Here is a 143,746-nt window from a genome sequence, read left to right on the forward strand (position 1 = left end):
TTAGGAGGATGGGACACAGCATGAAAAGTACATGAGTCCTTGATGTATGAACATTGTGAGTCCCTGATGTGAGCCCCCAGAGTGTGAACATTCACACTGTGGAGGGATGGGACACAGGCCAGTGAACTGAAAACCTGATGATCCCACCACTGGTGACCTGACGCTGGGAATCTGACTAACGCTCTAGTCTGATGAAAATAAATGTATTTCCAAAAAGTTCGATTTTCCGGAATTTAGCAGAACTTTTTTTTTTATTTATGCCGTTGTACTTTTTTACAATAAAATTGACTTTTTAAATGATTTCTTTGCCCTGAGTATCATGCAACATTCTCAATAAGCCTATATAAATGACATGTAATATTTAAATTCAAGAAAAAAATTTGAATTGAAGAAGAAAATCAAAGATTATCACAGGCAATAAACGTGATATCCAGCAGGCTCACAGTTGAGAGCTTTCATTTCCGCATGTCACACAAATCTCACATAAATCTCATACAAATCTCACACAAATCTCTTACAAATCTCACACAAATCTCATACAAATCTCACACAAATCTCATACAAATCTCACACAAATCTCATACATATCTCACACAAATCTCATACAAATCCCTGGGACAAATCACAGCTTGTGCCACTGGTGTATCACTGTCTCAGCTGTAGCAGCACTCTCCACCACAATGCTGGAAAAAGCCCTTACAAACTGTTGACTAGTCAGCCATTTCCCACATCTCGGATGACCTTTTTCTCCATATGAACTACTGAGGATATTACTTTCAAATGTCAGCTATAAAATTATTGATCTCAATTAGAAATCCCATGGATCAGTGGCGTAACATTGCCCTACAGCACGGCCTCAGGAGAGGACATGATTTGCTCCAACAGGCGGAATCATAAGTACAGAATTGTACTTGGGGTTTATACACACAGGTGCATCCATACATACTGTATGTGCACAGACCTGAAAAAAACCCCATTAAAATCACAAAGGAAATACACACACTTACACACATATACGTAGGTTAGTGAAAACATAACACCAGCTATTGCTCATTTTTATTGGTGTATGGAGTATGATTCTTATCACACAAATATCACCAAGAGAAACAATGAAAGAAAAGAGGGGAGTTGAGAAGAAAAGAGTGTCTGACCATTCTTCTTCTACTCTGCTGAGGATTGGTGAATACTATAATTTGCCTCTCGGGCTCACCGACATCTGTGTCACATCAAATGAAAGGTTTTCACTACACTGGCTGGGTGTGTTACTGCTGCACAGTAGAGAAGAGCTTAAGTAGAATGAGACTGGCTTAGAAATGAACACACACGCACACACACACACACACACACACACACACACACAGACACACACGCACACAGACAAGTATGTCTGGCTACAATTCGTGCAAACATATTGCCTGTGCCTGCCAGGAGAAAAAGAAATTACAGCCAATTAAAATGAGCTGCGGCTTAATTTTATTTCAACTGAAAGAGCTGCAAAATAAACACTGTCTCATACCTTGGTTTTAATCCACCAGTTATTTCTGCAAGTCCCGGCCTCCACTGGGATAACACGAGCATATGTGCTGCTCCTTTAGTGGGTTGAGGTGCAAGTGGAAATCAGAGTGGCGTAAACGACAGCTAGCAGGAGGAAGTCTCAAAAGATATGAGAGCGCAAATCATAACACTTTTATTCCTTATCTTGGAGGGAAAACTTTTCCCGGTCTTCAGATATTTCAGTCAAAGTCTGTACATACTTTCTATAAAAGTCTATACTATACTTTCTCCCCTCACATTTTGGATTAAAGTTTAATATCAGACATAAAGAAAGGAGTTTGCAGACTCGGCCACCATAGTTGGAGAAGTGACAGACATCAGCAGGGGAACACAGTAGTTTACAGGGAAATATGAACTGTTGGTTGTAAAAGCAGCACTGTAAGTATAGTCAAATTAGGAAATGAAGCTAATGAAGAAACCATGAAATGTGGCACTGACAGACTGAAGCAGGGAAGCCTATAGGTACTGGGATTACAGTTCTTTTGAATTAGAAATCAGCAATGTAATTATGAGACCGCCGTATAGCCGAAGTCTATTTGACCCCAAGATAGTTTATTCTAATTGAACAATGTGTCACACCTTCGAGTGTCATTCCTGTGTAGCTCAATGCAGGATCATCGCACTACGACTGCCAGGGTTTGGGGTTTGATACACAGCAGGCTGCTCATGCTAAAAATACACTTGAGGTGCTGTAAGGCGCTTTGAATCAAAGTTTCCACCAAATGGCACATGCTATGTAAAAATGTTAAAATTCACTTGCCATCTTTCTATAGGACTTTCATACACATGATCCTCAACTGCCAAGAATATTTTGATCTATACAACAACCTCATATTATAGGATGCCCTGCTGGCTGCACTACATTCCTTAAAAAACGTATGCCTTTGTATTCTGTTCTCTTGTGTGCCAGTATAATCACACATGACATAAGCTGCCCTTTTCATGACCATCAATGCTTATTCATCCATGTTCCTAAGGCAGACACATGCTCTCCTCACACCAGGGTCAGAAATTCACGGTGGCTTGGGGCAAAAATGCCCTTGAAAATTCATAAAATGCCCATGAAATTAAAAATGAGGGGGCAAAAAATGCTCCTGATAACTAGGAGTACCCTTTTTTGCATTTCACCCTGTTCACATTATTTTCATTAAGTTGTCATGTATTCACACATGAATGCAACTACTGTCCCCCGTGGGCCACCATAGGTGATTAATAAGAGCCTATGGCTGGGCGATTCTGTCTACTGCCTTCTGGCTTGATGAGCAATTTTGATCAGAAAATAGCTGAGTACACAGCCTGAAGCAGCAGAAAACGTCTCTGATTGTTTCTCTGTTTATGTGATGTATGTCATGATTTAAAATAAAACAAGTATTAGTGGCACAAATTGAGTGTTTATTTGCCAATATGCAATGCAAATGTATTATTTCATAGTTGAATAAAATTGTCCCTGGAAAGGATCAAAATGCCCCCAAAAATCAGATCAAGGGGGCAAAAAAGGCTCTCTCAAAAAAAGTGAATTTCTCACCCTGCCTTACCCCCAAGAGATGAGCCACAGTGGCTGAATCTACAAATGAATCTACAAAATTCCTTTAATTCTACAGCTATAGAGCTCAACAGTGACCGCCCACTTTTGAACGGCTCCGGTTCCAGGAAGTGAATTTCCCATTCATTCCTCAATCAAATGTTTTATGGTCACGATTCATCTCGTAGTTGGTTGGCTTGGTTCCAGACTTAAAACTCTTTATATAAGGATTTTCTGAAATGTCATTGGAGGAATGAATGGGAAATTCACTTCCTCAAAAGTGGGCGGTCACTGTTGAGCTCTATAAGAGAGGAACATTAAGAAAGTTAGGTACTCTATATCTGTATGAGGAAAATGGAAAGTCAGTTTAAGATAAATGGCCCAAGACCTGCATTCATCTGCTACTGTATTCCCACTGTAAATTATCAACACTACTCTTTGGTGTCCCTGAAGTCTGTCTTTATTATGTGCTATAATGGCAGATACCCATTATCATAGTCATATAAAAAACAATGTGAATTAGGGAGCTGAAAGTGGCTGGAACACAAGATGGTGGCTGAAAACAACAAACATAATAGAAAGATAGGCAATCCTCAAATGATCTTTTCATGTGAAGTGGTTAAAGCACTTCATAAGCGTTTCACTATTAATGGGCCCAGTATGGAATAACCCTTTTTCTCAGCAGGGGGCAAAACTCTTGTGAATGGTGTTCTGCAGCGTCAAATGTTATTGAGCTGGGTCAACTTCTAAGGGCTGGAGACATCACACCATCTAATGAGCTCAAAGCACAGTCTGGCTTGGGTGTTTTGCAGTATTTGCAGCTGAAATCTATTCTGAGGAAATATTTATGCTAAGGTATTGAATTAGTTTCTAGAGACAGCCTTGACACCAAACTGAGAGGCAGTTGTTGCAAGGTGAACAGTCTCAACATTATTATATCCTTAAGTGGTAGTGCAACACTTAGGTTACAATGGGAGAAGGATATGAGTGTATTTCTTACTACAGACCAGCGGGATGCCATATTAAAACACTCTGCCTGTCAAACTGCGTGAGATACAAAGTTATGCAGACAAAAATCTATATACCTATATCACTCCACACAAACTAAAGAAAATGAACCATATGTCAGAATCCTGTTGGCATGGGTGTGGTGGGATTGGGACACTCATACACCTGTTATGGTTTTGCCCAACAGTAAAAAGTCTCTGGACTGAAGTATCAGACATATTGTGTACAATAGTGAAATCCATATCCCATTCTGTCCTCTAGCATGGAGGAACAAAATTAGATGGAATTCAATCAAGATCAACACAACGCACAATTGCATTAGCTTTTCTCTCACTGAGACGAGCAATTCTCATGAACTGGAAAGTGAGAAAACCAAATTGCTTTAGCACGGATAATTGGCTCAGAGACTTTATGGACTTGATATCTACAGAGCGAGCTAAAGATTATGATAGGGGACTGGAAGGCCTCTGGACCCTAATCAGATCATTTGTGAACAACAGATCATTAACCATGTAACTCTGCGTTTACATATGTGTACAAGCTGTATGTACACGTGTTCTGTACATGTGCATATATGTGCATATATCTTTTTTATTTCTGATCATTTGCTTACTTATTTTTGTCGATCTGGATTGACATATTTTGCGTATATGTTATAATACCTCCAGGCATCTACTGGGGAGCATGGGACACTTGGCATGCTTCACATGCTGTGGCGGGGCTCGCTGAGTGTCCTTGGCCCCGATCTTATGTGACCAAGTGAAGAGGTAGTGTGGTGTACGCATGTGCATATAATCCCATTTGCTGCATGTATGCATGTATCTACAATACATCTGGGTCAGGCCTTATTGAGACCTTTGTTCTTTTTACAGCCCATCTGATATGTGCATGTGTATGGTGTGCATGTATGTATGCACATGTATGCATGATGTTTAGTGCCATTTACGTGCTGTGTATTAAAATATACTGTTGTGTCCTCTGTTCCTGGGCTGGCTCCACATGTGGCAGGGCTTGCTGTGTGTCCTTTGCCCCTCTTTGTGGAATCCAGTCCTTCCCTATTCCTTCCTATCTTGTGTAGTACTTTGTCTATTCACAGTCTTGTTGTGTCTGTGGGTGTTTGCTTGTGCGTGTACATGTGTGTCTGTGGGAGGGCGGGTGGGTGGTATAATTGTATTGTAAATTGTTTGTTGTAATACATAAAAATTTAAATAGCAAGAAAATAAAACAAACCAACACTACACTCAAGGCAAAAGAATGAAGAAAATGCAGGTCTCAGTTTTGTGTGAAACTGCTATCTTATGCAATGCTTTTAGAGCAACTGGACTGCTTGTGTTATCTCTCCTGGAGTAACAGTATCTTATCCTCTAGGATGCAGGCTGCTGCTCATGCAGCTTCCAATATTCTACTGCGCTCTGCTGGTGGTAAATGACTAGCACAGATTATAGAGATACTGTGTGATACTCCACACACTGTTAGCCAGTATTTTGCAGACATTTATCTGTTTAGCTGTTTGCATACAATGTATCAGCTTACTCCACAACTACATTTTGTTTTATGTGATATCTTTTACTGTATTTTCTATTCTGCTATACTCTCAATTGGCCAGTTTTAAGGTTCTGGGGCAAGATTCCTGATTGAAGTGAGTGAACATGAGTGGCTCCTGTAATGATGCAAAGTTCTGGAACACAAGGCTACACTGTTGCATCTCAGAATGCAAGTGAGTGTTGATCTTGTGAAAAGTGCTGAAGCAGCAAACACTGTATTTGGAGGCAGTAAAGGGGGAAAAAAGACTGAAATATTAGTCTAAATCCCCTTGGAAAGATGTTTCACACTGCAAGAGAAGTGGAGCAAGATGAGGTAGGCTATAGACAACATGTTTTTATTCCGCATTTTTTAAATCTTAACCTTGCAATCATCCAGATTGGTAACAGCACAAGATATGACATTTGTTAACTTTTTACCTCTGCGAAGCTGGTGACAAAAACAAACTTTTTCTAGTCTCTGTTTTTCTAATTAAAATGTAGAGGGTTCAAAAGCATCAAGTATTAGTGCTAGGCCTTTTAGACCATGACAGCTACACAGATGAAGTGGTCCAACTGCAACCTTTTGGCGATCCTAGCTGTCTCCACAGAAAGAAACAGCTGTTTCCTAAAGTGTGAAAACAAGTGTCACCTAATCTCCGTCTGTTTCATTGTTGGTAGATAGATCCATTCGAAGATAATTGAGATTAATTTTACAATATCATCTGTTACTATCTAGAGACATTAGAGCCTGACTGGAAAGATGTAATCCAGTTTCTCCTCCAGCTAAATGCAAGTAGTCTGGGAGAATAAGCCTCTCACAGCAAAAGATGCTATGATCCCCTGGTTTGTGTGGTCGGTGTGGGCTTACCCTTTGCCCTGCAACATCTCTGAAGTTATAACTGATCTTATGACCCCCATCTCCACCACGCTGTCCCCAGAAGGAGCTGGACCAGATTGCCACATGGCTCAAGGAGGAGGGACTTGCTCCTGACGCCCCTCTGAAGGACCAGCTGTGTTTCCTATGGCGTGTCCTCCAGCTCAGAGAGAGACGTCTGGTCATCCTGACGAGTGACCTGGACACACAGCGCTCACAGCAGACGGCGGAGATGGCTGAAGTGAGTTACCACTGCAGTATGTGTGTGTGTGTGTGTGTGTGTGTATGTATGTATGTATGTGTGTGGCATCACAGATTCAGGGGTGGAACAAACTCTTACTGTAATCACTCTCATATCTCGCTAAAGGGGATAGTGGTAGATCTTCACTTTGACCAAGTGAATCACCACTGAGTAATGGAAAAGCAGCACTAAACTTCTAATTTTCTTTATGTTGCAAAGAGCATGGTTTTGTTTCTGAGGCCTGACCGTCATGAAATCTTAAATATCTAATCTGTAAACTTTTTACAATAATTACAAAGAAGTATCAGTGAGGTAAATACAGGAGATTCTGAGGTAAATATAGACTTTTTGGACTCGCAGTGCAATCGTTTGGATGCAGAACACTTGGATTATGCTGCATGAATGGTTTAGAGATATTTGATGGTCCTGTTGCCTTTTCAATAACCTTTCTGATGAAGGTTTCAACGCCAAAGCGGCAATAAATTCCCATTAGCAATGCAAGAATGCAGGGTGCAGGAAATTTAGACGCTTTTCCTCCCTGCTAGGAAGAAAATTCTCAGGGAAACACTGAATTCTTGTAAGTTTGACTATGAAATTGAATATATTCAACTATCGTCACAAAATGTGGCAGCAGCTTCAATACAAGAAGAGACACTTGAGCTGCCTACTGCCTTTTCGTCATTAATATGCAAATGTATGCAGCAAGGTGCTCCAAAATATAATCAGATCATCTATTCTGTAGAGGGAACCTGTGGTGTGAGTATGAAGTTTCTATGTATTGTTCTTGAGTTAGTGTGTTAACAAGAATGTGTCTACACACAGACAGACACACACAGACACCACAATACATAAAAATTATGGTATTGGTATCAATACTGGCCTTCAAAAACTCATATTGTTCGAACCCTTATTACAACCATATTATCTGCTTAAAATACTTAAAAAGGAAATAATCATCTAAAATCAGCACTCCTCTATGATGGATGGTGAATGTGCGTCTTATGCTGAGATAGTGTTATGACACAATCATGCGTATGTGCTAAGTAACTTGTATGTTTGCCTCAGCTGGTGTCTCTGCAGAAGGAGGCGGGCTGGGTGGAACCTGCCCTGCAGGAGCAGCAGCAGAAGGCTAATCAGCAGCTTCTAACTGTGCAGACCCAGACCCACCAGGCCACTGAGCAAGCTAAAGTAGGTCCCACTGCACAGTTTCACCAGCATTACATGAGAAGCCTAAAACTGTCTTCCTGCCTCACCTACAGTCACTATGTCACCCTGAGCAGAATGTTAACTCACTACCAAACAGCCACAGATTGCTAAACCGATATTTGCATGTATTCCACAGCAAAGCTAAGCACTACTTTACTGTATTGGACAGTTCTGAATTTTGTTCTTATAACCCCTAATACGTCCATAAACAAACGTATCAACAAGCAAAACTCATGAGTGATAGCTGTATTCAAAATGTGCCTTAGCTGTATTCAAAATGTGCCTGGCTGTAACTCTTATTGCATGTTTCCAGTCCCAGGCAGCAGAGTTGGCCCAGAGCAGCCAGGCCTGCAGAGACTTACAGGCGGAGCTCGGTGCTCAGACCAGATGCCTTCGGGCCATGGAGACAACAGTGAGTGAATGAAAAGACAAATGGATTAGCAAATAAATGCGACTCATCATGGAGAGGTCTCAGATAGAAATGTTATGCACAAGTACAAAGAAAATTGTATATCCAAGAGCTACTATTGGGACAATGGGACAAGAAGTCTTTACAATATTATAGTCAAAACCACCAACCCTTTTTACTGCTCCACAATCTTTGTTATTTACAACAGGAACCGTGTTCTTATGGTGTACACTGCACTTTATACAGTACATCTGAAATACTGTAGCATGCGTTCACATTCCTCCACCCTTGTGCATTTTTTTTTTTTTTTTGTGGTGAATCTAAGTAAAGTTCTCCACATGAGGCCTCTGGTGTGATGACATCGGTGGATGTAAACTAATCTGTTTACTCAACAAATAGATGAGATTCATTGTTCAAGTGTGGCCTCACTGTCTGGAGAGTAGCTCAGCTTAACCATGCTGCACCTGTGATATGTCTCAGTTTTATGAGCACAGCTGGGTCTAAATTAACAGAGTGGAAAGGGAGGACTGCGATCAGGCCTTCTATCCATAATCAGGGCTGTGTTGAAATCAATGGCTGTTGCTCTCATCAGCTGATGTTTACCACGTCTTCCCTCTTTTCACCCTTTTACAGTGTTTGTTGTTCATAACAAATACAATTTTATTCATTTCATTTCACAAATGGGAGAGTGGAAAGTCAGAAAGAGAATGTGGCCACCTGTCCATAGTTAGGGTTCACATTCACAAAGTTCATTTCTTAGTTTTATGTGCTTTTATGTTATGAACATATCATATATTTGACTTATTTTAAAAGCTAACAATAATCAAAAATCAGCAGTCCTCTAGGATGCATTGTGAATTTGGACACTGGTCTGAAACACAGAGAGATGACACATTAATTCATGAGTGTTTTTGTATGTTTGTCTCAGCTGGTGTGTCTGCAGAAGGAGGCAGGCTGGGTGGACTCTGCCCTGCAGGAGCAGCAGCAGGCAAAGCAGCAGCTTCTAACTGTACAGACCCAGGCTGACCGGGCCGTTGAGCAAGCTAGAGTATGTCCCACTGCACAGCTCCAGCATTACATGAGATGCCTACATTTGACTTGCTGTTCTACACTAGCAGGCTCTGATGTAATATCACTGATGGCTACACTATGTGGCTTGCACGTAACAAAACAGATGAGACAGTATACATTGTGGAAATCTGATAGCACTGTATATACAGTGAATTAGCCTAACCATACTGTAACTACTAGTGTCTCAACTTATGAATGCAGCTCTAGAATAAAGGCAGCTATCTACAGTATAATAATTTCTAGCAATATTGGTGACCTAGTACAGTGTCCTGTCACTGATGATGTTTGTATTTCCGGGCCATAGCAGTGTCCAAATTGTCCTGATCATCACAAAGTGATAAAGACTCTGCTGGACACTCAGGACGAGTGTGAGATCCTCACAGAGGAGCTGTGTGACACCCTCAAACACCTGGACAAAGAGAGAAGGTAAAAGGCCTGCAACGCTGCTGTTGGGTGAAAACCTCACATTTTACAAAATGTCAACTAAGAAACCGTTTTTAGCTTTACCAACTTGTATTTTTTGTAGTACAGCAAAAAATTTGAAAGGGATTCATAAACCCAAGGGCCAGAGAAGGTTTTCACATGACAACAGCAATTAGATTATATTGTATTCTATTATTCTTTCTTCACAGGAAATTAACATTGTATATAAAAGGAACTATTTCTATTATTATTATTATAGGAATTTTTTTGTTTTATTTTTGTTTATCTGCTTTCTACAGCAACTGCCATAAGATGAATGAGAAACACAGAGCAGCACTGTATCGAGCCAAACAGAAGCTCGATGAAGAAACCAAGTGGCGCGATGACAAGATCAAAGACCTAGAGAGAGAGTTGTCATTGTGTGTCCATTCAATATCAAAGGTAAATCTGTAGCTTTATCTCACTTTACACACCTGTGCTGCAAGTAGCCAGGGTGTCCTCAAACATATGACCTGATATAAAACTGGGGATGAAGAATGATGCGTGGAATTCTGGTTGTCGTTCCTCTCCAGGAGAAGCAGCGTATCTCACACATCACTGTGGAAAATGAGAAACTCCTGTTTGAAAAGAGGACGCTGCTACAACAGCTTATTGAAGAAGAAGACCTCAAGGATGACAGTATATTAGCAGCTTCCTCGTCCAAACGCAGGTACAGGACTTATACAATCAATCAACACTTTACTTAAGAACAGAAAAGTAACAGAAACAAGACCTCTCATTAATTTACTGAACATTTGGGCTATCCATGTTCAGTTTCCTTTAGACTGACTAAAAGAGATATTTCATGTTTTCATCTGAAGGGTGGACTTTCTCGAAAAAGAAAACAAGAGGCTGGGAAACAAAATCCTTCAGATGTCCAATCAGCTGGCTGCACAGGAGCACGCTCTGCGGACCATGCGGTCACAGCACCCAGCTGAGGTACTGGAACAGAGAAATCTGGTTCAGCTGGAATAGTTTAATAGTTTAGTCATGTTTAATTTTGGACACTTGCTCAGTGAGCTGTTAACTGTATATCAGTGTCTTTTTGCACACATTACACACATTACGCTCTGACAAACATGTCTGTTGATCAGCACACACAAAACTCATTCACTGGCTGACTGGAGGGGATTGGTATTCTGTTTCCATCTCAATACAACTGCATTTTCATGTCAACAATTCCCAGACAAACAAAATAGTGTTGAAGTTACCCAAAGTGGAAAGAGAGATAAGGGAAGATGTTTTCTACGATCTAGTTTTATGATGCAGAGATTTAAAATATTATTTTGACCTTGATGTGCCCTAACACAGGAATACCAGAATTCTGAGGCAACAAGGCAGTAAGTGTGTGTGTGTGTGTGTGTGTGTGTGTGTGTGTGGTAAATCAGTTGCCTTCCCTTCCCATCTATCCATTCCTAAAAGAGAAAGAGAGAAAGACAGACTGATTGGCAGAGGCCGATATGATTTTTGAAATGATATAATATAAATCTATCACGATTCTGTTTGTGTTTAACCAGCAGCTGGAGAAAACCCTCTGCATGGTGTCCTCACGTCTGGCCCTCTGTCAACTTCAAGGTAGGTTTGAATCCCCATTCAAAACTTCAGCAATACTCATTTAGCAAAATCACAGTAAAATGTTAATTTAATGTGAACTTCGATGCAGTCCATAGTGTGATGTTGCCTGAGTCTTCTAAAACACGGGGCTTACTGAACAAATAGAGCAGTGAGACCAAGCAGACAGATGTGACTTGTTCCCCTCTCTCTTCTCTCACCATGCCCCTGCCAGGCCGGCAGAGATGGACTAGCTGAACCCGACCTCTGCTAATGGCCATCCAGACCACTTGGCTACCTTGGCCTGCTACAGCAGCAGGAGCAATGAAAATACAATTCAATAGGCAAAAATAAACATTGCATTCAACCAGGCTCCTCTTCTCTGACTTAGTAGGGTGTGTGTGACCAATAGTGAACAGGAAATTATTCTTCCAAGTTTGCTCTTCTTTTTTATTATGAACAGCACAGGGAAAGAAAATGATGGCACGAACGTTTCGGCCCAACAACAATCAGTCACAGTCAGTTGTCTTTTAAAGCCTACCACTAACAATGGATCTCAAATCACAACCAGGCGTGTCATTTGGAGATGGCAGTCCTTGAATCAACCTTAATTAATTGCCTGTCTCATCAATATCAAAGAAATAGCCACAAAGAATAAAAGGAAAACAACAAACATGCATCAAACAAATCTTCCATTTTAAAAATATAATATAAATAGAAAAACCCATTGCTGACTCTATCATTGACATATAGGACTGCAACTCCCAATATAAACTTATTTGTGGTACACCAAGCTGAAAATATCAGCATCTTTTAAGCTAAATTTCTGCTTAGGCTGCTGTATAGTTACCAAAGGCAAAGCTGAATTCATTGTAAGAGACAAAAAAGGTGGAAATATAAAGTTCCATCAGTGTTCAGAGTAGTTAAACTGTGATATTAAGCTTCTAGGTTCTCACATCCTATAGCAGATTGCTAAACTAATATAACTATCTGTATCAAACTTCAGCAATGTTAAGACCTGTTTGTTTTAGGGCTACATTACTGTAGGCTATATGAATACATTATTTTTGACTAAAATGGACTGGAACTGGAATGTTATAATTCTAAGGTCATGATGAGAAAATCTATCTATCTATCTATCTATCTATCTATCTATCTATCTATCTGAGTCCTTTGGCCCTTTAGCCCGTTGTAATGGAGGAGACATGAAAAAAGTCCAGCAGGTTGCAACAATGGACCAAAATGTGTAAACAAACCAGCATGGCTCATGACATGACGGCCGTGGCTGCCTACTTAAGAAACGTTGAAGGGCTTTGAAGGGTAGAATGCGGTTGTGTTTATTGATTTGGTTTTCAGTGTTGTTAACTCGCTTTGCGTTTTGTTGATTTGTTTTCCATTTAGTTAAGTTTAGCCTGATTTTGTAATGTTGTTTTCTGGCAACTAGGTAGGCTGGGTTACTTTCGGTAGGACACTTCCATTCTTTGTAATCCCGTGAAATGTTTATAAAATGTTGTTCTACCATTTCAAAACAATCCACAAAGATTGAAATGACTTAATTTACTTCCCTTGCACCGCTAGGGGAACCACATTAGTTAGGGGATACGCCATTTTTTTTAATATTGAGTGATACATCTTGTCAGTGTATAATCTTTGGTTGAAGAGCGCGCGTAGTGGAGTCATTTTTAAGACCACGTGACTTCCTTATTTTAGTTTTCTCGCTTACTATTGGATGATGTTAATCTCCACGCCCATTCCACCCATGCATCTCTTTCCCGCGAAGTGGATCACCTCGCGCGAGCAGAGGGTGTCTGTTTGGGTGAGCTGCCAGGTGATGCTACAAGATACGACATCGTCTGGATTATCTCTAAATAGACACAGAACAGCCTTCATTTCAGACAAATGGCCAAGCAAAGCTCAATTTTCAAATTTTTCACCAAGTCTCCGCCACCGGTTTCCAAGCCGAAGCCCAGTCCTTCTCCTACCGAGGCAGACCTGCCGTCCTCCGTGCAGAAGTCCAACTCTTCCCCGAAAGAGGAAGCTAAACATGAACCGCAACAACAATCCACCAAAAACACCAAGGCTAACGTTAAGCCAAAAAGTACTTCAAAGTCTGTGAAAGGGGGCTTCACCAAACTCTTTGGCGACAAGGCCCCAACAACCAAAGAAAGGTAAGGGTGATGATATGTTGGGAGCGGTGTAGCCTAATTGCTGGAGGCATTGTTTTTGCATCGTGCTTCTTCCCTCTGCTGCAGGGTGTCTGCAAGGCCCGAGAAAGACTTAAGTGTCTTAAATTAACTAGATACAAAGCACTGGAAATACTTCAATACTATGAAACATAGCCATTAAGTCACATATCGCGTTTTAGGTATCTGAAAAAAATGCTGCGGTTTGATTTGTTGTCCTATTTACACGTTCACTTCACTGGCGAAATTGCTCTTGTATTTAATTCAACCTGGCATTAAAAGGGTCTTAAAAAGTCTCAGTTTCAACTTGATGAAACTTGCAGACAGACTGTTCTGTGCCAAGCTAGTCTAGCGTGGCCAGACCATAGGGCCAGACCCGTGCTGAACCGTCCTCTTTCAGCATGTGAAATGCTTTGGTTCAGAATGTAAACAAGCAGTCAGTCAAATGTCATGACTGGTATGTTAATATGTTAATTTTGTCATATTTTTAGACGACGTGGGCTATTTCCCATGGCCGCCCCATTTGCCTGCGTGGTGATGGCTGTGGTAGTAGCTCGTTGGTTTTGAGCACCAATACAGTCAGGGGGTTTCCTGTTCCCACTCGCTCCACCCATGATAAAACGTATTCAAGTTAACAAATGGGATATGACCTGTCATGTTGTGGGCCAGGAAATGGCAAAGTAGCCGCCAAATAGCCAACTGCTAATCTGGTACTCCATACTGTCCTGTCTCCTTTTGTTATGTGATAGGTATCTTCTGTTTGTTTTTATGGATTATTTGTACTTTAAATTCCCATGTGGGCTAAATAAAGTTGTATTGAATTGACTATCAATTAAATATTAGGGATTTTGGATTGACACTTTTGGCAGCATAACCTTAAACCAGGTTATGACATTATTCAGACTCCTGAGTGTAACAGTAAGTATAAAGGTTGAGTGCTGCAGTATGATGCCATTTGAACAAAACATGCAATCTTTTTTCCCTAACCCCTGATACCAATGGGAAGGCTGGCTAGCCATGGCAGGTAATATTTACTGTTGAAGAATAGCATAAATAAATCTCAACATCAGCTATTTAACATTGTACACAAAGGATTATGCACCTTTGATGACACTTTAACTGGTAATCTAGTGGTATTGCAAAATTTGTATTATTCAACAATTTGTAACATCCCAATGATAGTTCTTCTAGTTGGTGATATTTAAGATATAACACTGATCACTCAATTATCAGTCCAAGTCAATACATGACTTCCTAAATGTTTTGTTTTTGTTTTTCTCACCAGCCCCCCATGCCCTTTCAGCGCCGGCGCCCTTGTGTGGGCAAAACTGGAGGGGCACCCTTGGTGGCCATGCATGGTGGTACCCCAGCCTCTGAGTGGACAGCAGATGAGGGGCCGTGGTCGGGACCAACGCTTGCATGTTCATTTCTTTGATGAGCCTCCTACTAGGGGATGGGTCAGCACCAAATATGTTCGAGAGTACCAAGGTGAGCTAGAATTAGTCACTCAGTAAATGATTTTAATAAAGTCATACCTTGTAGAGACAAATTGGCTATTTGTTACTGATTTGCAAATGTTATGTGCATTGCCGTCACAGTAAGCTATATGACTCTTTATTATTTGTTTTTTTTATTTTTATTGTTTATTTTTGTTACACTTTAATGGTGTCTTCTCTTGTCTCACTTGCCCTCTGTTGCAGGCTCTGACAGCAGTGATGCTAAAACTGGAGGGGTGTTCTTCAGTGGCAAGCCTGTAATTCGCCATGCGATGGAGCTTGCTGACGGTGTCATGTTTGACAGCCCTGAGAAAAGACTGAAGATGCCTCTCTGCATGGATCCATCTGATGAGGAAGAGGAGGATGAGGAAGAAATGGAGGTGAAAATGTTTACTATGTTGACAATGTGACCATTAAAAATGTCTGCATTTTACCAAAAATTCTTACCGTTGATTAATTCTTTACACTTTTTTTCTTTCATTTTCATAGTAATAGAGTGCATGTTTGTTGGATCTAAACGGGTCAATGATTGGTTTCATATTGTTTTTTCACGTTTGTATCCTTATTTGTGCTCTCTCAGCTTGACAAGTCAACAGTGACTGATGAAGAGGCCACTGATGAGGAAGAACAGGAAGTGAAGTCATCCAAGGTCAGTCGTCGTTCATCCCGTGCTTCAGCGGAAAAGGGAAATAAGCCCAAGCGCCGTCGCATTATTGTAGCCTCAGACAGCGAAGGATCAGATGAGGAATTTAAACCAGAACACGCTACGGCCAGCAGTGAGGATGAAGAGGAAGAAGAGGCGGTGTGCAGTGAAGAGGAGGAGGAGAGCGAGCAAGAGTCTGAAGTAGAAAGCCCAATCAAGCCTGTGAAGCGCAAACGTCCTGCAGAGAAGTCTGCTAAACCAAAAGCCAAGACGCCTACTACCCCTGCTAATGCCCCTAAACGAGCTCCGCCTGCCATCGTAGCCGACACCAAGTCTCGACTGTCAGCCTTCTCTGCCCCAGACAGCTTTGAGAGCCAGGTGAACGGCTCAGGCGCCAGTGGAGGCACCACAGTTTGGGACCACGAGAAGCTGGAGTGGCTGCAGGATGGCAGGAGGAAAGACAGCCGCAGGCGGCGACAGACAGAAGATGACTACGACCCTACCACCATCTATGTGCCAGAAGACTTCATTAACAGAAGCACTCCTGGTATGCGGCGCTGGTGGCAGCTCAAATCTCAGATGTTTGATACCGTGCTCTTCTACAAGGTGGGGAAGTTCTACGAGCTCTACCACATGGATGCTGTGATTGGAGTCAACGAGCTGGGTCTAACCTTTATGAAGGGGACCTGGGCACACTCAGGCTTTCCAGAGATCGGCTTCGGACGTTTTTCAGACGGACTGGTCCAGAAAGGCTACAAGGTGGCCCGGGTGGAGCAGACGGAGACCCCAGAGATGATGGAGGCGCGCTGTAAGACCATGGTTAAGCCCACTAAGTTTGACCGTGTGGTGAAGAGAGAGGTTTGCAGGATAATCACACGTGGCACCCAGACCTACAGCGTGTTGGACGGTGCTCCCTCAGAGAGTCACAGCAAGTTCCTGCTGAGTTTAAAGGAAAAGGCTGAGGAGGAAAGCTCAGGTCGTTGCCGTACCTACGGGGTCAGCTTTGTTGACACCTCTGTGGGTTATTTCCATGTAGGTCAATTCCAAGATGACCGTCACTGCTCCCGCCTGCGCACCCTGGTGGCACGCTTTGCCCCTGCCCAGGTGCTCTTTGAAAAGGGAAACCCATCTGTTGAAACACGCAAAATTCTGAAGGCCTCTCTGTCCTCTGCTATGCAGGAAGGGCTTAATGCAGGCACTCAGTTTTGGGATGCTCAAAAGACTCTTAAAACTCTTGCAGAAGAAGATTACTTCAGAGAGAGTGTCGGGAAAGATGAGGAGATGGGCAACAATCTTCTTCCCACTGTCCTGAAAAAGATGACCTCTGAGAGTGATTCACTGTGCCTTACCCCTAAGGAGAGCTATGAGCTGGCACTCTCAGCGTTGGGTGGATGCATTTTCTACCTGAAGAAGTGCCTAGTGGACCAGGAGCTGCTCTCCATGGCCAACTTTGAAGAGTACGTCCCTGTCGATGTCGAGATGGAGAAAGCAGCTGGCCCCACCAGCTTTTTTGCCCAGACTCGTCAGCGCATGGTCCTGGATGGAGTGACGCTGACAAACCTTGAAATCCTTCAGAATGGGTCAGGAGGAATAGAGGGGACACTGTTGGAGCGTCTGGACACCTGCTCTACCCCATTTGGCAAAAGGCTCCTCAAGCAGTGGCTCTGTGCCCCTCTCTGTAACCCCACATCCATTGGGGACAGATTGGATGCAGTGGAAGACCTGATGGGTGTTCAAGCCCAGGCTAGTGAGATTTCAGAGCTGCTGAAGAAGCTCCCGGATCTGGAGCGACTTCTGAGTAAGATCCACAGCATTGGCACTCCTCTGAAGGGCCAGGACCACCCAGACAGCAGAGCAGTTCTCTACGAGGAGGTCACCTACAGCAAGCGCAAGATAGCAGACTTCCTCTCGGCGCTGGAGGGCTTCAAAACTATGCAGGAGATCATTTCTGTCCTTGCTCCAGTTTTAGACGAATTTCGTTCCACATTGCTCCACCAGGTGGTCAATCTGAAAACTAACAGCAAGGACGGCCTCTTCCCCGACCTCTCTACCGAACTCAGGCGCTGGGAGACAGCCTTCGACCACCAGAAAGCCCGCACCACTGGCGTCATAACCCCCAAGGCTGGCTTCGACCCAGAGTACGATCAGGCTCTGACCGAAATCAAGAACTGTGAAAGAGAGCTGCAGGAGTATCTGGACAGACAGAAGAAGAGACTCGGCTGTAAGAACATGGCCTACTGGGGCACCGGGCGAAACCGCTACCAGATGGAGGTGCCTGAGAGCGTTTCAGAGAGGAATATTCCCGAGGAGTATGAGGTGAAGTCTACAAAGAAGGGCTGGAAGCGTTATGTGACCAGGGAGATTGAACGCCTGTTCTCAGAGCTACAAAGCTTCGAAGAGAAGAGAGACGCTGCCCTTAAAGACTGCATGAGGAGGCTCTTCTACAACTTCGACAAGAACTACAGAGACTGGCAGACTGGTGTAGAGTGCATGGCTGTGCTTGGTAATTATTAGAAATTTTATTATGCTTGTCGGTCAGAATTCATTCATGATTTTTAACAGCGAGCATGAAACAAATTTGGCAACAGTGAGTTAAAGTAGAATACAAAACAACAATGATTTGTATCTGGTACTCAGAAGGCAGTTTCCTTAAAAAACACTACAGAGAAATTTGTATGCTTTAATGTGCTTGTGAAAAAGAATTTAGGTTGCAGGTGTCTCCTTATCTGAATGCATTTCCTGCAGATGTTACTGATATACCTGCATAATGCATATTTAAGATTACTGCTTGTAAATGTCTTGATGTCATTGTTTTGAGTAATTATTCCACATAAAACCCTTAGTCTTGGATGATTAGTTTCATTATTTTTCACCATTATGAGCAGTGTGGTGCGCTGAACAGAGGGAGAGATAATTACATAGTTAATTACTGATCTCTGCTGCAGTAACATAATGTGCCTATAATGTGTTTTTCTAACACTGGGCCATTCCTCAACCAGGGATTATGTTTTGTTTTGTTTACAAGCCACACTGCAAAAACCACTTATTAAATATTGATTAACACTCAGCGGAGAGCAGGAAGCGAAGCATATATTTTCTACATTTTAGGATGACCTCAAAAGTCTTAATAGTTTGATTACTACACTACTTAATTATGCTTAATTTTTATAACCACTGCAAATGTCACATGTTTGTTTTTAGATGTGCTGCTGAGCCTCTCGCGCTACAGCCAAGGTGGAGATGGCCCAATGGCCAGGCCACAGGTGCTGCTCCCTGAGGGAAATGACCAATCAGCACCCTTCCTAGACCTCACTGGATCCCGCCACCCGTGTGTCACCAAGACCTTCTTTGGAGATGACTTTATCCCTAATGACATCTTCATCGGCTGCCCCGGTAGCAGCGAAGAGGATCAGGAAAAGGGGCATGCCTCCTGTGTCCTTGTCACAGGGCCCAACATGGGTGGAAAGTCCACCCTTATGAGACAGGTGGGTAATTTATGGATGAATATTAATTGGACTGTTTTTTTGTATTGAACATAAAACCACAAAAACTGAAAGGAGTAAGTGAAGTGCTGGAAATCATTTCATTTTCACATGGACAATTCGGGTCAATTTCAAGCCTCGCTACTTCGCCCATGGTGTTGAGATACTGTACTGTTTCTGCTGTCTGTGCAGTGTGGACTAGTGGTCATCCTGGCTCAGCTGGGCTGCTATGTTCCTGCTGAGAGCCTGCGCTTTACGCCAGTGGACAGGGTCTTCACCCGGCTGGGAGCCTCAGATCGGATTATGGCCGGTAACAACCCAAATACCCAAAACATATCTGTGAAGATGTCCTGAGCATCCACTTTGTGGCCTAAGCTGATATTACCTGACCTTGTCCAATGTGTCTTCTCCAGGGGAGAGTACCTTCTTTGTGGAGCTAAGTGAGACTGCTAGTATCCTGCATCATGGCACTAAACACTCGCTCGTGCTCCTGGATGAACTAGGTGAGCCTTTGTTGCAGTTGTAACACGATGAGGCTTATTCATAGCTTCAGTGAACTTCATATGCTGAGTGTGAACGCAGTACCTTCTTGTTCTTGTGGTGAAATGAGATTCAATTGTAACTCTTCTATTTGTAGGAAGGGGCACAGCCACATATGATGGCACAGCGATTGCCAGCGCTGTTGTGAAGGAGCTTGCTGAGAAGATCGGCTGTCGCACCCTCTTCTCTACACATTACCACTCGCTGGTGGAGGACTACGCCAACAACCCCGCTGTGCGGTTGGGCCACATGGTGAGTAACTTCATGCAACACATAGATGTGCCAATATACTGCCCTACAAAGGCAAACAGCAGTAACTACTTTTGTTTATACTTTTAAAAGTCAAAGACCATGACTTTAGAATTTCGAATTGTCCATAAAAATATTTTGTTATGTTTGATTATTGCATCTTGTCTGTTTTAACTCTACTATAGTGGAGCCAGAGGCAAATTTCCATGTGTGGGAAATGGTTTCTATTCTGTTATACCCATAATTGCTATTCAATGATGCAGATTACACTTCTGTACTAACAATACTTTTGTTGGAGCACGAGATTAATTTACAAAGTCATACTGTATTTCTATTTCACCCATCACACAGTTAATGCTCTTTAGCATTGTAGGGCAGTAGACCGTTTGTCCTAACTGCACCCCTACTTTTCCAGCAATTCTGCACATTTGCATTATATAGCGTACTGTCCTAATAACTGGTATTTGCAGAGGTATAAATATGTCCCTGCTTTGTCTCCTTCAGGCATGCATGGTGGAGAATGAATGTGAGGACCCAAGTCAAGAGACCATCACCTTCCTCTACAAGTTCATTGCTGGGGCTTGTCCGAAGAGCTACGGCTTCAACGCCGCTCGACTCGCCAGCCTACCAGAGGAGGTCATCCAGTCAGGACACAGAAAGGCCAAAGAGTTTGAGCAGAGCACCATCAGCCTCAGAGTCTTCAAGTATGTATTAACATCGCATTGCATCAACAAAGCTTGCTGTGCAGCTCTTGGGTGAAAGATTTGCGTGCTGATGTTTTTTTTCCTCCCCTCACAGGAAGCTCTGCCAGTTTGCTGCAGACCCCACATTGGGCAACGCACACTTCGCCTCTCTTGTTCAGATCATCAACAACCTGTAAAAATATGCTGTTCTTGCTTGTATTAGTGTATTTTTTGTAGTTCATTGTTCTCGGCACTAAAAAAAAACACTACTGTAATGATCTAATAAAGTTTATTTTTAAAAAATGACAATTTCTCATCTAGGAAATTAAACCCTTTTAATTCACGCTAGCGCCTACATAATGGTTATTGAATACTTCACAATATATTAAGTCTAGATGTTATGATACATGCATACATTTCAGTCTGTATGAGAACCCACAATCACCAGTACACATGAATGGGGGAGGGAGGGGGCAATGAAACCATATAGCGCTGTATAGATACTTGTCTCAGCTTCAGTAGAGTAAAAGCCTTTGAAATTCTCCAGCAACATTGGCAAACAAGGAAAGTTTCAGGTCATCAGAATTATGGGCAACTGAGCCAGAGATGCTTTCATAAGACTTGTCTCTTCTATTTCTTGTTAGATTTGAAAAATGATTCAACAGTCAGTATTATCTAAACAGAAAAAGGCCAAGGAACAGCACTTGTCTTGACATTACCATATCATGGGGGGGAGGGAAGCTTACTAGGCTGTACATTCATTTAATACCAGATTTACATGGATTATGTAATCCACTTTGCTTTAATGGATTAGGCACAACATGTAAAACAGCCCAACCTGAGAAGGAAGAACTTAATTTTAGTGTCATTACAGTTCCATAACCGATGCATTAATACCCTGACCGTAACCAGACTACAACAATTTGTATGTAATGAGGAGGCAGAGTGTGTTCTGACTAGAGCAGCCTCTTTTGGGATCAAGAAATCATGGGTCATTTTGATATTGCTCATCTGTCACCTCCACTAACTGCCACTGGCTGAGTTCAAATTACAACCCCAATTTGTCATATTACTCCAGCCTTGAGTAAATGATTGATCAATCATTTAACCCTAATTCCTCCTCATTAGAACCTGCTGTAAGTGAAGTCTTCCTGGGTAGGTCAATATCATCAGCAAATGTATACAGACTATACAAAGATGTATGGAATGAAATTTCAGAAATGTTCATTTTCAGTTTCCTTACAAAGATAAACATTTGTATGAAGCTACTCCAAACAGATAAAGCCATAGCAAGTCTTGTGAAAGCACAATATTAATATTGTTTTGTATTGCAAATGTAAATTAGTCAACATTGCTGGAGAAAATGTTTAGTGTTTCCTCTCTTTTCTCTGTTCTCTTTCACAGAAAGAAGTTAGATACTGCGACATGAGTACAATTACAGCAAGTCTAGGGTGTAATAACCAAAAAATAATAACACATTTAATAAAATAAAAAGACATTCAAGTACAGTAAGATTTTTGCATGAAAATACAAAACTACACAAAAAGCATTAAAATCAAATCTCAACAGTTGTCTTGAGAAAAAAAAAAAAAAAAAAAAAAGCTTAAGTGCTAGGTCATTTTCCCCGTACATATTATACGAGCGCATCGGTTGCCCAGTGATGGAAGCATTGTTGTATCGGGGCCTTTGCCTCCATTCGAGGAAGTCGTGCCTCTTCTGACTGGGCGTCTGTCCACAATGGGTCTGTACACGACTGCAGTATATGATTCACCCACTTCTCAAAGGCAGATGAGCCCTGGTGGCTTGTGTCCATCTCTCCACAGCTTCACTTACCTGACCAACCCAACATATCCCCAAACCCTGAGTGTTCAACTGCTTTTCTGCTCTCTGTCCCATTGATGTCATCTTTTTGTCAATTAATTGCAGGAAAAGGAAAAAAAAAAGCGAGGCATCCATAGCAGAACTTTTTTTTTTTTTTTTTTTTTTTTAAATATGTCTCCTTTAAGCATATTCATGTCCAAGTCTTTTTTTAAAAAGTCACTTTATATGCTCTGTCAAAGTGAATCTGTAATTTAAAGTTTGGATTTCTTCCTCCAATGTAGAACTGAATAAACAAAGTGTCTGTATCCATCACTGCTGAAGCGCAAAAGGACCCTGGGTCCCAAGCTCAGTTGTGCTGCAGTGTATTGGACTCTATAGGGGGAGCAGAGTCATACAGTGTGTCTGTGTCATGAGTCGGCTCTCCAGCTAATGTGCAAGGATTTGACAGTGTCCCAGCACCACAGTCACAGAAAAATCTGCAAGGGAGAGAAGACAAAAACAAATTACTACTTTCAGCTGAACCCAACTGAACTAGAAAAGGGAAACAAGATTGGTACAATACCTTCTACATATAATCACAGCATTCATTTGAAATCATGGTATTTGATCAGGGTGTGTGGGTTAATAAGACTGACCTATCATGCCTGATGAACTCCACATCATGTCCTTGGTGGCACTTCTTGATGCAGTTCACACAGATGGCGTTGCGGTCTGTTGTGTTACAGGTGTGACACCTGTGGGAACCCAAGTGTGTCAGTCAGAATCACAGAACAAACAAGGAGTTGAGGACAGCTTGATGGTGAGGGTAAACAGATAATTTACCTGTAAAAATCGTGCATTGGGTAGCTGGTGTAACTTGAAATCTTGTACAGGCACTGACCTCTGCTCACAGCCTTTTCAATGGCATCTTGATTGTTCATTATTTTATTATCTGGAGGAAAAATTGCAATAATTGATAAGCTTGGTGAGCTATGGTTGGATCATTTACATTTTGGACTTGGAGCAGGCAATTCAGGGTTTGTCTAAGAAATGTGTGTGAAAATGTTTGTGACCAAGGAAATGGACACTGTTCATTAGGAGGGAGAGTACCTTTCATTGTAACATTGACACCAGATGCAAGAAACAACCCCCCAAAGCGGTTGTTGAAGATCTGATTGCCCTCTAGGGTCGCTGTGGCGTGATTTGTGATCTCGATACCTAGTAGAGAAAACCACAGTTCATTCACAGAGGTCCTGGTTCCCATTAGAAAGATATACCTCATTAGGCAAAGCAGTTTGTTTACACTGACACATTTGTACGACTGTCAAAAAGCCAGAGCAATTACATTATAACATCTCATTAGTTTCTAAGTCAAATAATGACAGATTACAGCCTATGTGCCGGCACTACCCACCTGCAGCGAAGCCGTCAAATATCCTGTTTTTCCGCAGTATGGGGTGGCTGTTGGTGCTAATGAGGACTCCAGCTTGGGCATTTCTGAAGATGTCATTTTCCTCTAGCAAACCTGAGGACAGACAAAAGACTTTGTCAACCCCACAATGAATGCTTACTTGTGTCACAAATGATAAAACAAAAATGACACACTTCAATCAGTCTACAAATAGATATAATGCATAATAGACATAATTCATTCTGTCACGTTTTTTCTTTGAGGAATGTGCTGATATGTCAAACAACTGCTGTATTTCAGTAACACGTTACTAGCCTTTCGGTTGAAGAAGATAAACATGAACTGACAAATAGTAATGCCTTAAATTGAGATAATTGATTTTCTATTTATATGCGCTTGAAGTTTGCTGCTTGAGGTTATTGGAATGAGCCAGGAAAGGCTTAACTTTGCTGGACTGCCAGTGAAACACAAGGAAAGGATTTACTGAAAACCAACTTCAATAGACCCTACAGAGGAAACGCAGTGACCTGCTTCACTAGAAAACTGAGATATTTTTCAGTTTTTCTAGCCAATTATTTTCAAAAAGCTAGCTTCAGAAGTAAAAGAACAAATGTGGAAAAAATCCAAGTGTAGGATGTTATGAACACAACATATCAACCATACTAAAAGTGCTGAAGAGTTTACAAATTAGTCCACCCCCTCCCAAAAATCCAGTCTCAATTCTACCATGAATACAACTTAATCCAATAGGCGTTACCTCTTCCTCCATTGAATATACAGATCCCGCCGTCTCTCCCGTCGTGGATTTTATTCCTCCGCAGTGTGGGGTTGCTGTCCGTCTTGATCCACACTCCTGCCATAGCATTGTCGAAGATCTCATTGTCCTCGATAAAGCCTAAGCCTGAAAAACATGAATTCATGTTTCAGTATTGGGGTCAAAGGAGGGAGTACAGTTACGTCATACTGTCAGAAGTGACATATTAGCAGATAACAGGGAGGCCAAGTGTCACTGTAGACAAAATGAAATAGAGAGAGAAGATCAAGTCTGCTTCTCACCTGAGTTGTAAACCAAAATGCCGCCATTTTGGCCTCCCCAGATCTTGTTCCGTCTGATTTTGGGATTGCTGCCAGTTCTGTCAAAAAAGGGCACATGAAGGATACTTGATTTTTAATGCGAATTCTGAATGTATTTCCCTAACCTGCCAAGAGGAAAACAACTGAGTCTGACTTAAGTCTGACTTTACTGTGACATGTTCAATGATTTTATTTAATTAAGTCAGGTATTCACAAAACGCAAATACCACAAATTTGAATGATTATCATTTCAAGGAATGCTGCGAAGATTTATATATTATTGTAATTTTTCACAAACCTAATTTGAACTCCAGAGTACATGTGATTGTAGATGTCATTGTCTTCCAGCACGCCATGGCCATTGTCATAAAAGTAGACCCCAACCTGTTTAAATGGCAGCAAAAATGTGTTAGGTTAGTATGTTTGTTCAGTAACATGCATTGTGCACATTTCTCAGTTAATTTTGGCGACACCATGTCACCCCACTAAAGACACGCATGGTATTCAGTTACGCCCGTACAATGTCATTCCACACTTGTTAATGATTGACAGGTGTGACAAAGAAAACAATTTCTGTTCAAGTGACCCAATTAGAGGAAAGTGATTGCTATTGAACAAGTGATTGTTTCAAAATAGCTTATGGAACATTAAGCCTGTCTGAGTTTGCAATTTTTGCTAACATTTCACAAAATTACATCAGAAGTTTGGTTCTGCATAACACACCCAATCAAGAGACAAGTGCACAAGTGGAAATTCACACCTGGGCAAGTAATTTCTCTTGTGTGTTTGGCAGTGTTGTCTGGTGTATTCACCTTCATCTTTGTACAACAATTAACAGAAATGTTAAGTTTGCATTTTGGAAGGGAACAAGCAATCACATTTTTTGTGTGGATACAGATGCACTTGTAATATATGTAATGTAGCTAAATCATATCAATATACAATATGCATGTCATCAAGGTGTAAAGGGGGCTGATGACTTAGTTTCTAGGTTGACATTCATTTCTCATCATCTAGCCTCTAATCTAAGTACATACCTGCTTCCCGCTGTGTATCCTGTTCCTCCTCAACACCGGCGTGCTGCCTGTCGTCACCCACACTCCAGCCAGCGTGTTGCTGTACACCTCGTTCTCCTCTATCACACCTTGTCCCTTTTCATGCTGCATGATACACAAGTGTCATACGTCACTACTGTGGGTCCAAATTATAGTGTGTGAATGTTGAAAAAACGACACCGAGACATAATACTGTATTATTGTGATAAATTACAGTAAGAAAATACAGGTCAAACTCTACAATCTTCTCTTCAATTGACTATTCGCATAACTTATTTCATGGGTTTGGTGTGTGCATATGCCTTAATAATAAGTAAATATTCACCACATATATTCCGCCATGCTGGCCATCATGGATCTTGTTGTGTCTGACAATAGGACAGCTGTTCGTCCTGATCTGGATTCCCGCCAAGGCATTACCGTAAATGTCGTTTCCTTCGATGAGGCCTCGGCCATCACCAAAAATGTAAACTCCACCTTGGTTACCATTAAAAATGGCATTGCCCCTGTATTTGGATAAAACAGAACATTTCAGCACCAGATGCACCTGTACACTGGCAAGCCTTCAATTCAATACCTTGAGCCACACGGACCTTATTGTTGGGTCACTGTTAGACGTGATCCACACTCCAGCAAAGTTGTTTGCATAGATCTTGTTTTCGATGAACTGGCCGCGGCCCTTTTCATGCACGTAGATGCCCCCGGTCTGGCCATGATGGATCTCACAGCGAACCACCGTGGGATTGGCGTACGCCTTCACCTCAAAGCCTGCTATACGGTTCCTATGGATGTTGCAGCTCTCAAAGTAACCCTGAAAATGGAGAGAAGAACAGACACTTATTTTCTACCAAATACCTATGAGTTCATGAGCAGTGACTGACTGACTGAAGTAGTAAAACCTTTAGACAATTTTCACTATATTCACTAGGGATGGGACGATATATCGAAATTCAATATATCGCAATACAAAAATGTGACAATACGTATCGTGGGGCAGAAAAATGAAACACGATATTAGCTACATTTTATTCTGCTGTAGTAATCACAAATAAGATCGCTTGACCATCACAATTTCACAAGCTGTCCATCCAAATTATATTATTTGCACTTTGTAATATAATGACATTTTTAAATTGTAGTTTACATTCTAGCAAGCCAGTGCTATCGCTAGAAAGATTTGTGGCTCAGAAATAAATTCTGTAAAGTCATACTTTGTTGTTACTGAACTTTTATTTATTACATTGTATCGTGGTTGTATTGAATCATGAACCCCATATCGCGTATCAAATCATATCGTGAGATCATCCCATCCCTAATATTCACCACACTGAAGAAAATGATTGGATACTTTTCAAACTGACAAAAATCAAAAAGAAAGCAAGCAAATAACATCCCTAATGGATAAACAGGACAGGATATCTGTGGCTGACTGCTCACAAACTCTGCCAAAAACTACAAACCAAAGTAAAATTCTTAGACTTCAGGGGTTTAACCTGAATCTGCTGACAATACTCCAGCTGTCTGGAGAGCCAACAACACATATTTCAGCAAAAACAGCTTAGACAAACACCAGTGATTTTTAGCTTACCATGCCATGGTCAAACGTAAAAACACCCACGTCTCTGCCATGGTGGATGTGATTCCGTCTGATGATGGGGTTGCCATGGTTTTTCACCCAGATCCCAGCCAGCGCATTGTTTGAGATCTCATTGTCTTCGTATATTCCCTGAAAATGCACAGTATTCATGTTAGAAGTACAACGCGAATGTAGATGTACCAGCATGTAGTTTGTGTACATTTGAACAATTTTAAGCCTCTCATCATTTTCATGTCCACTTTCTTTTTCAAATTTTGCTTCAACAATTTGTTTTATTTAATCACAAGTTTGTTCTTACTTAACACTACATGTATACAGGCTGAGCTGAAGCTGCAGGGAGGCTAACTGCTAGTTACTTGGTACCAAAACAAAGCACAGAAATGGGAGAGATGGATTCTTTTGCTCCTGTTCAATTAGTTGCTGTGAAGGTGTGAGACTATTTAAAATAATACAAATGCTGACGTATCCCTTGAAGTGTTGACGCAATACCTAACTATCATGTAAGTAAGGTGTATGTTATGTTACCTGTGCATGGTCGGTGATGTAAAGGCCGACATTTTCACAGTCACTGATGTTGCAATGCTTGATTGTGGGACAAGCACCCTGGCCACTCACACACACAGCTGACCCAACTGAAACAAGCAGAAGGATCAAGATTTAGTAATGCACCAATATCTGTTCCAAAATACTCTGCATTCTTCACTGTAATATGATGGAAAAAGTCACCATCAGCACTGACACTTTCAGTAGTCAGAACATGGATTCTAGCTACGCCAAGATACAGAGCAAACAAAGGCAGCAGGTATCACTTTATTTTGATAGTCCACTGTTGATTCTCAAAACAGTGTATCACAACAGTGCATCAGCTGACTGTCAACAAGAATTGTTTCAACAGACTATCCGCTTGGTATTTTCAGCTGACCATCAACAAATGTTCAACAAACTATGTAATTTATGTCAAGTACCTGTAAACTGATTGTCAGGTACACCTGCTCAAATTTCTATCAATAGACTGTTGGTAGACTGTCAACAACTTAAGGTTAGGCTTAAGTTCAGGCACAAAACAGAAATGGGAGAAATGGGCTAGGCATCTAAAAGAACTTTGTAAAGGTTAGGGTTAAGATTAGGATTAGGTTTAAATTTAATCACATAAAAACTTGGTTAGTTAGGGTTATAGGACAGTAAGGCAATTGACTCATGAAACAATTCAGAATGTAGGAATGCGTTTCTTCCTAGCTGATAGTTGATGAAGTCTATTTATCAGCACTTGAGATGCCCCTTACAGTCTACTAGCTGGCGGTTGAACACATGTTACTTGTCTGTTGAGACAAACCTTGTTGACAATCAACTGACATGTCGTAGAGAGTCAAAAGAGGACTTTTGAAATAAAGTGTTACCGGGCAGCATTACCTGTGCAAGTGCTGCGTATGATGCAGTGATCAATGATGGGGCTGCAGTTGACTGTAATCTCCAAGCAGTGGTGTGCATTGTGGTGCTGGGCGGATTTATCATCAGGATTGAACTACAGGAGACACATAAACATTTATCAATAATTGTGACAACAGTAATTACGACTACAACTACCAATAATTCTCCCCCAGACTGGGTGGGTGTGCAGGAAAACAATAGAGATGATTTGAAAACAGCAGGATATGCATGTGACCTATCAAAACAAAGAAAAAACAGAAGAGACTGGTCATCTCACCCGTATGGTCATATATCCCACATATGCATCCTCTGAGCCTTCCATGAATACAAACGTAGAATCTCTGGTATTCTCAATGACCACTTTGTCAGCTACTTTTCCCGGAGCTATAAAATGAACGTAAAGGTTAAATTGGAGGCCAAATCAAACACATGCACAAGGAAACTGGACAATGACTTCAGACACACATACCGGCTCCGATCATTGTGATTGGCGACTCAATGTAGATCCATTCATCTGTGTAAATACCAGAGTGGACGAATATCAGACCATCAAAGTGGGCCTCCTGACCCCCTCCAAGAGCATCCTCGATGGTGTCATAGTACTAAGGAAAACATGAGCGGTCAGGTGAATGACTTTGGAGTAGTAAAAAAGAAACAAACTAAGAAATGCTAAAAGCAATTCACTTACAAGCATGTTCTCCCTCCCTTTGTATCTGGCAGGATTACTGTAGAAGTGTTCTGCAAAGCCTGGCTTAACATGTGCTCCTTTATACTGTAAAAAAAAATATTAATCACATAAATGATTTATACAATTAACGCAGCAGAGCAATTCATATGGAACATTTTCTCAAATCAAAGATCTTGGTCTGACATTACATCTTGAATGAGATGGGGAAAAAAAGAGTCATCATCAGAAACATGCCTGAAACATTTCTGTGCAGGGAAAACAGCCCCTAAAGGTCAATGTATCACAGGGGAATACAATTTAAACACATAGTTCACCTCTACACCCTGCATACTGAATGTCAACATTATGGCCTGTGGTGTTGCCCTTTAACATGACATTAGCCATCTGTACACCGAGGATTTAAGGCTGCAAAGAAGCAAGTCTTATGCAACAAAAAATTCAGTGTAAAATTTAAAAGCTAGCAAAGCGAGTCTAATTTATGTCTGCTCTGAACCACCTTTCAGGTTAGTATAAATATCATCCTGAACCAACACCATTTCTATATACAGCAGCAATTTGTGCTTAAGTCTGGCACTCTACACATAGCTCAACCTTTTGTCACGTTTTGCTTCAAAACAATGTAGTGAGCCTGGTATCAAAACATTGCCATTTTATGAATATATTGACGTTTCAATCATCTAACTGACACCAACAGTCCAAGCACTTCAAGGAAGTGGTAGTAAAAATGATTTATTATACTGTTGGGTCTTTTTCAAATCATGACATTATACCATAAAACACTAACCAAGTAGAATAACAGCTGCAACATACAGCACATTTCATATTCATTCCTTTCAGATTTGGCAAACATTGGACGTCCTGGTGTGCCATCTCATCAGCCGGTTTATGGGCAGCATAGTAATTTAAAACATGGACTACTTAACAACAAAGCAGTTGGAACCAGGAGAAGCATGTGAATGAATGGAGTTGCATCAGCTTCTTGGCACACCACCTTCATTTGGGGTCGAAGCTTTGGAAAGCCTCATTTGCCACCTCTAGTGTAAAGTAAAAGCTACTGCATTGCTACCATGAAGGCCATGGTAAATATCAAGGGCAGTGCAATGTGCCATCAGCTGTGTGCCAGAGTTTAACTTGCTTCACCCTCAGATGTTCCAAATGCAAACTCAAAATGGTTACTTTTTCAGTGGAAAAACAAAATGCTGAATAAATGGCAATAAATGAATGTCAGATGTATGCCAGATCTTTAGGCTGTAAAGAAGACTTTAGTGAGGTCACAACTAAAACATCAAATTTAATGAGCAGTAGTAAATTAGTGGGCACACAGGAGGTTCCATACCAGCTGCTGAAAACTTTCTTTCCACGGGTTTGGCTGTTCATACTCTTCTGGGTTTATCTGGAAGAACTTTCCTGCCTCAGGGTGCATCATGGGTCGTGTGTATTCAAAAACCTCCATGTATAGCCTCTTCCTGAAACATAAAAAAAAAAAAAATCACAGAAACTTTAAGACTATCTCTATCCTCATCTCACTTACATCAGGATTCCCTAACTTAGTCTACAATACAGAAGCTCTTGGCCAGTTAACTAAGAGAACCATTACGAATTGTGTTTCTTGTGACAGAAATACCCTTTTACTTGGGATAGAAATGACACAAAAACAGCATGTTAGACACAGCCATCTTATGATACGGGTCATTCCAACCGACCTGTTGAAAGAAACTTTGCTCAAAGTTATTTGCACTTTTAAAGGTGTATTATGGGGAGATGTGGGTTGAGTACCACAAATATGTAAGTAAAGCATTAAGTACATTTCTTGCCAGTGTTGGTCGCCTGTAGCTTCGCAACCTGCTATTAGTTGGAGCTTCGTCTTCCGTCCTCCAGAGGCAGTGACCATGTTTCTGTCCTCTGCCCACCTTTCCCCACACACCGAACCGCTCCTAGTATCCCAAACCTTATACTAACTTATAGTATTAACTGCTATAAAAAAAACAGTATCATCAGTGAGGAAAATATAGGATGCAATCGTTTGGCTACAAAACACTTGAATTATGCTGCACAAGCATAATTTGATGGACATTTTATTCTTTTTTTGGAGCTGTAATAAGAAGCCCCGTTAACTTCAAGAGTTGGGGAAAAGACTGAGATGAAACTACAGGGGCTAACCCGCCGTGTGTGGTTCTACGAACTTCAACGGAGTTTCAACTGACATGGGGGCGCGTAGATAAGCAAATTTTCATTTTGGGAACACCGCTTCTAGTGGTCATCCAGAATTCATATAACCGTTGTTACATTCGTTAACTAGTTACATTTGTTCATGTACTTTTGGTCACAACATTGTGCAACAATCTCAAATGAATGGCACCAGTCATAGCACAATAAGTTGCAAACAAGCAGTTATTGGATTGTTATCACAAGTGCCCACAGAATAATGAGATGAAGCATTTATTGGGCTACAAAAGGGAAAGCAGCTGTTATACCATTTACACACATTGCCAAGAATAATACAGGGTACTTATGAAGTTGAGAAGCTACTGCAGAAATATCATAAAATGCTACATCACTGATTTTTTGGCAAAGTAGTGATTTTATCAGATTGCCAATTTCTAATTGTGCCAGCATTAATGTTCAAAAAATCAAGCTCCTCTAACAACTGACTTGTGATTTAAACACTTTCCTGACCTTGAAAATACCCAATCAAAACTTAAGCACTTTAAATGATTTAAAGCAGCTGTATGAAAATAAAACATTAAGCCTCGATGAACACAGCCATGAGACCACAAGTCTCACCAGAGGATGGGGTCGTTGGCCAGCTCACTGAAGCGCTTGCACACACATGCAGCACGGCACAGGTCCTGCTCTAACAGATAGGAGAAGATCTTCAGCACCACCTCGTCCGGAAGCTTCTCCTGCAGATACTGCTCTGCTGGAGCTGCTGGGAGGACAAAGGAATACCCATGGAATTAGAATAAAGACTTAGTAGACCTTAGACTACTAAGTTCTCATGAAGGGACCAAAAATATCCCTCCTTGAGTATCTAGAAATCTGGGGATTTCTTTAGAATTAATATGGGCTGCATTGCGACGCACTTGTAGCTTTTTGACTTGCTCAAGTTATCTTACTGCAAGCATTAACTGTTACCTAGTAATGGCTACCTAACTAGGCAGAGGTTTTCTAAGTGAATCAACAAAAATGTACTGCATCACCATAATATTGCATAATAATAACACATGAATTTGTGAATACAGTGGAATTCCCCTGAGAGAAATAGTTGTAGATATAGGTTGATCTTTGCCATTGGCTGGCTTCCCCAACTGCATTGTACATATTCCCGCGTGTATAGCATAATTTCATTATCACTGTGCCCTTAAAATCCAGAGAAAATCCTGCACTAGCTTGTAATTTACATTTGGCCCAGTCAGCTGCCCACAGAGACAGAATGGACTCTTCCTGGTGTATCGTGGTAATCTCATTTGGCACTGCTAAAGTGGAAGGTTGGAGTGTTCAACACAACAACATCTGGAATGTTTAGCCAAATGATGCCTTTGCCTTGGTAACTCATTGGCTTTTGAGTCTCATGCACTGTACAAATGCTGTAATCCATTTCAGTTCTGTCTGCCTGTCCTTTCATGTTGTGGAATGCACAGTTAATATCGCATGGTCACTTTAGTGATATAAATGCATCCTTGTGGAAAAGACACATCAAGTCACATCTCAAATAACTGCTGGATTGTGTAGGAAAAAAATGTGTTCCTTCATTACCTGGTAAATCTTGACACTTTCCTGAAACTCTGGGGCGCTTAGCTCGATGCCCAAAGTTTTCTGTGGTTGAAGTGGAAGCACCCTGTAGATAAGGAATTGTGTTTCAAAATCAGTGTTAACATTTAACCCATCCTTTGGGGGTTAAACAAGTTGTGTTTCATCAAATTCAATATGTAGTCTACCTTTGAATAACTTTTTCCAATAATTTTGCACTTCTCAGTGATAATTTTGTAAAATGTACCTCCATGTTTGTCTTCGTCGGACACACTGTTCTCTTGGGTAATAGAGACTTTCTTCTAAGTTGGTACGGACTATTCTGAGCTCCTGGACCGGATTCTTCTGCGACCATATCTGCAGGAACGTCCTCATCTGCAAATGGGGGAAAAGAAAACATCAAGAACTGGATGGTATTCACATTACTAACCCAAAACACTGTTAATACTTGAGAAACAGAACATGTGTTTTTAATATGTTGCCAGCAGCATATCCATTCTCTCCTCAAGAACCTTTCACTTATGATGTAGCGTTTGAAGTTTGCTAATTAGGAAAGTCAGCCTCCCTCCATTTGGATGTTCTTGAGTTAACACTCGAGAGAGTACTTGCCCACTTGCTGTCCTGTGTGTGGTATAAAATACTCTGCTGTGGAGCCCTGAAGCATGCGTACCTTACTCTGCAGTACCACAAGTTGCTTGCATGTTCTCTTCATTACACCATGTTTTATCTTAGTTACACCACATTTACTACAAGTACTGAGGACGACACAAGCATTTTCCTGTGAAAAAAAGCCAACATCCCAACAACATGTTGTGTATTTCTTTCTACAAAAGAGCACACAATATTTATACGTTATTGACACAACGCTACAAAGACCTATGGCATGTAATGCAAGTGCTGAGCAAAAGATGTGAATTTAAACCATCCATTTAAACCACTAACTGACTGTTGTCCAGATGATGTGACTTTTCAACCACAAATTTGTCAGTAATATACCACAATACATTGTAACAACAGCTTTCCAGAAGCAACTGACAATACAGAATTGTTCAAGATGAAAACCAAGGACAAACAATAATGCAATTTTGTTAATTACCTGCTTTTCACTCTGCAAATTGATTACAGATCCAATCAAGAGGGTGATTCAATCAACATAATAAATCCAACCATGGAATCTACCGTGAGATAAGACATAGTTCTATTAATAAGGCCTATTCACCATGGCATGATGAGTTGATAGCTACCCCAGATGAGAGATGCAAACTCTGCTTGTTGCTCTGGTTGCATGGATGACTCTCCCAGGCTACTAGACATGTAACCACTACAAACATTATCTGTATAGCCAACTCGCCCAGTTAAAGCAACTAACGTACTCTATAGTTGCACCCTAAAAACAATGTAGAGATCTATTAACCCTTGACTAAACAAACAAATTTAAAGAGAGATGCATACCTCAATTGCATGGGCTAAGATTTTAAAGCACAAGAACTGCTCAAGGATAGACCCAATAGAAGAAGCGGTTTTGCCAACCATCCTGAAAACGAAAGCTGATCTACTGTTTATGACCCATACTATGGATTAATAGATAGTAGGTGTTATGGTAGTTAATCATTGTGTGGAAAAAATCAAGATAGGAAGGAGCATTACAGAAATCTTAAAAGCAATTATAAAGTCCTAAACTGTGTTTTCTATGTTGACAATCATTCGCTGTTATGGGAAAACAAAAATTAAGAGCTAACCTCTGTCGATTGCCATCCTGTGTATACTGAGAGATCCAACATTAGCTATCATTTGTCCAGCTGATAACGTTAACGTTACTTTGAAATCAAGTTCAGCAACCATTATTGATCACTGCCCCCCAAAATGACTGGGTCTCTAATAAAAGACTAGCTTTTAGCCATGCCAACCATGATTTTGGAACATTACTGCCTGGTGTTTACTTTTTAAAAAAAATGTGCACAAATTGCCGATAGACCAGAGTAAAAAAAAAAAAAAACACACAACAATGAAAATGTAACTAGTCGAATGCATGCATTATAGCGGTACAACCTTCCCTCAACGGTGTAAAGGATAGGAGAGCTGAAGCTTTTCAGCCGTCAATTTGCTAGCCAAACATGCTAATAACAGCTAGCATTAGCTAGGCTAAGTTAGCATGCTATGGTAGCTAGCAAAACCACTTTGTGTAGCTAACGTTATCCTTCCTTACGTTTGTCACCAGTGAAACAAGCTAACCGTTATCTGGCACCAGTCGTTTTCGTTACTAACATAACATTGGCTGACTAAAAACACACTAGTGACCAGCAGTTCGTGATCAGACAAGCAAAGGAAAGGCTGAGACGGGGCAAAAAGCAAGCCAAACAAAGCGCGGCCTGAGTGCTAGGTACGGACACAGAAGCCTCGGTGTTTCCTGAGTGTCCTGCCACCGTGCAGGGCTGGCCTTACCGACTGTTATTCACACGAGCCAACGTCATTGGTCTGTACGCACCACCTTAATAAGCAGGTCGCAATACCAGGTAGTGAACAAAAACGTTATATGCATCCTATTCCGACGCAGAGTTCAACCCGAATGTCAGCTGCCTGACAAGCCATCTACGAACGCTAACTATGTAGCTAACGTTACCTCTTTCCTGGTGGTTCCTCTCCGGCTGCACCGGGCGCGGCCTCGACACTCGCCTAGGTCTTCTGCTACTTGCTCTGACGGAGTTCATTTGGGGTGTTGTTAATCTTGAAGAAATGTCGAACCCTTCACAGCAGTAGAGGCGACGTTAAGCACATTATCTAATATGTCTTTTTCTTGAACATTGCGCAATCCGCCACCGTTCCCCGTGACTCTAGAAGAAAAAAAAACAAATATGCTTTCCTGTCCCCTGCGCTTCTTCTTCGTCTAGCCCCGTTCTGCTGTAGCAGGAGGAGCCATAACAGACAAGCACAGTCCGTCGGGCCTCAACCACATCACATGGGAGGACCTTCCGCCGTCACGTCGCAGTCCCCGATAAGCGAACTGTTCACGGCTGTTTGCATTGATCACCAGTGATTGCTCTACTTAGTTTTAAACCTTTATTTATCCAGGGAAAGTCGACTGAGCACGCGTGCTCTTCCCCAGCAACGCTCTGCCTCACATTCACCCCTCGCAGCTGTTCAGTGCAGCCACAGTCCTCCACTGGTGGCCACTGAGCAGCTCACTGGAGCAGCTGGGGGTTAGGTGCCTTGCTCAAGGGCACCGAGACACTACTTGTTGAAGAGAGGAGGACATTACATATTCATTTACCCCACCCACACCCTCCCAGCTGATCCAGGGATTTCAACTGGCAACCTTCCAAGTTGTTCACCCCTCTGACCTAAGGACACCACCTAAGGATACCACCAAAAAATATATTTGTGCATTATTTTTGTCTCAACTTTGGTACTAAATACCCAAAGATCAAACTGCAATTTGTGCAATTGTCTTATGTAGGCCTAGGCCAGTGCATTAATAGCATTTAATTTCTGCCATGCTATCAAAGATAGAACTAGATTACCTGTAGCCCAAGGATGTATGACCTTGAACAGAATGGACAGATAATATTTTCAACAGATTGTTTTTAGCTCTAATTTTGGCTGATATGAGTATGTGAAGAGAAGCTGCTAGGGTCTTCAGAGTAAAAGTTGTATGTCTTCTGGGTAACCCAAGATCAATAAACATAAATTAATAACTTATTTTTGCATCATCTTCTTCTGTGAGGACAGATATATATTCAGATTGGGTGTAGCAAGGTCCGCAAGGGGTTAGAGAGACTGGAGGACCTGTTTTCAAGCCCCCATGTTGGCAAGCATCCACACTGCTGAAGTGTCCTTGAGCAAGACACTGAATCCACACCAGCTCCAGGGGCGCTGCTCTGTACTTATACCCTGGTCTCCTTGTGGAGAGATCAATATTCCTCTCAGGCCCCCCGCCACATCCTGAGCTCTACTAGGCTTTCTTATCCTCTCTTCCCACCTCATCTACCTCAGCTGACCCGCACTCTTTTGGCATTCCCTATTATCCTTTATTTACCCAAGGACAATTTGCTGACCTCGTATGCTCTTTTTCCCTACCACTCTGCTTCATTCTCATTCATTTACAGACATTCACACCTTGCAGTGCACCGTACACAGAATCACAATGTTGTGCAATGATGCAAAAATAGTACAACTGGGTAGAATCCAAACGATTGAACCAAAACTGTATATAAATACATTTGATGAAACTGGTCGACTGGAGGCCAGGTATGCTATATGATCATGTCCTTGATAACCCCACCCATCCAAACCCAGGAAATCATTTTGAGGGCATTTCAAGGAAACGTCAGCAGTATTCCATGACTGTTGAACATAACAAAAAATCTAATACAGTATAGAGAATGGGAGTGATACTCACTTATCAATGGCAACGCACTGAAGAGTCAAAAGCAATAAGAATATATAACTTATTGTTGTTTGACTGGAGGGACACTGGCATTCGCTCTCTTATGGCACACAATGTGCAGGAGGCTTCTGTTGGAAGCACCACAGAGGCAATTTTGTGAAATTTAGGCTTCACTGGTTTACAGGATTTGGGACACATTACACTTCTGATTTTATGTTCATGCCACTGAACTGTATTCAGTGGTCTACGTAGTATGTCGGCCTAGATTTCAAGTAGTATTGTTTCATACTGTGTAGCAGGGGGGTGGGCATATCGCTGTGGTTCATAATTCTTGTCCACATTTTTCTCACCTTCAGTGTTAGAGAATAGTTAACGCATGCAGTTTGTGTGCAAGCTTAGGTACATTTTTCAGTGGTTTAGTGGAAGTTAACAAAATAAAAATCTAGGTTTTTCCAGTAGTCATCAAGTTTTGTATGTAGCATGTAGTTTAAGTAGTAAACTAAAATTTTTCCCCCCAAAAAAAGCGATAGGCTTCACTCTTCTCCCTCCTGATGTTATCCTGAATCTTTTTTTACATTGTTCCTATACCATGTGTATACTGCTTTACTACATAACTACATACATAAGCATATAATATATTTATGCGCCAGAGCCACCAAGACAAATAAAGTGATTTGGATTCATGGGCTAATGCAATGAGAATAAAACAGGTAAAGACAAATTATCTAACAGGCCTATCTGTGAAAATGTGCTTTAAAAGGTGATTTAAAGATGACACAGTCTAAGTTATACATACATGAATTGATGTGAAAAATGGGTACCTATGTGGGACAATAAACATAAAAATATGAAATAAAATAAAGGAAAGAGGGAAAGAAGAGGGAAAATGTAAACGGCAAACATAAGCCACTGAAGGGTCAAACAAAGGCTTTTAGCGTTCATCTAAAGAGAGTAACTCAGACCTGTGATTTTTTGGTACAGTCTATGTGTTTATTTGTTAGAGCTTTCGTTTATTACTCATAGACACTACTCAAATAATTAGGATAACCATATTTCATTTCCACAGCATTTAATGTTGCTAATAATATGATTTGTGGTCAGCGTGGGTAGAGTTTTTTAGTTGAGAGATAAATCATTGTCAAGAGCACAGTAACTGTAAAATCCTGCAACCGTCGGTAAAAGAGCTTCACTGTTTTGTTTCTATTGAATTAAGTGTGACGACATGAAACTTGTCTGTTCTGGGAAGAATAATAATGGAGTATCCTCTGCTTGTCACTGAAGACAGAGAGGGAGACAGAAAACCCACATCAAGAATTGTATTCCAAAATGTGTTTGATCATTCTGAATGTTTTTGTTCATAAGTTTAGGTTTATTAACAGTCTTCTCCATTTGTTAAAGAAAGAGACAATGGGTATTTTGAAAATTGTCTGTAGTTGCACAGCAGCCTAGATGTCCACTAGGTGTCTCCTCCTATCTATCTCTGAGTTCACCTTATACTGTAGGTAACATGAACACTACATGATGCTTTATCCCCATTGTCTGAATGATGCTCCATCTCTCTATATGTCAGCCATTTATTCTCACTGATACTTAAATTGCCGTTCTTGTTTTCTGACACATCCTGAGCAGTCACTCCTGGCAGCCACACAACCAAAGGAAACTATAATTTCCTTTCCAGACCCTTAGCCCGAGGCTGCTGCCATGACAACGACATTGTTTGTCGTACTGATAATGTCAAACTGCCAAATGCGCTGAAGAATGATCCCCTCTTTGTAAGCCTATACTCAAAACAGCCATGGTACTTGTACTTTCCACCGAACTAACAACTTCAGTCTTTTTACACTGCTCGACATTGTGATTATGCAAATGTTTGTTTGGAGGATATCAATATGTGGCTGTGGTGACAACATGATAATTCAGAAGCATTTTTTGGCTGGTCCAGAGGAATGTTTTTCAATGACTAATTAACTACCAAAATGAGTCACAATATTGAGCGGCAAAAATACCCTCCAAATGCCTTTAGGTGGCAGCGTCATCACGACTGATTCAGTGGGCCAAGTCCAGCTGGACTAGTATTCCTGGCCTTCTTACATGTCTACAGTATTCATATTTTCTGCATATGCATCTGTTTGCCTTCGTAATGTATTGTTTCATGCGCCGGTGCCTGCCACCAACTGCAGGCCCAGCAGTAGGGCCATCTGTGCTTTGTCGCTCTCTGGTCATTGACCCATCTGTGGGTTTGTCTGTCTGTCTGCTGAGGTTAGTGGTCATTGACCTTACAAAGGCAGGAATCAAAAGTCATTTGTTGAGAGCATTGTGTTGGACGTTGTGTTGCACAAAACAATTTGCCCATCGTGGTTGGTGTTCCACCACGGGGTCATGATTTGTATTGAAAGAGTTTGTGTCATAGTTCCTATCAATTACTGTTTGATCCACAGTTATGTTGTTAACTATCTAATATTCTCACTTGTTTTATATGATGGAACTGCCTTTGTCAACTGCTTTGTTGTAACTGACAAACCACCTGTTTATTTTTTATTTGGATGTATCATGCACTGTTTTGCGGTTTACTGTTTGCATGTAGCCTACATGTTAGTAGCCAGATCTACATGAACTCAGCCAGTAAAATTGCTGTCGACATTCAGACACTTCACCTTAAATAAAGATGCACCAGCTGACCTCTAGAGCACTCCCATCTTCATCTGCCTTCTGATGATAAACCGGTTGGGCTCAATGTTGCCCTGGCCGGAAGGAACACTTTTTCACATCATCTTATATAATCTGCATTTAGACATGTCTTACCACCTCCATGTTTTATGAATCACCAGCAAAAATATATTGAAACACATCACTTCACCTGAGACTGAAACATAGAGATCTTAACTGTCAACATCTCTGTTGTTTTAAATACTAAGCTGTTGGCAATATGATAGTGAGGCACATGTGTTGGCTTGGTAACCAATCTAGTATCCAGTGGCAACAGAGGTCTATTGAGTACTGAGTGGCTCTGGATTGGCTGGTGTGCCCACCACTCTTCCATGTCACCAAGTCACAGAGGCACATCCATATAGCAGCAGCGAGGCTGTGTAATATTTTGTTCAGCGGTCAATATTGTGTGTGTGTGTGTGTGTGTGTGTGTGTGTGTGTGTGTATGAGAGAGAGAGAGAGAGAGAGAGAGAGAGAGTGATTGGGGAGGGGTCATCCCAGCCGCTGATCTTACAATTGCTCTTTGTGTTGAACAACTTACTGTACTGACCTGCAGGTGGTAGCACTCTCTCTCTCTCACACACACACACACACACACACACACACACACACACACACGCACGCACACACACACACACACACACACACACACACACACACACACAATCATAGTCAGGGTCTATGTTTAAGCTCTTACTTCAAATAACCTTCTCCCTTTACATAACATGCTCCTGTGAAAACACGGAGCATGTTTCAGGAGTGTCTCCATTCTTCATCATCACTCTGGAGCCCTAGCCATGTCTGAAGGCATCCACTGGGACAGAGGCAGACACAACAGGATAAGCGTCTTTGTCTCGGACTCCTGTCTGTCAGAGACACCCCCTCCCAGCCTCTCCCCTATTTGGGCGGCTGTTACAGAGAGGGCAGATGGCTCATTACCATAAATAGGACAGAGAGAGAGTGAGTGAGTGGGGCCGCGCACACCGACCAAGAGGACCATGCCGCCCAAAACCAAGGAAATGGGAGGCCGTTGCTAGGAGAGAGGGAAAACAGCTTTATGGCAACACAAAGCTGATTCCCCCATCCGACCTCATCTCGGCTCCCGCCCCCTCGCTCCCTACTCAGGGGACCGAGCCTGAATCTGCTGGTCAGGGACAGATGGTCGATGGGCCCCAACGTCTCTACAGCTGGACACAGGCTACGCCAACACAGTCAGACCTGGCAGGAGTAAATCACACCTTATCCTTTCCAACCTATGAGGAGCAGGAGCAGAAAGTGCTGAAGCCCAGGCCATCGGCTAAGAATAGATCCACACTTGTTGCCCACAGGAAATGTGCGGCTGCTCAATAGATGATAACATGTTAAGAGTTTGTCTGTGGAATAGTCTAATCCGCTCTGTAGGTTGAACATCCTTCACTGAGGATAATAATCACAGGTTGTCTCTTCCTTCTCTGTTTCTGTTACGTCTTTGTTTCTACACAGTAAATGGCAATGATTCATTTTGGCCAGTCCTCGTATAATGAAATACTAAAATGACAGACACAAATTCACAAAATCACAACATCAGTTTCTGGTTGAGTCTGGTTGAGTCTGATTTTTAATCCCTCTTTCTACTGCTAATCCGAGCAACCCAATTTGAATCTTTCCACTATATTTTTTAATGGCTGCTATGTTTATTTAATGAATCTTTCTCTGTGCATCATAAAATGCTATTCACTGAAATGGGGTGGAGCGAGGTGATTCTTCCTACATAAAGTATTCGAGTCAAGACATCACCTCGGAAACAATAGCACATCTGCTGTGGCTAGACCTCCGGTTGAAAGGGCATGTGCAGCCAACTGCCTCACAAAAGGAGAGGAAGAGAAATCAGTTGAGGAAACAAGAGAACCCCATTTAAATAAATGAAAAATGTTAGATATTAATATTTTAGTGTGGAAATTATTGGAATGTTATTTCTGTGACGGATCATTCTAATCTGATTTGACAGTACATTCCAAATTTTGCTCAAGTGAATCTGGTTTGATGATTCTGGTTTGTCGATTAGGTTTGAGACCTATAGAGTTGTCCTTGGGAAACAGGCATGGAGCATGAAGTGTGATGCGGCTGTTTGACAGCATCACCTTTTATGCGTCACAAGAGGGGAGGGAGGGTGGCGCGAGGGAGAAAAGGACAACTGACCAGAGCGAGCAGAAGAGAAGTGCGGCAGCAGCATGACAAGAAAGCAGAATAGAGGCGGTCCTGCATCACCTACCCATCCGCCCCGGTTGCATAGGAACACGAGGGCCGTGCCGTACCCTGCAGACACACTCCTCTCCTCTCTCCTCTGCCACGCTTCATTACCCAGTGCTCAGCCAGGCACAGAGAGGCAGTGCACCACTTTCTCCACACCACAGCCATGTGCCCGCTCACAGCCAGGCTCCCCACAGACCCGGGCAGGGTATACGCTTGGCCCTCAGGCAGCGGGTCACACTCGCTGCTTTATATGCATAGTACAGAGAGAGACGCTGGGAGATCTGACCTCAACATCACACAAAGTGTCCCTGCACCCATGCAGTTAGCCATTTTCATGGTGGTCCACAGCAATCAGAGCTGTGCCTGTCACATGATGAATTTGATGAATTTTTCATCTGTCACATTGAAACTGTAACTTGTATATTTAACACTTTGGATATTTCTCTTTGTTGCACCATGTACTTAAAGATTCATGTAAAACCCTCATGAGTTCAGCAGCATGCGATTCATATTGCAGTGCAGTAAGCAGCTAATAATTCTGTACATACATGAGAAAACACACAGCACACGCACAGTTGGAGGAACAATAGCAAACCCTCACACGCGTCATAGCCCACTATGGAGCTGATGGTGCCAGACAACACTTGCCGGGCACAAGACTACTATTGTCCCACAAGATAAAGTGCGCTTGTGACCAAGGCGAGGCGGGGCGGTCGAGACGCTGTGAAAAGATAGGGGTGTGTGTGGAAGAACAAAGCGCTTGGTGTTGTGTTGTTGTTTACAGTGAAGTCATCAGTCTAATGTTCATATAGACCTGCTGACCTCACATCACTGACAGGACATTTTAAATAGCGCGGATAGGTAGGGCATAGTGGGAGGTCAGAGTGGGTTGTCTTTCTTTTATCCTCCTCCGCTTCACAGTTAATTGACTTTTAGAAGTGTTCATTTGCCTGCAAGGAGCAGTCATTAAGAGTGAATAACAAAATTTAGCCGGGCAATAGAACAGCCCAGGATCAATGGACTAATTCAATTGCCCCTGCATGTGGTGTATTGTGTAGCAGGACCATTTGAAGGCCCTTATAAGGGAGTCATGGGGGTTTAGTGTGCTTAAAACAGCAAAGAGATTGCATTGGTATTGGTCAATAATAGAGAGAGAACAGGCATCGACACTTCACTTAACAACACTGAAGGCAATGGCATAAAAAAGAGCAAAGTTCAGTGCTGTAGTGTCGGGTGAAAACAAAACAGTCAATCAATTGCAAATGATTCAAAAGGCAGTCAAAAATCTTGTCACAATCAAGTTTGGGAAAGCACTTTCAAAGGATAATCAGTTACAAATGACTGATTATCTGCTTAAAACTGTAAGCAGTAATGTAATCAAGTGGATAACTCAAACAGAGTAACGTAATTTCATTACTTGCCCTGTACTGAAACACTTACTGAAATTATACTGAAACACTCTTAGGTTCCACTTGTAGTTCACATCATTTCTGATTATTTTGTATGGACATCAACAGATTTCACTTTGATATTTGGATATTTCATTTTGCTATGATTGCAGTTGTATGTTTCAGCTCCATATCCCTGTGTGAGTTCATGAGCCTTCAGCCACAAACATTGGCATAGTAACCTGGCCCATACTTGGTCCCAGGGGTGCTGGTTGTGGGAGGAAAAAAATGTAGTATTTTAAGGTGGCCCCAAGCAAGAGGGGGCCCTTCAGACAGGAGAGGTGATACTGTACTAAATGAGATGCATCAGGGTGGGGGGCCCCAGTGTCACATCTTGCCAGGGGGCCTAGAATTCCTGATAGTGGCCCATCTAAATTAACAAATTGTCCCTATGGTTATGCCTCCCCCTCAGTGCTTAGTGGATGAGGGCTTTTTCTTCATTACAAGAAAGTAATACATGTTTTGCAGAGAGTGAGTTTCATGTTTTCCCTTGTTCACTGAACACTAATATGGTCGATAATATGGTAAAAGCTGACTGCTAACTAAAATGGCTTACTAAGCAGCTAGTTTCACAGTCCTGTCTCTCTAAACAGTTTTTCATTGAGCCCTGGTAAGATTTCATTTACTGTGCTCAGTTCATGATACTGGCATTTTTGTTCCTCCACTGGAACGAACTGACACCTCAGACTGTTTATACAACTGTTTGCTCAATCTAACCTGAATAAATAGACTGAATCAATACAGAATTACAGGATATTTGTTTGGCTGTCGCAAAGATCATTCCTCTTTCCCCACATGTTGAGTATTTTATTGCCTCTGCATTAAAGGGGGTACTTATCAACTGACAGATAACAGACAATCGGCAACTGCTGACACAATTCATAAGGTCTGGTTAGCAGAAAGGATTGTCAAACAAAGGGCTTCTGTAGGCAAACAGACTCTTGTATGGAGTGTAACTGCAGGCAAGAGAGGGGAGAACCTCTAGGGAAAACAAACCTGAAGAACAAAGAAAGTGTTGCATTTAAAACAAGTTGACCACGCCTGGTTGCTCTACTGACAGTTAGAGGGCGTATACAGCAACACTGACACTATTTTTTATTGCAAGGAAATAAATGTAGCTCCCGTACTGCAATACGTTTTTACAAAGGAATTTTTAAAGATAAAAAAGTTGTCTCTGTTCCTAATTTTTTTTTTTATCTCCCCCCTCAAACAACAGCGATTTGTTGAAGCAGCACCCATGTATGCTGTGACTTCTGTTGGAGCATGTCTTTACACAGCAGGTGGCCTCTGACAGCTCCACAGACATGCAGTTGCCTTCTCATCCTGGGGAGAATGCAAATACTACCTGTTTAACCAGTAACCGGTGTACACTGCCCTTGCCTATCTATGAAAATGAAGGTAAATGCCGTGGAGCTTTAGCAGTACTGTGTGTGTGTGTGTGTGTTAATCTATTTCACAATTGTCTCCGATGACTCCACCACTTCGCATTTCAAGAGAGGTTCAAACTAATTAGCTCAGGGTGCCAGTAGTCTGTTGGTCTGGGTCCCCTAACAACTGCTGGTGATTGTCTCAACATCTGGAACCTGGATGTTGCAGTCAGACAGAGTGTGCTGTCCTCACATGTCCAAGGGGCATAATTTGGAACCAGAGAATAACACGGGTCAAGTCCTCCTAATTGTGCACACATGTATTTTAAAGTAGGCAATAGTAGTAGTTAGTTCCATAGTCAGTAATAGCAATAGTCCCATATGTCAGGGAGAACCTGGATTGCATTTTTCAAACCAGTATACAAAAACATCTCTTATTCTAAGAGAAGTGTGTGTGTGTGAGAGAGAAGGTGGGAGAACGGGGTAGAGATACCTGGGTTGCATGTTTCTAACCAATATGTAAAATTTATTATTGAGTATGTGTGAGAGAGAGAGAGGGAGAGAGGGGAGAGAGATCATTTTGAAGTGAGAGGATAACTATATGCTATGGTAATCTTAAGGACTTTGAGATATTTTCTTCTGAAAGCTGATTTCTTTCGACGGTTTCAGCGCTGGAAGCAGGCGAACCCAGCTCCTCGCTGGCCGGCCACCAAAGTGTCCGTGTCTGTGTTCCCACTCCAGAAGTAAGGTGTAATGAGAGAGAGAGAGAAAAAAAAATGGCGAGAGAACAATAGAGGGAAGAGAGGACAGATAGAATGAAGAGCGGCATACAAACAAGGGTTGTCACTAATAGAGAGTTTTATGAGCTCCACACCAGCTGAAATGGAGTGCTGTGCGTGCGCAGCGGCTCTTATCGGCTCGCTGGCAGTAGGGGAGGGTGAGAGCTTCAACACTTGCGCTCCGTAAAAAAAACGGTCTGATTCATTTTCCGCATGAGAGGGTCTCACTGGGGCGGCATCAGACCAGCCAGGCCACACAGATTTATGGACCATTAAAGCAGCAGGCCTCCTGACCGCTATGCCACCACAGGCTGCCTGCTAAGATACACTGCACCCTCATTCATGATCACTTACTACTCTCCATCACAGTCTCGCCTCCTCATTGTTCATCCCTTCATCCCTACCACTTTTACTGCTCGGCACGAACCCCTCTCATACTCCGTAATCCAATTATTCCTCATCAGACTCCCTCTTATTCCACAGTGTCTTTCCTGCACTGATTTCAGCGTTCTCTAGCTAAGCCGCTTCAGTATTCTTACCTTTGCATCTATTCACCTGTTTTCAAGTTAACACAATATACTGTCTTCTTATTCTCTCATGTCACCAAATAAATCTTCTTCATCAGAAACCTGTTATATGGTCCAAGCTATGCTCCAATAGGGTTGTGAACATCTCTGAAGGTGGTCAGTGGGGCATGTTGTAAAATCAGATTAGCACCATTGCAGGCACACAGACTAATGGGTCTGTCTTTTCAAGGCATCCTCAATCAACTCCGTTACCCTGGTGATTGCTGCATCTTGCTCTTCCCTCTCCCATTTGCTGGCTTTGCAACTTCATCATCCCTAGGAGTGATACTGGAAGGAAAAATGGGGCACAGTCTATGCTGCTTGCTGGCCCTAAGAATAGCTCAGTGTGCAAGAAAACGATGCCACAGCAACCTGAGCAAAGGCTGCAAAAGTGAATGAATGAATATGACGGGATCCAGAGTGCTCTGCCACCGGTGATAAATCACGTCACACTCTTCAAACAATCCCATAAACCAGTTCTACAGCTTTGATGCAGCAGGTATGGCATCTCTCTGTGGTGTAAATGAATAACACCATTCTTAATGCCATTCTTCATCTTCATCTATATTCGTAGAATATGCATTTGTGCTTGCTTCCACGATGTACCTGAACAAACTTGGGCATGCTCCTAAAGATAAAGAAGAAATTTGCTTGTTAGAACTGATTGTAGTAACATTAATAAGTGAATCACATACAAAGAAAAATGTCTTCCAGAAAATCAGTCAGGCATGCGCTCTGACACACAACTGACATTAACTCACTGCAAAGCCTGTTTGTCAAGTTAAGAGAAAAGAAGAGGGAAAAGAAGGGTGTGCATCAACAGCACCGCAAAAACATTTACAGCACTGCTGCATGGCACGCATTTCAGTTTAGTTTATACACAGCAAAAACAAACAGAGAGGCTATTAGATTGGTCCACAGAGAGCTACTCATGTAAGCCTACAAAATGGAGTGGCTGAGGTGAGTAAGGTATCACCATTCTGTGAAAGTTACAGTTTGGTGTGAAGTCACTGTTGGCCAGTAAAGCTGCACTCAACAGATAGCCAGGCAAAGACACAAATTTGACCTGCAAGCTCTCCTGCACCGCCCATTGTGACTATTCTAATGTGTGGTCCATGCTGCAGATGGACCACTTTAAGTAACTATAGTCATTTTTGTTTTTAGCTATAATAGTGCATCTATACAGTCCTGCCAATAACAAGAATATGTACTTTTGCCAAGTCCAGACAAAACATATGCATAGTGAATGAGTTTTGTCTGCAGCTAGGAAAGGTAGCCTACTTTTCTGGTGTTTTCATTGCCTGGATCCTTAGCACATTGCCTGTGACTAACTGTATGTCAACACTCCATGTTAGTTCCTTAGTATCACCGTTTACTCTAGGAGGGGCCCCGCTGAGGGTCCTCAATCGTCATGGGGCTGGGTGTGGTGGCACCGCCGGCACATCCTTTATCTCTCCGCCCTGGGGTGTTTGTGTGAATACGCGTGTTTATGTGGCACTCATCCAACTTGATGTCTTACACCTTTTATCAATTTATAAAGCATCCCATTACTATTACACACCAAGCATCATTTACTTTTCAATAAGCTTAGTTGTTAAAAAAAAAAAAAAACTACACAACCTATTTCCTTGTTCTAGCTACAAGCAGCTGGTGACAAAAAGTGAAAGCAGTGCACATTGCACGTTGCAAAATAGGATGGCGTGCGCGTTCGCGGAGCTCCTGCGCTGCGGCAGTTGCCAGGGGAGATAGGAGGGGAGGGGTTTTGATTGGCTGAAGTGGGCTTGTTGCCATGGAGACGGCAAGGGGTTTGGTAGCGTTGCCGTGCGCTGTGATCTGCGCGCTGCGTGTATGGAGGAAGCAGCTGCTGATCTGATCTCTGACATTGTGTGAGACAGACATCTGAATAAACTGCGCACACTTTTGTCTTTAACTATACTGCTTTGAGGCACGGCGTGCATGATTGTGAGTATTAGAGCATGTTTTATTTATTAGTAAATTATTAACGTTGGTAAAATGCGGTGTGTGTTTCGAACAAGCGGAAAGTAAATGTGGTCAAGTGACTTTGCTTAGAGCAGCCAGCATGGCAGATCAAGCGACAGCATGTGGCCAGCTAGCTAACGTTACTTCTCTCGTTATGTTCTTTAGGTTTGAAGCTTGAACAATCGAGTGGAAGATTTATAGCTTCGCGATTTTATAATACCAAAATGGAAACACTATATCCTAGGTAGTTTACACAAATATTTATCGCTAGCAGTAGATTTACCTCCACTGACCCAACGGACGACTGCTAAAGCTACTTTGCTTCATGATTCGGGCTGGGTGAGCTAAGGTTGGTCTAGTAAACTTGCTGTCGTCGAGCTAAGCTAGCAACATTTAATTAACAAAGCAGAAATACTTCGAAACGAGTCCTGTTTGTCAGGAAGTGTTGTGCGATAGTCGACGTCATTACGTGTAAGTTAGTATTGAACATTTTGTTTGTGGCTGTGAGCTTTGTGAGCGTGTGACTATACCCCAACTCCGTGGTGATTAATGCCACAATGTATCTAGCTTTAGCTACAAAGCTGTATCCAATTTCCATTGTGTGCGATTCGAAATGTGACAAGCACGTAGACAAGCCGGGTTTGTTCCGGAACTTGTTTGCTTACAACACTTTCAGTTTATCTTTTCCACAGGCTGAGTGTCGACCCGTGGCATTTAATTTAATTTAACTGGCGTCGGTAAACTCGAAATCAAGTCATATTACAGAATAACGTTATGTATTGTTTTATGTGGTTGCTGTGGGGTTAAGACGCATATATTGCCCTCATACCCATAAATAGTCCATAAATAGTAAATGTTGTGTATCGGCGGCACCAGAGGCTAGGAGGCTGCACTCGCTAGCTAAGCACATGATGTAATGGATTATCACAAGATTGTCCCAGATACAGAATGCTCTACAAACAATGTCTGAGTGTTGGAAAAAAAATCTCTTTAATCCAGTTGGGTTTAACTATATTGTTATTGAATAGGTCTTCACATAATGGCTATTATTCCTAATTTGTCTGGTGTTGCCTGCCCTTGTACTCTCTCTGCGTGGTCAGTTGCGCATGTGGATGGTGTATGTATCTACTAGACTGGACAAACCTCCTCAATATATATATATATTTTTTTGAGTTTGAGTTTTTTATGCATATCTGGAAAAAGTGATGGAAAAGTTAGTTTTTCCCGCTGCGAGGTCATGACATGCATGTAAACTGACATTGTTCTCTCCTGGCTTGACAGTTATTTAAGCCCTAGTGACAAATGGAAAACAAAGGCGACAGGAGATTAAAAAAAAAAAAAAAAACAGAATTGATCAATCTGCCATTATTATATTGCCAGAAATTCATGGCCATATTGTAGGTCGGAACCATCTGTTGTTGTTGTTGTTGTTGTTTGTGGTCTTAGCATGTATCCAACTCTGTACATGGTTGAATGTACAGAGGCCTCTGAAGGGTAAGTATTTTTGCCTCCCAGAATAGACTAGGGCATGCTTACTTTACTGACATTCATTACTATAAATAAGACTCCTCATAACCCAGTGATGCTGTTATTGCTGACATGAAATGGTTTTCATGAGCACATGGTGCTAAAATGTTGTCACAAGCAGAGTTGGGTCATCTTCCGTTGTGCACCATAACAAGGTTATTTAGATTGCTGGCACGAGACTCTAAATTCAGTGATTGACTTGCAGTGAACACTATTCCATGTGTTGAGGGCCTTTTCTACTTCATTAAGAGGTGAAAAAGAAAGCCAGCTGCTCAATCTTTGTGGATATTCTGGTCTTTTCTTATGGGGCCGCTCAAAGAGAGGATGGTTGAAATGGGAACTTGTGTATCTTATTTGTGAATCAGCTGCTGTAAGATTACATATTTTATTTATGTTATTTTGATTTAGTCAGCCTTGTTTAATTTCTGCACAACTGTGTGAAATTTACAACCAGTTAATGTTACAATTGATTACATCAGGTAGAGTATCATTTGGTATTGTCAGCAGTGCCCCTGCATAATTTTGTCACAAAATACCTGGGAGAAACCCCTGTGTTATTGGCCTGCTTGCTAAATCATACTAATTAGATAAGATCAAAGTCAATGCCTTTTGTTCTTATTTGAAAACTTGTCTCAAAAGATTTAATTGTGACATTGCTTTATGTCTCATTATATGCTCAGTCATGGTCATGTATTGACCATACCAATACAGTGTTCATACAGTTTGTTTTTACATTATTGAGATATTTGCTACCTATTATACACGAGTTGAGCGCTGTGGTAAGCTTCCAGTGTATCAAATACATCTCAGATACCTCTAAAACCCTTAAACGCCACACTTCATCACCACAACCTGTTAAACTTACTGATGCGACTTTTCTAAAAAGTTGCTCCATTGTTCTGTACCAGTGACTGAAGAGGAAGATCTTCCTGAGAGGATGTATGATATTACAATGAAGCAACCTGACAAAAACAAAACAAGACCATATTCAGCACAGCATTTGTATCGAATGCATTTGTGAAGTGTCCAAGGTACGTTTGAGATATACCAGAACTCCATAATGGTGTTCAGTCAGATATTAAATATGTCATAGAATAGACATGGATACTAAATATCTCAATAAAGGGAAAACATGACAAATAATGGTTTGTAGCTTTATCCCCGTCAAAGCAAGTTTGACGTAGAAGCTGCTCTTCAGAAATGGTGTTGATGCCCTGTAATCAGCCTTATCACCGAATTGTGTACTCTGACCCAGAGTAAATGAAAGGCTGTGTCCTCTCAAAGCCTCAGTGTTCTTTATAAGTATGAGTGACCGTGGTTTTAACTTCATTGAGAAAGCTGACCCATGTGGCAGAAACTTTTGGGATTGCTAAACTAGTACTAAACCAGAGTTTTCTAAAGAGAAAACCTACTACTCATAGCTTTGTAACCTACTGATCTCTGAAAGTCCCATGACTCATTCACATGTGACAGTGTAATTGTATTGACTGTTTTAAATTGTTGGGCTGGTTTAGCCATTTTATCACTGTAAATTGAAGAGGTGAAACAGACGGATAGAATGGCAGAAAACGGAAGTTGATGGGCTTTGACGTTTGCTCACTCCCAGTGACCATATTTCCACAATTATGCTGTTGTGTGCATATTGTCATGGTTTTACATGTACAAAGTTTAAATGCTATTAAAAATGAGGCAATATAGTCTGTATTTTCAAGGAAGTGAAAGAAAACATGCGTAGTTGTTTTAGAACTTCTGTGTTTTGTATTCACAGTGAGCTTATGTCCTCATTGTGATATCTGTTGTATTTATAAAGAGTGTGTAGACCTGCTTCTATCTTTTATGATGGCCTCTGTTCTTAAATTGAACAATCAGGCATCCATCTGAGGTCTATAAACAATCAAGGCTCCAATTCTGACTGCTGACGTCGGCCTATCCAGCCTGTGGTGTTGACTGCTTCTGAGGCACCTAACGCAGTTTTGTGATGGTTGACTTAAATGACTGAAGCTGCACACATTTTTCACCGCCTGCTAACAGCCATGTTCCTGTTCTGCCCAGAACAACCTGCTAGACGAAGGGACATCCCCAGGAGTCTGCAGTGCCTCAGTCGTCTTGGTTCCGTGACATTCAGAGTGCACTAATCAAATATAGGTGGTAGCTCTGAATTTGGGTTGCAAATGTGTTCTTCTCTGTAGAGGTGTGTTGCCACCCGTGTGTCCCCTCCCTTTTTTGAGCCCCTAATCATGAAGATTTTTTTCTGTCCTGCTTGGATGATGAGTTTGTCATGGCTCTTATGCATGTGATGTTGGACATCATTTTGCATCTCCAGACGGAACTTGTACAGCTAAATGGCTAGCATTGCTATTAGTCTGTCTCTATGCCTGTTAGCATTTCGTAAGTTAATAGTTGTCACTATTTTATAGTCTGGGGACGGCCTAATATAGTTTATGTCATGACACACCAACAAAAATGCAAAATAGTGGTTTAGATTTGGTTCTCCAATGATCTGCAAATACATGGTTTGGATGGGAATGTTTGAGTGTGAGCCTCAGTTTTTTCCTGCGTAGCTGTGCCTCTGTGTGTATTTACGGAAGTAACACATGGGCAGCGTGAGTATTCCTGTTGTGGCGCCCGTCAGTCTACTCCATTTCTTGTTTTACATGTTTAGATTGGTCACAGCGGTTATGCGTTGAATCTATCGGGAACAGCCCCCTTCCCCTTCCCCCTGCCCCTCTAACCCCCTGACTGTCCCTCTGCCTGTCTCATTTCTGAGGGCGTGGACTCAAGACGCAGCCCCCATTAGAGCCCGCCTCATTGAAAGCAGTGCTAATGTGACCGTTTCCTTGATTGAGAGAGAGGAAGAGGGAAGCACGGCTGTGTCCTGTGTCACAATGGGCCTTTGTCTAGTCACTCCTGCCTGAATTAACAGGGTTTATTTAATTGAGATGGCAGTGTGACGACAACAACACAGGCTATTGACCAGCTTGTGTGCAAGAGATCAGGATCTTTTAGCAAGGGCAGGGGTGAATGGGGAATCTGTTAGAATGTGTCAGTTTAGCAAAATTTTGCCTTTGGAACCACTACCAGGTCAGGTACCACAGAACTGAAACGATAAAGCATTGCTGTATAATACAATATAGTCTTTAGAACTGCACACATGGGCTTTTACCTAAAATTGTCTGGAGGAAAGTGCTCTGGTAAAATGCTCTCTGGTAAAATTGAAACATAAATTGAAGATAGAAAATCTGTAGTATAAAACTGATACACCTTAGCATGAGAGCGGACAGACATGCTCTTTTAAATTGGGCTCTGTACTTGAATCAACTCCATCCATGAGAAATGGAGCCCAGTTTACTAGAGCATGTCTAGAGCTTGGCTATTTTTAAAAGTCCAGCATTGCCATCAGATCACCATGGTGACTTATGGGCACATAGCAAAAAATTGTAGTAAGGCTTTCGTTGTAATGCATCTGGGTTCCATGCTTACCGTGATTCCATTCATAAGCGAGTATGGAGCACAGTTTACTGGAGCAGAAGACGTAAGGCAGGCCATGCACTTGCGTGACACTGGGATAGGAAATGCTTGTTGTTCTTTATGATGGGTAAAATAAAATTCTTGGCTGATAGCGCATGCTGCAGTTCCTCCAGGGTTTCACCAAGTTGTCTTATGATTATTGCAACTAAATATGCATGAAATTTGCTGTGGCTTCTCTGGAAAGTTGTGTGGTAAAAGTGCAGGGATTTTTTGAAAACTTAGTTTTCAAAAGACAACATTACAGTGATTTCTGTGTTGACACTTGTTTATGTTTTTTTTCTGTTAGTTTGCACTGATTTAGGAATACCATTGTCCTCATCATTTTCCTGACGCATTTTGTGGGGTTTTCTGTGTTGCGTGTACAGGAGATTGTCAAAATTGCAAGCCCTTGCAAAATCTTGTATTTGCAAAATTGCTAATTCTTGGAAGGACTGATGTTGAAACTAAGACTGAACTGTTAAAGGCACATTCAAATGTATTTCCAGAAATTAAGTGATTGGGCATAACTGAGATGATGTACAGTAGGTCTAAACAAAATTATCTTGTAGTCACTGTTGTTTTTGAAAGTATATGAGGCTGCTGCCACGTTGCCCATGTTGAGTGGTGGTGAGTGTTTGCACACTGAACTCTAACCACATGACCCCATCAGATAAGGTTTCAGAGTTGGCTGATGGCTGGCCTGTACTTTGGAAGGCCTTCACCTCTTTTGACCGTCCAAGCACAGTCCTGTGTGTGTGTGTGTGTGTTTGTGTTTGTGTTTGGTGAAAATCAAGAGATGTTGATGTTAAGTAACCTTAACACACATTCATCAGTTAGGTCAATGTAGATTAAAAGACTAGACTAAAAACTTCACCACATCATGGTGGTGGAATGTTAATTCATAGGTTGCCTTTTAGACAAGGCCTAATTAGGCCTGTTAGCTTCATTGGCGTGTGATGAGCATTGCAAGTAACAGAACTTATATCCTGTGAGGAGCCTGCGCCATCTCTACACAAAGGAACACCTAGTTACCCTTATTTCATAGTGATTTCATGAGCGCAAGTAATCACAGCCTAATCACAGTCTCGCACTCAAAAGAACAATTCTCACTTAAAAATCTATTTCTATTTATTTTGGCTTTCCAGTTGTGCCAAATCAGGTAATTTCTCAATCTGCTGTATTAACTTCACCTCTGAAAGAACGGACCCCCACTTACCATTTGAGAGCAGTTGGTGGGGGTCTAAATGTCTTTGGGCCATTTGACTCAGTGCTACATGTTGACTTGACCAATAAAATGAACAGCAAAGTAAATACTGCTACCTCCAATAAATGCTGCTGCTAGTCTACTCACTGGTCGAGTCCGCTGTGTTGGTCTGGAGTAGGCCTAACTGTCTCTGTGTGAAGTCTGAATTTGTTTTCTGAAAATGAACTTCCTCAACAGGCAGGAGGTGTTTCCTTCCCTCCCGGTCCTCTGTTTGAAACTGTGAGGCGAATACTGAGCACTTCTGAAACATGACTAGAGCAAAAACAACTGCTCCTTTGTATGAGGAGAATGTGGGGCCAATTGTAATGCCTTTGTGTGAGCTTTTTCGTTTGCTTTCACCTCGGGTGCTGAGTAGATCTGTTTTTATCCGTCGAGTAGTTTTATTCGAAAAATGTACCAGTTAGAGGTTGTGCTGGAGCAATAGCCTGATTGGCCCATAAAGTAACTGATGTCTTTTGGAAATTGGATAAAGGACCACCACTTTGCTACCTTGCTCCAACACATTCACATTCACCTTCTCTCCGTCTCTGTCTCTCTCTGTCTCTCTCTCTCTCTCTCTCTCTCTCTCTCTCTCTCTCTCTCTCTCTCTCTCTCTCTCTCTCTCTCTCTCTCTCTCTCTCTCTCTCTCTCTCTCTCATTCATTCACATTTTCAGAGTAAGAAAGAGGTGAGTGACTACCCCAGACTGGCTAGTCACCTAAATATCAGTTAGGGTTTCAAATAACAGCCCTTGCCATGGGGTTTTGTGACACACCTTTGTGTATCTATTACAGAGGTGTAACTGGTTTGTGTCAACTGGTTTAGAGCAGGGTGTGGTGTGAGTACACCTGTGTATGAGCTCTTGGCAGTTTGACAGTCGCTAGAGTTCTTTGTTTTGTTCTCAAATCGTGTTCTGCTGTTGTTTACATAAACAGAGTAAGTTGTACACAAGATTCTACTTACAAACCGGAACTTTTTGGTGTAAGGTACAGACATTGTGCAGCATTCCTTTATGGCACTCACTCAGCGCTGCCATGACATCCAGGTTGGTTGTGGCCTTTCCCGGTGCTCTTTGTCAGACAGGTTTGTGGAGAATGGGGGTAGACTGCTGGCCTCAGCACTTTCCGCCTGTATTGATCTCCCCACATTAGGCTCTCTCTTCATGCACAGACATGAGCACAATTGCTTCCCTTACAGCGTTGGCTGCCGTGGCAACTGAGTCCTGGTCATGAAATGTGCTCCCAGAAAACATCTTAACTAGGACCTCATCATTTGGTGCCGCTATTATCCGTCACCTCCTTCACATTCCCATGTACATATTTGACATATAACGGCTTGATTTGCCACTAAAGGCTATCTCCATATGTCTTTGTGTATTTTTGAATAGGCTAAGTGCTTAACAGGATAAAAGAGCAGTTTGAAAGGGAAAAAAATGTGCCTTGGCACCTGCTGTTAGCGCCTGCCTGTTTGCACATGAATATGATTGGGCTGGCGGTGCGCTGGGCTATTTTAACTTGCAGATGAGCCATTGGGTCAGCAGCAGTGCAGCTTTGGTGTATTTTCAAGGATGAGCTGCAGTCAACAGGCCAGTCCAGCTCATTAGCTCCCTCTCCCCCTCCACTCTTTACACACTAGTGTCCCATTATCCAGTGCATCCCCAGCCGCCTCTCGCTTTGATGCCTTTTCATAAGAGCAATGATAACGGCGATAATCGTAACGGCAGTGATAATTGACCGACCGCAATCATGGTAAAACACTTCCTGTGTTTGGATGGACGCGAGGCAGCATTTTCGCCTGTCCACCCTGCCTCTGTTGATATTCAAATAACAGTGTTCTGGAGGAGCTACTCAGAGGAGGATAAGTGCTCTCTAGCACCCTGGGGCCCCAGCTGAGAGGTCAGGGGTGCGATGATGGACTGAGGTGAACGTCTCTGGTGCCTTAAGGTTAATCAGTGGTCTGTCACTTTGCCCAGGGCAAGACTTGATCTGAACTACAAGCAACAGAACTGAACCAAGGTTACGGCAATTCATGGTTTGCTTAAGGAGAAAGGGGAACCAAGTGGGTATTTACAGTTGACTCTTGCTACAGAAAACACTTTGACCACACCTGTTTATCAAACGCAGACGTGCTGCAACAAATGTGTTTTTTGCCACACCTGTGCTGGCATGGGGTGTGCTTTAATCTGTGACGTAAATGCTTGTCATCAGTATTGAGTAACGCAGTCATGGATCTAGACAGTTACAAAGAAGAGCCTAAATGGCGCTTACTGGTGGCTCAGGTGACTAGATTGCCTGCTATGTAACGTCTGCAATGTCCTGGGTTTGAATCCAGCCTGGGACCCTTGTCACATGGCATCCGCCTCCCTCATCCATTCTTCCTGTCTCTCTGCTGTGAACTGTCTTACAACACAGAAATGCCATAAAATTATAATTTTTTAAAATAGCCTTAGCCATAGCTTAACCATTTTTATGCTTCTGCCCCTAATTATGGCTAAAATTTGGTGTCTAAAATGTTTTTTTTGGGGGGGGGGCTGGTGAATGGTGTTTTCTTCTGAAACTCTAGACCTGTCTGTCTGCCTTGTCCCTTTTCTAATGCTAAATTCATCTGGAGTAGGAACCTGTCATGTCAAGGGATATCTATTTGTGTTTTGGGCTCTGAGCGGAGCTTTTCTTTTAACACAAATGGGCAGTTCTCTCGCTGCCTGACATATCTGATTGCTCTACTTTGCTGAGAGCTGTGATTCATCCTAGACTGAAGATAACTCATATAGCCTACCTCACCATTCAGTCTCTGCTCTTTCTCTTTCTCTCACTCTCTCTGTCTCGCTCTCTCTCTCTCTCACTTGCTCTCTCTCTCTCTCTTGCTCTCTTTCTCCCTCGCTCTCTTTCCTTCCATAAAAGGACTTCCCTATTGTTTTGTCTCTTCCTATGTTCACTCTTCCTCTCTCCTATCCCGTTCCTCTGACTTTGGCCTTGACTGATCCCTCTGTGTTCCTTTTTGTGGATGATCAGAATCACTTTAACTCACCAAGTACAACGGGCGTACAACTAAGTTGACTTAGTTGTTGCTGACACATTACAAGACATAATACAGGACTGACAGACTAGATTCAGGACAAAATGTAGCTAACATGACCCCATGTATAGAGCAGACAAGACATGCTGTATGACAGTAAACTAAACATAAATACACTACAAGTATGCATTCGAAGCTGAAGAGTTGATGGCCTTAGATTTAGAAGTTGCTCTAAACGAAAATGAGATTTGTCTGCACTATATGTTTATCCCTCATTGAGAGTTGAGTGGTCATTTTATTAATGCACTAATGCCTCCTTTTTCCCTCCCGTCCTCACTGGCTGGCTCTGAGAAGCTGTTCTGCGTGTGTGTGTGTGTGTGTGTGTGTGTGTACTCCCTCTCCTGTCTCACTCACTCTGCAAACTCGCTCCAGAGTTTGACCCAATTCCTGTCTTATCACAGCAGTGAAAAAAATATGCCTCTCCACCCCACCCTGTGTGCCTTTCTCCCCCACCATCCAGCCCCACTCCATCCCGGTCCTGATCCAAAGCATCCCAGACCGGGGCATCTGGTGTCCGCACACAGTACAGGAGGAGCATTTCGTTACAGGGTGGCTGCTCAGTGGTTGTCTGTGGCAGAGCAAGCCAGGATGGATTACTTATTTTCTTATTGACTCTTGTTTGGCGGATTTCTGCTCTTAATTGAAGGGACGGCATGGTTGTCATGGTGACACCGAGGACTTAAAGCTTGTTGTGAGCTGAGCCGAGGAGTGATCTCTTTGTGCTCTTGGCCTCATCGACCAGCGTGTGAGACCAGAGCCTGCCTGTTATTGCATTGCAAACTCATTCAGATTTATTGTGCCAGTCTGATGTTCAAATATATTGTAAGTTAAGGTGTGACAATATTGATACAGGTATATGGGTAGTTGTATAACATAATCAGAAAAAATAAATGGATATTAGGCTAACTAGCCTAAGTGTAGGTGGCCATCATAATTTTTTTTTAATTATTTTGTTCCTTACCAAAGGAAAACATGGATTTTCGGTTTGTTGAGGCAGAAGGAAGGTACTCAAAGTGTGGTAAAACAATGGCTACTACTGGGAAGACACCGTTGAGTTCAACTGTTAATGACAATTTTTTAAATTTCAATGAGACAACCAGATGGGATCATTGTGTGCAAGCTTGCTTACTTTAAAGGGAAGGTTCTTGATTTTCAGAGACCTGTTCTTTTGACATTCGAACAAGACAATCCAAAAGGTTTTGATGCCAGGAATTTAGTTTTCAGAAACTGGCAGCAGCCCCCTTTTAACATTTGTTGGCAATGCTATTCCAAGTCAGTGTTGAATTAAATTTTTTTGCCAAAATTGCACAAAAGAACCAGATGAAAGAGTAATGCATATTTTGGTGTTCTGTTAACTGGGACACAAATGCCAGCACAATTTAGCAACCACTAATACTAAATGAAAAATTTAAAATGAATTGGAGTTGTAAGAACAAGCACAGTGTGTTGCACTTTAAATCAACTTGGATCAACAGTATTTGCCCCCACAGTCAGGATATGGCATAGCCTATTGTAGAAAGAGTAGTTCCAGTTTGATTAGTCAAACGGGTGATAACATTGTGCTCTATATGAGCATGTAAAACACACCTTCTAGTTGTGTTTTATGAAAAAATACAGAATCAGTATCACTTAAGTTGCCAAGTACAATAAATGTACACAAACCTGTCTTGGTGACATGGGTGCAGAGACACAAGGACAACTTTCAGAATTTCACTGCTTATACTGAAACACTTTGTACAAACGACAACAAGACACACACAGTCCAAAGAAACACAGACAAACGACAGTAGACTGTGTACATCACTCTACATGTATACATTCAACATGCATTTGCGATGTGTGTGTATGAACAGCTGGGGATACAGTGCTTATGAAGCTGAAGTGAGTGACCAGTAGTGTGTTGGTCCAGTGTACTCCAATAGAATGAGATGCATGGCATACTGTGAGTGTTGGAGAGGCTACATTCCTGTGGCTTCCAAGTGCCAGGTCTGAAGTACACATCGCTGGGCAGTAGTACAAGTAGTTGATGCATTTGGTTACCAAGCTAAATGTTGATAAACAGGGAGTTAGTTAGCCTCTCTGTTGTTTTCTCCTGTTCATTCTTACCTGTCTACTCTGAAGAAAACTTCTCAGACTGCACACTTGGGTTGGTCAGTCTTGCTTAAACACACAAGAGGTAATTGGACTGACTATGGGTGCTTTGGGAAACCCAACAGTACTAGGCACAAGTGCCTCATACGGAGACACATCTTGTCATACCCATAATCACATTCACTGCCCTCTTGGGCATTTTTGCAGTTGTACAACATAGCATGCTGACAGTGCTCATTCTATACACTTTGTTCCAGTTAAAGGTTTAGCAATGTCCCACGTCAAAAAGCAGTCTAGTCACTTATCAATGATATAGGTTTACTGGTATTGTTGAATTTCCTAGTGCTATTAAATGACTGACGACACCCAGGTCTGTAGCCTCTCCTCACCACTTCATCTGGCATGTGACAAGTTGAGCCTTGCCCCTGGCTGAATGCAGATCTGTGTTTAAGAGCCATCCACTCTGTGAGATGGAGGCCCTCCACTCATTGCTGTAGTTTTGGCCGTGATTTTTTCGGATGGTTTCATGCTCATTTACACATAACGAGCAGCTGCGTCTTGTCTGAAATGAGGTGGGCGTCAAGGAGTGGAGCCTTAAGTCGGTTCAGTCGCTCGAGAGGACCTCCTCGAAGGTCCTTGGCTGGAGTCAAGAGGGGAGAGCGGAGAGCCTCTCTGTCCTCGCGAGGCGTGTAGGAGAGGGACAGTGAGAGAGAACCAGGAAGTGCAATGGAAGCAGACAGGCACAGCTACAGGGGTTGTGCCCCCAGGGAAAACTTAGGAAAACAAGTTCAGCGCTTCGAAGAGCACATCATTCCAACGTGTCGCATCCAGTTATTTCACACTGCCAACTATGTTTTGAAATCGGCTCACCATCAAAATCTGTGGCTTTGTCAAGTCTTGTGTATAGCCTCTCTGTGTTAGCTATTTAACATTAATGACCTCTTGTTCTTTTTTTTCTCTCTAGACATCCTTGATTTAATGGGTCCAATCATTGGGATGTCGCCAGATAAGAAAACGGAAATTCCGGGTATGCAGGAGGAGCGGACAGGGCTCAGAGGTGCATGTGGTGCGGGAACGCTGCCTGAGGCGGAGTGTGCATCCAGTCCATTGGCCACCAGTGTCGATCGTACCGGAGGCTCCGAGGACGAGGAGCTGACCAACCTCAACTGGCTTCATGAGAACCTGCTCCAGAACTTCACTCTGGGGGGACCTGAAGCTCAGCCCAGCGGCAGCCCCCTCTTTGACATAGAGGGGGACCACGGGGCCAACCAGGGCCCGTCATCTTCCTCCTCATCTTCATCACACAGCAGAGGCAGAGAACGGGACTCATTGAAGTCCAAGCCCCCTTTCTCTTTCTCTCTCCTCATCTATATGGCCATTGAGCAGTCGCCCAGCAAGTCTTTGCCAGTCAAAGAGATCTACGGCTGGATTCTTGAGCACTTCCCCTATTTCTCCAATGCTCCCACTGGCTGGAAAAACTCAGTGCGTCACAACCTGTCCCTGAACAAATGCTTCCGCAAGGTGGAAAGGAGCTTGGGAAAGGTAGGTTGGCAAACTCACTCTTGGCTTTCATACACTTCACACATGCAACACTGGAAAATTGCAGTATTTAAGTCTGACTTAACTTCAATACTTAGTGGGTTCTAATAGGAGTAGCATAATTTTAGCTGCTGTTGTCAGTATAACTTGGTTAGATGATGTGATGTTGTAATTTCCATGTGCCCAAACCGTGTCTATTTTGTTAAGCACATTACTGTTGGTGAACAGCGCGTTGCAGTAGAGAGCTGCAGTGTGGCTCATGTGACAGTGTCTGGGACTGTAACACAGCCGCAGGGACCTCTGACTCTGCTGCGATAAGGGTGGAATCCAGTCAAGGTCACAGATACTCCTTCAGAGGAAATGCAAACACAGCACACTCGGATAGGACTTTATCTCTCCAAGCACAACAAGGTAGTGCAACTGTTTCACCAGGGAGAGAAGCAGCCCACAGTTGGAAACCTCATCGTCACACTGAGAGGGCAGCAAACATGACCAAAAGTGTAGAGACGAGTGGGTAGGAAGCTTCTCCGTCAGCCTGTCCTGGCACAGAGCTATTTGTCACCCATGCTCATTTCTGTTGAATTCCTACATATGCACATTGAGGAAAAAATGCAGAAGTTGTCTCATACGCACATGACAAATGCATAAGTACATTGTGCACATCCTGCACAAATTTCTAAACATGCTTGTGAAATGAATAGGAAATGAGTGTGTGGCCATGTTGGCTTTTCCACCCTTCATATTTGAAAAAATATATGGTCGGGAACAGAAGAGGTACAGAAATTAAAAAGGTAGCTCTCTTATGAGACCATTATTGACTACAACAGGGCTGAGGTGTTGAACATGTAACTAGTGATATGTTGTACATTTTTTTTCTTAATATAAACAAATGCAATATAGTTTGCATTTGTTACTTACTTTTTCGAGAGTGGCAGCAAAGGAAGGACAGACAGGGATCATGTGAAGTCATGAGGCGGATTCGAATACGCAACTTTATGTGCACGATGCACCTGACTACACCGATCCATGGAGTGACATGTTGGTTGCCATTATGAGCTTCAGTATGAGGGCTGAGTTGTGGCTGGTAGAGCCCGTGGTGCCAAGATTGTGCCCGGCTGAGAGCTGATATTTCCCCACCATGGGAGGGGATGGTGGTTTGCGCCCAGCGAGTAGCAACACGGTGCGGTGCAGGCCGCGCAGCACGCAGGTGCACAGCGTGAGCTCTTCGTCTGCTGAGAGACCAGCACCAGTTTCACATGACACTGCCTGGTGGTTTCCGTTGCCATGGTGACATTTCCTTCTTCCTGCATCGGAGCTGGTTGGTAATCTGAGTCAAGGTTATTCTCCTCCCTCCCTCCCTCCCCTCTCTCCCTCCCTCCCTCCTCCCTCCTCCCAGACTGGGTAAGAATACACCGCCATGAGATAAGGCGACAGTTTGCACACTCCCGTACGCTCACCAACAGACAAACTCATTCCTCACATGCTGCCCTAGAGCGATTGTTGCCTCCTTTTGCTGAGCCTGTTAATGACTCTGAAGGAATTTCTAGTAACGTGTATGCTATTTTACACTATTTTGTTGATTTCCCAGGGTTATTCAAAGAAAATGTGCCTTAAACCGTGTGCCATTCAAGCAAAATGAGATTTAATGTAATGGAATTTGACAGAACAGCATGCTTTCAGTGCAGTCTGTATTGTACTATATCAAATTTGTTGAATCCACAGGACTCAGTCGTATATAACAATATCAAGACTTGGATTTAAATATAAATTCCTGTAACTGTTTGTAGCCACAGGCTCCTCACTTTCCATTTTGTCTCACGTGGGGTGAGAAGTTTGACTGTGCCTTCTCTTTACTGCAGGCCAATGGAAAAGGTTCTCTCTGGTGTGTTGACCCCGAGTACCGTCCCAACCTGATCCAAGCCCTTAGGAAGCAACACTTCCCTGCCGCACATGCCTTCTGCACACCACCCGCCTCCCCACCCAGGTGGACCTTTTTTACCACTGAGTATTGGCTTTGATACAGTAGGAAATTATCAGTTGATGTTACCAAAATTTGTATGAAAATGTCTAACAAATCCGAATCACCTTTGTTCACCAAGATTTGATGTGTGAGGGATTTTGACTTGGTATAGTTAGTGAAGATGAGCACCTTAGCAAGTTTATATTCTATATTCCTTTGAACTCTTAAATGATTGAGAGGTTTTCAGGACCACAATTGTGTCTTTTCTTTGCTGCTCCTTTGCATACTCAAAAGCTGATCCTTCATGTCCTTTGTTTGCCCGCTGCAGTGCCTCCTCACCCCCTCGCCACCTCTTCCTGCAAGGCTGTTCATTCAAAGGTGAGACCAAAGCAATCTACCTGTCTCAATCCTTCTTTTGTGTCTTCTTGGAAAAAATGAACAAGAAGCTTCTTTTAAAGTTCAGGTACATCAAATAAAAAATGCCTGCCCAATAAGAACCTTCAGATGCTTAGAAAATCCAACCGGTGCAATTTTAGCTTCTGTTTGTGCAGTATTTTGATTATGTTGCTGTTGCACATTTCAGTCACAGGACATTCAGCATCACAACGCTTTAATCCTCAACACTTGGTTTGCCTTGATGCTTTCAAGCCATCGAAGCCTCATGTAGACCATAATGTCGAGAGCTCCCAGTCTATGTCTCAGCCCCCTCGCTCCCCCTTAGCCTCCTGGTTTTGTAACCTTGACGACAGGCAGAGGTTCTGCTGGTGCTGAGTGTGGAGCACTCAGTCTCACTGTAATCATTAATAATTTAGAGCCCCAGAAGTGAGCTACGGGGCTTTTAGACACTTTGTTAGATCTGAAAAGATTGGATGCACTGTAAATATCTATAGCTTGATTTTATCCTCTGATTTGTTTCGGTGAATCTTTCCCTCTGCATAATCCAATCCGTTCAGTAAGTGTTAGTGGGGTCACAGTGTTTCTGTGCTTAAAAAAAAAAAACATTGGAACAACCCCTTCCTCCTCCTAGAGAGGCGTCCCTGCCCTGCTTTCACACCTCAGTCAGGACTGACCATCAAGCATGTTCTCTCCTCTTCCAGAGTCTGACATTGATGCTGCCACTGCCATGATGCTCTTAAACTCTGCCCCCGGGCACCACGTCGACCCATGTAAGAGACTCCACAACCAGCCATGCTTTCACCTCCCTCCCTACTCTGTCTCCTCACATACAACCCCACCACTGCTTAAATCTTCTGTTATTTTGTGTGCTGTTTAATTTGAGCCATGTCCCTCACCTTATTTTCTTTTAAAGCATGCATTTTTGCTTCTTGTCAAAGACGGTTTTCAAACAACACTAGTGTGAAGGTCTTGGGAACTCTTTTTCCTGTAGGCACAATTTTAGTATTTGTATGCTTTTTCTTCTCAAACATTTTTGGAGACTAGTAATGAAATGAAGTGATGAAGCATTTCATTTCCCGTGTTTTTAAATGTGTTGATTAAGTAAGACTCTCGTGCTGTTGCTGTTATGAATTTTTATGAAACTTAACTGCTGTTATTGTCAAAACACACTCTGTCGCTTACACTTAATTTATTTAAAGAGGACTACAGAAGCCCTTAAAATTTCTTCTTGCTTTTGAATATTTATCTCATTCCTCTTTGCATCTCCTGCTCTCTGTAGGCGATTCTGATAGTCCTCTGGACCTGTCCCGACCCGACGCTGTCCTGGTGAGCAGTGATCCAAAGCAGGACCACAACTACAGCAGCATGGCCCTGCAGCGTTGCTCCTCCCGCTCCTCCTCCTCTTCTCTTTCCTCCCTGGACGAGGGAGGCTGCGACCGTGGGCAGACCCGCCGCGCCGGCAGCGAGGGCTTCCACAGCGACGAGGACTCCGACCTCTGGGACGAGAGGGGCGGCCACCACACTTCGCGACGCGCGCCCTCCATCAAGTGGCCCGCGGGCAAGAGGGCACGACGCGAGGCCAAGCCGGAGCTGGACGAGGAGCTGAAGGAAGCAGCTGGCTCTCTGCTGCACCTCGCCGGTATACGCAGCTGCACGGAGGGCTCAAAACGCACTGTCAAGAGCACAAAACTGAACAGGAAATGAAGATTTTTTTTTCCCATCAGACTCCTGACCCTGTGAACCCTAACCTCTGACCCCTGATCGTGTGTCCCGGTGTGCCTCCTTCTCCTTATCTGATCGCTGATTGGCCATTTTGAGCCTTTTTTGTTTGGGATATTCCTGTCCAACAAAACAAATGGCAATAGTATCGTTCACACAGGAGAACAAAGCCATATAGAGACTTTTGTAACTCGGGGGTAACTGCTGGGGTGGGTGTTTGGGCAATGGAGAAACATCATAATACCTATCCAAAATGACCTGCCTGCTTCTGTTGGATTAGATGATTGTGATTCAAGGGTTTTTCTCTGAGAGACAAAATGGGAAAAGCTGAAGGTTTTATAACTCAAAGCGTTGCATGCTTCCTCCTCAAACCTGTATCCTCTTCCAAGTGAATCTATTTATGAAGCGAATGAGTGCATGTTTGTAACAAACAAAATCTAACCTCCTGGTGTAATCAATTTCTCCTTTTTGTGCTGAAGAAAAAAGCCACTGTTTTGAAAGGAATTCTTGGTCTACAAATCTTCTTTTAAAGAGAGATGCAATAATTAATCCACAACCTTAACTTTTTGACGTTATTTAATGGTGGTATTTTTCAGAGTTGAGTACGCTGGTTAAACTTTACAATTAAGAGAATGAATGGAGTAGTATTATGATCTTGTTATCAGCTAAACTTATTACACATGAGCTCTGGCTCTATTTCAGGATTAGCAAGATGTGGAAATAGTGTTAGCCTATTCTGCCACTGCCAAATTTAGTTGCAAAGTTAGCTATACTACTTTGCTAGGTTTTGTGAGGCCATTCCAGTGCTATACAAAGGAAAGTTATTCCATTTTTTGCAAACTCACTCTTCATCCTGTCCCTTTCATTCATCAGTATGTTTTTGACGTCTAATGTGCAAACACACATTACATGTATTGTATTCATGTTTCTGCGCACAACCTATGCAAAGTGAAGCAACTAATCTGACCTAATGGCAGATGTTGACAGTGTGCTAGCATAGGTTACTCATAGATTTGTGTGTGTGTGTATCATACATGTGAGACGAGGTGCATGTTGACTTGAGCCCAAGACTTAGACGATGGCTGTGACAGAAAAGTGTTTGAGATGGTCAAACTAACTGCCACTGTTTTGATCCAAATCTCACTGACAAAGTAGTCCTACTGCTTGAGTGAATATGATTGGTGTAATGAAAGACCCAACTCCTCCTTGCTACAGCTTCACTTTACATTGGTTATAAGAGAGGGTAGGGTTGCTCGGATGCTTGCCTCCTTGTGAGCACAGAGTTGGTTAATAGTCGAGCGGAAGCGGAGACAGCAGTAAAGTACCACAGCTTCTGGCCCCATCATTTGGGTTTGTAGTTTGATTATACCTCCCTGTGTGTTCTCCTTGGTTTTTGAACCATGTACCTAGAAATATTACAAAATTATACAGCTAATTTTCTGTTGGCTGATCTTGTGGCCAAGTTAATTCACTACTTAGAGGAAGAGGGTGTCTGTTTTGTTTCAAATAAAGGAAATGTAGAGGGCAGATTCGAGTGTGAATAATGAGGAGGGGACGATACAGTAATGGTCAGAGAGAACTGGAATTTGCATGTACAGTGCACCTGTGCAGTCGCTCGCAGGCGAGATGTTGCAGACTTGTGCTGCGCTTATGTTGTACCCCTGGTTCTGACTGGCCAGCGTTGTCTCCTCCTTGTTCTTTCTCGTAGAACAAAATAAGGAAGTGCACACTCTCTTCTCAAGCTGTGAAATGGGCTGTTTATTGTCAGTTGATTGCATGCAGTTCAGTGAGGGGAAGTTGCAAGTGACTTATGTAAAAGGCCACAGTCCTCATTTGAGCTTTTATAAAGGCTGCAAACAAGCAGCATACAATACAAGCAAGCATGGAAGTGCACAATGGTAACAAACTCAAAAAATTATATAAATTCTTCTCACAAGGAAAAATGTTAGACTAGATCACATGTTGTGTCGCAACGACTGTTAGTATAGCTTGCATGGCCGGTGCCAAACATTTTCTTGTGCCACTGATGTGAAACTGCAAAGGCCATGGTCACCATGTTCCCCTGTTCCCACAATGTAGTTATGTGATTTAGAGTAACAGTGCCCTAGTTTTCTGAATCATTCTAACAGGAAATGGGAGAGGACTCTGACCAGTATAGTGACTTAACCAATCCTTTGGTTTATTTTTGTTGCTTTAGAGTGGGAGCTGTTCTCAGAAGTAAGCTGCAGTTCTCAGAAATAATATTTGCATACACTGGTCTTGTTTAGCTGTGAAAGAAAGAACAAATTGTTGTTCATTAATCATCACCTTATTTATGACGTTAATTTATGGGATTATTGAATGCATACTCTATGAAAAACTGGTCATTCGAAATGAATGACTTCTCACTAGGCACATTTACTTTTTTTCCCTCTGTGAAATCCTCCTGATAAGTGTTTTATTTTTCTCCTCAGTTTATTTTACAGCAATACACCTTTTTCTTTCACTGTTTTATAGTGATTAAGTATTTTGCCAATGTCTATTGTCTTTAGAGCGGGTGTTTTCAATTTAACCATGACTGCCAGGTTTTCTTGATGTTTTGTTTTGCTTTTTGTTAGACTGGATACAAGACAATTGATTAACATATTGATCCTGAAACCTTTTGTTGCCAAAATTGATGTACAGCAGGGGTAGACATTTCAGATAAACAGACATTCCCCATGTAGAACTTCTTTGAAGTTGATTTAATCATTTTTACATTTATCTGAAGTATGGTTTATATTTAGATATTTTGACTAAGTAGTCACAAATTTGAAATTCGCTGTCAACCTCATCACACATTAGGATCATTATCTAAAAGAAATGTTACACTCACTGCCACTGACAACTCATGCTTCCAGGTATTGCTGTGTGGTGTTAAAAATTGTTTTCAACACCTTTTGGAAACTGGAAAAGACTAACTTAGTCCCCCAGGCTGCTGCTGTGTAGTTTCAGACCTACGTTAGAGTGTAGGGAGGACTGGTGAGGAATTATGGAGAGACTTCTAGAGGAAAATCTTACTCGTTCTTTCTGTAGCACTTGCAAAAGAAAGGTTCTGTTTGTCTCAAAGTGACGTCGATTCAGACTCGGAGTCGATGTTGATCTGTGGATGAGCTACCTTTATAGTTATGGGGTCCTGGGACTTATACAACCCGAAAAGCTGCATACAATTGCTTCATTGCTTGACAGCTGTTATTGAATATTGATTATGTGATTTTACAAAATTCTGTTGCAACTACTATGGTTATGATGAACATTTTGTTGCATTTGACTAAGTAAAGCTGCCAACCCAGTATCAGTTTGTGTCAGTCGTCTGCCATGTCTGTTAGACAGACACACCTTTTGGTTTTTGTATGCTAACCTCTGTTGATAAAATGTTTATAAGATTTATTTTCGCCAAAGATATGCAATTGCATTATATATGGTATTACAAAATAATAATAAAAACCTGTTCTTGTTATCACTGTGGGCATCTTTTTTTCTTTCTGAGCTTTGCCTCATTAGATAAAACTTGCAGCATATTATCAGTACAGATAAGACATGACATGGTTTCTGTGGCTGCACTTGCCACATTCTTACCCTCCAAACGCTCCTCCACAACAAATGAATGGCATCACTTTATTAGTACTCTTGCTACATTTTTGATCAACATTGCCACCTACTGTGTAGGTCACAAGATTAAAATGATTGCTAATAATAGTCCATTATTTAAAATACCTAGCTCTCCATGCTGCTGGTTTCTCAATTTTCACATAACCATGTTACAGCTTGCAAATATTTTCCCACCAAACCCAGCAGTTCAGCCCTGTTTTGCCTGAGCAGGCTGTGCTCAGCAGTACGTGTGGTGGCTCCACCGCGATTTCCCTCTTTCTTCTGTATGTCTTTTTGAATGCATGTACATGGCAGGTTGCCAGAAATGCACCTTTCACGAATGTAGATTCCAAGGCTGTGCCTGTGATGGATGCATCATCAGATGTCCTAACGACACTTCCCTGTAAGTTAATTAGTCATGGAGGACTGCGGGACGAACACAGTGTGACCCTGAACAAGGGGTTGTCTGACTAGCCTCGGGCCCATTGGCACAGCTCTATTGTTCAATGGAGTCCTGTGTGTCTACTGGAAGAGGGGGGCTTCTCCCTACTGACTGCCTCAATTCAGCTGGAAATCAGAGCAGCACCACCTCCCCCCTCTCCCACATGGCCCTAGCAACCACGCCACGCCGACAGTTGCCAGGCAACCAGACAATGCTGGAGCCACTGGCTGTGGTGTGCGTGTGAGAGAGAGTTTGTGTTTTGCCTGTATATGTTTAAGATCAAGAATGGTATATCAGTGACAGAGGATGTGCTGTTCTTTTTGTTTTTTTGGTACAAAACAGACAAGCAAGCCTTTTCTTTGTGAATGCATTATACATTGCAGAATTAGCATCTGATAAAATAAGACCTATACAGTTGTGATTCATTTAAAGACATGGTGATACTATGATGACTATGTGGTGTAAATTGAAATGGATTATTGATGAAGTGAAATGAATCATGTGTAGGATTTGAGTAATGATAGTTGCAGTGAATTCTCTGAGCAACATCTCACTGCATTTCTATGCTAAATGAGGTCATCTGCGTTTTAAAGGGAAAACACAAATACCATCCTACACAGGGGTATAGTGACCCACTTGTGCTTTAGACCCCACACCCTGTGGGCAAACTGCCATCACAATCAAACCAATCCATAAAATGTGAAAAGTCGTAAAATATTAGTAAATAATTTATTACTGATATCACGACACTTGATTCTAAATGGCATATGCTCCTTAAAGGAAAAGACAGAGGCAGGATGCTTGGGATCCAGTACATTTATCTGGATTCATTATTCTCAGCAGCACATTATCTGAATTTAGTCAAATGATCACACTCAGTCTCACTTTACTCTCATTTAGTCACACTTTACATAATTAATATCGGCCGGGTGAAATTTATGCATGGCTGTTATTACCATCTCCATTTTGCATTTAATATTTCTGCTAAACTGTCACACGCTAGAGGGCGCCATGTTTAGACGCACTCACCAGCTTTCTCGTTTGTGAACTTTGAACTCTGAGCTTGTGTCTCCGGTCTCATTCGAGGGTTTTTGCAAATGAGGATTAGAAAATGAAAGTATTTCGGGCTAACTGTTGGGGGAAGTGTCAAGGCTCGTATTCAATTTTAACAGCAGTTACACTCTCTTAAATACAATTTCCGGGACATTTCGGATTACACGACTGCTATTTGTTAACGCTAGATGTCACTCAGTGTTGGGATTTGTTTTGCTACATAGCCGTTAGCTAGTTAGCAGGCTCGGTTACTGCTAATAGTGTTAGCTGGAAAAAGGCTTGCTAGCAAGTTGGAATAACATCCGGCTTTACAAATTAAATCAGATGATCACCAACCAGTCCTTTCTCCATGACTCAAGACCGTCCCTCTGTCACAATGTATCCGGGGTCAGTCACACCAAGTAACGGAGCAAGCCAGCCTAAAGAAATGATAACAGTGAGCTAGGTAACCTAAGCTAGCTAGGTTACAGCTAACCTTATCCGTCGTCAACATTTCGAGCAACTGTCACCGTGAAGAAAGCTGTTGGGAAGCTAACGAACGTCAGCTAGCTAGTTAGCTGGCTAGCTAGGATAACGTTATCTATCATTAGCTAACGGTTAGCGAGGGATAACGTTATTCTGACTCCAGCAACAATGGCTGCAGACCTGCAAGCAAAATACAGCAAGTTGGCACAGGAGTATTCCAAGGTAAATTACTATATTTGTAACGCTGTTGTTCCAAACGTTGGCTAAAGCAATGCTAATCTGCCCTAATATACTGTATATCACTGACCACACACACACACACAAACAATATTGACGAGCTAGGAGGACAGAAGCTGCTAATGCCTAATTACAGTCTATTACAGTATACAGCAGTATGCATCCATTATCACTGAGTAATATTGCATTTAAAAGTACATAACTGGAAACCACCAATATGAGGCTACTAATGTAGACCTGTGGATTCTCAGTCCAGGATGTTAGGATGTTATTGTTGTTTGCTTGGGATCAAAAGCAACGTGCTACTTTAACTTCAAACAACTTCAGACAAATCAGCACTGACAGCCATGCAATCTGGACAAGTAGCCAAACCTGACTGAGTGGTCTCTTACTGTACTGTTTCTGGACACACTGTCTTGGATCATGGTGCTCAAGCTTTTTTTTTTTTTTTTTTCACATGAGGCAATAGGCATAGCTGGACTTTTATCATTCATTTATGTTGGCCTGGGTCTACTCTACATGTCTAACAAGTGATCACTCGGTTGAGTTTTGATGGAGGCTAAATGTCGGTGATTACCCCATCCTTAAGTTCCATAAACGTTTTTAAGAGAAAATTTGTTAATGAATGACCAGCTCTGCTTTTAGTGACAATGAAGCCTGTGTGGCAGTGTTTTCTCTTGAGGGCAGTTACTGAGTTTTTCTCTACCCTTTGTCTCTGTGTCAGCTGACAGCACAGGGAGTGTGTGTGATGTTTCCTGTTGAACTATGACAGACTCTCCGTTAGCCAAGCACCAGTCCATATCCTGTTCAGGAAGTGCTGACTGTGTAATTTTCACACACTCTGCCATCGTAGTTAAACTATGTGTGTAACGGGCACAAGACATCCAGTACAGAACAATGAGACTGAAATGCTACAGTAACCCTTCAAAATATGTCGAGAAAAGACAGGAGCAACACAGATGTGCATATGAGACAGATACTGTGTGTATGAGCGAAATGTGAATTTAGCGTCAGATGCCATCATTTTAACTGCCGGCATATATCAAATAGTGGCCTGCTAATAGCCTGTGGACCTAAACAGGGCGTAGTAGTTATTTTCCCATTCAATACATCTCTTCACGATTAGTCTATAACTGAAGATACAAAAAAAAAAAAAAAAAGGAATGAGCCGCTTGTCTTTTTTCTGCAACTTTTCTTTTATTATTTTAAAACTAATAGCTGACAACATTTTTCTTTAAGAGACTCTGAGTTTACATGTTAATCCTGACCTTGGATACTGTTTGATTTTGTTTATTTCTCATCATTTTCCCTCTTATGTTTTCACAGCTCCGTGCCCAGAACCAGGTGCTGAAGAAGGGAGTGGTGGATGAACAGGCCAGCTCTGCCTCTTTAAAGGTAAATTAGCATTCAAAATAATCAAGAGACTTCCCACAGCTCTAATGTGCACTTGTACTCTTGATACAGGCTAGGCATTCATTGCTACTAGTTGTATTTAAGCCACAGCTGTACTGTTGTTTTATGGACTATGAGGGGGTTCCTATGTCCCAAACTCTGTCCAATATACTGTATGTATCATCAGGGTGGATAGCATAAATCCTGCTGGAAACGAGGTGTGGACTGTGGACTACTTTATCTTCATATTTGCAGAAGGAATCCAAACAGCCAGTCCACACCCACGCTAACTTGGACTGGTGAAAATGTTGCAATTTCAGTCATGCTGGAGTTGCAAAATGACAACTCAGACATTTTCTTTAGGGACAGTTTTTTTTTGTATTTTTTTTATCAAAGAAGTACTTTAATTTCTCCCAACAATCTCCTAATGCTTGTAGAGCAGCAGTGCGAAGCCTGACTTGATCACATGTCAGCGGCAGTGATTGATTTGCTCAGCCTAATGTGTTGGTCCTTGAGAAAACATGTCTACTTGCTGTAAACTTCAACAGCAGTGTTAACCCTGGCCTGTGTTATTCATCGGTCCATTTTCTCCCTCTTCAGGAGCAGCTGAAGCAGAGGGACCAGAGCCTGAGGAAGGTGGAGCAGGAGATGGACAGCCTCAGCTTCAGGAACCAGCAGCTGGCCAAGAGGGTGGAGCTGCTGCAAGAGGAGCTGGCTACTAGTGAAGCCAAGGGCAAAAAGGGGAAGGTGAGCGTAAAGGAGAAATACAAGGGAGTGGCGAGGGAGGTGGATTGATGGGGCAGGGTGCAGGGTGCAGGGTGGATGAAAAGCGTTACGTTTTTGTGTACTATATTGTATACTGCTACATGGATTCTATAATGGTCATGAAATTCATCTGATTGCAGATGGTGCCATATTTCAGCTAGGGCTAATATGGCTAAAAGCATAATCCTGATTATTTTGCTACTGTGATGCTAATTATTAATCATGATTATTCGTCTTGATGATTTGAGGGTTGAGGTTATTTTGCTGCACTTTTGGGACCTTATATCAAGATCTTGACTACTTTCAACCTTAGCTGAAATTCAAAAATAAATGAATTGTTTCAATATTGCCAAAATGCCCATATTTGATGATTATTAATTGTAGAAACTAAAATTATGATATGATTATACACAATTAATTGTGTAGCCCTAGCTTCATCATTAACATGCCCTATTTCATTTTTACCTCCTCCAGAATAAAGGAGACTCCCCCTCGCAGCAAGGCCTGCAGACCCAGAGTGTCTTTGATGAGGACCTGCAGAAAAAGATCCAGGAGAATGAGCGCCTTCATATCCAAGTAAGCAGCTCTGCCCTTTTTATATCACCATGCCATTGTTCTATATATTTCAGGCCAGTGTACTGGTAAGGCCATGCATGTGATGGGTCTGTTGTTTGGTGTCCTGGTATGCTCTGGTTAGTTCTATGAGGCGGACGAGCAGCACCGGCGGCAGGAGGCCCAGCTGAGGGTGCGGTTAGAGGAGCTGGAGAGAGACTCTGAGCAGCACCAGGCCGTGGTGGACGGACTCACCACCAAGTACATGGAAACCATTGAGAGGCTGCAGAGTGACAAGGCACGCATAGAGGTGAGGGTGAGCAGGAGAAAAGGCAGAGAGGAGGAAGAGAAAGAGGATGATTAGAGGTGTGACTGTCAGTTTTAATTGAGTAAATCATGATGCATTCATATGTTTCTGCTCTCCTCTGACAGGTGAAAGCCCAGACTCTGGAGAGGGAAGCAAAAGAGTGCAGAATGCGAACAGAAGAGTGGTACATCCTACTTTTTATTTACAGTTTGAGAATAGTCAAATCCATCAATGTGGTGGCAGTCTGAAAGGATGCTTTGCAATATGTAGCCCAATATGACTTAAACAATTAGAAATTTATAAATACAGTATACTTGAGAATTCGATCATGATTGATTTATTTTTTTTAACTTTCTTAAAGTATATCTCCTTTTTAGACAGACGTAATTTCTATGTCAGTACATGTTTTTTTTATGTAAACCTAATAAATACAATGAAGCATTGTTCATGATACATTAATCTCTGATTCAAAGTTGATGTCCTGCAATAGAAAAATGACTATTTTGACATTACTATCAGTCCTAGCTCTCTTTATGATTAACCACAATGCATCAGTTAATCTAGTAAACTCTGTCTCTTGTTCTCTCTGCAGTCAGCAGCAGCTGAGGCGGTGCCAGTCAGAGCTGAACAGACAGGTGAAACAGAGCAGCAGCGTTATCCAGGAGAAAGTGCCCTTCAATGACACCAGTGAGTATCTGGCACTTATCCACTTAGACTGAAACAAGGGTTAGGTCTGGTACAGAGCAGCCATCTATAATAGGACACTCACATCTGAGTCTCAGTGCACCACTGATACCTTAACAGCACTCTACTCAGGAGCGAGTAGTGCAATGTTACACCAAACTGTAATATTGTGTACAAAGAGGAAAGAGGCTATACCACTTGAGCAATGTTTGTCGAGTCAACAAGGTTCAGTGCAGCGACCGAGGTTCTGCTCGGGTTTAACTGCTCTTCTCTCCCACCCTCCAGAATTTAGTGACTACAACAGCCTAAATGTTCCACCACACAATCGAAGGCATCAGGTGAGTGTGAGGAAACACACCCAATGTGGTAATGTTTGGTTTATTGTGCACCAGTACTTAATTGATTAAAGGAAAATGCCGGTGTCATTTAATTACAGCCCATTTACTAGTCTACGTCTAGTTTACATTTCCCCAGTCATTTTGTAATGCATGCAATATGTAATTAGATTTTTTTTAACGAGTACAAATTTTTTAAAATACACTCTATGGTGTCAAACCTAGCTTGAAATTAACTGCTGTCCCAGCTAACAAAGACAACCCAAATAAGAAGACATGGATGTGACAAAGTTTGTAAGGCGACATCTTTTTGAGGGATTATTTCCTGGCGGAGACTTCCATTTCTTCCTGTGGGTGTCAGGTGACTGACAGTAAATAGAGCGTAATGTAATGCACATACTGATATGAAAACACTCAACTTGGACACAATTAAATAACGATAAAACAGAAACTTTGACCAAACCAAATTAAGGCTTCATGTTTGCTGTGATGGATTATCTAGCTTGGGCAGTTTTCAAGTCTAGAGAAGTTGTTTTTCATACTGAGCAAGAATGAATGGCAGCAAATTGCCTCTTCTGAAGGTAGTAAAACGAGCCCTGGTCTCTCCCGCTTTGCTGACTGTGTGCAGACTCCAGCAGGAATAATGTAACAGAGAGGGGCGACCTTGACGATTTGCAAAAAAAACACCGGCATTATCCTTTAACTTTAATTAACTCTGTGGGGAAATTGGGTTGTCACAACAGCAGAGAATAGGATATAGCTAAGAATAAAGGGTACTGAAGGTAATACACAAGAATCATTCATACAGACTCATATCTTAGAGAGAGGACTAAAGACAGATGTGTGCGGCCTCTGTGTTGTTCCTCTGGATTCAGCTGAAGGCCCGGGACGTGGCTGGTCAGGCCCTGGGGTTCGTACAGGATCTGGTGGCTGCTCTGTTGAACTTCCACTCCTACACAGAACAGAGAGTGCACATCTATCCCTTGGACTCCTCCATTGAGCCCGTCTCCCCTCTTAACCAGAAGGTGAGGCAGCCATGCACAAGAAATACAGACTACCAGTGATATACTACATTATCTACAATGGCTTAAACTATGTATCACAATAACATTAGTTCTACATGTAATGGTGACCTCGTACGTAATGACCTCATACGTTGATAGTATAAACTTACATGGAGAATTTTGCCCTCCACCCAGTTTTCCCAGTATCTACATGAGAATGCAGCCTATGTGCGCCCCCTGGAGGACAGCTTACTGCAATTACACCAGAGCATCACAGAGGACACGGTCACAGTGCTGGTGAGTGTTTTTTGTTAAAGAGGCAAAGTGGGGGCTTGTTTATGATGGATGATCAACCACTAACTGTGTTCTGTTGAATTGAAGGAGACTGTGGACAAGCTGAAGAACTTCGCTGATAATTTCTCCTCATACACCCACTTTCTGCAGAAGATTCTACCCTATCAGCTGAAAAGGTAAGCACTCCCTATGCGCGTGTGTGTGAGTATGCATGAGAGAGAGAGAGAGAGACTGGTTTTCTTAATTGCTACCCTCTCTTCTACTCCCAGCCTGGAAGAAGAGTGTGAGGCACCTCTTTGTACCACTGCCCTTGCTGCTAAAAACCAGGAGTTGCAGAGTGACATGAAGAGAGTAACGTCCGTGTTCGAGAAACTGCAGAACTACATAAACTTATTGGCCTTACCCAGTAAGTTACCAAAAGATCATTTGAGTTTTTTCTGCCTAAAATTTCTGTCAATTATCATTAGATCAGAATCGTTATTTCACAAATTTACATGAAGAATTGTAAGGTGTTTGTTTTTGCAGCCTCCTCTACTTTTAATCATTTGGAATTTGCCAGTTTTTACAGGAGAGGGGGTTGTGAACTGATATGATGTGCTTGTTGTTTTACAATGTGTGTATAATGTGTCTCAGGTGTTCAACAGGATCCCATGCCACAGAGCAGCACCTCTGCTGTTTTCACCCAGCTGGCTGCCTGTCTGCACAGCCTTCACGATGCTATTAAAGGTGAGCAGGGCTGCGGAGACACATTTGACCTGGAGCCACTCACAACTAGCGTGACACAACACAACGAGTCCCCGCATTACTGTCATTCATAAAACTCTGCCCTTTTTTCTGTATTCACAACAATATCCACCAGCCTGTTTGCTGTAGAATAAATACCCAGAGGCTTCGGTGTAACTTCTGCCACAGTGGGACACCAAATGGAACTATAATTATGTGGTCTCTGGCAGAGACGAGTCACTTTTGTACAACTGACACATTTGGCAGAGTGGGAATCTCTTTGTGTGCAGACTGCCTTTGTCTCTTTGTTTGTGTTGCTACTCTTGTGGGCACAGTATGGAGCCCCTGGCAGCATGATCAAATGTACTCCAGAGACCTGTAGTTTGCACTGTTAATGTGTAACTAATATCCATAATGCATCATTTTGCCACGTAGCTCTCTCATTCAATAAGGGAACATCCCAAAACAGTAGTCCATTGAGTTTATTAAATCTGATAAAAAATGTCCTATTTAGCTGGTGAATTTGAAGAATGCAATAAATACAGATGAATGAGATAAATGCCTTTCCTGCTGTTCCCTCCCTGTGTGTCCAGAGATGTCAAAGCACTACAACCAGAAGGCCGGCTTGGAGCAGGAGCTGCCCACCGTCACCCAGAAGCTGCGCACCACCACAGAGTGTCTGCTGGGATCCCTGGGCTCGCTGACCAACAGCACCGGCAAGGTAAAGCCAACAGGGGGCAGGCAGCAGCCGGGCTCAAGTCTACTTTATCGTGTCGGTTCAAGCAGAGTGTCACTTTTATTGGTTATAAAAGCATAAAAAGGCTTAAATGTAAGTAGCAATGAGTTTTGAGTGCAACTGGATCACGTTGGTAATTTTCCATTAATGCGACAACACAGAATGCAGGACTCAGGTGGGCAGCAGTGAAACGTTCAAAGATACTGACCAAATCGCAGTCTCTACAGCTGCTCCCTGGTCAAAATGGGGGGTAAATGATTTCGCTTTGTGGATCAACTGAACGTTGGCAGAGACGTGTCTACTGATGGGAGGCACAGTCCAGTGGGTGGCAGCAGTTAGTCTTGGTCTCCTGGTGCTGTGTGAAGCCTCTTGGGGGTAGCGGTGAATAATGAGTTGGTACGTGATCTGTAGAGTGAGTGTCATATTGTGAGTGGAAGCTTAATAGCTCAGACATTTAACATCTCGGTGGAGTCATCTTTCTGTTGGCCCAGCTGTTTTAAGTCCTCACTGGAGAGGTCTTGAGCATTCTCTCTAAAGCAAACGCACTGGTTAATTTCAGGCTTAACAGGCTTCTTGGACAGCGACTACACTCGAGGAACGTAGGCATTTGAACAGCGTCTCTTTGGCTCCAGATGCTGTTGAGATCTCTTGTCTTGTGTGAATAATAAGGCGTATTTACCTTAATTCTTGCAGATTGCCACCTTCTTCAGCAACAACCTAGACTTCTTCACGTCGTCCACAGGCTACGGTCCAAGAGGCGGCACAGTAGCCCTCAACCCCTTGCAGGCAGAGAGTATGCTGGCTAACAAAAAGAAAGCAGCTGACTATATCCATGCTATCAGAAAGGTCAGTATATGCTTGACTGAATAAGTGTTGTTCATTAATAAATGTCTGTTTTCACGCTATTTTACTTGTCTTGTTTTGTTTTGTGTTCAGCCGAGGCCTCAGTCTGTTCCGTACAGAGAAGCCCTGTCAAACCGTCGTATACTGACCAGCTCCACAGAGAGCAGAGAAGGCCTCACTCAGCAGGTATGCCACTGATTCTTTACTTTACACTATTCCTATTGGTTTAGAAGTGATTGATTTAAAGATTTTACTAATCACTTTTTCAAGCAAGGTTAGGTCTGGCCAAAAGCTACATTGCAGACCTTTTAACCCTCTATGAGCCAGTGTGCAGCCTCAGATCCTCAGCCACAGCCGCTCTAGTTGTTCTAAAGGCGGCGGTATACCAACACAGAAGTTGAACTTGCTCAAAATAGAAACACAAACAGCACCGCATACAAATTTGTGTATACTCGTTGTGGCTTCGTATTGTTAGTTTATTTACAGTCCATGCCAGTGGGGGCACATGAAGATTAAAGAGGTAACCATAACCTAAGGAAACCAAAAATAGCGGTGACAAAAACAAAAAGAACAACAATAACAATGGCTGCAGTGAAACGGTGACAAAGGCAGCAGAGGGAATATGAGGATTTAGAAACCGTTTGATCGGCTATAAAGGTGCAGATATCCTCTAACAATCTCGGCGAGCTTAACCTCAAAACAATTCATTTTGAAAGAGTTGACCGTGAGTTGTTTACACAGAGATGTAAATAAAGGCAATGAAACGGAAAACTAAATGGAGATGGTTTTCCATAAGGCAACAACCAATCTTGTTATTTACTGCAGACAGTCACACACTGGAGGCTGGTGTGTTTGTCCAAAGCCAATGCGTCACTTAATTTTTTCGCAAAAGTGTCCTTTTGTCCATATGAACCTGCTGAAGTTTGTTTCTGCAGCAAGTGTACCTTGGTTATTATACCAATGTATAAAGATAAAGATTACTGGGCTTTTGCCATCAGGGCCCCCACATTTTAGAACGACCTGCCTGAAGACCATAGGCTAACAGAATCAGTATAATCCTTTAAATCAGTTCTTAACTTATTTTTATAGACTTGCTTTAATGTAATGTCTTTTGTCGTATTACTTTTACTGTTGTATTGTTTTTACTCTTGATTCCTATCTTTTTACATAGTGGTGCCTTGTTTTTATTTATTTTAATACATTGATGATTTTGAAGTTTGTTTTTATTTGATTGTTAAAGCACTTTGTAATATCTGTTTTTAAAAAGGTCTATACAAAGTTGTTAATTATTATTTCAAACTGCCTTGTTATGTAGTTTCCCTGTCATTACCCTGTCATTTTCCCCAACGCTGGCTCAGCCCTCTTCCCACAAGCTCACTGTCCACTCCTCTCCTGTCCCGCCTCCCCGGCCTCCTGCAGGTGCAGCAGAGCCAGGAGAAGATCGCTCGGCTGGAGCAGGAGAAGGAGCACTGGCTCCTGGAGGCCCAGCTGGGCAAGGTGAGGCTGGAGAAGGAGAACCAGCGCATTGCGGATTTGGAAGCCCAACTCGCAGCGGCTCTCGGGGGAAGTCCGACCTTACACACGGCCCCAGCCAGCGCACTAGTGCACAGCCAAGAGGATGCGGAGACGGAGCAGAGAGCCACAGGGAAAGAGGCTACGCTGTGCACCAGCCTGGTACAGTCACTTCACTGCCTATTTTACTGTTCGTTCCGCTAGCAGAAGAATTTTTCTGCCCGGAGCATGGGTGTCTATTATTTGCTTCAACAAAGGGAGTATTATCATTCTCTCTGGTAGCTCCCACGCTAAGCATGTTTTCCTTAATAAAACACAGACTTCCAATGTGCTGATGTGACAGAATTGGAGAATAGTGTTGTTTGTGCAAGTCGGTACAGAGTTCAGGCTGCGCACACACAGTCACTACACCCTGTTATCTATTTTAGACTTAACTACCTGTTCTGTAGCTTTTATTCTTGCAATGTCTTCCAGGGATAGTTTGTCCCAGCAATGTTAGAGGCCCATCTGTGCTTGATATTTCATGCTAGATGTGGATTTTACAACCCCTGGTTCTGTGAATAAGTCCCTGACATGTTTCTTTGTTTTGTATTGTTGTCACCAGGTCGGCATGTTGTGTACAACACCTACAGTTGAGCATGTAAGTTGCCTCGTACTTAACCAATTTACATACTGAAAGTTAAGAGTTCTTAAATAAACCAAAAAAAAAAAGACCAAATATGCATTTAAAATCACAACATGTCCCTGAAATAAGCTTCATCTAGCTGGATGTTATGTCTGTGCCTGCAGGTGGGAGACGAGGAGTCCAGGGAGCAGCTGATAAAGACTCACTACATGGCCAGAGTGGGAGAGCTCACCACTCAGCTCCAGATTTCGGACAGCAAGGCGGTGCACTTCCACTCTGAGGTGAGGCCGCATGAATATCTTTCCTAGCTGCTGCTCCTTATAGCACAAGACCTGACCTTTTCATAGCACACATAGCCTTTTTATCATTATGTGTCATCTGGCAAGAGATATGGAAACTCTTGCAGTTCTGGCACTGTTCAAATGCCCAGATACATTTAGCACAGAGTAGGCACCCACCCTCTTCCCTCATGTCTTCCTTCCTCTAATCATTCCCCCACTATTTTTGTCTGCTTCTTCAATATGCTCAGAGAGCAGTGGGCATGGAAACAGCACCACAAGTAAACACTGCGTGACCTTGTTTGTTTCCCTATTCCTCCCTCTTTCTCCTTTGCATCTGCTGCTCACATCTGGATTAACATGTATGGCGAACACGGCTCTCAACTTTCTGTCTTCCATGTGTTTTTTCCTGAGAAACATAATGACCGACACCTAATATTTATAGTATTACTGTGAGGCTTGATGGCTGAGGCTGAATGTAGAGATTTGTCCCTCTGACGTCTTGTTGTATTGTGACTAACTGGCAGGTCAGTCATGTGCGTCTTGTATCCTAGCAACAGGAATACACCTGATCTTGAGTCAGTGTCTTAGGCAGTAAACAGTCACTTTTTCAAGCTGTGCATTTACCCCGACAGTCTTCCAATACACCCATTTCTCAAAGCAATAACCCTTTTTTTCAGGTTTTGAAAATGATCTATAAAGTGTGCTATACATGCATAATACTTTTATAGAGACAGCAAGCTTTTATTTTGCTATTTCCCTTTCTAGTGCCGTGCTTTGGCTAAGCGTTTAGCCATCGCTGAAAAATCACGGGAGACTCTGAGCGAAGAGGTCAAACTGGCCAATCAGAACATCACACGCTTGCAGGTAACACAGCCAAATCCCTGAAGACCGTCTTAGCTAACTTCTCCAGCCTTCTCCCACAACTGTTCAGTCCCATGCAGAAGACATCCCCACTTCATCTCATTATATCTATGGTGTCTGCCATGCAGGATGAGCTGGCCACGACCAAGAGGAGCTACGAAGATCAGCTCAGCATGATGAGCGACCACCTGTGTAGCATGAATGAGACGCTGAGCAAGCAGAGAGAGGAAATCGACACGCTCAAACTGGGCAGCAAGGTAAAGCTCTGAGACACATTTACGATGTGTGTGCTCCTTTGAAGTTAACAAAATCCAAATTTGGAATCTAGCCTCATCAGATTTCGGTATGTACATATACACATGTTCTTAAGGACTTTGACTTCTACATGGAAAGTAATATTGTTTACAATGTTCGTAACCCATCGTAACTCAAATTACAGGACTGTTTTAATTCAGGGTGTATACACATTCCCAATGTTAACAAACCTTTTAAAATACATGTAAAGCTCATTTTCAGCCGTCACAATACTGTCAGTCCTTGTATCCAAAAAAAGTCTTCAAGCAAATTCATTAAAGGCAAATTAAATATAAATACAGATAATAGTTTCAGGGAGTTTGAGGTATTAATTCAGCTGTGGGAGAGAAACATGACATTGTAAAGTTTCTGTCAGTTGTGGGGTGAACAGGCAGGTCAGTGGTGGCAGCGAGGTTGCTCCCCGGTCTGATGGGAAAAGCACCTGCTAGAACCATCTGGAAAAGTCATTAAGTTAAGGTTGCAGAAGTGGAATGGCCTGTTAAAGTGCATGTATGTGTGTGTGTGTGTGTGTGTGTGTCAGGCAGTTGCAGGACAGAAGGTGTTAGTGATCTAAGGGCAGTGATTTTCTGTCCTAGTACAGAAACCAAGCCCAGCCCTTTTCTATGTTTTGAAGTAGTTTTGATGTACCATTTTAACTTCTGTTTTGTTACTTATCTTATTGCCTTCTCCCTTTTTTAGGGAAATGCCAAAAAGAACAAAGGTCGCTAGGGTTGTCCTGAAGCTGGCTCCATTTGGCATCACAAGGGCAACCTGAGGGAAGATCTGGACTGTGGAGCCTCCCAGCAGCGTCCTGTCACTTCTACTACACCATCACCAAAACCACCGGACGGAGAAGCTACATGAGCCTCAGATTTCTCCACTATCAGACAGTGGTTATACAGATGGACTGGGAGATTGAAAATGTCTCTGACTGAGGAAGCGTCTTTTTTTCCCTTTCCTTGTCACAGCACCAATTACAACAGTATTTGTAAAATGTTTCCTGAAAACTTTAAAGGAAGCTGCTGCTTGACCTTTTGGCCGAAGCAGGGTGGGAGAAAGACAAAGCTTTTCCCCAAAGGGACGGGTGAAGATAAACAGTTGAAGCCTTGGTAATGCTTACTGAAGTCAAGACTTGAAGACCAAACCCTGTTGATTAGTGTGTGTTTTTTTCTGTTTAATGTACATGTGGGACAGAAAAAAAACTGAAAGAGTGCATTCTTACTGCTTAGCTGTGGGAGAAGGCAATCAGAGTAAATATGGTGTGACTGAGTGCTTTTTCATTATGCAAGAGAATGTGTTTGTCTTATTGTGTGACTGTGGCACCAGGCTTAAGAACAAATGAGTATTGTTTTACATTTCGATTCTTTTTTTTTTTTTTTTTTAGATTGGAGAATATCTGTGCAAGTGGTTGAAAGGGCCTATATGGCCACATATAAACTCCCTTTTAACACTTGCATACATTACAAGCTTCTGTAAAGAAGGGCTTTCCACCTGAATGAATGAACAGCTAACAGACACACTTGAATTCATTCCTCATTTTGGAATCCTTTCTGTCTTCAGGAAGTGGAGAAACGGAAAGGTGTCTGCCTTCAAGCAGCGCTTAACTGTGTTTACCTAGAGGAAAGGGTAGGATGGACAGGTTAGAGCTCATGAAATGTGTCAGTCTGTCTCTGTGAACTTGCTCTGTAACGTTAGTCGTTTTATCACCAAAGTACGTATGGATGTGCACTTAGAAGACTTGTGTAGCACAATAGTCTAAATTCATGTTCTATTATGTATGGATAAAAAGGGTTAATGTGAATATTACACTCCTTTGAAATCATGATATACATTATTGTACTGTATAATTTTTAAAAGGAATATACAACAAAGGCATTTATTCTGAGGTTACAAATGTTTATTTTCCAAGAAATTATGAAAAATGAAACCCAAAAATGTACTTCCATGCAACTAAGATTTTGGGGTGACTCAGATGAGGAGTTTACAGGCGGGGAGGGCCCTAAACTGTAACTGTTGGTCACTGGTGATTGGACAAGCTAATCTATGCCTTGTGGCAGAATGCAGTTCAAGTTTACAATTTACAGCATACCGCTCTGGCTTGTAGTGACACTCTGGTGAAGTAAACGAAACGTGAGCCTAACAGTGACTGTGAGCAGTTCATTGGAACCCCGTGTTTGCCAATCTATACCTGCCAGCAAACCTTTTATCACAAGGATTTGCCAACACCCCCTAAAACCTACTAAAAGTAATACTTGTATCCTCACAATGTAATCTGTTCAAAAGCACATAAATATGTGAAAGAAATAAAGAGCTTGCTCAGCATTTGAAGGTTTCGTGTGTTCAGATTTACTTGCGGTATTAAAGGCCCATAAATGTGACTGACCTAGCCACAGGTTAATGGTACCTGTATTCAACTGTTTTCTATTGGTGCGTGTGAGTGTCACTGAAGGTTTGACACTTGTGACAGAAGTTATGAAATTGTGAGATCCCACTGGGGCCAAAACAGGCAGCATTTGAGTGTGTATGAGAGTTGGAGAAGAGAGGGATTGTAAATGGCCTATAATTAGAAATGAAAAAGGTTGTAACACACCCTAACCACTTGGAAATCGGGGTCAACATTTAACTGAACACGAGAACTCAAGGATGACTGTTCGATGCCTTCATTTTGTTTTTCACAAGAGGCAAAACATTTTTGTGTGGCTTCAACCCTGCTGTGGGCCGATCAATTAATGCTGCTTTCAAGTGCTCCTCGTAAGCTCCTGCTTCCGATTTCGAAGTAGTAAATACCACTTGTCGGTGCATTCAAGTGCTTTTGATCAGTAAAAATAACAGAATGGACACTAACAAAAGTATATTTGGTGGCTGTTTTTAATTTTAGAAATCAAGCACAGAGCAACTTTGGCTGTGGAATGCAGTGGAGGAAACATTCCATAGACATGTACTGGGGTGTGGAAACGTACCAAAATATCCCACTTCAGTATTAGTAGGCTACTGTTACTTCTCATACAATGTAAAAAGATGACAGGACAGAGTTCAAACTAGATTATTTGAGATAAAACAACAAAATAATTGTATTGTATATTTGTAAGTGTAAACCTTCCAACCTTGGCCATGTAATTCATGTGTTAATCAATTTATTAGCTAAAACTTGTATGTTTTTTGTATATCCCCACTCTCCACCATTTTCTCTCAAAACACGTGACATCCCTAAACGTCACATCTCCGCAACTCGGGTATCACATACAAATTCCTACTTCCCCAGCCATATTCACCACTTTGTTGTGACGGTCATGTGCGCCCATTTCCTGATGGCGATATTCCCGACAGCACTTGAAGGCAGCACACAGCCTCCTCCGTTCATTCCTGCACTGTCCCGTTGAGAGACGGTCTGAACTCGGGAGGGGAAACGGTATGCTGCGCTGTTAAAACTCCCGAGCTTTTTTGCTCTGCCATTTTGAGGAAAACCGGCCGACATCAGAAACCTGCAGACAGAAGTAGCCATGACCTGATTTTGTGAGCTACAGTTGTTTATTTGTGAGTATTTCTTTATCTCGTCTCGTCAGACATCGGCTTTGGAGAGCTGTAATACTTTGAGTCACGCTACAAACGCCAACAAAAAAAGCTGTTTCGGTGCTCTCTTCAGAAATGTTGGCTCAGTGAGTCAACATTGTCAGTCATATTGTAGCGCTCCTCTGTGTGAGTGACGCATGTTGTGTTAACCGAGACACGTACAAAGTAAAAGTCTGACCCAAAAGTTTACTCTCAGAGACTTCGCATCAAAACAATGGAGCGTTTCTGTGCCAAGAAGCGGGCCTCTGTGTGCGGGACAGGGCCTGGCTGAGCGCAGTATGACAGCTTGTTATACTTTTTCAGTCTCTGGTGCTGCTATAGGTGAAACTCTGTTTTTGTCAGTCATTTTTTATTTATTTATCTAGAGTAGTGTTGGATTGTTTTGGTTTCTATTAGTCGGGCATTGCTAAACCCCATGCCGCAAAAATACATTTGACTTAGCCTGTACTTCAGAATAACGACATGTTCCAATATACAAAAATGGACAAAAATGTATTTGTAAATGTAGATGATATTCATTTGAAATATTTGTGGACACTGGAAAGAGATTTCCTTCCTATGCGCTGTTGACAACATATCTGCAACTATACAAAATATTTCAAATGAATGTAATCTAATGAACAAATACATTTTAGTCAGTTTTTGTCTATTATGAAATATTCCTCTCAGCATATTCTGAAGTGTATGCGAAATGAACTCTTGAGATCACTCTGTCTAATAAGTTTTTGTGTGAATGAATGCAGTGCAACAGAGGATTAGTGTTATTTTCAGGGCTAGAGCTGACATATGCCTCCCATCCATTTTCACTCGATTTTTCCAATCATGCCATTCTTATCTGGGCCAAAACTGTACACTATCCTGCAGGGAAGCCTGGGAGCAACTAACTAATGTAACCTACATTCATACAGTGCATTTCAGCTAGATAGAAACACAAACAAGCAGCACCCAAAACTTTGTGTAGTGCTCCCTCAAAACAAGGTGACAGGACAGGGAGCTCAGTTTGCAGACAGTCCTGATTGTTGACCCGCTGGAAATGGGTCATCAGATCGTTCAGCTCTGCACTAGATTACAGAGTCTCTGCGGTCACAGCAGGAAGGCTTTCCTGTTAATTTCTTAAGCAAAATGATGTAGTCATGATCACGAGGAAGCACCCAGAGAATCAAACAGGAACTTGGCTCACGTGTCCAGGAAGCATCTGTCTTGTAATTTCGAAGTTCATATGTTTTAATTCAACGCCATTCTATTTTTAAACCATGGTTTCCTCTCACTCATCAATTGTCAGGCGGCTGGTTAAAATAGGTTCAGATCATATGAGGGTCATTATATTAGTCAATAATAAGCCTGAGATATACTTGTCTTTATAACAGTACTGTGACTATGACTGCAAAGCACAGTACATTCATTTGGGGAAACAAAACATGAGCAATGCTCCTTAAGGTTATGTTTTTTGTTCTTGCATCACATTGTTTGTGGTAACCTTGCATCCCCAGCCTCATAGATTGGGTTAAAATGCTTTTATAAATCCTTAGGAGTATTTTAATTTGTTCCTAAGTACACAAATACTGTAATGAGCCTCTCTTGAGCCTCAAAGTTGTCTAGACTCCTTCTTTGTCACTTTTGTGCTTAGTTTGCCAAAGATGATGACAGGAGAAACCACAATTTCGGGACCTGTTAATTTGCTACATTTTTGAAAATTGATAAAACGACGTCAAGATAATATTTGTTGTCAGTTCTCATGAATAGATTAGGTTGGTATTTCCTGTGTGAAAAGCTGCTTGTCCCCAAGGAATGTGTGGAATGTCTTCTTTTGTCCTCTGTCGATTTAGCAACCTCTCATTTCTCTGCAGCCTCTGCTTCTGCTTGAGAAAGCTGGAAGAGACTGCAGACTGGAAGTGAGTGTGCAGGACTGTCAGTTCTGCGGATCACAGCTATATCCCCCGTGGAGGACTCGTCCCCCTCTTTGCCTGCCTCTCTGAACCAAAGCTCAGTGATTCCATAAAGCGAGCGGAGAGGAGGGATGAGTGGAAATGTCTGTGTGTCGTTGCAGACGTCCTTTCATTAGAATGATGTTCTCCAGTGTTTGACTGAAGCCCTGTCAACCCATTACCCAGAATCAGAGCCCCCGGTTCCCTGTTTATTTATAGCTAGAGGAACTTGCCACTGGTTGTCGTCTTCATGCAAGTCATCATGAAGGGAGGAGGGAGGCTGTAATTGTGGCTTTCTGTTTTCAATTATTTTTTCTATATCTTTATGGGGAGATGTGGCTTCAACACATTGAACGTGGCTTCTCTGTGGCCTCTGTGTCTGCTGTTGGCGTGAGCAGTGTTGCCAGCACATCAAAGCCGGATTGTTATTTTGACTCTGCAGCGATTGACTAGCAGGAAAATTAACTGCTAGATTGTATAGAGATTACAGCATGTTTGCTCGCTGCCTCTTGGGGTAATTGGCCTGAATGACATCATAGCTTAGCAATATTACCACAGTTTATGATAGGTCTTAGTATTTTAGCACTGATGCGAGCCCTTGAGGATGAAACATTTATTTTCCAGTGTTGTGGTCAGTACACACAGTGCAGCAGTGCGTCACACATTTAACCAGCTGTGCTCCTTTCCAAAGCTCCATGCAGCACCAACTGCTGTGCCACATAGCCTGGTTTTCACAGTTGACTTCATGCTGGTTAATGAGGCAGGATCTCTGCTGCCATGGCTAACTTTCTCACACACATTTTAGAGTAGGCTTGCTATGAAATATTTAGGCTACATTCATTTCAAAGCATGGTATGTTTAAAATATGACATTTTACCTCTTCAATTTGCATTACAAAATCTTTGAACAGTAGCCAACTGATTTTTATCACTTCTAATCCTAGTAGAGCCCCAACCTGTGCCTTTTATTCAAAGGTTACTGATTTTTTTTTTATACTCCTCCACTGTTCCAGTAGGTGTAGGGATGTGCTAAAATGTGGTATCACCTCAATATATCACAATCCTACAAAGGAATTTCTGTATTGCTTGTAAAAACAACAGGAACAAGAAATGAAAAAAACATTTTTTTTATCAGCTGGCATTTAGGGAGTTATCTCAAATACAATCTCTGTTACATGACTACGACTTGTTCAATGACAGGATCAGAATAAACAAAAAATGGGATGGTTCAAGATGAGGCCACTGTCTTCACAAAGTAAAACCCTACTCTAAAAAGAATGTCCATGCTATTCCTATAGTGTAATCCCAAGACAATTTGATGAATAATTGTTTGTATGAAGCTCTCTCCAAATCTGCTGCTGCCCCACTGACACTGAATTGACTTTGCAGACTCCTAGGATGCTTATTTCAGCTGTTGCATCACATGAGCCTTCATTAATTGTGGTGTTAACAGCTATGAACCAGAAATATGTCCATATCCTGTAGAATCACCCTGGGTACTGTCCCAGGTACACAAGGTCAGCCTCTCATTAAGTGTTAATGGATAAAACTTGTTCATGCTTTCAAATGAAGACGGAGCTGTTTAAGAGAAGTACTGCGTCTGTGGATTGTCTTTAGATAGATTTTCCCTCTAATATCTTATGTACAGAGTGAAGTATCACATCGCAGGAAATATTGGTGATAAGACATTGCTAATTTTGATGTTGTCTAATTCTGCCAATTTGTTTTCTTACAGAGGAGAGGGCCTCTGAAGTGGGGGGCAATTCAACCAACAAAGGAGCATCTGTTGTTTTGAACCTGGTCACCAAATATTCCCAGCTATGTGTTCTACGAATAATTCAAACTGGGTGACATTTGAAGATGAGGGCACGCCGCTCCAATCACCTCAAAAGCCCCTACAGTCATCAAGGCTTATTGAAGGATCAGTGCCTCGTCCCAATGGTCTGAAATTGGTACTTCCTCCTGTCAGAGATCCTTCCTGGAGCTTCAGCAGTTCCCTGGAATCTCCTCGAAACCACTCGAGTCTTAATGGAAGTTCCTGTGTACCATGTAACACTCCCTTTTGCACTCCTGTGAGTGGGGTTCCTACTAATGCATCCCCATTTCACTTCGGCACATGGGAAAAAAATGACTTCTCCCGGAGTTTTTCCAGCACATCTACCACTTCTGTGCCCTCCCCAGGCCCAGAGGGCACCACACAGGCCCTGAATCAAACCTCAGATGGACCAAGCCCTTTCCCTTCTTTCCAGGGGGACTCGGGACACTTCAACCCGTTCTGGGAGGGATCCGGTCACAGTGCAGATTTGGGAAGCTCCTCCTCAGACTCAGAATCTGAAGTTAGCATACCACGTTTCTTTATCCGGACCAAAGATGGCAGTGAGCCACCACGTGACCAACTCCAGAGCTCCTACTCCTACATTTGCCACAAGCTGGAAGGCCTACGAGCGGAAAAAGACCATGAAGCAGAGACAGAACGAGATGGAGTGGGACAGTTAAGTTGCAAAACAGAACTGAGATCCAGGACGGCGAGGGACGGTTCATCGCAATATGTTCCTCGAGGTCTGTTTCGTAGCCAGAAAAGAGATGGCTGGTCATTGATGCTCAGGATTCCAGAAAAAAAGAACCGCATGTCCTCTCGACAGTGGGGCCCGATCTATCTCCGCCTGTTACCAGGAGGGGTGCTGCAGATGTACTATGAGAAAGGGCTGGAGAAGCCATTCAAGGAGTTCCAGCTTCTCCCTCACTGTAGACTCTCAGATCTTAAGCTGGAGAGCTATGGCGAGCCCCGGAAAATCCTCACTGTCAAGGTGGAGCATTTCTCGTACACAGAGAAGAAACGCTACCATCCTAAGTTGGAGGTGACTCATGAGGCAGAGATAGAGCAGCTGCTCAAGTTTGGCACCACAGAGCATGGCGATATGGAAGATCTGTTGGTCTCCATGGAAGAGGAAATCTTTAGGTTGTGTATGCCCCACCAACAAAGACGGCATTACGAGGACCAGGAGCTGTCACTGCAGATCACTGATCATATTTGGGTACAGCTGGATAAGGCTGGGGGAGTCACGGAGCGGGCGGCCTTCACACAGATTCACTGTCTCGCTTTTCTAAACGGAGAAGGGGATTGTTTCCTGGCCCTTAACGATCTGGGGCTGCTCCGCTTTGACTCCAGCTATGGATCTGAGGAGGGTAATGAAGTCTGGATGGAGATCACCGACTGCCATTTCCACAAATGCATCAATGAGGTGGAGTTTCAGAGATCTCGGCTCATTAAGTTCTCACCTCCTGACGCTTGTAGGGCGGAGCTGATGCGATACAAGACGATGGTGTTGGGTTGCACAGAGCTACCCTTCTCAGTCAAAGCCACGGTCACAGTACAAGGTGCCTATCTGGAGCTCCAAGCCTTCCTCAACTTGTCAGCGACCTTCCCTTCCTCCGCAGGGACGTCCGACACACAGCCACTCTGCGAGAACATCGTGATCCGAGTGCCAGTGCCAGGTGACTGGGTCAAAGTGTCACAAACAGTGGCCTTACTGCGGCAGAGGTCACTGAAGGCCCGTATGAACAGAAACGCCTGCCTGGGCTCTATCAGCACTGCAGAGTCTCAGCCCGTCATGCAGGTGTCAATTGGCACAGTCAAGTATGAGAATGTATATTCAGCTATTGTCTGGAGGATTGACAGACTGCCTGCAAAGAACACGGGTAACAAACACATTTCTGAAAGATTAAACTTAGCACTACAGGTCATGTTCTCATTAGCTTCTTGGCCATGGCTTCTTGTGCTATCTCGGCCACAGTATGTGCGCCACTTAGTGGCGGAATATGCTAACTACAACTTTGTTACTTACTACTATGTTTTCTTCTCGGCAGCAGTGGATCATCCCCATTCATTTTCCTGCAAGCTAGAGCTGGGATCTGATCAGGAGATCCCAAACGACTGGTACCCTTTTGTCACTATGGAGTGTGAAATTATGGGGGCAGTTGTGTCACAGACCAGGATTAAGTCACTGGGCACTGTAACTGACATCCAGCCACAGAAACATGTGACCAGTTGGACACGCTATCATTGTCAGGTAAGATGTAATGAGACATGTGTTCAGTAGTTTTTTCATATCTTATCCAATGCATGCGTCATCCTCAGTGTCGCTGTTATTTATATCAAAGGGGGAGAAACAAATCTTCTATGACTAGTGATACTAACCTAAGTCTGTCCTTTTAGGTGGAAATAGAGAAGAAGTGGATTGAAACAGAATCACAGAAGCAATCTGGCTGCATGACACAGTGATGATTAAAGAAGTTCTGCAGAGGGATTCCTTTGGTCCAAGATGTTTGCCAAACCATCTTCCCAATGGCAAAAAGGGATAACATTTAATGTAATGAACATAAATGAGGGTGATGGACTTTCTGCTTGTATATGGTGTCAAATTCATAACACAATTACACATAGCCTGGTAGTATTTCATCAAATTAACAGATTTTGTATCCTTTAACTGAGGCAGAATTAGTCTAGACCTATTAAACAATATAACATGGTCCTTTTGCCTAGCACTTTACATTTAATGATTTTATTAATTGTAAAAGTAACAGTTTATATTAATACATAAGCTTGCATTTGTATCACATGCACTCCAGAATGACTGGCACCCTTAACAAAGAGGATTTAAATGGACTGTATTAGATAAACTTAAGTAATGAGCAATATTCTATGATCAGAAATCTGAGAAAATTATAATCTAATATCCAGTGACAGTTGATCAGAGAGGTTTATTTTCAATATACAGTATATGTTACTTCATTCTTATAAATAGACTGGTGTCACAATCACTGGCACAGGCCCTTTGTTGCACAGCAAGTTCAATTTCTGTTAATCTTAATTCTGTAATTCCACATCTTTAATTCTTTATTGCATATACTTGCAAATTGACTCGTTTAGGTATGGCTTCTCTACATTTACAGTATATTCCTTGTGGCAGCGGCATGATAGTTGTAGGGTATTTTGCTCTCTGAATGTTTTGCAGTTTATTAGTGAAACGTGGTTCACACCATGTTGCAGTGAAAAGCAGATAGGTGAATTCACTTGTAATATGCCATGCTAAATGCTTGACTGAGCATCTCAAAAGAATATATCTTGAGTAGACTGGCCATTCCTGAAGCAGTTATGCTCCTTAGAAGTTAGATTTGACAAAAACTCTTAAATCATGCAACATAGGGTGCCAATTGTATATAAAAAGCTGCATTTGAAAATTTAAATTGATTTTCTACATTTTCTTAGCATGAAATACAGCTCATTACTTGTGTTCCCTTTAATAGACTTTTGACTATTTTTACCATGGTTGTATTCTGGAGGACTGTAATTTTATTTAAACTAAACTAAACTTAATTATTTGATCCCTTTCCCTCTATGATTTGCCAGTAGGTTGGGTCAAAAAAGAAAGGTGAAGCCTCATAGTGCCTACAATGATGACTTGCATGTACGAGGTAACTGACAAGTGGCAACTGGATTAAGCTGGCTATAGTGTATGTCGAGTAAAAGCTGAATTAAAATTTAATGTCTTATATTACTTCTTCATAGATAATCATAAGGACTTGAAGAGGCTGTCAAGGTTCCTCACTCACTCTCCCACACACATACACACACAGTAAGCCTTAGCTATAACCATCTGCATTCCCACATTATATGATGGTTATACTTGTGTTTTAAAGTAGCTTTTTTTAATGGTTTTCACTGATACTAGGTATTTCTAATCGCATTTCAGCATATTAAAAAATCAAAAATTCAAATGCTGTGATTGAACTGCTGGGGCCTTAGTCCTGACTGACTGCCATGCACAAATCAACTATATCTCATGAGTACTGTACATAGGTGTGTGCTGATAATTCCACCATGAAAGCCCTACCCAAAGCCTTGCTTACTGACCCAAAGATCTTGGAGCGGCCCTGCACATGCAGACACACCCCCACACCCCTACTTTGTGATTATTCCCTTGAAAAATAATGGTATATTGTAGCGATGATTGATTGATTGAACATGTATTTAAACCTTGGAAACACATTGAGGGAAGACCCTCATTTTCAATGATGTTGAGAAACAACAACATGAAGATGTGACACTTGAAATAATCCCCTTTGGGAAATTGTTTTTTCACTTGTTCCCCTCCACAGGGAGGTCAGAGGTCAGGGTCAGATACAGAACAGCACCCCTGGAGCTGGTAGAGTCGGTATCTTTCTCAAGGACACATCAGCACGGCAGATGCTTACTGACACAGGGGCTTGAACCTGGTTTCTCTAGTTGAAGGTGACCCCCCCCGCCCGGATATTTGATATCTCAGATATAAAATATGTTGGATTTTTTTCAGTGCTTTGTAATATTCAGCCTTGATGATTCTAAGTGTGTATAGTGTTGCCAACTTCAAAGGCAAATAAGGGACATTACACTGTACGAGGTGGGGGACATGCTTGTTTTATGGTTAAGTACTTTGACTTAAAGTGGAATTATAGAAAACGAACTTACAGTGGAACTTGACTTAAAGTGGAATACCGCTGAATTTAAGAATGTAAATTCTTCCTATTGTCTAGGTAGGCCAGTCATTATGTGAACATACCAAAGCCAGAAACCAAAAAACTATGACTTGATATTTGGATGTCATTAACACGTACTGTAAAATCTGAAATAGACAATGAATGGGCCATTAATGTTGTGGACCCACAGAAAGTTCAACTGTTTATACCTAATTGATCTTTTTTCTACAGCTGTGTTATCAGTTCTGAAAGTATCCTTAACCTGCCGACAATCCTCCTGGTACCAGAAGTACTCTTAACCTCGCTGTATTAAAGATAATTCAGCACTTTCAATCATTCATTGGCTGCTTGAATTGCTAGCTTGGCTGCATTAATACATGAGTCATACAACATGTTTAGTGTTTTTTCTAACAACCTAGCATTTGTTAAAAACCTTTCTGCGGTGTTCCTTGTTCGGCCATAATACTGATGAAGCCCCCACAGCTTTCATCTGTATGCTGAAAGCAGCTGGTGTGATTGGACAGATGAACGATGTATTCTCCTCTTCTCTCCACTCTCTCTTCTGCAAGGGAGCAAATTATTTTGAAACAAAGAACTCGCAAGAAATGTCAAAATCTGAGAGCACAAATTCAAAATGTTGTGATATTGTAATCATATAATTGAGAAGTTGTAATCAATGAGTTGTAGTTTGTGTGTTTTTATCATGGCATATTCACCACAGCACTGTGTTCAGCCAGAAGCAAATGTGGTAAGACACTTCACTCCTCTATACTTATCAAACTTACAAAATCATTTTCTATAAATCATGTATTTTCTTCATTTCGCAGTATCTAGTTAATTATTAACCTTTACACCTTATTTGCTCATTTTCACACTCAACTTCAAAAATCCTCTTTTTGTATTCAACTTACTTCTGGGTTCTGTGTCATGATTTGTTTGCATGGACTGCTGCAAAACAGTGAAGTATGGCTATACTGTATATATATAGCTAAATATTTTTATGATCATAAGACAATTCATTATCTGGCACATTATAATATCACCATACATCACTGTATGGTAGCAGTTCATGTAAAGAAACATACAAAGTACAAAGAACCTGTAAATTCGTTCTCGCCTCGTGACAATATCTGAATTTGATCTAAGGATTGTGAAGATTGTGAAAATGTCTCACTAAGCTGTCAAGTTTCATAGTTAAAGCTACATTTTCATAATAATTTTTCATTCATTTTATAGAGCAAAAAAAAAAAAGACAATTATTTTGCAGTTTTTAAGTGCAATACACTGATAAAGTTTGATAGCACACAGGTATAGAGGAGTGAAGTATCTCACCCCCGACTGGCTGACTGCAACTATCATTATTACTAATTTGCACATTTGTGACTCTCTTTTCTGTGGGTTCAAATTTAAAACACAGGTTTGTAGGTATTTTCTGCAAAAACAAATTCCATAAAACAAGTTCAAATCTATGCTACATGTTGAATATTTTGAATATTTAATATTTCATGGATTAGAAAATTTCAAATATTGAGTATTTTGTAAAACTGTTTACATATTCAGCTTTGTCTTCAACCACAACATTATGTTCTATGTTCTGCAGGTGATATATCAACTGCAAATATGCATGTACTCACAGGATCTTAATACGCAAGATATGTATAGAGTTTTTACCTACATTAACACTGATTATTTACCAAAGAGGTTTATCAAACAATGTAAGAATTCTATCATGTTTAACTGGATTTCTCAACTCTACCAAATAGATGTTGATATTGGTTCATCACCATGGGGGGCAGTGTTTGTAAAACTATAAACAGACCTTAGTTACTGTCATCCTCAATGGGTTCTGAGAAAGGCTTAAAAGGCTTATATACATATACATACAGTATATTTATATTCAACCTCTATAAAAACTTGATGTGAAATATTCTCATGTTTTGTTTTGAAAGAGAGACCGGATGAAGGCACACAGAATTTGGGAAAAGAGTAAGGGCTAATAAAATACACAACCCATTCTGAAAGGTCACAATATAATATGGGTTATGCTATATATGGGTACAAAGGGAATATGACCTTATTATAGGCTCCCCTTCAAAGTAAGATTCAAGGAGAGCTTCTCTCCGAGTCCAGCGCAGCTTTGTTGTGCTGCGACAGGTCAGCACCTTTTGGCCTGAACCTCAGCAGCTGTAGTCTCCAGGAGCGTCTCATCTCGCTGCTCTTCAGCCTCAGCGCTCTCATCCTCAGCGCTCTCATCCTCATCAAGAGGGTTCGTCCTACAAAGTTGAGTGTTTTTGTAGAGAGCTTAGCCCCTGCGTCCACCGGGCATTTAGTTTTTAGCCAGCAACGCCGAACAGACGCTTGGAGGACTGGTTCCTGCTGTTGAGGCTATTGAAAACCAAGTTCAAAACGCAGCTTTATTTTTCTAAAAGTTGAAATATTTTGTAACTTCCAAGCACTGGGCGCTCTGAGTGCTAAAAGCATGCTAAGCTCCCAGCACTGCTGAAAATGAGCAACAGTGTGGCCCTTCCAATGACGAGAAAATGACGAGAAAAAGAAGCCAGAGCTGCGGAGAGAGGTTTCTGGTGGACAGGAAGCCTTGTGTTTTGGAACAGATTAGATGACCACAGGCTCTCTTAAACCACAAAGCAGCTTCTATAATATGGTCTGAAGCTGGGTTGTTGAGAGCTAAGCTGTTGACCTCTAGTGGTTATATGTGAAAATATGGGACTCACATACAGTCCCATATTGTCTGTTGAACACTTTCTTTGTGTCTTGTAAGTCCATATGGGCTGGGCACCATGTGGTGTATGACACATAAATAAAATCATCAATCAATCAATCAATCATACAGGTCTTATTAGCTTATAAAACTAAACTGAGTAGAACACTTCTTCAGTACTATTCTTTCCATCATGGCTGTGTGCTCTAAGAACAGTGGTGAGTGTGTTCAGTGAGTGTTTGGATCTTAGATTCACCATCGCTGAAAAGTCCAGTCATCCTTCTCATCAGCTGAGGCCACGGTGCGTCCATGTGATCTGTCTGCTGGAACACAATTCTTCATTCCAGCACTATCAAACCAAGTAGCAGAAATTGGATTCAACAAACATCTGGCCTTTGTAGTTAGCCTAGCGACAAGATGATCTAAAAATCATAGTTGGCTGGTAAAACAGTGAATGTGGCAGGTGAAATGTTTCCTTTCCTTGACAATATAAGATATGTGTTCTCAGATAACAATGGTCCATACTCAGCATAACTATAATACCAGGGCCAGTGTGCGTTCATGTCAAGTGCCTCGAGTGAATAATGTAGCTAGAAGTTCCTTTTTTTATACTGGTGCCATGTTGTGGAACAGCTTTCCGTTACACGTCAAGTTTTTAAATATGAGAGGGGCTTATAGAAGTCAGGTTAGGACTTTTTTATGGAACAGGGTAACAGATTTATAATGAAATCTGCAATGACATTGTTACTTTAGCTGTCCTTGTTTTTCTGATGTAGGAGTTATTTTTTATCTTGTAATGGTGGTGATGTGTTTTTGGTTTTTCAGGATTGTGTTTGTTTAGTTTTTATGTTCAATGTCTTGTGCTTCCTTGTGTTTTCTTTGTCTTTTAACATCTTGGGACCATGTTGGAAATAAGTGTTTTTCACTTTAACATGTTATCCTTTGGATTTTTTTGTTTTGTTTTTTGTTTACTAATCCATAAATAAAATCAATCAATCAATCAATCATGTGAGCAGCTGATAATGTTAAAGTTACAATATCTCCTCTGCCTGTTTGTTCTCAAACTGGCTTCTAAGGTCTCCATTCATCCGCCTAACGTCCTACAGAAGAGAAATAAAAGAGGTGTCAGACTGGCACATATGGCCCACAATGAACCCAGCCTTCACTGTCTAAATACATGCACACACATGCGTACACACATTCTATGCAGGGCATTTCACTTCAGCTGCAAAGTTCAGAAAACAAAGATACATACAAAGTTTTACTGACATTTTCACCAACTAATCACCAACTAGCTCTACTCATGATCAGCATATTCATGCTGAAATAGAAAGCTCTGGGGCTGCAGTGCTTGGCAACTCGAAGGAAGTTACTTTCTCAGTGGACAAAACTCTTCCAGAGGCTTCAGGCTATTTGTACCTTCTGTATGAGCTCATCTTCATCCATTTGGTACTGAAGAACAAACAACACAACAATTCAATGATACATTTTGTTACTGTAGCCGAGTAATAACAACATTATGCACATGAGCTCCAACTGTGCAAGACAGGGATTTACAAGAAAATAGATTAATTTGTCTATTTTGTTAATGCAGTGGTATTTGATATTAATTATTACTGTTGCTAGCATCAACTACAACCAAATTGTTGGCAATAAACACTTTTATACTTTTATGTTATGCCAATAAAGCTTTCTGGATTGTATTTCATTGCCCAGAGAGAGAGAGAGAGAGAGGGAGAGGGAGAGGGAGAGGGAGATAATTATATTGCTGGAAGTGGAGGGTGTGCAGGGTGTTACCTGAAGAGCCTCCACTTTAGCCCGGAGGTTGTTTGTCTTCACCTCATCCCTCTCTGTCTGGATGTGGAGGCCGGCCAGCTGAAAGAGAAGCGAGTCAGAATGAGAGAGGAATTTAACACCAGCCACCAGCTAAATGCTGATAAATGTTGGCTGTGGTTGGTGTCCATCGAATGGTTCTTTTCCATTCCAAGAATCATATTTGGCTGGAAAAATAGTGAAAATGAGTTTTGCATTATGCAATTTATTTGCCACTGTAGCCGGTGGATGAAAACAGAAGTTTTGCACTCTGGAGAGAAGACACATAGCAGGAGAGAAAAGACAGATAAGAGTACATGGAAAAGCTGTCAGGGTCAGAGGTCATACAGTACCTCGGCAGTGTTCTCCTCCTCGTGCTCCCTCAGGACGCAGGACGTAGGATGCTGTGGACTAACAAATTTCACCCGTGTTTCAACTGGCATGGGGGTGAGTAGATAATGACAGAGTTTTCATTTTTGGGTGAACTATTCCTTTAAACTAAAAATGACAGGTGGATTTTGTACTCCTGTGACAACAGTATGCAAAACAGTTTGCAGGATGTATATTGCTTGGAAAACAAGGAGTACTTAATGTCCAGTTTCTTACATGTCCCCTTAATTAGAGAGACTGGTGTTCAGGCAGCACTTTGGTCTCTTGTGCCACAACCAAGTCATGAGCATCTCCCTCCTCTTCATCTCAGCATTCAGCCTCTTCATCTGGTAATTGCTGTACTACTCCAACTGAAGGAGTCTTTCACACAGCGCGCGCGCGCACACACCAGACCAAAGCTTCATAAAAAGTTGATTTAGATGTCTGACTAGAAGCCTATACCACTGAACATAATTCTTCCATTGTTAGGCAGTCCAGTTAATATGTTAACATAAATTCTGATGTTATTATTTCGGCTAATTATCGATTAAAAATAAAAGACTTATTGAACACTTGCGGCGTGTTGCCGTCTTACTATAAAGTAATTCAGCACTTGACACCATCTGTTAGCTCTTCTAAAATCACTGCCGCTTTAAGGCTAACCTGTAGAGATTGATTACTCTCACCTGTGCGCAGTTTCCCTCAACTTGTGGCAAGAACGAACTGACTTTATTGCCGTTAGCGACTGTTTATGTTACCAAGTTGATAGCCTATTTTAGTCGATTTCTCACAGGTCTGCCTTTATTTTTGTACCTTGAATAATGCTGACCAATACAGGCCCAGTGGTAAGCAGAATATAATTATCTTAGGTGTTTAGCGGAAGTTAAATGCATTCCTGAAAGCACCATAAAGGATTTAGCATTATGTCCAAATACTCTTTCTACCGCCCGCCTAGCTAACTTAACGTTAGTTGCATTAGCTAACGTTACGTGCCAGTTTCTCTTGTATGGAGAAAAGATCACGCCAAACTCCATTCAGAAACCTGGTAATTTAATGTGGCGTATTAACAAGGAGATGTTATAGCAGAACACACACTATAAAATATGACTCAATACAGTTCCGCATAGGCATAACGTTACGTATAATCCATCAAGCAACATTTTATTTCAATAACATTCCCACAGTCTTCCCCCATCGAAATGCATATTAGTGGGGCTGAGGCAGTAGAGAGCCGTGTGAACCAATTCTTAAAGTTTAATTTTATAGGGTAGCCTATGTAGTTAGGCTCATTTTATCCTCTCAAATTGTAAAGTTTGGTTCAAACTAGCCAACGTTAGCGAAGTCTGTTTGTAAGCTAGCTTCTGATGCATTATTCTTGTCAAAAATTGCCAGGCTAAACTGTACCTGTCCATAATTGATGATGTGATCGAGAGTATGCGGGAGCTCTTCTTTGATGAAGGACTTGAGGACCGTGTGCTTGACGATTTGAGACATGTGAGTAACATAACACGGATCATTTTTTCAGGTACAACGCGCTTGGCTCAGCAAAGTTAATTGCAATAGGTCATGCGCGCTCACTGGGTTAGTGAGCTTTGCAAACACCACAGGGTGCTAGGTGGATATGAGGTTTCTTCCTTTCCAGCTATGGGAGTCAAAGATGATGCAGTCAAAAGCAATGGAAGACTTCAGGAAAAACAATATCAACTCTTCCAACTTTGTGCTGCAGCTCCCGGCCAACTACAGCCAGACAGATCAAGAACTCACAGGTAGGCCTAACTATAGTGTTGGAAACTACTGTAACTGCTTCTCAACGAAGAAATAAGACTATCAGATCTCAGTGTACAGTATAGAAGTCATGGTAGATATGGGGAAGAGTAATATGAAGCAGTCTCAAAGCTATACTGTCTGATATGTTATTGCAGTGTTTATTGACGATGACATTTTACAAATGTTGCAGCTCCAATAATACATAAAAACATATTTAGCTGTCAGTTTATTTCTGTATTCTAGCTAAAACCTATTATGGCAAGGTTTGGCATTAATTCCCTAAGATATAGCCTAAGGCTATTTTAATAACTACTTGAACAGACTAATAAGATTTGAATTTACAACACCACAGGTAACTAAAGAAAGCTTTAAAACGTTTGTCTAAAACACTGAATTGGTCCAGAAAGAAGAGACATAGCCTATTCTTTAGCCTATTCTTTTTGTAATCCTCCTTTGTTGGCTACTGTATCATCTGCTTTGTTCCCATTTCTACCCCCAGCCTCAGTTGTGATCCCCACAAGTCAAAATATACACCGTTTCCCAGTCAAGGCAAGTGACTTACCTGACTTCATATTTTGTACATTGGGCACATTCACCTCATTTGTCAGACACTTGTTGGTAACATGACAGGTCAGCATGACACTAAAGGGTGTGGTACAGACACATTGACTTAAATATAGCACATAAATGAAGTCAGTGTAAGACAGTATTTTTTGGGATTGTGGGATCTGGACACAGTCAAGTACATTCAGAAAAGTCTGTGATGTATAATCGATGAGTCTAATATTAAGGTTTAGATTTGGGTTCGATCTAATCATCAGCGTGTTTACTGGATTACTGCAACTCATACTGTAAGAGATGCAACATCATATTTTCCTTTTCACAAAATGTTTAAATTACAGAATAGCTCAGAGACCCTTGCTACTTTCTCTCTCCCTGCTGGGTTGGCCTATCCTGTGCAGATACCAGCTGGGGTCACTCTACAAACTGCCTCTGGTAAGGCACAACTTAGGCCTAAACACTTTTTTTTTTTTTGCCTGGGATAATATGTAGAAATATAATTTCACTATCTCGATTTGTCTCACTAAGGTCAACTTTACAAGGTCAATGTTCCAGTGGTGGTTACCCAAGCCCCTGCAGGTCACCAACCCTTCTCCCAACCCACACAGAAAGTAAGTGAATGGGGAGACGCTCCTGCCCCTCAGTCAGCCATCGTCCCACCCAACACGATTCCTCCTCAGGAGACGGAGCCAGCTACTTCTGTCACTCAGCTGCCAAAGACCCATTTACCCCCGACTCAGGAGAGCAGTCTTCCCCAGCAGCCCCAGGTTCCTGTTGCTGAGGGCCCACAGCCTCAAGGATCCCAGTCTGAGGAGTTCAGTCTGGAAGGGGATGAGCCCAGTCCTCAACCTGTGAACATGAGCATGGCCGCCTTCTCCTCCAATCAGCTGTTAGACTTCCAGATCAGCACTGAAGAGGCGTTGACACAGACACAAAAGTTGAAGGCCAGTGAGATGGAAGAGATCCTGAAAGAAGTGATTGAAGAAGAGAGAGACGAGTCCATGATAGCAGGGAACCTAGCTCCTCCAAAGATTGACAACCAGTCTGAAGCTGTTGACAAGGTAATTTGGAGGAGTATTCCCTCCAAGACAATACATGAAACAGGGATATGGAAAGGTCAGGTGTGGAGGTGCAGGCTATTCTGCTCTTTTGTGTGCCTAATTTCTTAAATTAATCCATCTGAAAAGGATTTCCCATGTGTGATAAAGGCGTCATTCATACTGACAAGCTTTCTCAAGGCAAAGATTATGATTATGGCTTCCTCAAGTTAAATTGCTTTCCAATCTGAAACCCCTGAGTCCTGTACTTACAGTTTTTTACGATTGCTAGCAACCTTTTATCAGTTCTGTAGTCACATTTTCATAACTCTTAACACAGTTAGCACAACATCGGTCTGTTGCGGGCCATACCATTAACACATTTCTTGTTCCTTTGACACAAAATGCATTCAGTGAACACATTTTAAAAACTCTTGAATTTCTTTTACACACAAGTCAGAACAGATAACCTCATGTTCTAAACCTAACTTATAGGCTAAAGTTGAAGTGAACAGCAGTTCACATTGTATATTGAAACACAAATATATGTCCTATATTTTTTTTATTGCTATTGAGAAACTGATTGAAGTCATGCAAATAGACCAATCACAGCTGATTCCCGTCTAAGTTGGAGACATACCCAGGTGTTGAGGTTCTTTCAGTTGCATGACCATATATGTAAAAAGGGGACCTCTTTGGACTGATCTTGTTCAATGTGGACACAGAACAATATAGAGCAGCAGAAAGAGAGGGCAGATTAGAAAAGGACTGTGTATTTTTCTTTTTTTTTCTTCTGTGCCTTTTTCTGTTTGTATATTTTATTTTTACACAACTGTAACTAGCAGCTATATTACAGATTTTTGTTGATCTCTTGCAGTAATTTCCTATTGCAAATACTGTAAAGCCTTTACTACAGCAATTCTGTCACTTATTCCTTTTTCATATAGTGTACATTCTATAAAGTAAAGATGAGTCATTCACTTTTGATATAGAATGTTTGCAAAAAAGAAGCAAAAAATGCGAACATTTACTACACTCAACAAAAGAAAAATGTGACTTCAAAAGAAACTTCAGTGCGAAAAAACAATTGACTATCAATACACTGTCTATTGTATAAGGGTAGAACTGACACATGTAAAGTGATGTATTTTCTGTAATACCATCTGCTGTTAGTATTTTGTATGTCATTGTGCTGTGATTGACTAAATGTTCCTGTTGGAAGAAAACATGTGCTAGTGTTTTGAAAGAATTATTTGATTTTGAGACATGTTTGCAGTGTTTTGGTAGAGTTAGTGTATTTTGACAAAGTATTCTTGCATTTTGAAAATTAGTGTTGGTGTTTAGTTTACAATATGTGATTTTGAGCATAAAATTAACTGTTTTGCCAACTGTGTGTTGTAGGTGAGTTGGTGTGTGAAGAGTTTAGAAAAAGTATTATAAGTATTGAAAAACGCTTGCTAGCGATCGTAAAAAACTATAATAGCATGATAGACTGCTACGCCGTCAATCAAGCCAATTCAAGTCAAAGAACAGTATTTCTGCCATAGGAGTTAGTTTGGCAGACTTCTCCAACTCCATTATATATTACCACTGCATAACTAATACATGTTTCTCCTTGCAATTTCTGCCCAGCTGGACTTGGACTACAACTACAGTGAACTGTCAGACATTGTTCAGCTGGATGGTTCTGCAGACAACTCTGATATTGAGAAGGAAGACGGAGTTCCCCTGGAAGAGAATGACTTTCTGGGCATGATCAATGCAGAGGCCATAAAGGCCCTGCAGGAAGTTGATGGAAGCAGTGATGGCAACAGCATCTCCTCCAGCAGTGACAGTGATGGAGCAGATGAGCTTGCTAATGTAGAGGAAGAGGTAAGAGAGGGTGAATAGTGAAGTGAACAATCTTCAAGTGAACAATGTCCTGATATAAATCTTCATGAGAAGTCAGTTGATGGGGTTCTTGTATAAATAACGGTTTCATATTTTTCTTGCCATTAAAGCATCTCCAAAAGGAAATCTACAGTTAAATTGTGCCTTCTTTCCTAGAAATTTAATTTTGTTTTGTTTTATCGAAATCACAATTCGTAGGGAACACTTGTTTCTCACTTGGGCTTTTTACCTACAGTATGAATTAGATTGTATGTGTTAAGTGTTTCTGATGGCTGTTTCCCACAACACACTTTCTCTTGAATAGGATCCTTTGAATTCAGGAGATGATGTGATTGAGCAAGACATCCCCGATCTCTTTGACACAGACAATGTGATTGTTTGCCAGTATGACAAAGTAAGAACATCTCAAGTTTCCTATTGGCGGTTGTGTGCCTCTTGAGAAAAGCAAATGCTGAATACTGGTGGTTAATATTTTAACGATATTCTCAATTGCAGATTCACCGCAGTAAGAACCGTTGGAAGTTCCATTTGAAGGATGGAGTGATGTGCTACGGAGGCAGGGACTATGTGTTTTCTAAAGCTGTTGGGGAAGCGGAGTGGTAATGAGCTTAGTCTTTAATTCTTCTCCACAGATCAGATCACCGTGCTGACAGAGGAGAAACGCAGGATAAATTTAAAGGAAAAACACTGAGTAAATTCAGACCACTTGGTGGTTTAATTTGACTCAAAAAGCATGCAATTTAGACACTGCTGTGCAAAGCCATTGAAATACTTTTGTTTATGTTTTTATTACTTATGTAAAGTAGGTATTAGAGCACACTGAAAGTCTACTGCAAGTCATTTAGGATGTTACAACCAATTACTTGCAGCTTTGCTTGCGAATTAAATTAATTGATCTGAAGCAATGAGCAGCATGAATTTATGTTCCATAATCATTTTTGTGTAGATATTTTTCTTTATTTCTGGAGCAAAACATTATTTGACCTGAAATGTGTTTTCTTCTGTCACGGTTGTGTTGCTTTGATTGTAGCTAATATGCTGTTTGATTTCTAAACAATGTCATGTTTTCTCTTTCATCATGCATCAAATATACTGTAAGAATTCAACCAACCCTTTTCTTTCTGTTGAATCCTGTACGAAGCCTGTGTTACCTATTTCTGGTGGTGTTTAGAATTGGCCTTCACGCATTTGGATTCCTGCATGGATGCCTGTTACTCAATTTTATTCTGAATATAAATAAGGCTGCAAAATAGGCATTGCGAAAGATGTTGCTGAATTTGAAACACAGTCTTTACTCACTACTGAAGCCACATCTCCTTTGCAAAATATGTAAACTCTCATCTACAGAGGGATGATTTGTTGTGACACCACCTGAATGTGAATTCCAGTGTCCAGGTCGCCAGGTTATGTAAACCAGAGGCCATTTACCACCAATTAAAAGTGCTGAGCAGGGCCACGGTGACCCCAGAGTACACTGAGCAGACACAAATCTCTGTCTATAAAGCACCTTCCATCCTAGGCACTGTTTTGGGAGGGATACTGGGTTAATGAGGTTAGACACAGCAGAAATGAAATTCCCTCAACCCTCTCTGGAAAATGGGTTTATGCAGGACAGGGCAGAATATATGATGGTAAGGACTAAAATGAAAACTACATCATTTTATATGAGGGGTTTGAAGAGTGCATTTATATGCACCTGGTATTAAGCAGAATGATTGATCTATTGAGACAGTGTGAATGTAGAAGTTTGGTATGGTAGTCTTGACAGCAGCTGTGACTAAATGCCAACAAGAGGTACTTGATCTTCCTAATGTCCGCCATAATCACCATGATAAATTAAACAGCCAATTATGCTAATGAGTCCATTCATTAAGCTAATTAATGCATTAGTTAGCAAATATTTCTATGTCAACATATATGTCTTCACATAACACATGGGTGGTATTAATATGAACTCTGTATCATAAAGCATTAAGGAGTTACAGTAGTTTCAATAATAATAATTTTTCCTCATTAATATGCAAATTTATGCAGGAAGGTGCTCCAAAATCTAATCAGATCATCTACTCTTTAGGGGGAACCTGGTGGACCCCAGGAAGAGGAGTTGTTGCCTTGGAAACAGCTAATGGGGATCCAAATAAATAAATAAACCTTTGGTCTAAGTATGAAGTTTCTATCATGTATTCTTGAATTGTGTGTCTGTAGGTGTGTCGGCACGGCAACATGACATAATGTCCTGCATACCATGTACCATGGTTGCAGGACATAAACATCAGTTAAGCAAAATTATGGTTACTGTAGCAGAATGTAATTGACCAAACATTTATTTTTTCTACCAAATTTATTTTTTATTTTTATTACAAAACATGTTGAACATACAATGAGCAGTAGGTACATTTATTGTAAACCAGACAGCAGCTTTAATTCCACTGAGTTCCAGTGGCCACTCTGGCGAGTCTGCAGTCTTCTAGTCTCTGAGTACAAATGTCTCCTGAGTGCAACCTCCCAATAGATGGCACCAACGCTCATCAGCCTGCACTGAACAGCCTAGACAGATTTAAGATAGACTTCCATTTGATCATGTTGGAGTCAGCATTGAGTTCAAGCTTAAGATGCTGACCACTATATGCTTCGAATAATGAATACAGTTACATTTATTGATCTTTACCAAAGGAAAATGTCTTTCCTTGGAACAACTCAGTCTCACACAATTGGTGTTTTGATCTAATTTGATTTCAATGACAAAAAACCATCCAAAAGCATATTATTTGCTTTTGGATGGTTACACATAATAACTGACTAGTTTTATCCCTTTCCTGGTTCAACCATCTGCTTTTTTGTACCACATTACTGTACAGAAAGGGAAGTCGTGGCCCCCAGTGTGACAGTTTCTTCAACGTGAGGTTTCATGGTCCTGACTGATGAAATTCTGGCCTTGTAAACTAAACTAGATCAAATCTGATCCGATGCCTCCCACAGACAAGACTGCAAATCTCTTCTTCTTGACCCAAGTGTCAAAGAAATATGAGTATTATATTTTTAGTAAGAGGACGGATGCTGCCGTCGAATTCATAATACAATTCTGCATTTATATTAAAGGTCATGTGGCTCCCTTGTTGAGAAAGCAACCCTGCATCTTAATGTGGTAGGCATAGAAACTAAGTGAGTTAGATTTGCTGGTGGAAATTTTGTTGTTGGTACAGGTGGTGTGCGCAGCCAGGCTGTGTGATCTGTAGAAGTCGGCCTTAGCGCTGCAACAGCCGCAGCGACTCAACAGCAGGCGCACATCCCTCCGGAAGGCCCGGGTGAAGATGGTGTACAAGAAAGGGTTGCACAGGGAGTTAATGGGATAAAAAAGGATGAGCAGGATCTTTGAGTGAGACACTGTTATGAGGGGCATACGCAGGGCTGCTGAGATGGCAAAGAAGGAGATTGGTGCCATGCACAGGAAGTCGGTGAAAATGAGCACAGCCATGCGCTTGGCGATCTTGGTGTCTCCGTGGCGTGTGGCAAGGTCTGGGTTGTGGACACTTAAATAAATGCATATGTAACAGTAGCAGACCACCAGGAAAGCAACCACATTGAGAATCAGCACAGCCACCACGTAAACCTGGGCGCTCAGTGTCTCGATGTCCATGGGCAGACAAATGCTCACTTTGCTGTAACTGCTGACCCCCACCAGAGGGAGTAGGGCAACCAGCAGAGAAAAGCCCCAGCCTGCCCCCATCATGGCTGTCACATGCCGCATCCGCAGCCTCTTGTTTAAATGCATGGCATTGGTGATGGTGTGCCAGCGTTCGAGGCTAATCACAGTCAGTGTGTATACAGAGAGTTCGCTGGCAAACACTGTCAAAAACCCTGCTATGCCACATCCTGTGCCTGTCTGCCAGTCAGTGGCGTGGTTGTAGTACTCCTGGTGAGAGTGGAAGTCCATGAAGGCAATGAGCATCAGGTAGAGCCCCATGCACAGGTCAGCCAAGGCTAGGTTACACATTAGAAATCGGGAAATGGTTAGCTTGTGGTGGCTAATGAGCAGGATAACCAGCACAGCCAGGTTACCGCTCACAGCAAAAACTGTAATTATCCAGGTGAGAGAACGCAGGAAAGAATAGCCCAGCAGGTCCTCACAAGGGTTGAAAGCATCCGGCGTAGGCGTGCACTTTATGAAGGGGCTGTTAACACAATCCGACTCCAGGTCTGGATACTGGAAGTTGATGTCGTTAATACCATGCACACCATCCTCCGTGGGTTCTCTAAAGAATACATAGAAGTTAACATGATCATAACAATCCCTAGAAGACGGCACAAGAATGCAAAGGAACTGATCAAGAAAAACTATCTGCATAAGTGTATTTGGGTAATGAAATGATAACTTACATAATGTCTGTTTCACTGACATCGCACAGCTTTGTGAAGTTCTTAAAGGCATTTTCCCTTCAAATGTAAAAGAGGGAGGCAAACAGGTTAGAACTTGGAAGAATATATTTAATCTAATTAAATATAAAGAAAATTCATTGTTTTCTCGCTTTCGCATATCAAATTCACTGGGTTCACAACAGCTTTTCATGTGAAAAGCTGTTGTTTTCTTTATTCGCTGGAGAGCAGTTTTATTCCTCAGGTGTAGCCGTGAATGGATTTGTTACATGTACCTTTGTTTCCGACGCCACGTGTGGAAGGCACAGCAGTGGCTGGGGTAGGTGAGCTCAGCCTCCAGCAGCTCAGCCAGGCTTTCCAGAGGGGGGAGGCTCTTCAGAGCATAGGCTGAGCCCGCTTTCAGAAACCTCACCTGCCTCAGCCCTTTAGGGGGGAGGGAAGTTAAAGCTGTGGAGGAAACATCCCTGCATCACACACACACACACACACACACACACATACACAAAGAATGTAGACAGGCATTTCAGTTAAAGACATGAAAGCAACTACCAAAGTAAATGAAAAGCAGTGTTTTAACAGGACATTGGACAGCTGCAGTCCACCTTGTCATAGATTTTACATGTATTTTAAACTCTGTTGGGAGGTTATAAAACCATTCTTCCCCACAAAAGGCCATCATTTGGTGTTTTGTTGATGGTGGTGAGAAATGCTGTTTCAGACTCCTCTACAGAATCTCCCATGAGTGTTTACTTGGGTTGAGGTCTAGTGGCTGAGACAGCATAGGCATATAATTAGGGGTCCAAGCACGTAGTGCTGGAACCCTATTGTATTTGCTGGAATTATTCTGCTTCTTTCTTTCTTTCTTTCTTTCTTTTCTCCGCTAAAAGTATCTGCAGCTCAGAAACCGTAAGTCCTACAGCAACCATATTTGGCAGGTGGGCTCCTACGGCCCACCACTACTCAGGCAAGGCAGCCCATGCACATTGGCCAGATGGTGGCACTATAACAAGCAACTTTACATTTTGGCCAATAACTTCTGAACCGTGTGTCGTAGACTGAAAATTGTGTGTTCCTAGATTCTTTGGAATGTGCCGAGTCCAACCCATATATCACTTTCAATGTCCACCATATTGCATTGTCCGCCATTTTGAATTATTTAAGAAACACTTTTTTCGCAACTCCTCCTAGGCTATTCATCCAATTCACATGAAACTTGGTGTGGAGAATCTTGGGACCATCCACTTTCAAAGTTGTATAAAGGTTATTGATAGGTCAAATGGTTTGGCTTTTATCGACCAATAAACTTTTAACGAAACACGCCATAACACTAAATTGGCCGTAACTCATTAACCATTCATCTAATCAAGCCAAAATTTGAAACACATGTTGAGAAGTGTTGCGTGAACACACCCACCAAAGCATTTTGAGCTGTACCACTAGTGGGTGCTACAAATGCAAAAAGTTCATATCTCATAATTGACTGCATAGATTTTTATTAAAGTTTTTACACATGTTCTAGGATGACGTCCAAGTCGATCCATGAAGTTTGGTCATTATTGATGAAAGTGGGTGTGGCTTATTGCATAATGACCAAATGTTCATTGGTATTAAAGTCACAACTTCAAAAATTCATTAAAAATCAGCCGTGTGTCCTAGAGAGCTGAAATTTTCAGGACATGTCGGCTGAAGTGAGATAAATCTTTCGTACACTGGTACCTACCCCCGATTCTGAAATCGCCCCCCTCTGTTTATAGCAAAAACTGACTGTGATCCCACAGTGTTGTCCTCCTAAACCGTATGTTACAGGAAAAAAACATGATTTTTGAAATCGCCATACCTTAATTAGTAAACAGCCCAAAAATTATAATGATATCTTGAAAACTGAGTGCACAGTAGATGGAAATGTGCAGCTGCAAATAGTTTGATAAATTGACAATGTGATATGTTCAAGATAGTTTGATCAATCTTCAAATCAATCATCAAACTAAATACAAATGATGTCTGGACTGTCAAGATAATGTCTGTAAAGCCATGTGTAAATTGATTAATGTGGCGCACTAGTATTCTTTCTGAGGCTTTCAATATGGTTTGGACTAGCACCTGTGACCTATCACTTTGTTTTGTTTCCCCACTGTGGCACACCAAGGTGGAAGTTGGCAGAGCGGTAAAGCTCAGCTCTTTGGACCACAAGGTTGTGACTTCAAGCCCCTGATGAACTCTGACCATTTTGAAGTTTCATAGAAAGTACATCAACACTAAGTCACACAGTGCAGAAAACTCAAAGCAGGTGTTTGACATCATCTGGCAAAATACCTGAATAGCATCACTGATTGGGGTGTGGCCAGACCTTTCAACCCACAGAGAGCAGTGCAGCAGCAGTTTTCTGGCCCATGTGACTTACTATTGTTTTATTCGTTAATGGAGAGCACTACAATGTTCTATAAAGTGATTAGCACTGTCAGTCTGTCAATCATAGGCTGCAGTATCACACTACTTCTCCCTTTAGTTAGTTTCTCCTCACTAAACCTATAACAGGCCTTTGGCTCAGTAGGTAAAGCATCAGCCTTTCATGTGGAAGGTTGTGGGTTCAAATCCAGACTTGTCCTTTCCAAAGTCATTAGTCATCAAGGACAAATAATAGAAAGTTTGGCCGTTGTGAACAACTCCAGCAATGTGGTTGCAATGAAAAGATTAACTTGACAGAAGTCACGGGCCAACAGAAAAGCCGGTGTTAGACTGCATCTACTGCAACATGTCAGTTTTTGTGTGTGTCTTTCTACCTTCTGTAATGTTTTGTCTATCTGTCAGTCTATCTATAGCCGCAGTCACCGCTTGCGGCTATATTTTACATTGTTTTCATATTCATCAAACCACTGAGTAACTCTGAACACATTATCAGTCATTGTAAAGAAATTGCTTGTATAACAATAGAAATGCGTCACGATAGAATAGAGGTTGTAATTACTGGCATTTACTTTGCTCACTAAGGAGCAAATGGATTTCAGCCCTAATAAGATACACATTCAGTTCACTTTGCTCCCTCATGTACTTGGATGTTTCCTTTATTTGGGCGATCACTTTGTAGCCTAATGTTTATCTGATTTAAAAATATCCTGAAGTACACACATACTGTACTAAGAAGACTTTTGGCTTTTCCAGTGTATCAGTGCATGTCACAAGCACTAGATAAAAGGAAATATATCGAGATTACTGGTTGCTTGCAATCAGAGACCTAGTGAACTCTATGCTCCACAGACTTGGGTATTTGCTTACTAATCAGTATTCAGCAGCCCTGCCTTGTTGGTTGTTGACACAGACAGGCTGTCTCATTTTGTCACCATTTCTACCCCACTGTTTATACAATAAAATGATAAACATTGTTATGAATATTAAATATCGCTTCACTGACCCACTTCAAATATGATGGCCTTAATACTGTTGGTTTTAACAACAAGACAGGGACCACGTATGAATTTCCTCTCACATATGTAATTTTGCCACAGTCGTAATTTGCTGCTGTTGGGTGTAAACCTTGTATCTCTAAAAAGTCAGCCTGTCAGGGACTGAGAAACAACTTAATTTCAGAAACATTTCAGCTCTGTAGTTAAATGAAGTTCTCACAGCAATGAATATTCCCTCTGTGGTGGCGGCAAACACCGAGCAAGAGTTACATGTCTATTTGAATTTCCGATCACTTACAGAGAACTTGGTCCTGAGGCTCCTTCAAATGCATCTTCTTGAATTTTACTGAGATATCTGTTGTCTCTCAAAATTCTATAAAGGAAACAATCACAGGTGAGCAATCAAGTAAAGGAAATTTACTGTATTTTTTGTGTAGTCATGTAATTTTTTTGTAGTTAACATACAATTAAAAAATGTGAGAGGACAGTGTGGGTATTGGCCCACACTGTCCAACAGCCTTTTTTCATACATTTCTTGTTTTCTCAACTTGACACTGAGGAAGATGAGCATTATTTTTGGACTCCGGGGTGTCAGGACATATCGTGTCTCCATCAACACACAGTAGTATGGTGCAGAGTAAGAAAACAACAGGACATCAAATCAGTGTTTTGTCTTACGTAACGTTTGTTTACTGGTACATTGTGTTTTTTGATTAAAGAAAACCTTCAAACTGAACAACAAACTCAATAGCAACAATCTGGGCCTGTTGAGGAGAGTGGCAGTTTGACTTTGATTCGGCTTAGTGTGGGGGAACTTGAAAAATCTTGATTATCAGTATACTTACAATGTGTTCAGCTTCGTTCCATTGAATGCATGAGATTTTATTTCCCTGAAACTGTTTCTAACCAGGTTCCTGCCAAGGATACATTGTCACACATCTTAGTTTGCTGTCAAAGGCACCTATCACCAAGTTCACAGGACTGAACATTCAACTATGTAAGCATAGTGAGACATACAAAAAAAACATGATGACATATTGTTGTTACCAGCTCAGATAAAGTGGTAACAAAAAGAATATGGCAGTTGTACTCACATGTCGATATACTCCTCTGTGACACCCTGGAAAGAGTTGGCAGGAATGGTGTCGATCCTCATGTTGTCTGCCATTTCTCTGTGCATGGAAGAGTTGACATTTACATAGACTGTAGAGCTAAATTATCAGTTATGCTCAAGACAAAATTATTGTTCTACAGACAAATGGGCAGTTTGATGAACTGTGACCCATTTGGAGAATTTAGGCTATGAGTTGGCGGCACCGTGGCATTGATAGATAAAGGTAATACCGGGCTTCGAATCAGCAGCCTGAGCTCCATTCAAAGGCATGTGGGACAAACACGACGGTGTGTGAGCACAGACGCACACTAGATCTATTTTAGAACCTGCAATTTTAAATGGGCTTACTTACAGGATGAAATTTGGTGCCAAGGAGGAGATAGTTGTGAAGTCTGGGAAGTGCATCATCCCGGTGTTACAGATGCTCCTACAAGGATAAGAGTTACAGAGAGACGGGCATAAGGAGATTAGCCAAATCTTCAAAGTGCTAACAAAATGTCAAAGAGTTGCAAATTCTGTCAGTCAGTAAGAGAATCCAGGTTTCAGGATACAGTACGGAAAAACAGTCCAGGCTTAATGTGGTTTATTACAGTGCATCACTGCCTGCTAGTGACCTTAGACACCTTGACACCTAGCTTGTGTCAATATTCATTCACATTTAACTTGCAGCAATGCAAGCTAGGATGCAAACTGTGATGGACAACATGAATGAAAAATGTCTCCAGCTTGACAACCCCATGACTAGGAGCACAGAGGAGCATAATAAGGTGTAGCTGGATAACTAAGCCGTGACAGGACCCCCTCGTCCCTGTACACCCCTCCCATTTCAGAACCAGGCAGCCGCCAAAAATTCTACTTAACAAGCATCTGTGTTCTCCAGTATCAAGACACAAGGACAAAGTATTTTCTGTAGAAACTAGCTAAATCAAAATTGTTGGAAAGTGAGGGCTGTCTGAGCAGCTGAAATATTCAAATGAGTGAAATACATTATGAGAGACTGGGACAGAAAGACCTTAACAATCTAATTTGCAGCTGAAATAGTTTCCACTGTGTCAACAGATGATTGAACAAGAAAATTACAGCAATTTTGCCCAATTAACAGAAATATTTTCACTTTCCCACTTCTGCTGTTTATAAGGCTATGCCCATTCGGTTAACTGGAAAGTTTAGATGTTTGTGGTTTTCTTTTATTTTCTTGTATCTAGGTTGTGTGGTGACACAGTTCCAGACTGGGGCTATTTCACTGAAACTTTAAATGTGATTTTGCTTTTCAGAGTCAATGTTCACATACAGAAAAGTAGGAGGGCTCATTTTAGATGAGTATTTATACTGAGAAATGCAGTAAAAGTCCATACAGACGAGTGATTGCAATAATAACAAAACTGTGAAAAGACTGCTATTGATACTGCTTGGTGATGATGAATGTAAAAGTGAGTCATAGTCTTACAAGTATTCAAGTTTGGGCAGGTCAGTGAAGGCTCCTTTTTCAATAAATCTCAGACTGTTGATATTCTGTACTGAGCTACAGGAAAAAAAAGAATGAGGAAAATATTAGTAATTATAATATTGTGAGGAGATTTCAACAAATAAGAAGAGCAAAAACATCAATAGTACAGCCGCTCTCAAAGTCAGGGATTAAATACGCAGTTTTGTAATTTGAGAGAACTTAATCCTATCAAGCTAACATGAAATGCAAACCAAATAACAACTGTTCAAATTAATCGGCCATCAAAGCCTCCATTAAATTCTTCCGTCATCTGATTTGAATGCGACTCGTGTGATGTGTTAGTGATTTTTGGTGGAAGCTGTAGTGTCACTTACATTTGAGCCAGGCTGTGGAGAGAGAGGAACGCGTGTCTTTGTATCACTGTGATGCAGTCGCTTTGGGAAATTTCACTGCGGCATAAAGAAAACGCTCCACATCAGTCAACAAATTAACAAGTGACTGTAAACAAAATGAGTAAAAACGCTTTAAATTTGTGAGAAGTCTCAGACTGAAGCTCTCAAGCTAAAGCCAGTGAATGTGTTTAATATTTTGAAGTATGGGTTTACAAAAATATCAAGAGCAACAAGAGTGCCTGTTTTGTATTTGTTCCTTACTTACTTTAATGTAGTTTCTTTTAAAAAAAATAGGACAGAGTTGATTGATACTGGGATACAATGCATGAGGGAAATATTAAAATGCCCCTACCGACAATTCATACTTCTAGGCCACTACACACACACACTCACACACACACACACAAACACTCACACACACGCACCTCACCTCACCTCATGTGTTTGGAAGAGCTTAGAACATAGATCATGGATGCATCTGGGCCAAGAAGACTAAGTGCAAATGTTTAAAAGGAGGACACAACAAAGACCTTTAGAGACAAACACAGTCAACAAGACTCCTTGATCTGTCCTTGACTATGTTTTCTGATGGAGGCGTTGCTATCTTCCGCTCTGAGCCAAGCTGTCACTCCCCTTTTCTTGTAATTATCGTTGTTGTTTATGGACACCCACTCTACTGTAATCAACTAACACTTTTCTTAGATTATCATCATTCTGATTACAACTTAAACCAGGGGACAATTAAACAACTCCATCTGTATTGCTTATATTTTCTTTTATCCCCTCCTCTGATTGCATTATGTATAGTATCATAATTACCACTTGCAGCCCATAAAAAAGCTATTTCAGTTTATCATCTGGAAGAGGCTGCGCCACGATTTCCAGTTTGCGTCATCAAAGACAAAGCATTCGAGGCTCTTCGTGTCACTCTACCTCCACACACCGTGACACAGGTTAGATGCAGCAGGGCAAACAGATCAGAACGCAGCCTATGCAGCTTTCATGTTCTCTGGAAGGTTTCGTATACCAAGAGGTGAAACATTTTGATGTAAATCCAAATTCGGTTGCATGTGATTCAAAGCAGTGTAATGAGCAGTTGGCTGTGGCTGGAAATGGAACAGGATCACAACACAGCTTTAAGAAAAACTTCTCATTAAAGCTAGAGTGTGTTTTGTTGCTTAAAACTATTTTGTCAACGATGAGAAAATGTAAATCACCCACTGTATTTGAATATAATTAACCTATCACATGTAGGTATATGAGACTGATAAGGCTTGCCCCTGAGGGGCAGAACAAAGTCAAACACACTCAACACACACCAACTGAACCAACTGATTCTACCATAGGCTAACATCATTTCAACTAATACTGTAACTGATACATCTATTAAATGGTGAAACCCATTTAATTTAAGAATACAGATCACTCAGTGTTTCTAAACATGAACAACTATCCCAAAGTGAACAAGTACAGATTCTGCACAGTCCCAAGGTGCATTTGTGGCAGTGAAGGCATGGATATGTAATTAATTAACAATTAATTACCACCACCAACAAAGTCTGTTTGTCTGTTAGCAAGATAAGATATCTCAAAAAGTTACTGATGGATTTGGCTGAATTTTGGTGGACAGATAGCCGTTGGCCCAAGCATCAGTTGATCAGATTTTGTCGGTGATCTGGGATTTCCGCCATTAGACGATTTTCATTTTTTAATTAGAACTATAATCCTGCTTTCAAGTATTTGGAAACTCAGTAGCATTTAGCTGTAATCCCAAACAAAATGCCTGTTGACACAAGCATGTGGATGAAGCTTTTTGATAGAAAGTGAATTGAGTCTATGCTTGCATCTGCATGTAGTGTAGTTATCACGGTGTTATGGACAGTAAACTCCAGGGCAAGACACCGGTGTCAAAGTGAAATCTAATTACATTATGAAGTAATGACTGATATACAAATGTTCACCTCTTCCACTGCTTGTAATTACTGTAAACTGCTCACTGTAAAATCATCTGGTAAATGCCTATGTGTTTATTGTAATAGTCGGGTCTTTATTAGTCAGAGTTCATTGGGGTATAACTGTTCAATGTTCACACGGAGAAGTCATTTGAGAATAAGTGCAATGATCCTGCATAAATGCCCTGTAATAGCCCACTGTGATTAACACAGCATCTGAGTCCGCAGTGCTCATCCAGTCAGGAAAAACAATATATTCTCAAGGTTTTTGAATGCCGTGTGATAAAGAATACATACTAGTGAATACATATCCTTAAAACTGACTACTTTCACAGACTATTTGCCTCCACATGTACAAGAAAGATGAGTCTTTCAAAATAATTAAATAACTTCATTGAAGATGGTAAAATGTTGACTAAAATGTTTTTTTTTCGAAGGTTATTATTGCTCTTCTCATGTCACATAGTTTATACCATTATAGGGACAATTAATAGACATTCAAAAAATTTTCAAATGATGTAAAACATTGAAAGCCATCTTTTATATAGCTTTTCAAAGGATATTTAGTAACAAAAGTCCCTGACTGCCAAAATAATAGCACAGGATTCTCTACATATTAGAATTACTTAAGATTGATTTGAAATCGTGTTTTTGAATATATAGAGTATAATTTGGCACATGTGTACAAAAAGAAGTTCCAAAAACAATCAAATATGTTATGCTTGTGCTGTGGCTTCCACAATGATGGGCTATGGTGCTATTCAGTGTTTTCTTCAGAACATAAATATAGTTTTCATGCTTCTTTCATGATAGATATACTGTACATATTCTGTATGTATTGCTTATAGGAGGTGTTACATCCTCCCACATATCAGGGCACAGGCTACTATACATGGTTTTATTCAACACCTTATGTAAGTGTTACAGTTTTCAGAGTTCTAATACACAGTGAAGGATATACTATGATACTACTGCTGTGTGCACATGGCCAATAGGTGGCGCTACAAGGCTTCCACAATGAATGGCTACAAGCATATTTGAATGTTTAGAATAAGTGAATTTGCATTTATACCAAACTTCTTGATTCTCTTCAATACTATACATCTTTTGTACAAATGGTTTGTTCGCACCATATTGACCCAAAGCACATCATTCATTTCTGTAACAATGAAATTTAGCTAAAATAAACTAAACTAAACCCATTCAATTGCCCTTCCTTTCTGGCATTCAAGGTAAAGTCATGGAGTTAATAAAGTGTTTTCCTGTAATTGTTGATATTCACAGTTCATTTTGGGTCATATTGACCCTAAGTGAATAGGAGGGGAAAACTTGAAATTTGATAAATACATCTGATAAAACAAATATTTTTAGCCCAAATTTGAATCTAGTCTACATCCTCTCTTGCTGAATCCTGCTTGTATATTTCATAAAAAGTCACCTACAGTAGGCTATAAATATCCCATTTAACTCATCCCATTTGAAAGATGCCTGCTTTCATTTTTCCTTTTGGACGCTATTTAACCATTTATCCATAAGATTTTAGAGTGAAATGTCCTTTAAGTCGATGTAAATTCGCCTATATGTTTCTTACCCCAAACTCCAATAAATAAATAGGCACAAGGAACTTACATTATTGTAATGTTGATCAGCTCTTTGAAGGCATGACTGGGAACTTCTCTCAAGGGCAGATGGGTGAGTCTTCTGGAAGATTCACAGATGAATCGTAAGTTAACTCCGGGGATACAATTTATACATTTCAGCTCATGGGAATAGGCTACAGGCCTGAGCCGACCAAAAGTTTCTTCAGTGCATCCCTCATGAAAAAGCAATCATACAGAAAGTTTTACCAGAGTAAAATATCACAGAAAAACTATAAGTCCCTATAGGAATATTATAGTGAAACCACAGGAGATTTAAAAAAAATACAACAAATTAGGCTACGGTAAGGTCAATATTAACCCACTACCACAGACACACTATAAGTCCCTATAGGAATATTACAGTGACAACATGAGAGAAAAAACAGCATAGATAAAGCATTGTCACTACTGAGTATCACAAACACTATAAATCCATACAGGAAGATTATAGGAATATTCTAGTGAAACTTGGGATACTTACAGTCGAGTCACGGAGGGTGCCGGTGCCCGGGAGTCCAGCTGAGTGTCTCTGGTGCAGTGAAATGAGTCCACACTGCACCGGCAGATGGCCGGACAGGTATAAGCCCAGCAGGAGCGCAGAGTCAGGATACCGGACAGCGCAACCAGGAGCCATACCGCCCGGGGAGCCATGTGTGACCGGGCCACTCTCACAAAAAAAAAAAACTCTGCTGAATCTCCTCTGTACAAAGGTGAAGATGAAATAGTCTGGAAAATGGAGCTGGATATTGTGTCTTTACTTGTCAGGGCCAGAAGCAAGAGGCTGAATAATCGGCGGGTCTTTTCACCTGCGCTTTCAGTGAGCTTCCTGATCCGCCGCTGCCTGCGCGTGCTCCCGTCAGGACGAGGTCAGCAAGTCTGAGCGACCCAACAAAGTGGAGAACAGGCGGATTTTTCTTTGTCACCGAGATGTGACGTTTAAAGGGGGGTGGAGAGCACGGAAGCCATGCCAACGACTGATGGTTAAAGTGATGTGTTCAAGTGATGCTGTCATACTTTTTTCTGTAATAGCCTACATCAATTTAAACGTCATTTACATGCCCTGATGCACAGTTTCTCCTAGTCATTCTTTATTGTTCATTATTATTCTTCATTATTTGAATGCACCCACAAGTGATATTTACAACCAATAAATTTGGAAGTAGGAGCTTACAAGGAGCACATGAAGGCAGCATACTTACAACAAGGTTACCCTCATATTATGTTAAAATTAACAAACGTCCTTTATGTTTGGGGTCACCTTGACCCCAGCAATTTAAACCTACAAAAAATTGTAGCTGAAAGTGTTACCCAAGTTTACACTTCAGAACATCAGCAAGTAACACATAGCAGTTAGTCAATAATGAAAAAAAACAAAAAAACAATTAAAAGTAAATTAGTCACCAAAATAGTTTTTCAAAGAGCTGTGACAGGACCTCTGGCAGAAAATCTTCAGGTGAGATAAAACTCAAAGAGAAATGGTGTGTGTGCGCATCTTATGTTATGGGTCCTAAAGCATGGGAACGTTTTTTAAAGATAAAAAAAATTGGATGGGAAAGTTCCCTTAGTATCAGCCAAAACAAAGAGAAATAAAATATGTGCAAAACTTTTAGATTTTCTCTGCTTTTATAAGGCTTTTGTGTTTGGGGTCAAAATGACCCACCATCCAACACCATATCATGTTAAATTTGATGTTTACCAGTTTTCCTCATGAAATTAGGAAAAGTCATCAAGTATCAAGCTGAAAAAATAATGTTAATCATGCTTTTAGAGACATTAAATGTTGAATGGGGTCAAATTGACCCCAAACATAATAGGAGGGTTAAGCAGTCCAGAGAGGACCAACATCATACAGTCTTCTTACTACACATGTTGAAAACGAGCAACAAAAACTACATCTATTCCAAAGGCTCAGTCATGAAATGTAGCCCAAAAAAGTGGCAGCCCCGTCACCGCAGAAATAAAGCATGAGGGTGGAGAAATTGATAACTGGAGCACCGACAGTTGGCTATTCATCTGTGAGATTTAGTGTACTATATGCAGGTTGAAGCTGCACTTTTATTTATCTTTGCTGGTAGCCTACACACTGCAGCAAAACAGACTTGTATTTTGACTTATGAATCTGAATGTTCATTCAGTTGGGGGAAAACTAGATAACTGGGACTTTAAAAGATAAGGGTATGGATGTATTTCTTTGTATGAGGCAGTTCATTGATTGTTATGCAATCCAGCCTGCAAATGTAGCAATGTAAAGGATTATTTCAGAGGGTTATTTCACAGCGGTCCTGTATAGCTTGGTGATAGATAGATCGATAGATAGACAGATAGATAGATAGATAGAGCAGTCACACTACACATAACATGTTTATGGATTTTGATTCCCATTGCAGCCATCCATATAACCTCATATGTTAGAGATAATATACTTCCTATGAATCAGTCCTCAAGTAGTATTTACAAGTAATCCGTTGTGTTTATTTCAGCCTGATTGGAGTACCAGATGGGAAACAATTAATTTAGCTTCAGGTATGTTTTCAATCACAGATGTCAATCACAATTTACTGAATCAACTTCCCTGTGATAGTCTGAAGTCCCTGGTTCTCATTGTATTGTCCCATGCAAGCACGCCCCACCCATTTGGTACCCCGAGCAGATTGAAACAAATGCGAGGAATTGTTGGCAAATTGCTATTCAACCTGAGTGCATGCCAGGGTCCTGTTTTTGTCATTATTTAGGGTGCAAGAGGGATTTCCAGAGACTTAATACTATTGCCTGCAGTGTTTTCTTGAGTCCTCTCAATTTGGCATCAGTCTGTTGGCCATCTGTTAGCAGTAATATCCCCAAGATATAGCTCTCATTCAGTGGCTGCCTGCATCTACAGTGTAGTGTACAGTCATTTAATGAATACACAGGGTGTGATGTAACTGTCCCCTTGTGCTATTTTGGGAGAGAACCTGTATAGAAACCTGCCTTGGATGTTAGAGGAAAGAGCAGATATGTGATTGGGGTTATCAAGTGAGCATGTCCCATCACAGATGTTTCCTTAAGCCCTTAACACCTCATAACTATTACTCATCTACATGCAATAATTTCTAAACTCGCTCTTGGTTTCAAGAACAATAGGCTAAAGGGACGACCGAACCTTCTGGCTTGAAATGTTGCACCCAGCAGTTTAGTGTGGGATAGAAAGAAGGAAATAAGGAGTGAGTTTTCATGACACTGATGCTAAATTCCTCTCATCATGCAGTACATGGCACTGTGGAAGAATGAGACAAATTGAGACAAACTATTCTTTACTGTAGTTTAGTGCAGGAATATGGTCACTTTCTCTCCTAAATGCATGCAGAGTATACCCAGGAGGTGGTAAGGGGGCGGCATCTCACTAATGATCAAATGCAACCCCCTTGTGTGGGAAATGGCAACTTGGCTGCCCACTATGACCCATGTTAAATCTGAGCAAATTGCCCACTGAGTACACCCACCGAGTCAGCCTAATTACCACCGACTTACTTTGTGTGAGAGGGTTACAGTATACCTACGTCCTTCCTCAACTATTACTACAGCACTGGATGAAATAAACAGATGTGAGTGAGCAGGGGACTGTGGAAACTAATGGTGCAACACTGAGTCTGTTTACCTGCTATAGTGCAGGTGCCACAGCCCCATTTAGGCGTAGTTATAGATGAAGGTGCGGCAGCGGCAGGATGCTCTTGTTTTTTGTTCCACTGGAAAACCCCTTTCATGCCAAGAGCCTGTCAACAAGGGAAAAAGAGAGTGAAATAGCGCTTTTAGGTGAAGGAGAGAGAGAGAGAAAGACAAGCTTTAAAAACGTATTTTTTACCAATCCACGCAACCAACAATACAAAGGACAACAAAACCTGTTTGTTGTAAAACTGCACCTCATACAATTTTACAAGAACCTATATCGCACTTACAAAGATTGCGTTAGCACCTTGTTTTTTATCAGGATGCTCCCAATTTACCCCCCACACAGCAACAAGCTGGGGTCCAATTTACAGCAGCTTGTAAAAGGAAAAGCTCAATGTCACTACCAGCTCCTCTGCTTCCAGTGACCCTGACCCCATTTACAGCTTTCTCTTCCTGCCTGCTCTTCCAGGCTTCCAGTGTAACCCGTGTCAATAGATGGTTTAGCAACACCTTCTTCTCACTGCTGCTGTCCCCCGCCCACCCCCCCACCCCCACCCCCACCCACACCCACACACACACACTCCCTCCCTACCTCCCATGTGCAGCTCCCTGGAGAAGTTGCTGCCCAGTACTTTGTACCAGGACTACCGCATCCCCTGCAAACCTAGCACAGTGTACAGTTCCAGGGTATGTTTGACCCATGAAGTGAAATACCACACATTCACTATGAGAGAGAGAGAGAGAGAGAAAGAGAGAGAGAGCACGTTTAAATGCAAGTGGACTTATATGCATCAACAGAACTACTTAGCATCACACACACACCTACATACAAACCACCTCCATCACACTTTGCAGGTCAAACACAGCAGGTGAAAATGAAGAAGAAGAAAAAAATGAAGACCTCATTTTAAGATTTGATTTTACATTAAATTATGGTTGGAATTCCATCATTGCTTGACAAAATGTGAGAAGTACCCGACTCTAATAGCTGTATTGAGTAGATTTTTAGATTAACGCTACTTTTCAAGCACTAGCTGTGCGTTATTGCCTGCTATGCCAGCTAGCAGTGCTTTATGGGATTTATCAGCACAGTTGGGACGCTTCTCAGATTGCTCGGCTGAAACTACCCTTTGTGTAATACACTGTTAAATTACAGCGTCTTTGACTAAGGTCACACCAAGCATATTTGGAGCAGTTTATACAAACTCTGGAGTGTTTCCTCCTTTAGTTTGATTTGTTTGGGCAGGTGAGAGCAACGCCATTTGAACTTGTGCCCAAATAAACTTGGGTGATAACCTCACCCAAACCCCTCCAGTCCCTGTAACTTAAGATAATCATGATGAATTCATACCAGTTAAGAACATATGAAGACATAGACTCACAGGTAACTCGTAACTCGCAGTTTTGCTGACCTGTTATCCTGTGACATTATCATATGTTTTGGCGTGGGGGAAAATCAAAACAAAGTTTAGTCCGGTCACTGTCATTAGCAAATGATGCTGCACTTAACTGTGCTCGTAGGCTTTATTTATCTTCTCTGGTCTCTGGTCTTACCAGCTAAGAGCTCACAGAGAAATAGTTAAATATGAGCATCAGTCGAGACTGCAGCCGCACTTCATGTCCTGTGCTTGGTCCGTGTTGCGTTCTCACCACAAACGAAGTGCAGCTCAGTTCTACTCGTTTAGGCAGGTGAGAACAACGCCGTTCGAACTCGAGTGGGACCAAATAACTGCCTGAAAATGCAACACTGTAGGTGTGATCGCACCCTAAGCTGTCACCTTCATGCCAGTTATTATGTTGTGAGAGGTTCCTTTTTTGAGAGTTTCGTCTTCCCTCTTGGTGGGAGGCTGTTGACCTGTCGGTGTCCTGCTGATAATCACAGCCCACAAGGAGGAGGGGGGAGGGGGTGGGGGTGGGGGGGGTGGGGGGGGAGCACAATACAACACAACACAACAACACAACAGCAACGCAACACAACACAACAGCAAAGCAACACAACAGCAACACAATGCAACACAACACAACACCGCAATGCAACACAACACAACACAACACCGCAATGCAATGCAATGCAATGCAACACAATGCAACATAACAACACAGTACAACATAACACACAACACAAAACAATACAACACACAATGCAATACAAACAACACAACACAATGCAACACAATACAACACAACACCGCAATGCAATGCAATGCAACACAACGCAGCATAACAGCACAGTACAACATAACACACAACACAAAACATTACAACACACAATACAATACAAACAACACAACACAATGCAACACAATACAACACAACACAATAAAACACAAAACATTACAACAACACAAGAGTCAGACTGGAAGTGCTGTCATTACTCAAAGTGTGGAAGCAGTCATTGGTGTCAAATGCTGTTTGCTTGCTATTCCCACATAAAGTGACATTTTCAGAGCGGGGGTTCAAGAGCGAACACACATCAGTGTGGCATTTGAGGTAATTGGCAATAGGAACAATCAGCGGCTGAGATTCTCTCTTGTTTTGTTCTCACTGTATTGTAGCTCAGTGGTTCTCACTCGGTGTACCGTGACATTTTTCCTTCAGTGTTAAGGAAATGATTGTTCAAACAAAATGGTTACATTTACCTCATTAAAATTTCAAATGAACAAGTTTATAATTCAGCATTTTAATCCAAGTTAGTGCAATTTAGACAATATCCAGTAGCTCATTGTATGTGCTGGTACTCCCATGAGATTACACTGTATAAGGCTTTGTATGGCATTTGTGACAATAATTGGAAATTTGTTTCACTGATGTCTGCTTGACACCACAATGTTGAGACCCACTCACACATAGCTCATACAGTTTGCTTCATATAAATCTTTCTCCAATAACTAAAGAGAACTTGAGTTATTAAGAAATTTGTTTCACTCTTCCTGAGCTCACATGGGTTGATAGTGATGTTGTAATTCCCAGCACTAGTGTACCTTGGTTCATGTAACCGCAAGGTGGGAAATCAAACATTTATTTGGCCACAAATTATAACTTCATTAATATTTTGTATGTTGGAAAAACAACATAATGTTTGGGCAGAAACAGAAAAACAGAATTATCATTTTGGCTTCGAAACGTCAAAACTCAAGGCTCTACGCTCAAGGGCACCACTAGAGTCTCATATCATGAACAAGTGATGGCCATGGAGAGGGGAAGTGAGCCAAGAGAGTTCAACATGACAAAGCCAAGATAGCAGCACAGATACACACACACACACACACACACACACACACACACACACACACACAAACTCAACGCACACATACACTTACACAAGACACTAGCTACTTATATAATCCTCCATGTTACGGAGGGGTGTGTTTTTGAATGTTGTGGGTGTTGGGCACTTTAGCAGGTTATAATCATTTCCATATGCCCTCTAATCATTCTCCCTCACTCCCTCTCAGAAGAAGTCCTGCAGTAGGAGCATCATGAGGCTGGCATGTTAATGAATGTGGGATAAACAAGCAACCAACAAACAGGGGAGTCATTATTATGAATTATTAGGCTGAATTTATGCAGTCTTGTTTTTAATGGCATATAACCTTGAGGCTGTCCGATCTCTCTCTCTCTCTCTCTCTCTCTCTCTCTCTCTCTCTCTCTCTCTCTCTCTCTCTCTCTCTCTCTCTCCCTCTCTCAATTCCCAATTACACACACGCGCGCACGCACACACACATAATTTGTGGATGGGGCAACGCTCCTGACACCTTATCAGGTCAGGAATGCACGGGTCCTTGGACATCCAAAATGCATCACACAGATACTGCATTAGCAACATTAACCCTTTCATAGCGGGACCAGGAACAGAATTTTACTCACTGTAAAGTCAGCCTCGTTATGATCATCGCACAAATAGTATTTGAAGAAAAATAGATTCAAGCCAAAATCCATTACTGTACAAATAAGCAGTGTCCTGTTTTATTTTAAAGGCTGCAGTGAGTCAGAGCTGTCACACTCACACACTATCACCTCTTCTGCCAACATGTTTGACCCTGCATTGTATAATACATTATTGATTCTTCTCGCCTCAAGAAGTTGCAGTTCTCCTATTTAATCAACAGGTGTCAGAAACCAAGTTTCTATTATATCATCTGGGATTACGGCTCTGGATCTCCACTGTGAAAAGCCATCTGGTCCTTGATCACTAATTCATTCAGATCCAGAGCTAAAGAATAATAAATGTTCTGAAAATGGGACAGGCTCAGTTACAGCTTCAGTGGAAGCTAACTAACTTAAATGTGATGTCAGGAGAGTTACAGACATGGATATTTTGGAGATCTGAGTATGATGGATTTGGGAGTTCTGGCTGGTGAGCACAAAATAATTGACGAAAGTATTGGTATTTTTAGAGTGAAGTCATGCTCCTGTATTTGTTACAGTGATGTAAAGATAGAAGGAATCAGTTGTCTGAGCACCTTTCCAACTGACCTTCATCAGAAAAATGTATTGATAATGGCTATGATTTGATTACTAACTCATTTTAACCAGAATTTTTAGCATTGAGCATTTATTATGCATCTTTTTGGTACAGATGGGGAGATAAAGTCTGTACTCATTTCTTTCATTTGAGTTTAATTACCTATTCACTGGATGAACACAGATTTCTGTGAGAGGACCTCCCCTTGTTATCACTCTTGCCAAAACCATGTTTTTGGACATTCAGGTCTTTTGAGACGATCATCGATTTTCAGTTTAGCTCTTTTCAAGAAGTAGCTGCTAAAAGTCAAGTATCTGTGGACAGATCAGTAAATGATTTGCTGGATGTCTTGAGGCTCATTTGAAGAACTAAAACATGAATTTGGAGCAATTTTGTTTACCCAGACACAAACGCTTGAATACAAAAAGTCCTCAACATTTCATTTTTGTCAGATTGCTATCCAATAATACTCAAAGTGTCCAATCTTCTCTGTCATGAATGGAGCTCCAAATGACAAACACTTTGTTACAAGAAAGATATTGTGAAACCTCACAGTCTTTTGAATATTTTTGTACCAACACTGCAACACTGCAACACTGTATTAAAAATATTTTATGCTTACTACAGGAACATCACTCACAACTTCTACCCCTCATGTAATTGGCAGAATCTATTTTTGGCCCCTACCAACATCAAAGTATCCTTTTCCTGGCCAGCTGGACTGTAATGGTAGTGGTGGGACTGGCTGAGTGTACGTGTGTGTGTGTGTGTGTGTGTGTGTGTGTGTGTGTGTGTGTGTGTGTGTGTGTCTGTGTGTGTTAGAGCGGGGTGGGGGAGTGGGAGGCTTGGACTAAGGCCCAAGCCTGGGCATATTTGTGTTGATAAACACATCTTAGCACACCTTTTTTCTGGCTATCATAGTGTTTATGAAGAGGAGGAGTGTTTGTCGCACAATGAGTCCACTGAGAAACTCACCACTGACGGATACATCTGCTCCTCGGTTGGCCGGCGGATCAATCACCTGCTTCTCCCAACCAATGGTTACTGCTCATTCTCTACAGGACATCTGAGGAAGGCACTGTGTGTACCTGGTGGGCACAATCAGAGCGCTGCGGGCGAGTCTGGCCCTGGGACGATCAGCGCCTCGGATGTATTATCTGAATGGAATGCTCTGCTTTCATCTAGACACTCTCACACTCCATCTACTCTAAATTTAGAGTGTGAGAGTGAATCCACCATAGAAAGTATTTCTGATATTCCTACCAGTCCACTTTGCATCTGCTGTAAGGTTGTGAAGAGGTCTGGCTGCAGGGTCACTGTGTCTTGAGAGTGTATGGTTCTAGGAAAGAGGAGTAACACTGATACAAAGACTGGAGAGAGAGTATGACAGATAGAGAGAGAGCAACCTACGATTGTACAGTGGTTATAGTTACATCTGTTCAGTTGCTGTAGTAATACTTTGTCTTTGAGAGAGTTTTAGATATAGTACTATCTTTGTCCATATTATGAATAATGTAGTATTTGGGTGCTCTTTGAACCTGAATGGCTTATAAGGCAGGAATCTATCCTCTGTTTCTGTGCAAGGCAGTTTTCATGTGCAATTTTGCGAGGACAGCTGGTGGAGCCCATCAAGATATACAAGCAGCTGTGACTCCTGGTGGCCACCAAATATGCTAATTAAAAGTCGAAAATTTGAAAGGCTAAAACTTTAATGAGCTATGAACCATTATACATCATTTAATCCTATAAACCTTCTAATGAAACTACTGGAAATAGTATAGAATTATATTTTGGCAAAATATTGTTTGAATAAGAGGTAAAATATCATGTGTGTCAAGCCACCAAATCAAAATTTGGGAAATGTCTACAGCATAGAGAGAGCAGCTGTATAGCTGATATAAATATACCAGGCACATGCACCAAAGTACCTTTGGTGCATGTGCAGTTTAAAAGGGTTTCTTCTAAAATACCTTTTATGTATTAAACACTTTATTATGTAGCTGTGGACTGGAATTTGTTTCTGTACATCTCATTACTCACATTTGTTAACATGACTTACATTTTTATCAGAGCTAACCTCCACACCATAAGTGTAACTGACACCAAACTTGGTATGCTGGTCGTAATCTACAACTTTACAAATAGTTATTTTATTGCACAGTTGTTGCTTGTGTTTTTATTGCAATAACAATGATTACAAATGATAACACGAGTTGAATGTCAGAAGCAATAGCCAAAATAACTTGAGGAGTCATCTTAAGTACCCTTCTTAAGAAAAGTAGTGATTCTGCTCTGCCTGCGTTTCATGAATATTTGTATTTCACCTGATGCTCTTCATTGAAGAAACCTCTTTTTCTAACTGCAGCTTTTTGACAGGGAGATTATGATTTTTTTCTTCAGTGGAAAGCTGGGTGACTGTTGAAAGGATGAGCTTTTATAAATGTTAACAAAAAACGCTCAATCTAGTTTATTTGGAATAGAACAAAAATATTTACAGTGCTTGCAAATGTACCAGACTTTTATCCTCTTTGCATCAAGGGACAGTGATGAAAAAAGTAATGATGGCAAACCAAGAAACATTCAGCAATATGAACATGCTCCATTCAAAGCCACCCAACCTTCTCAGGCATACAGAGGTGTCAGCCTTTGAGGCGACACAAAACAGGTCCATCCATCCAGCTGTCACTGAATACAAATGTAATTAATTGGCAGAAAGACACGGACACATACTGTAGATTAGGGGAAACATTATCTGCAACTTTAGCACAATCGTGTTTTACCTTACTATTCTATTTAATCTCAGATGCTTTTGAATTTTGGCTCCTGCAATGTTCAACATGAAATTTGTATGGATTGTGAAGGCGTAAGAGAAGGATAAGCTCACCTGCTTTTCTGTAATTGAGGACCTCTGTAAGTGGCTACTTGCAAGACAAAGATGAAAGTGAATGTGGTTGCCTTTAGTGATTTTCTGAATGTTTCTACAATTTACACATAGGGGCTTTCATAAATTCATGGATTTTATTTTGCTATCTCTCTGAGTGACTTGGCCTGGGAGGTGTTAAGGCGTCTAGCTGTTTCAGCGGAATGACCATCTTATCCAAATATTAATACCATCATCTTATATAGTGTGTCTTGCAATCAGGTGCGCCAGATTTCTTCACTGCCCTTACTGCCGTTGTCTTTGTCTTTCAATTTTACTCTGATCCTAATTTTGTTGATGAAAATGCCAAATATTTTTTTAGTCTAGTCAATGCCATTTATTCACAGTGTTTAGTTCTTGTCTTGTCTATAGCTCATGATGTATGTGAGGCATTGTTGATGATCGCTTTTGCCAACAATTACCACCAATTATGAACAGTATTTTTTTCATCATGCTGTACAGGGCACCACACTGATGTCTCACTTGTAAATCTCTATCTAAACCAGCTGGGCTCCATTGCCTAGAAAGTTCCTTATATACTGCCCCATGTAATCATAAAAAATGCTGTTGACAAACATATTTGGTTGTAATTCACCAATGAAATTACCAAAGCAAACACAAAGACACACACATCCCCACATTCGTAGCCATCTGAGCAGTACAGTCTATGATTGTGACACAGTTGAGCGACCTGCACAATTGGTTACACACAGGTGTGTTAGCCGTTTCCCTCAGACGTACTGAGGCAGGGTGCTCAACTGGCTACAACCACACAGCTGGGCCTACTGGTGGTCAGCTATAGTTAAGTGACTTGGGCAGCAATCAAGCAGCTGCAGAGCAAACCAATACACACAATGAATGTTGGACTGGCAGTCCCCTGGTTCAGATTCACAGTCTGTTGCTGTAGAGTCATCCATCCAGCAAATCTGTTCCCCCCCTAATTAAGTTGAAAAGGGGGAGTGAGAGGGTCATTAAGCACTTATTTATTTGGCAAACCACTGGTACAGAACGGCAATCGTATTCCTCTCGCCGGGTCATATAATTGGTCTGAACAATGATAAGCTTAGCACCATGCAGCGTGATGGGCAAGGGCACTTGGAGGTGCTGTAAATTGTGCAATGTCTGTGGCAGTCAGACTTTGATCATTACATCCTCAGTGGGGAACAGCGCTGATGAATACCCGTGTTGACCTCAAAACTGCTGAATGCACTTTGGGAGCCGTTGCTAAAGTCAGCTCACAAATGATACTTTATTGTTGGAAATGAAAAGAAGGTAGGTGTCCTGTGAGAAGTGCTGCGATTACATCTCAAACAAAAAAAAAAAAAAAGAAAAGAGAGAGAATTCAATTTGGGAAGAAGTTTATCACACGGGCCGAGTGGCCCTTGTGCTTGTCAGAGATTGGGAGTGAGGACCGTTAATCACGGTGCACAACCCACATCTCTAGAGCTCAAGCTTTGGTTGTTGGAGCACTGCAAACTGAAATACAGTCTGTGTCAGAGAAAAGGTCAATGACATTGTTAGGAAGCCCTGTGACGGACAGCTGAACAGGTGCTCTATATTTGACAACTATAAGACATTATTTCCCTCCACCTCTCTTTTAGGAAAACCATCAGCAAGTCCTTCTGGTCAGAACATGTGAAGTTGATTCAACCATCCTATTAAATGTTTCAAATTTTTCAAAACATTAGTTTAATCATGAGTTTTAATTTGCTTTTTCCACTTGATAGACATTAAGCAATAACCCATGTGGATTCAGTGATGAAAGGATTAGAAATAGAGTATTGCACATTGTTTTTCATAAAAAGAGGATTCAAAATAATTGATCTTTTATTTGCAAGAATGCAGATCATAACCTTTGTTAAGCCTGATGCTGGCCAAAGGCTATTGCAACTCGCTAGCTAGTAGCCTTTGTAGCCATGAGTTAATGTCTGAAGTGCTGAGGCAAGCTAGCTTATTTAGTTCAACTATTTATGCATAATTGTTGTAAAACAGTATTTGATGGCTTATATGGAACTAGTTTTTCTTAGCTGTCAGAGAACATGATGATTGTTTTGTTTTCATGACATATGGAGAAGCCAGTTATGATAATTAGCAGGCTGGCTAAGCATAGCTGGCTAGTGTTTTCTAATACAGCAGGCCAGGCTTTCAGGCCAGGAAGTGGTCTGCCTAGCTGCTTTAGTTCATCCAGCGTCCTCCCACACATCGTCCCACCAACAAATAACAGTCGGGACCCTTTCTGCCCAGAGAACTGTACTGACCCCTCAAATGTCCAATGAGTCATCAAGACTGTCCAGTAAAAATCCTTATACTAGAATAGATCGATCTTGCAGAGGATGGAGAACTTGAATTGTGTGGTAGGTTATGCTGATGATGGCTTGTGCAGAATAGATGATAGGATAGGTATGTGACTTGCAAAGGCACACTCATGATTGTTGTAAACCAGTGCAGGGAATGAAAAAATCCTTTCCATGGTCAGTGTGGTTCTGAATGGTCGGGATGAGTTTGACCACTGCAAAGCTTCCTGCAAAAATGTTTGTTCCTGCAGTGTGGGTCTGCATAGCACATGTGTTCTCGTCCATGTTTGTTTCCTTCTACGGCGCTTTTGATGTAATATTTAATGGCTTGAAGAATGAAGAACAAAAGAATGAAGGATGAAGCCACATCAAATATCTAAGGTCTATAATGAATAAATTCTATCATTTCAGGGATGAGGTCAGTTTATGTATATTATTATCTAAATCTTAAGTGATCTTTTGGGGCAAATTTCCAGCTTTGAAGAGAACCTTATTTTTTTCAGCATTCATATAAAAATGTTGCCACATGTCCATATCATATATGTTTGAGCAGCTGTTGATAAAGAAAATACTTTCCAAGGGGACTTTATGGCATTCTGGAGAACCCTTCTGAGACATTTGCATGAAAAAATAATCAACTTCCACTGAGAACCCTGCCCTTTGTATCTCAGCCTTTATCTGACAATGCAATGCAAGCATGCATGCACTTGCTGTACCAGGGCATAATGTATTATATACAGTATGTTTACACTCTGTACGTTCATTATATGAATTTCCAAGGCTTTGAAAGCTTGGATACAAGGGCCGCAGTGCCACCTGTGAGAGTCACAATCTCCCAGGTTTTTGTAAACTGGCAGTCAATTTGTCAGTCAATGCTGGCAATGCATTTAACTTCCAACCAGAAGTTGAACATGATCAATTGCAGGCAGTGTTGATGCCAGTTGTATGATACTGTGATTATAGATTACAACTTTGAGTATGATTATAGATTTGGTGTTCAATGTGATGCTTTATCCTGAAATCATTGTATAATCAGATACAATAAACAGTTGTGCCTCAAAACAGTGATTTTTCAGGCCGCTTCTCAGCACAACTGACAGTTGTTATGGGATCAATCTGCAGCAGCATTATTATTAAAGATGAGGAACTAATGGCAGTCACTGTCCATGGAGGAGTCAGGAAGTGCCGCGATCAATCCTGATTGGGCTAGACGTGGAGAAGAAGGGACGTCGGCACTGCTGATATTTAAGGGGGTCAAGTGCCATCGATTGTAGGCTTCCGTGGAGACACTGTCCTGTCATTGATAAGACGGATTAAGCTCTCAGTGCCGGCGCATGTTTCTCCGCTGCCTATCGCATCCTCACATCCTGTCTGCACCGACGGGTCTGTGTCCTCTCTCTGGCTCACATGCCTGGGAGTTTTCTTTGTTGGTCCGCTGACTGCTCTGGTGATGCACTCTGCACACTGTGAGAGGTATATGACATAGAAATTGAGACATTTTAATGGAGAGATGCGCTCTATTTAAAATTAGATTTATGTTGTTTTCAGACAATAAAGCTTGTGTGAGGCCTAAGCAATGAAGAGACTCAATTGCCCTTGAGTGTTGATTTTATTTTCTAATAGAAGCATACCATTCAAAAACACTAATTTGTGTGTATATACTGTATGTGTTTATGTTTGAGTTTATATGTTTGGTTAAGTCAGGTAATTTTGTTAAAATCTACTCAGTCTAAACTTTAAAAGGGAAAGATGCATGTCAGTGCCAAATATTGGTTCTTTATTCCATAATGGATGTACTTTTGGTACTATATACAACATCTTTTAATTTGCTATATAGACACTTCATAGTTCTGTTTGAACCAAATGGTTTTTAAAATCACAATAAAACTGTATTTTGAGAGCATCTTGCTTCATTACTGTGATGTATTTCCTGTTGAAACAGGATATTGGGGCGGGGACAATGCGGGGAGGGATCATTCAAAAGTGTAAACCAATGAGATATCAGTTAAGGAGAGAAAGGCAGTTTTATTTGATGGGAAGGGCAGAGGGATTGTTCAAAAATCTGTAATAGTTTTATTGGTTTGAATTTTTAGGTTTCCAGGAAGTAAAAGTAATGAGTTTTTGAAAAATAATACAAGAAAATTTTTTTTTGTCATACATTTTTAAATACATGTATGATATAATAGTTTGAATTGAATTTGAGCTAAAAAGGTAAAAAAAAAAAAAAAGCAGCTGTTTAACCAGATGATTGGACAGTTTACTAGAACCACTGAAGAGCCTCTTGGTTCTATAGGGAGACTGTAAATGCTCGCAGAAACAAAACATTTACAAGTTAAATTGACTTTTCTACTGATGGCTTTATAGATCACCATTATGCTCACAAAGCCATGTTTTTTTGTTTTGTGCAGTTGTGGAGAGGTGGGACTTGCTGTAGACAAGATACAGAGCAGCATGCAGCAGTCAGATATGGATATGTGAATTCAGCAAACAGCTGCTATCCTACTCACGAAAGGCTGGCAGTGATCCAAACTGACAAAAATGAGACTCCAGGGGCTTTTCACAGTCTTCCTCAGTGGGCTCTCACTTTCATCTCGCTAATGTATGTCTCATATATATGGACAGATTAACTCATGGGTCTCTCAGGCCATAATCTCTCCCATATATGTATATGTACATAAGTCCTGAATGACTCATGCCTTATTTGGAATCATACACACTCTTTCCTCCAGGAACAGATTTTTTAACAGATATTGCCGATGTTTGTACATTCAAGCATGTGCTTCAGTGAATGTGTTTTTTTTTTTTTTTGGAAACTGACCTTTTTGCTGTACATTTAGAGGTGACAACATGATACAGAAACAGGGAGAAAAAAATGCTTTCATTTTGATAGCTTATAAATCCCCCCAATTAGTGCAGCAGCAAGACTCTGGAGGAGCAGGCTTTGCTTCTTTTTTAAGGGTTTGATATCTCACAGGAAACAGTCTGTGTATTCAAATTTCCAGTATAATCGCCATGGGCTTCCCTCAAGTACAAATTGTCAGTGGATTGTGGACTATGCACACGTGTTCGTCCTGTATTTGTGCATGTGTATGTGTGTGTGCGTGCATGTGTAGCGCTAAAGTATAGTTAAATGCAGGTGTACGTAGACAAAATACATAATTTCATCATTTGATATTTCGTACATGACATTACTATTGTAAATAACCAACTATTTGAAAAGGTTACCTAGCTGTATTTCCACTTGTTTCTATGATGATATATTGAGTTTCACCTCTTTCCTTTAGAATATAAATTAGTAAGTTAGTCAACCACTAAAGCTATTCCTTCTTACTCCCAACATCATCATCTTTTTGTCCATTTATTTTACCTTTACTGTGATGTTCAAATTGTCACCAGCAGATGTCAGAAGTGTTCCTCAAAAACCTGGGCGTTCCTCAAAAGACTGAGAGCCATTATTGTCATCAAGCTTGCTCCCTTGCACATTTTTCACATGGAATATGAATGTTATGTCATATAATATAGACAAAACACAAAGACAAGCCCCCTCTTTTTATGCTTTCATAGGTGTTAATTATTAAGTTAAATCTGGAGGTGCATGTGTGTGTGTGTGTGTGTGTGTGTAGGGGAGGGGGGGGTTAGTTGTATTTTACCAATGAATGCATGTTAAGTGGGAATGAAAGCAGAAGACAGAATGGATGCAGATAAATGTAGTACTGCAGCTGTGAACTAGATAAAGAAGCAGATGCAGTAAATGAATAAGTGACAGAAGAACGGTGCTGGGATCGAGCAGACGGAAAAAAAGAAGAGAGCAGTCGAGAAGACAGACTTGCAGAGCGGCAGATAGACAAGCAGGCAGACGCACAGAGAGACAGACAATCCAGCTGGAACGCACAAATAAACACGAGTACCTGTACTGTATGGTTAATGACATGGTTTTAGAGATGAAAGCAGAAACAATGCAAATAGCCCTCACTCCCGGCAGTTACCATGACGACCGTGCACCTGAACTTGGAGGTAAGTCCCGGGAGAAGACTGCAGGAGGGAGAGGCGGGACAAGAGAGGTGTGTGTGTCCTGGTTTACAGTTTGCCAAGCACTCCAGTATCGCTTCACCATACAGAAGTCGCCCCACTGTACTGCAGCTCCACCGGGAGCCTCAATTTAAGAGATGCTTTATCTGAGAAACGAAACAGCTAAAAAGGCTGGGGAGCACAAAATGAAAAATTCAATATCAAACCTGCTCAGAGTTTTAATTGCTTGTCTTTCCACAAAAGTGTTTATTTATTAAAGCCTCTGGCTCTATTGCCCTCTCTCGTCAACGAGCCACCCCACCTCTCCATGTGCCATACCTATAAAGGATTCTCTTTGATATGGCTCAACTCGGGTTACCCAGACCCAGAATGTGATCAGGTATCCACACTGGATCTCACGCTGCCGTCATTCGAATGCTGTCTTATGTTGTGGGTGGTGACGAAGCCAGCAGGATTTCTCACTTCCAGGGGGAGTGGTTCACTGCTGATTTATACACACAGAAACCTCAAACACTCAGCCGTGCACCAGGGGAACAGCTACTATCAGAAGGTAGAGCCAGAAAAGAACTTTTATTGGGTTGTGTTTACTGTTTAGGGGCACTGTTGTGAGTGTTGATGGTCACAAAGGAGGTCTATTCTCAAAATGCTTATTGTTTAGAAGAACAGGCAAAGCATGCTTTATCATTTTTATGCCCAGACACACGTGCACAAAATGCACACACTGCTGCGCCAGTCTGGGAATTTTTTTTTTTTTTTAAGCTTTCTAGACGACAACATCAATTAATGATGAAAAAAATAAACTTAATTTATATAGCACTTAATTAAAAGCAGAGTTTACATACAGCAGTGCTTTGCAGGAAGGCTTAGCAACAAGATGCACTATATTCCCTCACTGTGCCAGCAATAGTGAGGAAGTAAAGGAAACATGATTTGACAATAGCCTTACATTTATATCGTTTATATCACTTTTCTATAATGTATAGTATAATGTTTCTAGTTTATAAAAAGTTAATGGCCATATTAACCTCTCCACCCACTCATGCACTCACACACTTTAAAACCCTGTGATATACAAATACTTGAAGTCAGTGTGCTATCACAACATGTAACCACTTCTTCTTTTTGGCAACGGATCTCGTAAAAAAAGCAGAATTTGAGATTTTAGGCATGGCAATTAATTTCCAGTCTGCACCTATCGTTATGAAGCTAAATTTTAATTACTCATTTCAGGTTAGTTAACGTTGGGGCCCCAGCACACTAAAGATAATTCGCCTATTCGTTAATCTTGAGGGGGGGTTTATGGCAGCTATAGCGGTGAGTGCAGGCGATTTTGTGACAATCAGAGCGTAATTACGTGTGGGGAGGCAGCCAAGCGCAGCATGGCCCAATGTCATTAACTTGCAGCCCACCTCAGAGTGAAAGGGGCTGGGGGGTTGTCATTATTTTCTATTATTCTGAGAGGAGCACAAATCCAAATGAGCACAGATACAAACGTAACTAAGCTTGATGCCACGGGCTTAGCCAGCTGTTTGACATTCAGCAGTTAAACCTTCGGTGTAGTGAAAAGAGTGGGGTCACAGGGATAATATTGCTTGAAGAACAACGTGAAATTTCATTAGGTCTGCTAATGCCTCCCTGACATTAGTGATAAATCCTCCGTTGCCGGCTAATGGGTGCTAAGGAAGCGGATGTCTACGGCCTGTGGTTACTGTACTATGTCTGATGGCAGGTATAGTAGAGGGGTTTGGCTGCGATTCAGGGCTAGGCGCTTATGAAGCAACAACAGTAACATGTTGCTGCATACTGCATATGATCATGACAGCTCTGCCTCATTTGGAAACAAGATACTGAGGCAATGAGACATTCTTCAGGCTCTGTACCTGTATCCTGTATGTATAGTGTACAAAAAGTCTAGAAATCCAGTTGGAGTCAGAATAACACTAACAAAATATTTACTACATAAAACAAAGCAAAACATCCCACAATGACGTGGCAAAAAAGCCTTCGTACTCCTACGCTCCGCTGTGCTGCTGTTCGGGAGCCGGCTCTGTAGTGCAGTATTCATGACAGACATTTTGGAATTATAGATGAATATTTCATGGACTGATGGATTGGGATCCAGCCTGAAATGCTGTTGGTATTGGATAGCATTCATTCTATCACACTCATCCCAATGCATTGATACTTCTCCTCCCCTTGAAATGTCAATGTGAAGTGATCTGAGATTCCGTCCATGTTTCCTGAAAAGGGAAGGTAAGAAATCGAAACAGGGAGAGCGGAGTGATTGTCTTACCAATAAGTGCTGATACATATTTTAATCTAATACATGTTTCAGACATCAAGGGCAGTGGCAGTCGCACAGTGAGGTGGAAGGGGAGGGGTGGTGTGTGTATGTGTGTGTGTGTGTGTGTGTGTGTGTGTGTGTGTGTGTGTACTTTTACACTCCAAAGCTCCAAGTAGGCATTTCCGCACGCTGCACTGGTCATCCATAGATCAGCAGAGGGAGTATCCAGCAGACAGGCAGGGTTCACCTCTTCTCCAGCCCCCCGCTGGGCTGCAGCAGAGGAAACACCATCATAGAGGGGTGGGGTGGGGTGTCTGGTATCAGTGGCATATATCACAACAAGTGTCTGAGGCCATCCATTACCTGGCGCTGGGGGTTTTACCTTACTTCGACATCTCTCTAGCGTTTCTTCCCTTTCCACTCTCCAGTCCACTACACAAATTGGGGCAGCCGAGGAGCTGGAGAGTGCCAGACAGGAGACCGCAGCTAAATGAAGGAGAACACACCGAGAAGATTTGGAATTATTGACTTAATTAGACCTACAGGGAGCCCAGATTGAATGATTTGCCAGCGTGATGATACTTATGCACAGGTGTGAAGAGGCCAACCGAGCATCTATGCACCTGCAAACCGCCGTTTTAAAAGGACCCGCGCTGTTCAGGTTCACAGAGTTCTTGCCATGTGTATCTTCCATGTGAACAGGCCACAGGAGAATACTCTTATTCCTTTTGCCCAAAATGAATGGAGCCTCCATTTCTCTATGGGAAAATAAATGGGGTGTTTGAATGTTTGTCCATATTGGACTTGGGCCTAACACCATTATGTACTCAAAGGAAAAATTGGTAGCAACCTGGCAAATGAAATATTTAATTTAAAAATGCTGTATTCTTCTTTATATAGTCAGATAAAAAAAAGGGTCTATCATTACACAAAATACAGGTTTGTTTTACAATAATTACAAACAATACAAACAGCTTGCATTAATATATGATATAGATTCCTTTATCTAAAGCCCTGTCAGTCAATTTTGGTGTGAAAAAGTTGAGGTAGTGCTGCCTTGTATTTATGTTTGGAAAAGTGTTCTGCCATTCTGATAAAATAAAATAAAATAAATAATCATAATAATAATCAAGTTCTGCATCTCAAAATCTATACTATATTTTTAACATAAACTAAAAGTTATTTGCATTATTTACATTGTTTGGAATTATTGTAAAACAGACCTGTATTTTTAATGCCTCAAAAATTGGACTTTACTGTAGATGCTATTTAGATCAAAATGGATTCGACACTTGTAAAGTGATAAAGTGTGTAATAAAGGGAGTGAATAGGGAGACCACCCTTCAACTGAAAGATCTGGGTTCAAGCCCCCTGTGTTGGCACCCATCTGTCCTGCTGCAGCGTCTCTGAGCAAGACACCGAGTCCCTCCCAGCTCCTCGGCTGCTCACTGCTCTGTAGTCGACCTGCAATCTGACCTCTCTGTGAGGGGGGGCAGCGAAAAGAGAATTTTCCTATAGTGATCAATAAAGTATCACATTATTATTCAAATAAAATGTTGTTGTATTGCGCTCCAGGTATATCAGCCTGTAGTGGACAAATGAACATCCGTGTAAAGGAAGCCAGCATGGTGAAAGGCAAATTGAATGGGTGGAGCAGACATATTCAAACACATAATGCAGAACCGCATGCAGCTTAGACTTTTGATTAAGCCTTGCTAAGCCTGTATAATGGCATGCAGCTGCTATCATTATCACAATGACCAGGACACTATACATGCCAAGTCACTCGTGTTATTAGTGTTCGTGCACGTGCGTGCGTGTGTGTGTGTGTGTGTGTGTGTGTGTGTGTGTGTGTGTGCGTGCATCTGTGTGTCCACATGAGAAATCATTCCCAAACACCTCTTGTAGTTTACAAGAGTATTTCCATGTTAGGCAGTATACTTACTCTTCTATATCTTATTGCACTTTATTTTTGTAAAAGGAAAGTCGGCAGTCTGCTGACCCTCAGTATTTTTTTATTTAGACAGTTGGAAAGCTGAGAGGGAGACAGAAGAGGGTTGTGGACTAGATCCAAGGTCAGCAGGGGCACACACACACACACACATGCACACACACCCACACACACACACACACACACACACACACACACACATATAACCACTCGACTATGTCTGGGCACTTCTTATTGTACTTTTCCACCACTATATCAATGAGTCAATATCAATAAGTGCTCGAATACGATGACAATGTATAAAATATGTACTGTCACTTTACAAGTATGTAGTTGTCAATTCAGTAGGAAATACTTAAATATTTTACTTAGAACTGAGAACTTTGAATTCATTGCTTTTTCTGTATTGTTACATTTTTACTTTTCTGCTTTTAGTCTTAGTGCTTGAGTGACAACAACATACAGAAGAGCTGAGATGAAGTAGATGGAGTATTTTTGTCTGTATATGACCACAGCGCTTGTAAAATGTATAATTTAAAGGTGTGTTTAAATTGTAAATCTCTGATCCAGGACACCGCTACACAAACCAAACTCTAATTAGACTCCTGCTGGAAAAAGGGAAGTCGTTTTTGAAGCTTCTTTGATGTTTTCACTCTAGATTTGAACTGAGCAATTGTGAATCATTTTTCACTACCACAATGAGTGGACAGGACACCAACTACCACCGTTTGAATTCAGGTAATTTTTCAATTCATTAGGCATATTTATAACTGTAAAGAAATTGTCTTTTTTAGGGAGGTATAGACATAACAGAGTAACCTACTAACCACTTTCTGTATCATTAAAAGTTTCTTGCAATGGCTCAAGTATGTTGATCCATTGCAAGAAACTTTTAATGATAGTATGTTGATGCAATTGATATGTAATAATGACCAATATAATGATCAAAAGAAATTTCCCTGAATAAATGAATGCTTCTATCCTTTGTTACATTGTAGTCATTATATCATTATTGAATATATTATGGTACCTTGTGGAGGAGAAGGTGTAGTTCTCCAAGTTCCCTCTGCATAGTTCAAAGGACAGAAGCTAATGTTGTATTAGAGGATTGAGGAGGCCGGCGCCCACAGCTCAGTAGGCAATACATAGTGTTGGAATCCATTGGGAAACTTGCATTTATGCAGACATTAGTGTCTGGTGTTTGCTTTCCAAATTGTACCGGTTCCTGTCTCCTCGGAGAGAAAGGTGTTGGGTCAGATCCTAATTTAGACCAATATATTTAGGACCCTGGCTGCCGGGGGAAGTGCTGTCATGGCAAGATTGATTTTATCGAGTCAGCACAGAGGTGTGTGTGTGTGTACGGGGGACGAGAGGTGGTGCGGGGCCTTTCCATCTCCATGGGGAATTGCAATGGCTCTTACCATCTGCTGAAAACAGTTAATACATCCCAAAGCATCATGTAGGACCTGTCCATATTCTTCCCTGATTGACTCTAAAGGTTGCAGGAGGCATCAAGCATGAATAGCCAATCAACATGCATGCCTTCACAAAATACCAATATCTCAACTCTTTTTAAGTGGTCATCATGCTGGCATTATCTCTCTAATTTACCTTCCTAAATAAGCAAAACAAAGGCAGTTTGAAAGCAAACTAAGCAAAGATTTGCTCAAATTGCCAACCACTTAAAATAAACAGGTTTTAAAATCGGTTCCAGAGGCACATGTAGATGTATCTATTGTGAGATGCAATACAGCGAAATTAGGTTTTAAAAGTCACCCACCATGTCCGCCCACTACTTTTGTCCTAAGGGACACAGAAAATGGAAAGACAAACACTGAAAGACTTGTCTCGTGATAAACACATACAGTATGTACTATATTTTTCTTTACTTTTCAATGAATTAAAATGTCTAATGTATCATTTGTGAGGAAGTATGACGTGCGCTCTCATCAATATTAGCAGCATCAGCAGTTTCTACCTTTAGATGAGAGAGGTGTTCATCTTCAGAAATAAATTTAAAATGAATGATCTCAGACAATAGAAATGATATATGTGATTTTTGTTTTAGAATAGATTTGTGCTTTCATGCCATTCAGAGTGCTTGAATAGGAATGAAAATTGGACAAGTGCTGAATCTGAACTTGCCTCTTAAATATCACTCAATTGTGTAAACATTCACTGGTTTAGAGATCTGTAGGAAGCTGCAGTTTATAATTGCAAGACGCCTTATCTCAATCTCATACAGATTGAGAATCCTTTTGATGTTATGATCCTATATGCCTGATCACTGCGGCACTGCTCTGCCTGGAAATTAACCATCATCTGTCATTCATTGAGATATTCTAAATGCTTTGTTATCTATTTCAGTGTTTCCCAACCAGTGGGCTGGGACCAAAACGTGGGTCTCAACCAAGTTTAAAATCATACACTGAAGCTAAAACGAAAAACAAAATGTGAAAAAAAATGTCGTAAGCAGAGATTTAAATAAAAAGCAAAGTGAAGTTATTATATTGCCTTGCTCCAAAACTAAAACAAAAATGCTTATAGATTATTTTTAGTTTTTGTTTTGATCCAATCCCGAGTGTGAAGAGAGCAGTAAGTTTTTGTCTTCATGGCAAGTCGGCCACTTATTCTCCCAACT

At 41.5% G+C, this 143,746-nt stretch overlaps 7 protein-coding genes across 11 annotated transcripts; 5 read left to right on the forward strand and 2 right to left on the reverse strand.

The window, feature by feature from the left end:
- The first annotated feature begins 13,233 nt into the window (after window positions 1-13,233).
- On the forward strand, window positions 13,234-20,897 carry msh6 (mutS homolog 6 (E. coli)). Of its 2 annotated transcripts, XM_071897930.2 has the most exons (10): window positions 13,234-13,589; window positions 14,890-15,092; window positions 15,305-15,480; window positions 15,681-18,246; window positions 18,945-19,228; window positions 19,418-19,535; window positions 19,639-19,728; window positions 19,863-20,017; window positions 20,519-20,718; window positions 20,813-20,897. In XM_071897930.2, exons 1-10 carry the CDS (start codon window positions 13,321-13,323, stop codon window positions 20,892-20,894), a joined length of 4,143 nt encoding a protein of 1,380 aa, XP_071754031.2. In that variant the 5' UTR covers window positions 13,234-13,320; the 3' UTR covers window positions 20,895-20,897. The 2 variants fall into 2 exon arrangements, with proteins under 2 accessions (XP_071754031.2, XP_071754032.2); XM_071897931.2 differs by lacking the exons at window positions 19,418-19,535; window positions 19,639-19,728; window positions 19,863-20,017; window positions 20,519-20,718; window positions 20,813-20,897 and adding an exon at window positions 19,304-19,393 and having other exon boundaries at window positions 18,945-19,269.
- Window positions 20,898-20,969: 72 nt separating this feature from the next.
- On the reverse strand, window positions 20,970-36,377 carry fbxo11a (F-box protein 11a). Of its 3 annotated transcripts, none has more exons than XM_071897933.2 (22): window positions 36,121-36,377; window positions 33,748-33,875; window positions 33,507-33,588; window positions 32,535-32,676; window positions 31,087-31,216; window positions 29,751-29,834; window positions 29,532-29,664; window positions 29,340-29,446; window positions 29,045-29,156; window positions 28,160-28,266; window positions 27,626-27,763; window positions 26,631-26,848; window positions 26,363-26,543; window positions 26,020-26,142; window positions 25,281-25,366; window positions 24,965-25,041; window positions 24,666-24,809; window positions 23,912-24,022; window positions 23,608-23,715; window positions 23,341-23,449; window positions 23,154-23,252; window positions 20,970-22,994 (listed from the first exon to the last, which is right to left on the reverse strand). In XM_071897933.2, the coding sequence occupies exons 1-22, from the start codon at window positions 36,206-36,208 to the stop codon at window positions 22,865-22,867; spliced, it is 2,637 nt and encodes an 878-aa protein (XP_071754034.1). In that variant the 5' UTR covers window positions 36,209-36,377; the 3' UTR covers window positions 20,970-22,864. The 3 variants fall into 3 exon arrangements, 2 of the variants coding, with proteins under 2 accessions (XP_071754034.1, XP_071754033.1); XM_071897932.2 differs by having other exon boundaries at window positions 32,535-32,679; XR_011784581.2 differs by having other exon boundaries at window positions 22,856-22,994; window positions 23,399-23,449; window positions 32,535-32,679.
- A 12,455-nt stretch (window positions 36,378-48,832) lies between these two features.
- On the forward strand, window positions 48,833-69,496 carry foxn2a (forkhead box N2a). 2 transcript variants are annotated; one of them, XM_071897993.2, is made up of 6 exons: window positions 48,833-48,944; window positions 61,369-61,946; window positions 63,803-63,927; window positions 64,232-64,281; window positions 65,001-65,069; window positions 65,579-69,496. In XM_071897993.2, exons 2-6 carry the CDS (start codon window positions 61,383-61,385, stop codon window positions 66,001-66,003), a joined length of 1,233 nt encoding a protein of 410 aa, XP_071754094.1. In that variant the 5' UTR covers window positions 48,833-48,944; window positions 61,369-61,382; the 3' UTR covers window positions 66,004-69,496. The 2 variants fall into 2 exon arrangements, with proteins under 2 accessions (XP_071754094.1, XP_071754095.1); XM_071897994.2 differs by lacking the exon at window positions 48,833-48,944 and adding an exon at window positions 49,190-49,311.
- A 1,684-nt stretch (window positions 69,497-71,180) lies between these two features.
- ppp1r21 (protein phosphatase 1, regulatory subunit 21) lies at window positions 71,181-85,360 on the forward strand. Its single transcript, XM_071897959.2, has 22 exons — window positions 71,181-71,809; window positions 73,151-73,219; window positions 73,817-73,963; window positions 74,456-74,557; window positions 74,679-74,843; window positions 74,966-75,024; window positions 75,433-75,527; window positions 75,810-75,862; window positions 76,735-76,884; window positions 77,059-77,160; window positions 77,245-77,333; window positions 77,427-77,563; window positions 77,791-77,883; window positions 78,474-78,601; window positions 79,310-79,462; window positions 79,553-79,645; window positions 80,879-81,133; window positions 81,576-81,611; window positions 81,761-81,877; window positions 82,643-82,741; window positions 82,867-82,995; window positions 83,732-85,360. Exons 1-22 carry the CDS (start codon window positions 71,756-71,758, stop codon window positions 83,759-83,761), a joined length of 2,355 nt encoding a protein of 784 aa, XP_071754060.1. The 5' UTR covers window positions 71,181-71,755; the 3' UTR covers window positions 83,762-85,360.
- Window positions 85,361-86,438: 1,078 nt separating this feature from the next.
- On the forward strand, window positions 86,439-94,079 carry ston1 (stonin 1). Its single transcript, XM_071897986.2, has 4 exons — window positions 86,439-86,566; window positions 90,262-92,225; window positions 92,394-92,596; window positions 92,743-94,079. Exons 2-4 carry the CDS (start codon window positions 90,347-90,349, stop codon window positions 92,806-92,808), a joined length of 2,148 nt encoding a protein of 715 aa, XP_071754087.1. The 5' UTR covers window positions 86,439-86,566; window positions 90,262-90,346; the 3' UTR covers window positions 92,809-94,079.
- Window positions 94,080-100,763: 6,684 nt separating this feature from the next.
- gtf2a1l (general transcription factor IIA, 1-like) lies at window positions 100,764-105,800 on the forward strand. Its single transcript, XM_071897988.2, has 9 exons — window positions 100,764-100,787; window positions 101,335-101,436; window positions 101,585-101,708; window positions 102,209-102,258; window positions 102,612-102,705; window positions 102,799-103,331; window positions 104,940-105,179; window positions 105,502-105,591; window positions 105,693-105,800. The coding sequence occupies exons 1-9, from the start codon at window positions 100,764-100,766 to the stop codon at window positions 105,798-105,800; spliced, it is 1,365 nt and encodes a 454-aa protein (XP_071754089.1).
- Window positions 105,801-108,297: 2,497 nt separating this feature from the next.
- Window positions 108,298-120,168, reverse strand: LOC139910626 (lutropin-choriogonadotropic hormone receptor-like). Its single transcript, XM_071897987.2, has 11 exons — window positions 119,999-120,168; window positions 119,507-119,578; window positions 115,908-115,982; window positions 115,534-115,608; window positions 114,439-114,513; window positions 114,067-114,144; window positions 113,818-113,886; window positions 113,271-113,345; window positions 109,847-110,035; window positions 109,575-109,631; window positions 108,298-109,450 (listed from the first exon to the last, which is right to left on the reverse strand). The coding sequence occupies exons 1-11, from the start codon at window positions 120,166-120,168 to the stop codon at window positions 108,298-108,300; spliced, it is 2,088 nt and encodes a 695-aa protein (XP_071754088.2).
- Between the last annotated feature and the right edge of the window lie 23,578 nt (window positions 120,169-143,746).

This window comes from Centroberyx gerrardi, chromosome 15 (genome assembly GCF_048128805.1).
Source record: "Centroberyx gerrardi isolate f3 chromosome 15, fCenGer3.hap1.cur.20231027, whole genome shotgun sequence".
NCBI lineage: Eukaryota > Metazoa > Chordata > Actinopteri > Beryciformes > Berycidae > Centroberyx > Centroberyx gerrardi.

Excerpts from the sequence above, each read along its gene's own strand:
- ppp1r21 (XM_071897959.2), top strand. The coding sequence starts at position 71,756 with ATGGCTGCAGACCTGCAAGCAAAATACAGCAAGTTGGCACAGGAGTAT. Across the intron at positions 74,558-74,678 it reads ATGAGCGCCTTCATATCCAA|TTCTATGAGGCGGACGAGCA; the intron begins GTAAGCAGCTCT and ends TGCTCTGGTTAG. Across the intron at positions 81,612-81,760 it reads CAACACCTACAGTTGAGCAT|GTGGGAGACGAGGAGTCCAG; the intron begins GTAAGTTGCCTC and ends CTGTGCCTGCAG.
- fbxo11a (XM_071897932.2), bottom strand. The coding sequence starts at position 36,208 with ATGAACTCCGTCAGAGCAAGTAGCAGAAGACCTAGGCGAGTGTCGAGG. Across the intron at positions 31,217-32,534 it reads GCCAACGACCCCATCCTCTG|GAAGAGGCTATACATGGAGG; the intron begins GTGAGACTTGTG and ends TTTATGTTTCAG. Across the intron at positions 29,157-29,339 it reads TGGGATATATGACCATACGG|TTCAATCCTGATGATAAATC; the intron begins GTGAGATGACCA and ends TGTCTCCTGTAG.
- ston1 (XM_071897986.2), top strand. The coding sequence starts at position 90,347 with ATGTGTTCTACGAATAATTCAAACTGGGTGACATTTGAAGATGAGGGC. Across the intron at positions 92,226-92,393 it reads ACTGCCTGCAAAGAACACGG|CAGTGGATCATCCCCATTCA; the intron begins GTAACAAACACA and ends TCTTCTCGGCAG. Across the intron at positions 92,597-92,742 it reads GGACACGCTATCATTGTCAG|GTGGAAATAGAGAAGAAGTG; the intron begins GTAAGATGTAAT and ends CTGTCCTTTTAG.
- LOC139910626 (XM_071897987.2), bottom strand. The coding sequence starts at position 120,168 with ATGGCTCCCCGGGCGGTATGGCTCCTGGTTGCGCTGTCCGGTATCCTG. Across the intron at positions 110,036-113,270 it reads GCCTCAGGACCAAGTTCTCT|GGATGTTTCCTCCACAGCTT; the intron begins GTAAGTGATCGG and ends TGTGTGATGCAG. Across the intron at positions 109,451-109,574 it reads GTCAGTGAAACAGACATTAT|AGAACCCACGGAGGATGGTG; the intron begins GTAAGTTATCAT and ends TGTATTCTTTAG.
- gtf2a1l (XM_071897988.2), top strand. The coding sequence starts at position 100,764 with ATGCTGACCAATACAGGCCCAGTG. Across the intron at positions 100,788-101,334 it reads TGACCAATACAGGCCCAGTG|GCTAAACTGTACCTGTCCAT; the intron begins GTAAGCAGAATA and ends AAAAATTGCCAG. Across the intron at positions 105,592-105,692 it reads TTGTTTGCCAGTATGACAAA|ATTCACCGCAGTAAGAACCG; the intron begins GTAAGAACATCT and ends TCTCAATTGCAG.
- msh6 (XM_071897930.2), top strand. The coding sequence starts at position 13,321 with ATGGCCAAGCAAAGCTCAATTTTCAAATTTTTCACCAAGTCTCCGCCA. Across the intron at positions 15,481-15,680 it reads AGGATGAGGAAGAAATGGAG|CTTGACAAGTCAACAGTGAC; the intron begins GTGAAAATGTTT and ends GTGCTCTCTCAG. Across the intron at positions 18,247-18,944 it reads AGAGTGCATGGCTGTGCTTG|ATGTGCTGCTGAGCCTCTCG; the intron begins GTAATTATTAGA and ends GTTTGTTTTTAG.
- foxn2a (XM_071897993.2), top strand. The coding sequence starts at position 61,383 with ATGGGTCCAATCATTGGGATGTCGCCAGATAAGAAAACGGAAATTCCG. Across the intron at positions 61,947-63,802 it reads TGGAAAGGAGCTTGGGAAAG|GCCAATGGAAAAGGTTCTCT; the intron begins GTAGGTTGGCAA and ends TCTTTACTGCAG. Across the intron at positions 63,928-64,231 it reads CCACCCGCCTCCCCACCCAG|TGCCTCCTCACCCCCTCGCC; the intron begins GTGGACCTTTTT and ends TGCCCGCTGCAG.